Genomic DNA, 132,589 nt, shown 5'->3' with positions numbered 1-132,589 from the left:
GATGGGGAGGACACTGATGAGGGTCAGAGTAAGGTGTTGTCTCATTGGAGTATGGATGGTGGGAGTGAGGGGAACCATCAGAACACTCATTTACCTGGGGAGGGTCACACTGTGCCAGACCACATGGGGAGCAATCCCTTTGGGAAATACCTCAAGAGTGCCTACAAGAAACATGGCGTGGATGGCGAGAAGAGTAGGAAAGAACCTTCAAATGTTACGGCAGATCAGGGTGTTGACAAACGCAAATCCAGTAGAACAATGAATGCTGAACATAGAACATTACAGGAAGATAATGTCAATGTAGTGGAACATAGTCCCAGCAGACTTGATACAAGAACTGGCGGCAGTGAAAAGTCTAAGACTCTGGCCATGCAGAGAGTAGAAATGTGGCGGATGAATGATAACGACAGAGCAGTGGATGTCAGGGACAATATGATAGACTCCAGTGCCGGAAGGACGATTCCAAACCTTGACACTGGAAAGCATCCGCTCTCCATCACGGCTGAGACGCCACGGTCACTGCTTCCAGACCAGATGAGAGCCTTGGAAGTGAGTGGGTATCAGGCTGGCAAGGACACTAAGCAGACAACATTTGATGAGCCATGGGATCGAGGTGACGAAAGGCAAGCCATGGATGTCGAAGGCAGGGTAAGTTTTACACATTCTGTGTAAATTTGTTACAAATTTTTCATGTGGAAATTTTCCTTGAAGCAGTATCAGTGCCACAGACATTAATTAGTGTTGAACCCCATCCCATGAATTTGTCAGTTGACATTGGTATTACATTCTGTTTTTGACAGTGCTAAGACTAACATGTAACTGGAATTTGTTGCTAGTTGTGAGCATGAACCACTTGACTCATGGAAAGGTGGACTGGTCAATTTTTCTGGTTGGCTTGAATGTATACATGTTTTAGGCTTACAAGGTCAATTTCTGCAAGAGCAATCTTCTCTAATCAAAATTTAAAGCTTGGAGAAGACTACAGGGGAAATTCTGCACCAGTTACCAAGTAAAAATTTGTTCGAAAAGAAAGTAAAATTGTATAAGCACAGCAGTGAAAAATTTGATTAAAATTGTATAAAAATTAGGGAAATTATGAAATTGTGTAGTTTTGCTGACTTATGCAAGACGTTTTTCAGACTGTTGGTATGCAAATGAGTGAGCGGATGATGTCATCACCTCACAGATTTCCTTTGATCATGTACAAAAAACTGATGAAAGTTCAGTTTTTCCTTCTATGAAAGTGTAAAACATATACTGTAGTTATTTTGTTTCACTTTCTTTCATTTCCGACACCCATAATAAAAACATTTGAATTATACCAATGATACAATGATATTGTTATTCCTGGGTGAATGTGTTCAAAATAATGACCAGTCAGATATATTAGGATTTGAGACTTATGGAATAATTGCATTTCAGCAATTAAACAAAACCTCTATCAATAGTGTCGGAATCTTTGAAACAATGCGAGACAGTATTGAATTACCACCTGCCTTGCTTGTTTAACCGCAATCCCACAGCAACATGAGTCAGAAGAAGCCAATGTGCACATAGATTCTTCCTACATGGGCCACAACTTAACCAGCTCGGCACTGATGCCGCGAGACAAGGGTCGCCATAGTAACAGTGTTGGCCAGGCAGCCCCTCCCCTGCATCTCAGGAGCGAAGAGGGAAAATACAGCTGCCTCAGCAGATTCAAACAATAGGTAATCACTTCAAGCTGAATTACATGAATACATACCTGTACATGCAGTGTGCACACAGTAATCAAGGTCAGAATATGCAATGATGCAAAATTAATGAGTACATTCATTTTCTTTTCGATGCGTGCTGTTATGACTGTCTGTACTTTATATAATGGTCAGATTTCCATGCAAAGTTCTCCCAGTGTTAATTTGTTGTTGTTTTTTTGTCAAAGCTCATATCGTGTTTGATACTTTGCAGTCCTTAATTGTCAAAACAAGACATCACCGTCTTTATTTCTCGTAACAGGGCACAGCATTAAAATGTGAGGAGATATGCCGACTGCAACATACGCAATACTGTATACGCCATATATTTCGCGAGGCTAAATTTTCACGAATCGGGAATTCCTGACGATTTCGCAAGTGGTTAAATTCCTGTACTGAACGGAGAAGTGTACACGCATACGTCACATTCACATCGGGATCAGAGTCAATATTTTTGCATGTCTTTAATTTCGCGAATAGCATCTGACTCGCGAAATTCGCGAAAATAAAAACCTCACGAAATATTCGGCGTATACAGTATACCTTGGTGTTCATTTACTTCTTTGTGTAATTAAAGTTATCAAAGGAGCAATACTGTGCAATATACTGAAGTGCATTTTGGGGGATGAGCTGTTGCAACATTTTGTTTGATTGAAACTTATTGAAACGTTAAAGGGATAGTACAGTATTGGTGGAGATGAGAAATAGGCTTTCAACTTTTTGCGAGATACCAAGAAAACACTTATGAAATAGTACAGAGCATACCATTTTCAGAGGGGTTCGAAGTTTATTTGATGAAAATCAGGTTTGGAGTGACTGAAACATCCAAAAACAAAGTAAAACAAAGCGATCGTAATAAAGTGTGGGTCCCACACTTATCAGAATATCTCAGCCATTTCGAAACCAATTTTCATCAAATAAACGTTGAATTCCTCATAGAATTACATGCTCTTTCATATTTCATAGGATGTTTCTCATTATCTTACCAAAAAATGTTAGAAATCTGAAATTAGGTCTCAACCAAAACTATACGATCCCTTTAAGTATGATGCATCCAGTCACATTTTATACATTTTTCTTTATATGCTGTTGTTTCATCTTTTTGTTGTTGTTTTTGGGGTTACAGTTTATTTCTTACAATATTTTGTTCAAGCATCGTCACTCCATTTATTGTACATGTATAACTACTGAGATCAAGGAATAAAGTGATATGGCAGTCCAGAAATGTTCTCCTGTTCAAGTAACAAAACACTCTAGAAGAACAATTCTTTACGGTCACCATTTCACCTACATGAGCATTCGTATGTTTGCATTCTGTCCTCAAAGAATTTGATGCTGTCATGGATGCTCCAGCCCCGGGCCCAGAGGTCTTGCCAGTACCCACAGGCAAGCAGGCCCCATTCAGGAAGGAGGGTCCCTTTGAGTCCAAACCTGTCAGTCTTGTCGATACACACACTTGGTGAGAAGAACACACATTTGCATTACTCTGTGGTTTTCAAAGTCTGCATGATAGTTTGTGTGATGGAAAACTATATTAGAGATATCTGTACAAAGTTTGCATGATAGTTTGTGTGATGGGAAAGCTATATTAGAGATAACGGTAATTGAAATCTGTAAGTGGTACCACATCCGTGTCATACAGGTACACCCTGTCTAACATTACTGTAAAACCAGAAATATTCGTGGCATGAAAGTTTCGCAAATGGGAGCAGTCAGCCTTTTGAAACTTTCGCGACTGGCCAACCACGATGGTGTATGGCATTGTACTGGCATTCAATGCATTGTGTACATGAAAACTTTTGCATGCATTTTACTTTCTTGAATCATGGCTCCTTGCGAAAATTCACAAAAGTTCTATGCACAGGAAAATTTCTGGTTTTACAGCACATCACAGATGAATGAAATTTGTAAGCAGTACCACATTCGTGTCACACAGACAAACCTAGTCTGACATTATGTAAACAGCGTATGGTCAGTAGAATGTGCTTACATTCTGATCAGCTGACAGATGAGAGCTCCTTCCACTCAGTCATTTCATAGTTCCTAATTATGACACAGTGTGTCTAAGAAGTGCAAAGCAGAATTGGAATCCCACTTGTCACACAAGGGATGGGACTAGTGCTTCACAGGAAATTTACTAGCCCTAACATGAGCAACTAAAGCAACTGTCAGGATTCCACAACATAGTACATGTGTGAATGTAGTTTGAAAAGTCATAGAGATGCAAAATAATCAGTTATCTATTAATGGACATTGTGTGCATATACGGGCAAGTCAGCATGCTTGTTTTCAAAAACTTTGCCAATGTTGTACACTGTGTAGTTGTGGTACAAATACTCCCCATGTAAATATAAAGCCGCAGCATGATTTCTGTTTCCACATGGTGTCCAGCTGAATGTTAAAATAAGCCATTTTAAATGGTCTGTCTGGAATAGTTTTACCTAATTGTACCTGCGATGTTGCCAAAATGTAAGCAGTGGCAAGTACTATGCGCTGTATCAGTGAGGTTTCAACTCATTACTTTGGTTCTATTCAGTATACCTCCGATGTTGCCAAAATGTAAGCAATTCCCTATTGAATTTTTGCTGCATGAAAATTTTGACAAGAAACCGAAAAACATACTTGCAGTGCATTACATGTACAGTATACTGCTAAAAGATTGAATGGTCTAACATTTGAATTGTCATTGGTCTATGTTTTACTAGGAAAACCAAGGACAACAGCTTCCCAACAGATCAGCAGTGGCGAGAGGTGCATAAACGGAAGAAGAAGAAAAAGACTTCTGTAAGTGTAAGAATTCATGCATCCATTCATGAGCAAATCCTTGATTTGCTGTGTGTCAGCAGTCTTTCAGTATTCGTGATGTATACATATACGTGATACAAGAAATATAAACAGGAGAAATTCAGAGGACCATTTCCCTTCAACCAGGCAATGTATTCATAAGGTTTCTGTCAGATGACGGTGGTGAAGTTGTCACAATCAGAAATTTCTCCATTCAGGTAATATTCCCTTTAACACCATCATTTCATTTGTGGGCTCCTCTTTTATTACTTTCATAAAAATTCTAACCATTGCTGCCATGTTGAATAGCTTGTAAAGTGTTCAGATATTTTACTCAATTTCATAATCAAAGGTGAAGCCATATCACATCCTAGGTGGACAGAGTGGCTTTGCAGAAGAGGCCTGCATTTGTTATGTGTGTTTGGATGTGCGGCGTATGTGTGTTTGAATGAGATCTGTTCTGACGAGTGTAAAACACTTCATTTTGTGACAATGCAATAATACAATACAGGGGCCGCGGAAGCAGGGGGGGGGGGGCTGGGGGGGCTGTAGCCCCCCCCCCCCACTTTTTGATCGTGAAAAAAAAAATCAAAGAAAAAAAAAAGAAAGAAAGGGGAAAAATCGGGGGAAAATCACATTACCCGAATTTCTCACAAAAAGTGTGCTTCAGATCGCTTTATCTTGATTTCAAAAACGCAAAAGCTCCGTCGATTGGGAGGGGGCATCCCCCTCCCACACCCTCCCCCTCTACCTCATTAGACTTTGTACATACACACAGATGATGCACACGCAGAATAAGAGCTAAATGCCGTGATTTTGCTATTTAGTATTAACACTTTCCTGAAACAAAATCTAAATTATTTCCATGAATATTTTTTTTTTTTTTTTAGGGGGGGGGGGGGGCTGGGGGAGCTAGAAAAAAATCCAAGTACTGCACCAAAAGTTTGCACCAGATCGCTGAATTTCAGGTCTGAAAATGTAAAATCACCTTCGTGTAGGAGGAGAAATATCCCTTTTGTATATACAATCTCGTGAGCATGCCTTTTTCTGTTTTATTGCTTAACAGACAACATTCATGAAATTAATTGTAACAATAAATTTATACAAGAAGTATATTCATATGCTACCACTTTAAAGGCAAATTGTTCAATAATAATCCACACCAAAATATCCTGCTATACCTTAAACAAGTGGGGCCGTTTCAAGCCGATAAAAGACGGAAAACATGCATCAAATTGCACCATTTAACAATGTGTAACAACATAAAAATGCAAAAAGTTCTCACCGTGGGAGGTGGAACACCCCCCTCCCACACCCTCCCCCCCCCCTTCCCTCCGCTCGCTCGGGCTCGGTCGCTTGGCTCCCTCGCATAGTAGGCCTAACCGCCGCCCTCCCACTAAGCGGGGGGGGGGGGGGGGGGGGGGGGGGGTTGACCTTGATACCCCCTCCCCCCGGGCTGCGCCCGGGCTGCGCAGCCCCCCCAAACTGAAAAACGTTCCGCGGCCCCTGCAATATGTCTCAAATAGCCTGTCTGGCCTGTTTGTGTTGCTGTCTGTGACTTTCCTTTGGAAATGGAATAACTCTCATACTTGTACCGAGAAGGTCACCATACATTACAGAATAAGTGAAGGGGAGAATTCATTGGGAACAGATGTGTAAGCAAGCCAAAAAATATAAGATTGAAAAAGAAGAAAGCATGACAATCAATGTAGATGTTACCTATGAAGTCGAAACAGATGAAACTGTGTTAATCCACATTCTAATGCTTCACTTTGCTGTATGTCTTGCACAGTCATTCTTGAATACGGACGCTCAGGACAGGATTGGGGTCCAACGGGCCATCTACCAGGCCCGTGACTGGGATCGCCGGTCTCCTCCAGATTACATCAAGAGTCAGAAATCCCTACGAAAACTTTCACAGACTCCAAGCTCTGATAAGGTGAGAAGATTTCTTACATGCAGATTTTCCAGTTTAGGGGGAAGAGAAATAGTGTAGTAGTAAAAACCCCAGGTTTTGTAATATATTTACCAATTGGTATACAGGACTTGGATGATTTGATTAGCATGGATTGAATGGAGTGAATCTTCTCCTGCAAGGTACTCTACTGCTTGATTTGCAGATGTCTCGACTCCAGCCATTGCCGAAGCAGCTGCCCCAGCTTTCACAGCAGCAGAGGACGTCTCCACCAATGCACGGTGATGACACAGACCTCCCCAGTCCCTCTGGCCTGTGGCATGCCCACTCCAACCAGCCCCTCCATCACCATCACCAGCCTCACCACCAGCACCCTCACCACCGCCACTCCAAGTCAGACCCAGAGCAGCGGCAGGACGTCTTCGCCACCCACGCCCCCCTGAGGCCCATCACCCCGGGCAACGCGCTGGAGTCTCACCCAACGGACTCAGCAGGTCTTCCTTCATACAGCCAGGCGATCAGCCGCGGATCAAGACCAGGCACTTGCGCATCAGATGTTAAAGTTGTCAAGGAGACGGCAATATAGATGCTCATACATCTCATGAGTCAATGAGTGTTGAATAATCTAGATGTATTTTATTTGATGCTTTCATAAAGATTGGATTTAGAACTATATTTCGACTGAGAACATCAGAATATGCATTCTCTTGTGTCCTTGTAAAGTTCGAGATGACTGTTACAGCACTGTCCTTGCTGTTGTGTATGTTGTTGTCGGGTATTCTAGTGCATGAAACTAGACAGTGCTAAAAATCTTCATTCCATATATATTTTTGTGTGTGCTATAGGCTCTCAGAGAGACTTGGATTACGTCATGCAAATATAAACTACTTTTAAAGGTAGTTGTTGAATAGCTTTTGTCATGTGTTGTAAACCATGGAACAGCAGGTTAATATTTTGGAGGATTTTATAGGTATTTGAATGTCTGTCAAATTATATGGTTGCTTCTGGACAATTATCAATGTATAAGAATATATCTAGTCGTTATTTTTGTGACTGTGGTATGGTTAAGATTGACTCATTATACCCACCTTGCCCTTATCTCTTTTGGTTCAGGATGATAAATTCATAATATTCAGTATTACCAGGTACATAACCCCTTCTAACTATAGCTTCTTGACAAGATATAGTCAAGATGCTCAGTATTATGTACAAGCCTATGTTCACCAACACTCAATACATTTTGTCGATATTACTCCCATTAGTCTATAAGCCTTTGACAGACCACGAGACATAGCTAATGATATCTTAGGGATAGATTCAGTCCATTCACTGCCTTTATGCTAGTACTTTGTGAGTACAGAAGGTAGATTTCTGTCTGTCTTGGTTCTATGGTTTATTACTAGAGTGGAGTTTTATCCTGGGTCATTTGTGCAAGCATCAGCTTCAGTGTTACCTGTTCAAAGCTATTTGAAAGAAAGAAAGAAAACCTCATTCCCTGAGTTGTGTAATCAGGCAACATATTTTAGCTTTATCTAGCAATATTGGGATTGTGACATAGACTCTTTGGAATAACTAGAGTCTATGGCAATTAATGAAGGTTGATGAGACAACAGTGAAAATGTTAGCCTGAAATGTGAGTAGCTCTGTTGTTATTAGTAAGTAACATACGGTGTAGATGGGAATATGCTTTAAAGGTGCACTATCACATCAATTATAGCGCATATCATTTGAAAGGTAAAGGACTGAAATAAATATACCGTTGGTAGTGATAACCGCACACAGCTTGACTTGGCAGTAGGCTGCCATGTATATAGTGACTATATGATATGATAACTGTAGTTAACCGATGGTAACATTCAATTTGTGACTTTCATGTTAGGTATAGATGTAAACCTGCATATGAAATGTTTCATTATAACTTACAGAAATATAAATATACCTCAAGTACCCAGAGTCTATGAAAGAAAGTAAAGATTATATCCATTTGTCTTTGCGAAACTGAAGAGCAGTTTGGCCAGAAGTGTTATAAAATGCTTGTCTATGAGTTGCCATGTAGTTTCTAGATTTTATGGGAAATGTGACGCATTGTAATGAGGGCCAAAACAAGGAATAATGCGTGAAAACTTGGTGAATGAAATGCCTTGAAGTGAGTTTTGAGCAATGGTAGATCAAGTTGTTTTTCTTATTCGTGTGTTCTATATATTCCATTCTAAGTAAGCCATTCAGAAGGCAGGTTTATATTCTAAGTTATTCATTGCAGCTAAAGGTTAGTCAGTTGTGGAGGTCTAAATGGAAGTGTAACTTATCCGAGTCCGTGCCAGAGAAAACGTTGTATTCACAATATTCCGTCCTAATTTTTGTGTGCGTGTGTTTCTCAAAGTTTTTTGTATTCATATGAAGTTTTTGAAAGGTAGTTTTTGTAAAGGTTTTGCCAGAGTAACCGGAAAGTTGTATTTTCTACAAAAAGAAATCAATTCAGCTATAATAGCTGGCGTATACCAGCAGACTCAATCAAAAGTAAATGTTGTGAATGTGACTTGATGTTGTTTGACAAATCTTCATTATGCATTGAGCAGTGGGTGGACATTACCTTGAGCCTTCACCCTAGATTTCTCAGCAACTGTACTGGAAAAGCCTATTCCAGACAGACTGACAGACAGACACACACACACACATAGACACACATGCACAGACACACACACACACACACACACACACACACACACACACACACACAGACACACACACACACACACAAGCACGTGATTGATATTTGCAGTAGCAAATATTGATGGCCAACTGGAAGAGGTTTGAAATGCTCAACATCTCAAGACCTTGAAATGTCAGGGGTAAATTTACTGCATGATATAGCTTTTGAGTGGGGAGAACTATGTGCCTGTTATAGATTAGTTTTGTAGTACTTGTTTGATTAGCTTGTGAAGGAGGTGCAAAGCAACTTCATGGATAGCTATTTTGTAGATGTTTCTATTCATTTCTGTTCTCCTAGAGCTGGATCGAATGTGATTTTTCATCTGTTTTGTTTCATAGTACATAGTAGCTTGATTCTTGAAACCTCCTACCCTGTGGGTGTTTTCTTCCACTTATTATCCAATGTAGCCATTGTCATTTCTGATGCACATGTCAATTATATCACAGGGAATTAATGGACTGAGAGATTAAACTTGGATCACCATATGTCTGGCGTTTAAGGTCAGAGATATCAATGAACGAATGAATGAATGAACTTGCATTGTTTTTTGCCTTGTGTTTGTGCTGTGAGAGATGTTTTAGCCACAGAATTGGATGAACTACAATGTATGGGAGTGTCCTTTGCTTGTTTTGAGAATGCGGCCTCTGGAAAAGTCATTGCCTGTGGCAGATGCCAACTTTTACTCTCTTTTTTTTTTGCAGAGTAGTTTGTTCTTTTTTAGCCAAAAAAACCCCTATATTTCATGGAAAATATTGTCTTTCCCAAATTGTATGACTGCACATGCCCTTTGCAGAGAGAGTAGAAATACTGTTTTTCTACCAAAAAATATGATTTCGAACCCTCTGAATACTGGCAATGCTGTTTACAAGCTTGACTTTTAATGTCATGTACTGCACTTATGTGTAGGACTATGTGAAGGTGTTTGAAGCTCGCATCTTGCATTTATAAACAGTCACATTTGAATTGACGTCAGACCTGTTGTTAACCATGGTAAACCATCTTCGTATGACAGTATCATGCAGCACTGTCCCCTGCTAAGATTGACACTTGCTTGGTATGAATATCTGTTATCTTTGACATTGACCTTTTACCTTTCAACTCTACGATTTATTTGATGATAATGATGAAACAGCATTTATATAGTGCCATTCATTTGTAGAAATGTTCAAAGACGCCATCCTGGCAACTAAATTGTGCTTTCATTTGACATGATTTCTAGCTGAAGTTATGGCCGTTAAATGGCAGGTCATTACTGTCACTATGCCACCTACATTGATAAGAGAGGAGCTAAAAGGGCTAACTCGAGAAATTAGATAAGAATTAGAAATTAAATGGACAGGTCGATGATTAGAAAACCATCTATGAATAGTCATACTCAACCCAACAAAACATCCCTTGGGCATTGCCTGAAGATATTTATTCAACCACCCCCAGCCGCAGAAATTAATCCTGGATGTCAAATTCCACATTCCTAAATAGGCTCACTCATTTAGACCGCAAATTTGAGTAATTTTAAAATTTTGCCTCAATATTGACACCTGGGAAGTTTGCGAATATCTGAAATTTGCCAAATATTTCCTCTGGGGTTTTTTTTCACCAATGAAAGAGTAATATGCAATACTATTGCAAAGCTGCATATTAATGCTCCATTGAAGTGTTTGCTTGAACTAATCTTGTTCAAAATATGGACTTATGGACGGGTTTACTCTTGTATGCTCTGTGTGATCTTGGTGTTGTACATAAGAAAAAAATAAAAAATAAAAAATCACTACTTTTGATTTTTCTCAAATGTTTGGGCCCAGAGAGAACTTACTTGCTGATGAAGACATGCAAAAACACATCACTCTTACCACATACCAAGAACACGTCAGACAAAAATGTTTCTCAGGAGATAAAATGAAACTTGAAGAATTTTTGTGCACAAACTGAAAGGAGAACTGCTCAACACCTAGATCAAACACAGAAGTCCATTTGTCTCACTCTCTAAACTTGTATAGCTCATAACTATTTTTGTGTGTCTGACTACTTTTCCCAAAGTTTACACTAATCAACTTCTCTGATGTTTGTTTACATACAAAGCAACATTAACATCAGGATGGAATTTCCCTATACTGTAAAATGTACTGTAAAATGTGATATATTCGTGGTATGAAATTTTCACAAATTGGAGCCGACGACCTTTTTTGCGGCATGAAATTTTCGCGAATTGCCACTGGCATTCAATGCATACAGTGTAGACAAGAACTTTCGCTTGTATTTAAATTTAACGAATCTTGGCGCTAGCAAAATTCACGAAATTGAAATGCATGCGAACATTCCTTGTTTACAGTAACTGATAATAATGCACAGTGTCTGTATGATGGTAATAGGTTTTATAATATTCACTTGGGGCACAGATACCAGAAGACATGGTATCAGGCAGAAAAGTGATTGGGTACATGCTACACTATGAACAGAATCGACAGAAGCAGCCAGCAAAATCTTCCACTCTGACTTTGATTTAAAAGAGCCATATGTATTTGTAAGCCAACCTGACACATCAAAACATACACATGTAGCATACACATACATTTCATTACTATTTCTACTTTTCTCCTCTATACACACTCTATCCTCTGAGTTGTACATAAAACATACATGAGCATGCTTCCAAAATGAACTGCAGATTTCTCATTTGTGGGGCTCACATGGCGAACCATCACAAAAACTGATGATATGATACCACACTCACATGCACACAAGTGAATCCCCTCTTCATAATGCCTTCAGCACAGTACTTCAATTTCTTCCTTGGCTTTATATGTATCATGATTTCAAAATCTGAGTTAAATGGAAGAATAAATAGTAGTAATCCGGCTACAGATTTTTGCAGCACATGGGATCATTAGAAAAATTGTCGGTCATACTGAAGTTCACTAGATACACTTTGTTGTTCTATCAAAATGAAAGCAGTCAATTGTGACCCGCTACAACAAAAGGATCCGAAAGTCGGGGGAGGACAATTTTCTGAAAATGGCACGACATTATTCCCTTAATCTTCTACTTTAATTTCATATATACCATAACTAATAAAAATACTCGGTTGGGGAAATATCGATGATTTTATTAGCATGTCAAGTGGTTGAGGCAATCAGAGTTTCGAGAAAAATGCCTTCAAAGTTTTCCTTCCGACGCAGCGGCTATCAGTTTTCACCGCTTGACTATAGAAGGCACGTTCCTAGCGACCTCCACGATGTTCATTCAAGCTTAGTGCCAGCGGTCTACGTATGACCAATCAGTAATCAGGATGCCACGCACTGACCAATAAGAATACTCCCTCATTGCTAGGGGCGGAGTTTAGCTGCAGCGCTAGATTCAAATCTTCAGACACATTTCTCTTTAAATACGTTGAAAGTCGGTAAATCATGGCCCAAAAAACTCTGATTTCTTGCCTTTCCTTTGATCATTTAGCTTCAAAATTTCGGCAGATGATAGACAAAACATTAGACTACAAAATCATGCCCAAAACAGAAATCCGGTTGTTTTGACCAATTTTGATGATGCAACTTCAAACTCGATTTTCTCGGTTCAGCCGTCAGCGACTTTAGGATCCTTTTGTTGTAGCGGGTCACAATTTGTCTGTTAATTGTATTGTTGGTTAAACCATTTGCTGCATTAACCCATTCTGTGCCAGGGACTTAAGGACATTGTGTACAATGCTATGGGTTTTTCTGTGTCAAGCACACAAGGAGTTAAAAGCCTTCACACACCTGAATCTCGGTACATGGCAGTCAGTACATGGTGTGTCTTACTCATTGAACTCTATTGAGTTAATCACCAAATGTTACTGCGCAGATTGGTGAACAGTGCACATACAGAATGAATGCTGTACAAATTTTAATTACTCATTCCCTTTTAAAATAGGCACAACATACAATATGAATACAGTGCTGACACACTGCACTTTGCACTCAAGCAACCCCACAACTTTTACAATGATTTATGTGTACACAGGTGACTGCACCAGATGCTGATGTAGCGCACACTTCCATAGAACATTGGTGATATGGCTTCTATGGCATGAATAACTTGAAAAAAAGATGTCTTTCGAGATACCCTGGCATACAAACTGTATCTACTGGTAAGCACACGGTTATGGAAATTACGGAAGGCATTGGTATGTGTTCTGCACAATGAAGAACAACAACCCACAAGCTGCGAACAAATTGTCAGCATCCGTTATTGTGGTTGCCTGTTGCTCATCCAAAGTCTCAACATTTTCATCCATTTTACAATGAGTCAGAGCAATGAAGAGTGATGAAGATGTATGCTTTTCGTATTTGCATCAAGCGTACACTTATTGTAAGGGCATATACATCGGCCATGAAATATGAAATATGAGATATGAAATCCCCCTTTTTTTTCTTTTTTTTTTTTTGCTAGTTGCTGAGCAAACCCATGGGCTCTGTCTGAAATGCATGATTTGTTTGTTTTTTGACCCTGCACCTATCTTTTGTCACTTTCTGCAACTGTAAACCTTAGCTACTTGTTGATCGGTGAAAATTCTACTTAGGAGTCATGTAACTACCTCTACTCTGTGTTTATGGTTCATCATCAGTTATTACTATTGCTTACAACCAGAGCCTGCTTGGCAATTATGCACGCTTTAAAATTTTGCATAAGGAAGTCGCAGATGAACATTACTAAACAAAATATCCCCATGACTTTAATTATTGTACTAATTCATATTCTATTTTTATTTCCTTTTTTGTTTGTTTGTTGTTGTTTGCACAAAAGTCAAATTTTCGTTCCTGCCTTTCAACAGCACTGACATGCTTTCTTTGTGCTTATCACTATGCAAACGACAAAAATAAACTCTTTGATGAGGAAATTCATAAACCATGACAACTTCATAAAGGAACCACAAAATTCCGATAGGCATTGGGTTATTACATTACAGGCACAAGTTTCTCGTCTCATATGTTGGGACCAAAAACGGCACATTTCTACATGTGTCCTATACAGGTGTCAGCTGTCATCACGCAAGGTTTCAATTTTAGGAAGTATCAGCCTTTTCCTTCAATACATGTGGTAAAGTTTTTATAGGCAAACCCTGTTATGATGAGATAATTGGGATTGCAAGATATTCCCAGTTACAACAAAATCTTATAAAAACAGATAACCTTACATGGATATCATAATGTAGGACTATATATTGCTGCTACATCAGGGCCCCACATGCAGGAGAGAAAATAACCTTATTTCAGCAAGCGTTTGTGCGAAATATAGAGTAGGCCCTATTGTTGAACAGTAATTTTGTAATTACAAAGTCACATATAAACCATCAAAATGTGTAATAGGAAATATCATATGTGGGTCTACAAGTGCAAACATTGCATTCGGGGGCGGGGATGGGGGAGAGAACATTCTAATCACATCCAGTGACAAGTTTTGCTATACTCCATGCTGGAGTGGAAGTGTCCAGTAACCATAGCTACATACACCTGTCGTGAGTCATACCTTCTACTACCAACATGTCTTGCATAGTACTGTGCCCCCCTATACGCTGCACACCTAGCCCAGTGTTACCCCTCCACTTCTTGTGTGTAATAAGTGTGCAATATGTGCCAGCAGGTGTAATGAGTGCAAGATGTGCACCTGGTTGTGAATCCTCGTAGGGTGTATTGGGAAGGTGATCACTTTCCCTTCATTCAATCTCAATGTAGCGAACAGAGCAAGTCCGGGGAAAAATAACTGTTCACCTTTAAATTCCACTCATACAAATGAAATCTCATTATATGTTTCCAATATCAGCTCGCTTTGTCGCATGAGTTGTACCACTGACCCACATGTTAAAAAACCTGTACCACTGAAAACCTTCCTGTAACAATGAAATATTCCCCCTGTTCACACTTGGTAACGTGTCATGGGGAGCGTAAGGAAAGATTTTATCTTTTTTACAACTGACCGCCCACACTGCCATCTCTACTATCCCCGAGCTGCAGGGGCAATGGGGGCTTGGGGCAAGCCCTGCCACTTGAAACCAGACTTTGCGCATGCGCACATTTGATGACTACAGCTGGGCGCTATCAATTACAGCCCAAAGTCCTTCTCTCCTCCAAATTTTGTCCCCAGACCCCACTTGCTTCGTGGAGACAGGGGGAGAAGTCCTGTTGAGTATCCACACTATGGTTTTGGAGATAAGTCCTGCGATGTGCAACCTAGTGATGCGCAATCTAGTGTGAATGCGGGCTAATGGTATTGGTGTTCCTTGTAATGGGGTTTGCCTGTGTAAACTGGAAATGCAATGATTTCTAAAATGACAGATGATAGACCTATTATGCTGGACTTGATTACAGAAGTTCCTCAAGTCATGATAACAGAAAGATATTGCATGTACAATAAGTGTTTTTTAAACCACCATTGCTTTTATTATTCTTGTATAGAATTTATCTTTCTTTTTCTGATCATTTCCCTATGCTATACACAAGTTTTGAATATGCATGAGATCACATTCATTCAAGTCAAACATCTCCTTTTCTTGCTGGGCGGTTTGTCAGAAAGCCCAAACACTTTCAGATCCTTACTCTCTCACAGTGCATATCTCTCATGAAGTCACCCAGTTAAGTGTATCATGGATGGTAACTGTGAGTTTTTACCATTTACCTCTTGGGTTCATGCAACAGTGAGTTTGTAGTTACTATTAAACACGTGAAATACACTGACCACAGGGGGAAAAAAAGAAGAAATTAAAAACAAAAAACACCAAGTGAAACTTAGTAAACAGAAGGAAAAAAAAATCCTGTGATAAGATGACTTGGAGCCAACTGTAGAACTTTACCACAAAACAAATTACTACCAGACTCCAGAACCCATCCCCTTCCTCATAATATTACCTCTTGAAGACTAAGGACAACCTATGATAATCTGTTCATGGATTGTCCACTGTCCCAACGCTAGTAACTGCCTCGAGGAAAGAGTGACTTAACTGGCCAAGTCTGTCATCAGGTAATATGGTGGGGAAACCACAAAACAAAGTCACGACGAGAGTTGCTGGTCTTCACACTACTGGCCAAATCCACATGCTGCAATGGACCCCGCGATGTCGACAACTGCGACCGACATCGAATGACCGATACTGGGAGGGCTGCTTGGGGAAACCATCCTCATACGACATAGATACGAGACTGCTCCACCTCCTCGTCCGTCATCAGTCGCTTGGTGAGGAAAAACTCGTTCAGGTTGTGCCACCAGCCCTTGTTGTACGGGTTATGGAAGTTGCCGCTGGCATCCTTGAGGTAGTCGTACCGCTTGAAGTTGATTCGCTCGTTGGTGTTGGTGTTTGCCAGCGCCATGTACCACTGGAAGCAGGAAGAGGAAAGGTGGAAACGGGCAGGAACGTTAGTGGAGTGAGTTCCACATCAGCACATTTTGGGTGAAAATTATTATCATAATCATGAATTCCTCACAATGTCAATGGATGTGCCCCCATTCCTCTTACACTTCTTTGTAAGAAGTTCAGGTGAGAGCTCTCACATGACTCACCCCTTGAAACAACTTAATTGTGGAGAAAAGCTTAGCGTCGGCAGAAGAAAGAGGAAGCATGTGTGCGTGCATGATCTTAAAGATGGGAATAGGACTCCCGAGTGATGGCAGGGGCAACCGGGGATCGAAGATCTTTTTTAATTACCAGGTTTGATTCTGACTGGCATCAAAATGGCAAATGTTAAATGGATCAAGTACAGCGAGATGAAGCAGATTCCGTTTTAAACATGATACAGTGCCTAATAGGGAGTCAATGTAATCTGGGTTTATGCTTACAATGACATGGCTATGCATCAAATATGTACAAGATTTTTTGAAACAACATTCATACTTGACTTCTGCCACATATACAAGCTGCTTCATCTTGGCTCATCTTCACAATGAATTTTACCAAGCTCTTCAAGTGTTCTTTAAAGGGATGGTATTGTATTGGTGGAGATGAGGATTGGGCATTTAACTCTTTGTGAGATACCTAGAAATCACTTATGAAATAGTAGAGTGCATACCATAAAAGAGGAATTCAAAGTGTACTTGATGAAAATCGGTTTTGGAAAGGCCGAGACATCTAAAAACAATGTAAAACAAAGCGATCATAACAAAAAGTGGGTCCCACCTTTTATTAGGATCGCTCTGTTTTGGATGTCTCAGCCATTTCAGAACCAATTCTCATCACATAAACTGTGAATTCCTCTTGAAATTACATGCTCTTTCACATTTATCTCAGACAGTCCTCTAACAGTGGTATCTACTTACCGCTATTGAACAGAGTCCAGTAGCTATGATACCAAAGAAGATGGCCTCTGCTATCCCGATGATGTACAGCCAATTCCAGCCTTCCATTTTGAGGAGGATGCAGGCAAAGAATATCGTGATGAACATCATGATTGACACCGACGTTGTGAAACCCAGGAAGTACGCTCTGCAGACAAGAATGTGTGATTCGGTTATTTCTAGTATTATTTCTCCATATGTCAGAACTGTTATGTCTCTCAGCATATACCAAAGAAGGTAATTGACTGATGGTGTAGAAGAAACCTTAAGGGAGAAATGCAGCACTGCAATATGACTGAATGTAAAGTATTGACCTTTAAACTCTTGCACTACATGACAAAGACAAATAATTTAAACACATTGGGTGATTTCAAGTTCGGTGCTAGTGCTAGTGCTAGTGCTAGCCCCCGAATAACAGCGTTAAATCGAGCTCCAACACCGACGGTCAGATTAACGAGGCGATACCGATCAAAATTATCGATCACCAGCACTAGGTGTTGGAATCACAGCACCGCGAGCTCCGCGGGAATTGCGCGACGAAAAAAGTGATTGCGCGTGATTACAGTCAAATATTAAAAGATGTAGCCAAAATTGCTTAGTTTCAAGGACATAGTGGGGAAGAAATATTAAAATGCCACAAATTTCATCCACTCCCCAAAATACAACTATCTTAATTTTGCTCCCAGGCTCAGATTTATGAAGCCATGTCGAGAGTGTTCGTATACGTTACGTGGGCGACCACGCATTAGCATAGACTTTGCACGTAAAACGTGCATCTATTATGGACGTGAATTTGAGTCTCGCACGGCAACGCTAACACCAGCACCGAACTTGAAATGACGAAAATGTTAATCCCTAGGGGCTAGTGTTAGTCAATGGCGAAAAAGCACGTAAATCGCTAACACAATCGGCGGAGCTCGGTTCAGCAGACGACATTCAACACCAAGCCCAGCACCAGCAACCGGAAATACGTCATAATTTTGAGGTCAACTCCCAATACCGACGTGATTTCAAGTTCGGTTTTATTGCCGGTGCTAGTGCTGAGATAGCACTAGCACTAGCACTAGCACCGAACTTGAAATCACCCATTTATTTGCTACAATGTTATCTTCTCAGAAAAACAAAAATACAACACATAGTGTAACAAACATATCTACATCCATGTTTAAAAGCAGGTCTCAGTGAGAGTTACCCCCCCCCCCAAAAAAAAAAAAAGGTATTTGTCCTTTGTTTTATCTTTCTTCAACATATGCTAGTCTACCTGATCAAATGTACAATTGCTAGTCCAACAGCTCAAATCTATTTTCTGAAATAATGCAAATGGCAAAGAGTAAGAAAATGCATCAAATTTCTTTAAAGTCCCTTCATGACTGTCTAACTTACAACACTTGAACTGATTTTCCTTTCAACAAAAACTGTATACTACATTGTTATTGTTAGTTTAGACTCATCTCAGGAAATATGACGGTTTTCCACTAAATCTGTGCAGTAGCTGCAAATCAAGTCTCAATCTTAGGCGTTATCATAATAAGTTGCAACCGACTTTGTTCAAAATATGCATATATAGGCAATAAGCCACAATTGATGCAAATATTAACATAAATTGCAGTTCCTTATACTAAGGGCCACAATTACACTTTTTGTACAAGAGAAAGAATGCGCACAACTCACCTATTCTTGAGACCAACACAGTTGTAGATGTAAGGACAATGGTGGTCGAAATGGAGGACACATCTATTACACGTTCTGCAGTGCTTGGTTCGGAAGGGCTTGACTATTCGACACGTGTGGCAGAGCCTACTGAGAGGATTACGACCCTGTTTCCACTCGTCAAATTGGGCCACCTTAATGGAGATAGACATGGATTGATCATAAATCTTTGCTACTGTATACAACATATATTTAGTGAGTCTAAATTTTTGCGAATCTCAGCTTCCCAACAATTTCACGACTGGTTAAATTCGCGATAGTGAAGTACTGTAGTCACTGAACAGAGAAATGTATACGTGTACGTCACATTCATATCAGGATCAGAGTCAATATTTTTGCGGGTCTTTAAATTTGCGAACAGTATCTGACTCGCAAAATTCGCAAAAATAAAAACCTCTCGAAATATTCAGCATTTACAGTATTTGTATTAAACAGTATGCTGGCATCATTGCTGGATACATAACTTGTACCTCTGCTCTGAGAGCCACAAATGCTTTAATTAACTGCGAACAGGTTTGAAGTTTTTGACATTACTTCTGCCACGCTTATTCTGGTAACATGTTGAGGTACTTGATTGCTAAGAGCCAGAGAAGCATAAACATGTACACGTTGTATGTTGGGAGGCTTTGGAGCACTTGACAGTATCTTGCAGACATTATCCAGGTAGCAAAGTGTAGTATATGTCACTGCTTGAAATTAATAAAGGCATTAATCTTATTAACTGATGTATGCTTCTTTTGAGGAAAATAGTGGCAAAGCTGTAAAAACTCTGAATATCAAAAAGCAAAATACATTTATATGTGAAAAAAAATTCTTTTCAAAGGCACAAAAAAAATCAACATTTATTCAAAAATGAGAAAATTGTACATACCAAGAATCAAAAATAGACTTCAGAAAAACAAAACATTTTAACCTAAAAAAAATACTTCAGATACAAAAAGCATATAAATATTTGAAAGAACATATTGCTCAGCAGCTCTGTAGAGGTCAAAGTTTTTCACAGAATCCTGATATTTTCTTTAATAGATCGATGTTGATTTCCCCACCTGCCGTATGGCCTGATCATATTCCGGTGAATTTCTGGCGATAAATCCTGGGTCTTTCTTGTAAGCCCTGTAGAACATCACCCACATCAGGCCATTATTGACGATGAAGACAGTGTGCAGGGCAGGGTAGAGGGCAAACGTGGCTGGAAAGCACTAGAAATCAAATATTTCAAAAGACAAAACAAACGTAAAGAAAAATAGAATTTTATAATGACTGACTGCATCACTGGAAACACAGTTTGGATGTTCCGCTATCATTTCCCTGACAATTGATTTCATTTACGAAGGTGGTGAAAGCCAATTCTCAGGAAAGCTTACAGTCAATGTGTAGCGCAAGAAGGTCAATAAACGTCAACAGAGTATCAGTCATCACTGCTTTCCGGGAATGAATTGCCATTTTCATCAATTACATTAACTGAAATATGATTTCACTTTCATATGACTCTTTACTCCATGTTCATGACAAAAAGTTGAAGCATACACAACAGTGGAAGTTCCATTAAAGTCATGCAAAAACAAAACAAAACAAGAAAGTTACAGGACATTCTGAGGCTTTCACAAACCAGGGACATATTTCATAGTCACATGAGCAAATTAGACAATGTAATGACTCTACCACCTAACAACTCTCCTTGTTTACAGATATCACTGCTCTAGGAAGTTACAATTACAATTACATTACTTATATATTTTGTCTGATTTTAATCAAAGTTTTGCCACTCTGCTTGTTTCACTTTACTTTATTTATTAAAGAAAGGTGAACTTCAAGTGGATTAAAAAAAAAAACTAGAAATGTCGCTATGGCGACTGATGCCTCCGCCATAATGCATGATTCTCCCAATAGGGGTATAGTACAACGTCTTCACAATGTGTGATCCATGACAGTTTCACATAACTGGCAAAAAAATAAAAATATGACAGGTTTGTCAGAAATGACTTGAATGTTCACTTTCCTTGAACTGGGTTTGCTATAATTGTCAAAGAGTGCAGGTACACATATTTGGGGAATCGAGAATTTTTACTTGAATTCTGACAGACCCTTTTATAAGTTTATGCATTGAGTAATTTCCAAGGTATGAAGAAAGAGTGTAATTACAGTACAAAATAGATTTTTTTTTTTTTTTTTTTTTTTTTTTTTTTTTGGGGGGGGGGGGGCATTGAAACCTGGCCTTTGACCCTTAACCTTTGACCTTTGACATTCTGGCTGGAAATTTCCTGGAGAATCTCCATTAGGTAATGCATGTATATATTAAGTTTGAAAACTAATAATGCAAGCATTTCATATACTAGTGTATGAGGGAAATAGTAAAATATTGAGGAGTTGACCCTGACCTTTGACCCCATGACTATTGACCTATGACCCCTAAATTCCCTAGATAATCTCTGCCAGTCAGTACATGCATATGTACCAAGTTCCATGAAGATACATTGAACCATTTGTGAGAAATGATATTACAACATTTTCACCTAACCTTTGACCTTTTGACCTTTGACCTTATGACATGAAACTCTCTGGAGAATCTTTATGCAGTAGTACATGTCTACACCAAGTTTCAAGAAAACACCTTAGAGCATTGCATAGATATTGGGGAAATAGCAACATTTTTAGCATTTGACCTTGACCTTTGACCTCTGACTTCTTGCCAATGTCACGAAAATCTCCTCAACTAATTGTCCCATCATACATCATCCTTGGACCAAGTTTGGTGAAAGCTGCTTCATCCAGTTTTGAGTTATCACGTAAACAGATAAATTTCAGGATTGACCTTGATCTTTGACCTTTGACCTCAGTCTGATTTCACTAAAAAACTAATCAAGTAATTGTCCCATCATACATCATCCTCCGACAAAGTTTGGTGAAATTTGCTCGATTTAGTCTTGAGTTATCGCGTAAACGGATACATTTTCATGACTTGACCTTGACCTTTGACCTTTGACCTTTGGTGGATTTCACCCAAAATCTAATCAACTAATTGCCCCATCATACTTTATACTTGGACCAAGTTTGGTAGAATTCAAGTCAATATTACTCAAGTTATCGCGTAAACGAAAGCGGACGGACGTACGGACGTACGGACGTACAGACGTACGTACGGACGTACGTACGGACGTACGTACGGACGTACGTACGGACGGACGGACAACCCGAAAACATAATGCCTCCGGCACCACTTCGTGGCGGAGGCATAAAAAAAGAATTGTGTGCTGTGCTTGCATATATTACATGTACATGTATGTAAAATGGGTACTGTGTATAAATATACGCAGTATGTGGTCTACTATATCTGATCTCCTTCAGCAAGATATGCTCTAGTGTCAGCTAAACTGCTTCGCCTGAGTCTACATCGTAATATGGAGAGTAGTGCATTATTCATATGTACTCACGTATAAACTGCTACAATAGTCACTAAATACATAAATTCTGTGACCACACAGACACTTATCATTTGAACAGCACGCTGTAAGATGCTTGACTAGCCTCCCTCCAAGTCACTTACCCTAAATACATACATGGGATAGCCCCAGCATAACACACTGATCACAAAGAAGAGGAAGGGAGCTTTACTATTTCCCGGTGGACCAAAGACAACAGATCTGTTTCAGAGAGGGTAGAAAATGAACAAACAAACACACAAAAGCATTGACATATGTGTCACAAAAGTATCATAGTACCACAATCTTTCATTAACAAGGAGAAGTGTGAGTAAATCTTACTTTCAGGTAATGAGACAAGAAATATATGACTCAGTGGAATATGAAATATATGTTCATCAAGCATACATGTTAAAAAACCAATTCTAAAATGTTCTATCCATACAGGCTTTTGAGTAAATTCTATTTCTTTGATGATGACTATAATGTCTTGTGGGCACATAACTAATATGGGAAAGCTTAGAGAGAATGTTTGTTCTTTAAACAGGATAATAGTTTGGTTTGAAAAATTCTACAAGTCTTATAATGACAGGAAATGGCATCTACAGAACACATTTTGCAGAACTTGAAAAAATCTGGCAGTGGGTAACACAACCCCATCTCTAAAGGTTAGGGATTTTAATTTTCTTTTCTTAAATCTCATCCAGCAAGCTACCTCACTGTCTTCATCACTCACAGCTAATAAAAAGAAAAAAGGCTTCCCCAACTCACTTGAGATCTATCCTAGGGATGACGCTGCGCAGGTTCCGCGTCTCCTTGTCGAGGTAGCTCACGATCTCGCTATGGTTACGACCTTTGGCCAGCATAAGAGGGGTCTTGTGGTTGTGATCCTCCAGGTCAATCTCCACCCCGTCTTGCTCGCAGAGCATCCGCACCGTGTTCAGATCACCGTTTATACAGGCCAAATGCAGCGGTGTCTGTCTCAACAAAAAAATAAAACAAAACACATATATACCGTATACACTGAAATTTTTGGAGTCATTTTCTTTTTGCAAGTTTCGTGAATAGGAACTTGATTGTGAAAAAAAAACAATGCATGAAAACAAGGCAAAAATGAAAACAAAATTTTGCTCCACACGCACTGTCCCAGTCCAACGCACTGTCCCAGTCCAGCACACTAGCACTGCAATATCAAATGACTACTAGTACTAGAGCCCCGATACCATGCTATCAGGTCCCATGCTCAAATGCTTGGATTATTTTTTTTTTCTGAGAGATGCGATCTCATACCAAGCAATGTTTCAACAACAGTTTATTTAAAAAGTCACACTTTCTTCTGAACGTTTCTGTGTTTTTTGTTTTTTTAAATCATCATGATAATGTGAAGACTACAAAGCATGAAATGAACAAATGCCATTCAAGAAAATATCAGTGCGTACTGCAGTGCGTTTATTAATCCTTTGCAAGTCCATAGTCTTACTGTGACCATGAATCAACATCACACAAGACATTCATTATCAATTAACATCACACATGACATTCATTATCAATTGACATCACATGTAAGATATGCCTTAAGTATCATATAGTACATTCATGGTACTGACAGAGAAATCATTCTCAGTTCCAAATGCGCACACACTGAAGTCCATACAATTGTCTAACTATATCTCCACTTGTCGGATTAGGTTAAGCTCTTACCTGACCATAGTTGTCTTTTTGTCTTGGATTGAATCCAGAGTATATTAATAATCTTGTCAGCTCGCAAAACCCTGGAAAGAGAAAGCAACAGTACTTTGAACCCTGCAATATGACAGAACACTTGTCCATAGTTCTTTATTTACCAAGTGATAGTAAATTCTTGTACTTGATATACAGTGTATACGGTCCACTCAGAGAGTAATATGAGAGCACAGAGACTCATAAAGTGTGAAGTGCTACAGTACACAAGAAATACATGTTTTATCATCATCACTTACTAGAATAGACAATCCATGAATGAGAAGTTGTCTAACCTACAACCTTCCTCCCATTTCTTTCAGAGAGTATAATACAGATGTAAATAACAGTTTTTTCAAAATCCTCAATGATGTTGTCATTCAAGAGAAATTCATCTTACACATTTGCATGATTTTGGTCTTCTGTATTTTACAGCCATTCAGACATACATTGTAAATTACACGCAGTACACATTACAGTGTGCAGCGTGTTGCTACATGTATGATGAGGAATGCAATGTCAAGGAGATTCACTCTTCCCACTTGATTTTAGCACATATTATTTTCATTTCTATTTCATACTGGACTGTTACTGTATTTGGAGAAATTGCTGAAATCATACTGACCCAAACCACATCTAGTCTCATGTTAAGTTGCCATTCTCTAATTCACATGGCCATAGGAAGATACGTTGTACAACAGGTCGATGCCCTATTCTGTGAAATGCATGTACACATAGGTACCACTTTATTTCAGGAAAATACACATGGTACAGGCACCGACCTAATTGGACAATTACCAGCAGAGATGGGGAAAGGTACATTGTATGCTTATGGTGCATACCAGCAGCTTTCGTTTGAATGCCATGAAAGATGGTTACTGATGGTACATGCATAAGTGGGCCCTTGTACAATATCTCCGACAATTAATTAAGAAGTAGAATTACATTTTGAAGGATAAATCCTCCCTGCAAATTTCAAGTCTGCAAGCTTTTAAAAAACTTGGGAAACATGAATCACGTACAATAAATGACAAGACCACGAGAGCATACATGTATCATCACTGGGGTGACAAGACCCCGTATCTCAAATTTTGGTGAAAATAGTGAGTCAGATAATCAGTTAAGTGATGTCCTGTCCAAATCCTAGCTGTCTTACCCCCCAAAATGAAGCCATCGCGGCCACCCAAAGGAAATGCTATCCCAAATGATATACAAAACTGTAGGGCTTTAGCTGCCAGGTTTGTTTTTTTGTTTGTTTGTTTTTTGTTTGTTTTTTCTCTCCTGAATGCTTCACATTTTGTAGATGAGGTCTTGTCACCCCAGCGACGATATATCATTCATGAATATTGAAAGCACTCTCAATAATTGGGGCAAAAAGTCATCATGAGTGAAGAGCTTTTGACCTTGTGAGACTGAGCCCAAGAAAATGTATAAAAAAAAAAAAAAATTAGTCACTTTTTTTCCCATTTTGTTTTCAAATGAAGTATGTTAATCCAACAAAATCTCAAGTGAAAAGTCACTACTGTCAGCACAGGTGGTAACTGCAGATACCAGATTAGACCATTCCTTCTACCATCCTTCCTCCTCCTCCTCCTCTTCATCATCATCACTATCATTATCATCACCACCATTATCATCACCATAATCATCATCATCACCATCATCATCACCACCATCATCATTATCAGCATCAATCATCATCACCACCATCATCATCATCATTATCATCACCAACATCATCATCATCCCACCTTTGAATGCTGCCCAGTGGAGTGCATTGTCCCCTTCCCTGTCGGTCAGCTGCAGCCTGGCCCCTTTGCCCATGAGGTAACCGGCCAGTTGGGTCTGGCCATACTGACACGATATGATGAGTGGGGAACATCCCTGCAGAAAATTCAATAAGATGTTGTCAGAGCAACAGAAAATTAGGAAAGGACTGATATTGGATATTTAGAAATGGACATTATAAATCTTTGACAAAGGTCCAATAACCATTACTACTCCCTAATGACATGATTGCTAACAACAGGTATGAACAACATAACATGGGGACGGGTGTTGGACATTTTCTAAAAAGATTACCAGGATGTGAACTGTACGCAAATATTCATGAACCTTCCTCTTTGATATGAAATTAAGAAAACCTTTGGCATCAAATCATCATGGTCTTGTGATGACCTAGCTACAGGTTAGTGGGAATGAGGTTGCAGCTGCTATTGGATCATCAACAAAAACAAGATTTTAATGACATTTCACATACAGGTCAATGGGAGTCTTGTGAGGTTATGACATCATCCCCTCTACCATTTTTTTCTCTTTTTTATGCCTCCGCCACGAAGTGGTGCCGGAGGCATTATGTTTTCGGGTTGTCCGTCCGTCCGTACGTCCGTACGTCTGTACGTTCGTACGTCCGTACGTCCGTACGTCCGTACGTCCGCTTTCGTTTACGCGCTAACTTGAGTAATATTCACTGGAATTTTACCAAACTTGGTCCAAGTGTGAAGTATGATGGGGCAATTATTTGATTAGATTTTGGGTGAAATCGGCTAAAAGGTCAAAGGTCAAAGGTCAAGGTCAAATCATGAAATTGTATCCGTTTACGCGATAACTCAAGACTGGATAGAGCAAATTTCACCAAACTTTGTTGGAGGATGATGTATGATGGGACAATTACGTGATTAGTTTTTCAGTGAAATCGGACAGAGGTCAAAGGTCAAAGATCAAGGTCAAATCCTAAAATTTATCTGTTTATGTGATGACTCAAAACTGGATGAAGCAGCTTTCACCAAACTTGGTCCAAGGATGATGTATGATGGGACAATTAGTTAAGTAGATTTTAGTGACATTGGCAAGAGGTCAAAGGTCAAAAGGTCAAGGTCAAATGCTACAAATGTTGCAATTTCCCCCATATCTATGCAATGCCCAAAGGTATTTTCTTGATACTTGGTGCGAACATGAACTACTGCGTGAAGATTCTCCAGATAGAGTTTCATGTTATAAGGTCAAAGGTCAAAAGGTCAAAGGTTCGGTGAGAATGTTGCAATATCACTTTTCTCGTAAATGGTTCAATGTATCTTCATGGAACTTGGTACATACGCATGTACTGACTGGCAGGGATTATCTAGGGAATATAGGGGTCAGCGGTCAATAGTCAGGGGGTCAAAGGTCGAGGTCATCTCAAAATTTTACTATTTCCTTCATATACTAGTATATGCAATGCTTGCATTATTAGTTTCAAAACTTAATACATGCATTACCTAATGGAGATTCTCTGGGAAATTTTCAGCCAGAAGGTCAAAGGTCAAAGGTCAGGTTTCAATGCCCCCCCCCCCCAAAAAAAAAAAAAAAAAATCCATTTTGTACCATCATTACACTCTTTCTTTATACCTTGGAAATTACTCAATGCATAAACTTATAAAAAGATCTGTCAAAATTCAAGTAAAAATTCTCAATTCCCCAAATATGTGTACCTGCACTCTTAGAAAATTAAAGCAAACCCAGTTCAAGACATTTCTGACAAACCTGTCATTTCAATATTTTGCCAGTTATGTGAAACTGTCATGGATCACACATTGTGAAGACATTGTACTATACGCCTATTGGGAGAATCATGCATTATGGCGGAGGCATCAGTCGCCATAGCGACATTTCTAGTTTTAAATATGAAAACAGGTGCCACTTAAAAATTTCATACTTTCCTATTTTCATTACAAATGATTGCTACTTTGTATTCTTTTTTCATCATTTGGATATATATGGAAAATATATGAAATGAAATAAAATAATATGAACAAATATGTCTGATATTTATATTAAAAACTTCTTTCATTTTGTTTGTCTGACTTTCTTATTTACAGAAGTCAACTTTAAACACAGTAAAATCAGAGAAGACAGAACTTAAAACTAGAAATGTCGCTATGGCGACTGATGCCTCCGCCATAATGCATGATTCTCCCAATAGGTGTATGGTACAATGTCTTCACAATGTGTTATGACAGTTTCACAAAACTGACAAAATATTGAAATGACAGGTTTGTCAGAAATATCTTGAATGTTCACTTTCCTTGAACTAGGTTTGCTATAATTGTCTAAGAGTGCAGGTACCTGTATTTGGGGAATTGAGAATTTTTACTTGACTTCTGACCGACCCTTTTATAAGTTTATGCATTGAGTAATTTTCAAGGTATGAAGAAAGAGTGAAATTACAGTATAAAATATATATATTTTTTGCATTTAAACCTGGCCTTTGACCCTTAACCTTTCACCTTTCATCTTCTGGCTGGAAATTTCCCAGAGAATCTCCATTGGGGAATACATGTATATATCAAGTTTTAGTTTTAGAAATGATAATGCAAGCACTGCATATAATAGTATATGAGGGAAATAGTAAAATTTTGAAGAGTTGACCTTGACCTTTGACCCCTGACTATTGACCCATGACCCCTACATTCCCTAGAAAATCCCTGCCAGTCAGTACATACGTTTGTACCAAGTTCCATGAAGATACATTGAACCATTTGCGAGAAAAGTGAAATTGTGACATATTCACCTAACCTTTGACTTTTGACCTTTGACCTTATGACATGAAACTCTCTCTGGAGAATCTTTAAATGCAGTAGTACATGTCTACACTAAGTTTCAAGAAAATAACTTCGGGCATTGCATGGATATGGGGGAAATAGCAACATTTTTAGCATTTGACCTTGACCTTTTGACCTTTGACCTCTTGCCAATGTCACTAAAATCTACTCAACTAATTGTCCCATCATACATCATCCTTGGACCAAGTTTGGTGAAAGCTGCTTCATCCAGTTTTGAGTTATCACGTAAACAGATAAATTTTAGGATTTGACCTTGAACTTTGACCTTTGACCTCTGTCCAATTTCATTCAAAAACTAATCAAGTAATTGTCCCATCATACATCATCCTCACACAAAGTTTGGTGAAATTTGCTGAATCCGGTCTTGAGTTATCGCGTAAACAGATAAAATTTAATGATTTCACCTTGACCTTTGACCTTCGGCCGATTTCACCCAAAATAGTATCAAGTAATTGCCCTATCATACTTTATACTTGGACCAAGTTTGGTAAAATTCCAGTCAATATCACTCAAGTTATCGCGTAAACAAATGCGGACGGACGTACGTACATACGTACGTACGGACGTACGGACGGACAACCCGAAAACATAATGCCTCCGGCACCACTTCGTGGCGGAGGCATAATAAACTAGAAATGTCGCTACGGCGACTGATGCCTCCGCCATAATGCATGATTCTCCCAATAGGTGTATATAGTACAATGTCAGCACAATGTGTGATGACAGTTTCACATAACTGGCAAAATATCGAAATAACAGGTTTGTCAGAAATATCTTGAATGTTCACTTTCCACGAACTGGGTTTGCTATAATTGTCTATTAAAGAGTGCAGGTACACATATTTGGGGAATTGAAAATTTTTACTTGACTTCTGACCGACCTTATCATAAGTTTATGCATTGAGTATAATTTTCAAGGTATGAAGAAAGAGTGTAATTACAGTACAAAATATATCTCTTTTTTTTCATTTAAACCTGACCTTTGACCCTTGACCTTTGACCTGCTGGATGGAAATTTCCAAGAGAATCTCCATTAAGTAATACATGTACATATATTAAATTTTAAAACTAATAATGCAATCATTGCATATACTAGTATATGAGGGAAATAGTAACATTTTGAGGAGTTGACCTTGACCTTTGACCCCCTAACTATTGACCCATGACCCCTATATTCCCTAGATAATCCCTGCCAGTCAGTCCATGCATATGTACCAAGTTCCATGAAGATACATTGAACCATTTGCGAGAAAAGTGATATTGCAACATTTTCACCTAACCTTTGACCTTTTGACCTTTGACCTTATGACATGAAACTCTCTGGAGAATCTTTACGCAGTAGTACATGTCTACACTAAGTTTCAAGAAAATAACTGCGGGCATTGCATAGATATGGGGGAAACAGCAACATTTTTAGCATTTGACCTTGACCTTTTGACCTTTGACCTCTTGTCAATGTCACTAGAATTTACTCAACTAATTGTCCCATCATACATCATCCTTGGATCAAGTTTGGTGAAAGCTGCTTCATCCAGTTTTGAGTTATCACGTAAACAGATAAATTTTAGGATTTGACCTTGATCTTTGACCTTTGACCTCTGTCCGATTTCACTGAAAAACTAATCAAGTAATTGTCCCATCATACATCATCCTCCAACAAAGTTTGGTGAAATTTGCTCCATACAGCCTTAAGTTATCGCGTAAACGGATACAATTTCATGATTTGACCTTGACCTTTGACCTTTGACCTTTAGCCGATTTCACCCAAAATCTAATCAAATCATTGCCCCATCACACTTCATACTTGGACCAAGTTTGGTAAAATTTCAGTAAATATTACTCGAGTTATCGCATAAACGAAAGCGGACGGATGTACGTACGGACGTACGGACGGACGGACGGACAACCCGAAAACATAATGCCTCCGGCACCATTTCGTGGCGGAGGCATAAAAAAGAACTCCAAAATAGGTGAATTAGCTGAAAGCAAAATGCCACATCTACAACATCTCTGATGGAAGCCAATCTACAGTGTAACTCTTAGCATTGCATTGATGACATGCACAGAGCTGCTACACCACTATCTATCAGATCTATTACTGCATACCAGGCACAATTTACATGAGCAGACATGTATGATCATACAAAGTGTACTCGAGTGTGTGCAGTCAGTGATCCATGATCTCACTCCACTATTGGTTTCTCACACAGGGCTACGCGTACATTATTGGAAGTAACCTGGGTACTTCTTGGTTAGATGAACATTTCAAGATCGAAATTCTTTATGACAGGATTCATGGCAATGATAAACATTTTACCCAACTCAGGCATGAAAAAGAAACAAAACACCTCATACATATACAATAGATTTTTTTTCAAGGTAATATCTGCACAGTTTCCAACTTTCATTATTTCCTCAAGGTATCACAACAGGAAATTCTACAGTCATTCCTATCCATGCACACATTCTGCGCACAATTCAATAATTGCCTTCAAAATGGATATCACGAGGCCAAAATAGCATGCCAGGGAAATTCACCATAAAACAAAATATAAATTGTCAAAATGTTGTATTACTTTCGAATCCTTGTGATCTTCTGCTGAACAATTTTCTTAAAGTCAAAAGAGTTTCAAAATTTTGTTACCTATACTTTGTAAAAAAAAACATAAAACCACACTCTCAGAGACAGACCATCAAGTAAAATGGGAAACTGATTTACTGTGAACGTACAAGATTCTTTGTTATGGAAGTCTCATTTTTCTTTGATCTATAGATCATCGATATAGAATAGAATTCGTAATATTCAATTTAAGTTCGTACATAGAAAAATCGCTACTCAACATTATCTAAGTAAAATAGGTATCAGTGATTCTTCAATTTGTAATTTTTGTGACTCTCATCCACAGACATTAATACATTTATTTCTGACATGTACCCATGTGTCATCTTTCTGGTATGAAGTATTTCTTTGGCTCAAAGCTAAAAATGTCCGCAATGTTATGTTTACAAATGAGGAAATATGTTTTGGAACTTTACATGTTGAAAGAGGACATCTCGTGAATACAATTATCTATCATGCAAAATATTTTATATTTTCTTGTAAAATCAAAAATATCATTCCAACTCTAAGTCCGTTTCTGTTTTCTATGAAGCATTTGGAAAATACAGAACGTATCATAGCTATGAAAAAGAATTGTCTAGATTTTCATGTGAGCAAATGGCAAGCTCTTATACCACAGTTTTCTATGTTATTTTTTTTTCCATAATGTACTATTCATTATTAGGCACATATTTGGTGTATGAAGCAGCATGTGAATTGGGATAATAAAGTTGGAAAAAAAAATAGCATGCTAGTGAGATTATGCCAAAGCTGCAAAAAGTCATTTCACACTGCAGCAGCATACTTTTCCAGACTGCACCACGAGTATGTATGATTATTCAATTCAATTCATTTCCACAAATCTGATAAAAACACAGGTTACCGTTTATCAATGCATACAGGCATATCATATGAAAATGTACCAGACAAAGACTATTCAAAAAGTCTTTAAAATGTGGAGGGATCAACATTGCCTAAGACCAACCTTCAGCCTTTTCATATCACAAAGGGATGTAAACCTTGCAAACAGTGTTGCTGCATTCTGACGGCTGGGGAAAAAAAAAAGTATTTTTAGTGGAAAATAGGTATTTTGACCTTTCCAGCAGTAGACGTGTGCAGTAACAGAATTTGGGTGAGTATTTTCCACAAAAATTAACAGTATTTTTGGACAAACAAACAAAAACACAACAGGTGCATATACTAGAAAAAAAGTAACATTTGTCAAATTGTACATCTGTACACTGAATCCCTCAGAACACAACCTGCACCATAACAACAATTTGAATGAAACAGAGTCTTTCATGTTTCCTTTTCTCATTAAATTTCTAAAAAATTTGACCTCAAAAATAGGTTAGTAAACAATGTAGATGTACATTGTACAACTCTAGCTGTGCAATAACTGTTGAAAAAAGGCATCCTCCTGGTCAAAAGCATCCTCCTGGTCAAAAACATAACACTTTGATAAGGGTGGGATCTGATCCGTCACTATAATATAGTGTATGTCTTTTGACATTTTACTATATAGCCATTCTTTGGCAATATTAGTCATTCCACACTCCTATAGTGTAATGAGTTCAATCAATTTATGTACAATTGTTATACAACTATACAATTATTGCTGACAGGTTGCAGCCTAGCCTTTGACCTTGATTGAATGACCTCAAGTCTTTGCATCATAACCACATATACTGTTGTCTAATCATTTCCTCCCAACATGTCTATTAAAGGACAAGTTCACCTTCATAAACATAAGGATTGAGAGAATGTAGCAATATTAGTAGAACACATCATTGAAAGTTTGAGGAAAATCAGACAATCCGTTCAAAAGTTATGAATTTTTGAAGTTTTTGTGCAGTAACCGCTGGATGAGAAGACTACTCCAGTGTATGAATAACTTAGATGTCACATGCGTACAACAATATAAGGAAAATATAAAGAGAATTTCACAAAATGCCATCTTTTGAAAAAAGTACACATTCCCCTGACTCGTTACCAACAAATGTTATGGGTAATATTATTCCCCCTGCCTTTAGAAAGAGGCAAGTCAAGAGCTCTTTTATTATGCGAAAAAAGTGAAAATATGTTGAATTTTCTTTTACATTTTCTTTATACTGTTGTACGCATATGACTCACAAGCTGTAGTAGTCTCCTCATCCAGCGCTTCCAACACAAAAATTTTAAAAATTCATAACTTTTGCATCGATTGTCCAATTTTCCTCAAACTTTCAATGTGTTCTACTAATATTGTTGCATTCTCTCAATCCTTATGTTTATGAAGGTGAACTTGTCCTTTAATGAAAATTTGATATTTCACTAGTTAATATTCAAAGTCAATTTTTGAACTGTGTTGACAAGAAATCACTTGTTATGATTTATCCATATGGATGGATTGATGGATGGATGGATGGATGGATGGACACATAGAAGGAGAGGTGGTCAACAAGAATCATGCCCTTGGCGTTGATTTATAACTACATGTAAACAAGCAGTGTGTTTGTGGATATTTGAGTTATGGGCTAAGTTTGGCAGCAAATATTTGATACACACACCTGATAAACAAGGCATGCATACACCACTCCTCAGTAATCCGAGAGCAAACTAATGATTAACAGAGGAATCAAGATGTTTGCTTACCTTGTTGTCCACTGTATCGATGTTGACTCCAGCTTGTAGTAGGATGTCCACTACTGCTATGTGACCATTCACACACGCCCAGTGGATTGGTCTGGCTCCGAGTTCGTTCTTGCTTTGTGTGTCTTTATTATAGGAGACCAAAGATGCAGAAAACATATCCTACTGAGGTAATTCTCCTCACACCATAATTCATGCTGCAAGTTTTTAATCATGGTATTCTCATAGTATGTATTACCAATGGATATCGAGCACATACCTACAGCTTTCACAACAGTTACTACTGAGATAAATTGGTGCAAAATCAGAGAAATCCCCTGAAGAAAGCACTTCAATGGATGTATCTACCTGTCGGCCAAAAAGGAACCAAAAACTCCCCTAATGAAGTTACTCTTAACCTCAAAATTGTGCAACATTCTCAATCAATCAATAAAAATATTATTGAAATCAGGCAAGACCTATCCCATAAAATCAAGACTGCATAAACAAGTCATTGACACTTCTCCATTATGAACTCCGTAAATGAAATGTCTAGCCTTCATGCTTTTCTTGTGACTGGGATAAACTTCTCTTGAAGTAACATACAGCATGTAAGAAATGGTTTTTACTTCATACTTCTCAAGGTCCGATCAGAGCTAGAGGTGGAAATATTCTGCTTTAAAATCATGAAAATATGACAAATCTGAGACAAGGTGTTTTGATAACACATGAAAAAGCAACTTTTTTCCTTAATGGAAGTGGAATATGTTACATTTGTTTTTCTCTTTATCTTTTGTTTGTTTGGATTATATATCATATATGCGAGTAATATTTAATGATAAGCACAGAGATCTGTAGAGGTAGTGCTGTGATGTATCACCATGGTTTGCATATTTGCAAAAACGGTTCCATGAATTTTGGGGAAGGGAGCATGCCTTATTCTGGTCAAGGTATGGAAACTACTGTACTGTCAGGTCTTTGTACATTCCGGACTGACACGTCTGATCTCTTCAGAAAGAGTGTACCCATGGCAACACCATATACAGCTTGCCTTCACTTCACCGAGGCTTGATTAATTTTGTCACGTCTAACCGTCATTGCAATGAATTTGAGCTGTGGCATGAGTCAACAGAAGAAAGTAAAATGAATAGCATATTCTACTATGTGTCCACATTTTAAGCAAGACAAATCCATGAATACAAGAAGTATAACTGCACATGGTCTACATGTACAAATAGTTGTTTGTTCTCACCGAGAGGGACTTTGCACTGCACCATGATACGGATGATGTTGGTAAGGCCTCCCAGGCAAGCCCAGTGGACTGGGGTGTGACCTTTGTCATCGTGCTCGGTCAAGATACTCGGCCCTTCGAGTTCCAGCAGCTCTTGTACTCTCATCAAGTGACTGGGCAAAATAATTGATACAACAAAGATGTGTAATATGATACTGTACCTTGTCCGGAAATGGCTTTAGAATGATATACGTGTGTGAAGATCATACAGCATTACTATAACTTTATTTATTTATTTTCTTTTTTTTTTTTTGGGGGGGGGGGGGCTGAAGCCTATGGCATCATCTAAAAGTATGAAAGGTATCTTCACCAATATAAAAACAAAACAAAACAAAACAAAACAAATAACTGTATTGACTTATAAACCCTGGATTTTCCTTCCACATTCTGGGTACATTATGTTGCATATATATCAAGATGTTTTAAAAACTTTCTGCTAAAAGAAGGGCTTTATTAGCCTATTTCAGTACATTTACGTAACATCCCAATTAATATATGGCAAAACCCCTTAAAGACCACTATAAGACAGCAAATATTGACAAATATCTCAATTGATCTCATTTTTTTCAGTGAACTTAAAAAAATCTCTGATGTCTTTGTGATTATTTAGTGACTTTCAGTGAATTTCATGGTCTCCGAGGTCTCTCTCTCTCTCCGAAAAAAAAAAGAAAAAAAGAAATGATTCCAAAATAGTCTTTTGGCAGTCTTTAATGAAAAATAATGGTCTTTCAGTGGTCTTTCAGCAGATTTTCAGTGATCTCGCAATGAGTATTCAAAGGTCTTTAGTCTTTCAATCATCTCTCAACAGTCTCTCAAGAATTGCCACAGTTTTGGGGAAGATCACTGAAAATCTATTAAGAGATCTTTGAGGGATTATTGAAAGACATGTCTTTCAGAGATTTCTTGAAGAGATTTCTTAACCCGTCGAGGACGGTTTGATTTTGCTACAACACGCATTTCCCATAGACGCTTGCCTGAGTATACTCAGGACTCGTCCTCAACGGGTTAAGAGTATGCCAGATAATCTTTCAGTTAATCCCTCAGGAGTTTTATTGGTTTCTCACTGAACGTTCAGCAATCTTCAAGAGGAGCCAAAGAGATCTATTTGCGGGGAATATGACCTTTTGGTCTTTTAACAATGTCTCAAGGGTTTTTAGTGCCAATTTACATAGTAGACACTATCTTTATCTGGTCTTGGATATTGCTGACAGATCTTGCCAATTTTGGTCTCTCAGTGGTCTCTTAAGGGTCTCCATAATGTGAAATGGGAGCCTAACTAATACCATAACGAGCCAAAAGGTAGCTTTACTAATCACTTAATACATATCCCACCCCCACCCCCCAACTTGATCATAGTGTCCTGTAGGGATTACATACATGGAACAATAGTGCATTCCCTGCTTAAGGTCCACTGTGATAGTACAGATTACCAGTGAAGCATGAGCAGATGAATTACCTAGTCAACAATTGGTTCAGGTCATCTTGAGTGAGTGATCAAAGAACTGTACTATAAGAAGTCAGGTAAATCAAGTTGGATATTTTCTGTAAGTACATGTACTATGTACTATTGACTGACTTAAAAGGAGGCAAACTGAACTTCATCTTTTTTTCCCGTGTAACCACTGCATCCACATACATGTACCACTTGACATAATAACATGAAGTATTGATGCTTTTTAACTAAGAAAATTCAGAGAAATTTTCTCTTTAATATATCCAATAATGAAAGGTAATACTGGTGGAGGCTTTACTTGTTTACTTTCTTGGCACACATTGTACTTGTAGCACTCAGCAATGCATTTTTTCTGTTTTTTTGTGTGTGTCTTATTACAAGTTCTGACGCTAATGTGCTTTTATATCCATGTACATGAATTCCGCTGAACCAAATTGTACCAAAATCACAGGGTATGTGCTTAATACATTAGCTTACTGTACTTTCACTTCTAAATATAAATATGAACCAATTTGTTTGTCAGAAAGTGTCAATGTAGACATTGACTTTCAAGTTATCGCTCAAAAAAAAACTTGTTCTTGATAATGATACCATGCACATCACAGGACTTCCACTGTGTATACAGCACATGTACTGTATCATGTACATGGAAATGTGAACATGTGCACATCAAAGTGCATACATTCTGTGAAGTTTTAATAGCCGTCTTTGTATATTGTGTATGTACAGCACACTTGGTAGCGATAACTATAGCCACAGCCACACACCCTGCTCAGCAGGGCGACTGCTGTGCTGGCCGTCAATCATGATATTGGAACAGACTAAACAACTAGGGGCCTTTGGGAATTCATGGAGTAAGCTCCTCTTAAAGAAAACTTGAAGAACTTAGCATTGTCATTAGTGGCACTATAGACATCAGTACACACTTTTCTACTTGCCAAGGCACTGCACTTTCAGACTGTACTGTAGCTTCAACTGGCCAAGCCTTTTATTGTTGTTGTTGTTGTTGCTAATCTCTCCCAAACTTAGCCCTAAGGCAGATTAGATATTAGTCTAGTACGTAGACCACTCAGCATAAAACAATTAACATTTATAATGCTCCAGTCTCACACAAGGGCCACAATGAAAAGAAAAAAAAAAATAATGGTTGGGGGGGGGGGGGGGTTGATCTAATCACATTTTTGTTGACATTAAAATCCAGACCTTTACAGTTAGATCTGGCAATCACACATTTTTAGGGCCCTACATTACTGGTACCTAAATCTCCATATGCCAAGGTGCTATCCCATGAAATCATGCACTGAGCAGCTAGCGAGCTTCTCTTGTTATATGGAACATCGCTTGACAAGTAAGCTCCCTAAAGCCCACCTCACGCTGCCATTTTGACTAGCGATAGCTTGCAGTGAGTTTCAATGAAACATCTAACACTGAGCAATATTGCGTGCCATTACTCTCTTACATTGCAGGATTATCTAGCTTTACATGCCATCATATTTGTATGATTTTAAGCCTGCCTCACACAATGCAATTTCTTGTGATACAATGTTGCATCGCGGAAGATTGCCAGATGGTGCAAAGTGCGAGGAAGTCTGCGACACAACAGCCTCCGACTATTGAACATTTTAGCTAGCAACTAAAATCATGTACATTTGTAAATGGGCAATTCAGCGATTAGTAATGTCACATAAACATGTAAGTGGATCATAACTTTACACATTCGCTTTTATCACCAAATACCATATATCCATTTCAAGTCAAAATCTTGTCACAGCATATTCCTCCTTCCAAGGTTCATGATATAAAAAAGAATGCATACAATCAAACAAATATTGGAATTGCCAAGGTCAGTTAGCAACTTTACAAAAAAAAGGACATGTGTAAAAACTAATGTCCTTTGACAAAATGTTTGCAAAAATGTAAGTTACTGCAGAGTGTCCCATTTATTTTATTTAAAGCATCATGATATATATGTTCCAGCGAATGTTTTTAGCAGTTAAAACTGATATCTTTATTTCTTTTAGCTAGACCTTAAAAAGCATGGTAAGTGGTGTTACATTTGTCCAGAGTAACTCCGCAGGTCATTTCACTCTTTTGTAATTGATGGAACATCACATGACCTCTGCATCAAAATGGGTAAAATCCTTTCCCCTTAAATAGCAAAATTTCTTGGAAAATATCAAAAGAACCCACTGTAATTTGCATTTAAGTGAATTTTATTGTCCCCAGTCCCACATGTACATTTAAAGGACAAGTTCACCTTCATAGACATGCGGGTTTAGTGAATGCAGCAATACTAGTAGAACACATCAGTGGGAGTTTGAGGAAAATCGGACAATCCGTTCAAAAGTTATGAATTTTTGAAGTTTCTGCTCACTCATGGCTGGATGAGAAGACTACTATAGCTTGTGATGTCACATGAGTACAACGATATAAAGAAAGAATAAAGAAAATTCATCATATTTTCACTTTTCTCACATAACAAAAGAACACTTGACTTCTCTCTTTCAGAAGGTAGGGGGAATAATATTACCCTTAACATATGTCAGCAACAAGTCGAAGAAATGTGCACTTTATTCAAAAAGTAAAGTTTTGTGAAATTCTCTTTTTATTTTCTTTATATGGTTGTACGCATATGACATCATACACTGTAGTAGTCTTCTCATCCAGCAGTGACTACGCAGATACATGTACTTTAAAAATTCATAACTTTTGAACGGATTGTCCAATTTTCCCCAATCTTTCACTGATGTGTTCTACTAATATTGCTGCATTCACTTAATCCACATGTATATGAAGGTGGACTTGTCCTTTAAAATGATGATTTTAGATATCGCAAAAATCAACAAAACTGACAAAAAAAAAAAATACCGAATTTCAAAGACTTTTGTACAATGATTCCTGAACATCCATTGCATTAGTTGATGCCTAAATCAAAGATTAACATATGGAGTCACATTTCTTTTACTGATGTCATGTCCACCTAAGTGCGGAATTGCCCAAATAATTTTATGCCTCATTCATCCATCAGCTGCCACAAATCGCGAAACATCAACCGTGCAGCTCAGGCAAGGCGTACGGTGTATAGCATGTGGTGGCTGCATATCAGTATCTGTGTACAATTATATGTAAATGGTAACAGACAGATTGGGATAAGATTTTTGTGGATTTTTCTCTCTTTTTTTGGCCATTATTTCACAGTATAATTTCGCCAAGGACAGTAGACAGTCTACATGCCCTCTGCAATAGGAATATCTAGGATAATTAGTGATCCCCTCCTTGAGAATTCACAGCATCTATTCATTTAAAATCATATGATGAAGGCCAAAAGATTCACCACTGTTGACATGGAAGGGCATTTAGAGCAAACGGTGCAGCGTACCGTTAGTGTTTCATTTAATATGCGCACACGCACACACACACTGCATCCCACAGCCCTCACAACAATACATGCATGTGCACACAGCATAGTACACACTATGCTATCGAATGTGGGGGGTGTCCGAATACTCGAATTCGCATGCACTGCTCGATTAGGGTATTAAAAAGAACATAAATTTAACTCACATACCGATAATATAGGGCATTAAAGCAAAAAATTGCCTAAGATCTGTAATGTACAACGATGTAAATTTATCCATGCACCATGAATTTAATTATGTGCCATCTGTGATATGAAGAAATGCATGTTATTATCATAAAACAGCCACGCAAACAGATGTGCCAAATCTGTGTTTACACTCGTAGTGAGTCGTACAGATCAGCAGTTGAAGGGTCTCACGGGACCTCCAATCCATTTTATGTCCTATCTGAGCTGAGGGAAAGAGTGTTTTGCCTCTCACTAGAGAGGACGGTGATATGATTACACACAATATTGCTCAGTCCAGACTCGGGTTCGAACCCAGGCCCTTAGGATCGTGAGGCAGACGCGCTACCGACTGAGTCAAACTCACCGCCCTATTTCTTTTGTTTTAACAAGAGGGGGCGCGGCATGCGCCTGGATCCACCACTGAAAATGAAATGTCATGATAATAAAAGTATATTTAAATGTTTTTATTCCTATTTTGCATATGTCGGTAAACAGTAATTTTGCATGGTGCATGTTGAATATCAGGCTAGTCGAATTTCATCATACTAGTAACTTGTTAGTAGTACCGCCTGGCTGGACTGAGCGACATATTACTATTATTACTTGACCTCCGCGGTGAAGGCAAAGCAGTTACACTTTATGTCTAACCACAAAGCTAGCTGTGAAAGAGTTCATCGAGGGCCAGTATCTTTCGCTTCTGAGAAAAACTCCCTTGGATGATCGAAGCCCGCCTGTAGCTGTGATCACTGAATGAATTGACAATGCAATGCAAAGCCAAATCAGTTCGGGAAACCCACTCACAAGGGGGGCCCCTCCTTATAAGTAACCCGTCCCCCTTATAAGTAACCCCGTCCCCCTTATAAGTAACCCCCGGGGCACCCCTTATAAGGAGTCTCCACGCTTTTTTGCAATGCAACGCGAAAATGAAAGGACTGCGGCAATTCGCTTGATTATGTCCATAAAGCTTCACAAGTTTCCTAGTTACTCACGAAATTTGAGCAAAATCGGTTTGAGGCATCATATCTAAAATCATGGATTTAAATGCGATGTCAAACGACCCATGCGAATGCTGAAATGCGAGCGATTACTGGCGCGAGTGTCGCCAGGCACGGCGGCGCGGCAATGCTTGAGTGCAGAAGTGGCGACTGAGTACGAAAGGTCTCTGTACTCAGTCGCCACTTCTGCACTCAAGCATTGCCGCGCCGCCGCGCCTGGCGACACTCGCGCCAGTAATCGCTCGCATTTCAGCATTCGCATGGGTCGTTGACATCGCATTTAAATCCATGATTTTAGATATGATGCCTCAAACCGATTTTGCTCAAATTTCGTGAGTAACTAGGAAACTTGTGAAGCTTTATGGACATAATCAAGCGAATTGCCGCAGTCCTTTCATTTTCGCGTTGCATTGCAAAAAAGCGTGGAGACTCCTTATAAGGGGTGCCCCGGGGGTTACTTATAAGGGGGACGGGGTTACTTATAAGGGGGACGGGTTACTTATAAGGAGGGGCCCCCCTTGTGAGTGGGTTTCCCGAACTGAAATGCCAGGCATGCTGCAGTGTACACGTACAACAAATTCACAAGTATATGGGACTGAACAGCACTCCCAACTTCCATATTCGATCGCAGACAGCCGATTTTGTTCATTTTGCAACAATACTCACCCAGCTTTTACAGCCTGAAATATATCCATGGGCTTTGGAAGGGGCTTCGAATCCGAACAGCAACCTTTTCCAGCGGAATGCTGGTGCTGATCGTCATTTTGAGAGGCCGATTGACTGTGACTGTGACTATGTTTTCCTACCATCTTCGGAGATTTCTTTCTCTACATGGAACACTGCCCTCAATGTTCACTAACAATAACATGGACAACACTGGTCAAGTTTCATTGGTACAGGTATATTAATATTTTCTTTTTCATAACATTATTGTCATCACTATTAATATCGTCATCACAATAACCAATTCAATATCATTATCACACCATTATTATCATTATAAATACAGGCAATAATTCAAACAAAAGTATGGTACTGGCAATACACTCAGCAAAAAAAGAAAGTAAACACTTTTTCGAGATCATATTTCTTATAGAAGATTTTGATGAAAATCTATGCATTATATACCATATTAAAGGTAATTTAATTGGCTATCAAGTTAGTATGTTGATACAAAATGAAATCTTACGCATGAGTGAACACATTCATTTTTACCCGCCAAGACACAAAAGTAAAAATTGCAAAATTTGACAAGTTGTCTTTTATTTGGTAATGCCCTTCAAGATAACAATCACAACAAAAAGCCATTTTAAAACAATGAGAGACATAACTGAAAAGCATAAACAAGTTTTTATTCCCTTTATCTCTTCATAACCTCAAACAGAAACAAAATGGGAAACTAAAGGAAGAAAATTAGATTTTCTTGTAAGCTAAAATTTCAAATGACATGGGGAGTAATGGCGTAAAGATGAATAAATAAATAGAATTTCTTTATTTTACTCTTTTTAGTAAGTTAGTCAAAGATTCATGAGATAAAGTTTAGAACCAAATATCATTTACAATTCTCCTATAATTTGAAAACAAATTGAAATTTATACCATTTTTATCAATATTTCTTCATCTCTTATTATTTTATTTGAATTTTTGCTTGACCCAAGATTCTTCATTTTTCTCCCTTATTATTTCCTTTATTGATATTTGGGCTTCAAAGATATTATAGAGATCAAAGGTTCATTTTTGCAACTAAATTCATGTGTCTAATTGTGTTAAATTTGTCTTTTGTTCTTATTGTTATATGGAGAAGCACTTGCGCACGAATGACAACTCGTTCAATTTTGCAATTTTTGCTTTTGTGCCTTCGAAGAGAAAAACAAAGGTGTTCATTCATGCGTAAAGTTTTCCATTTTATTGACCTACTAGGCTGATAGCCAATTACATAACCTTCAATATGATATATATTACATTAAGTTTTAGCCAAATATTCTATGAGAAATATAAACCTGAAAAAGTGTTTACTTTCTTTTTTTTTTGCCGAGTGTAGATCAATCAGTAAAAAGTGTTGTGGAATTTATAACGGTACCTTTCTTCTTCATTTATATATGTGTTTACAACATGTTACCTAAATGTGGACTGCAAACAACTTCCATTTGCTGTTGATAGAGAAGACCTTTTTTACCTCCATCAAGCAAGGAGGTTACGTTTTTGTCGGCATTGGTTTGTCTGTTTGCAAAATAAGTTTATAAGTTGTGAACAGATTTCAATGAAACTTACATAAATAAAAATTGATTATGACAGAAGGAACGGATGATTAAAATTTTAGTAATAATCCGGGATTTTTTGATGAATTTTAAAGATTAAAAAAAATATATATTTTGGCAAAATAGTGTCAATGAATTTGAGGTATGCATACGCGAACTAAACCCCGTGCTCTGCTCGGAATATTAAAGCTGTGCAGTGGGAAATTTCAGCTGATGATGTAAACACTTTTTTTAGCTTGCTTTTATTTCTTCTTCTTCCTGTCTTTTTTCAGCGATCATTTGGAAATTGGGCAATTTTAAACATGCATGGGTGCATGGGTGGAAATGAGCTTTTTGGTAGAGGTCAATGTTCTCTGAGTGCTTGTCTAGTTTTCTATGGTTTTTAATTGTCTGCTCCCTCCCCGCCCACTGATCTCTGCTGATCAGTGGCCACACCATACCCAAGGTACATGTACCTCCACTTGATCCACTAGTGTTGCTTCAAGCAAGTTCAGATAATCTCAACAATGAACAGGAATAACCCTATCTACTCTCAATGTATAACATGGACCAGTCTGTGTTTTATACTCTCTATGATACACTGCCAAACTAATTGCACTACTAAAAAGTGTGCTACATTCCTACAAGATGACCCATTAAATACGTACATTTAGTGATTATATCATCAACTGCTGTAAAGAGCTGCAGGGGTATTTTGTAAGCCATTAGTACCGGTACCGGTACATTTGTGCATTCACCACTCAGACACAGACAAATGAACATACAAACTACAGAAAAGTCTCTTAACTAGATGGACCATTTTAACAAAATGTTAATGAGAAATCATGTTAATAAAATGTTAATAAAAATCATTGCACAAAATGTTAATGAGAAATCATGTTGCACATTTTATGCATTAAAATCATTATAACCATTCACAACAGAAACTCAACACTGTATTCAATTCCCATTATATTTTCACTCATCTCTCACAATAAAGAGACACAATTCCATAGACTTACCAGATTTTTCTTTTTGTATCTTTTTATTTTTTTAGTATTCTGCATTTCTGGGAGAAGCAAGGAGTAATGACATCATGATCTCGATGAAAAAAAAAAAAAAAAGGTTTTGGGATAAATCCCTTCATGACATCTAAAAATCCATTTCTTTTCCACTCAACATTTTCCCTTAGCTACAAACAAACAAATACAAAAAAAAAAAATTGCAGCAGATGGGTCATACAGAAGTCCAATTTAATGGAGAGCCTCTTCTCAAGATATTGAATTATATGTGGCAAGAAAAATAATGTCAGGACCATAATCCGTATCAAATTAAAATGAGTAGATTGAGAAGGCATCCATAAGAATTTTTTTTTTTTCCAGTCACCATTTCTTCAACGTACTGCCAGTCTTTCACAAGTTGAGACTCTTGCTCCTAATCTATGACATAATTGACATAGTTAAATCAACAGTAATACCATAAAACATGCAAGAGGCAGCAAAATGGAGAAAAAAATGCTTTGGACAGGCAGGAAAGAAGGAAACAGAAAGACACCAAGAAGATTATGGGACAAAGAGTTTTTAGTGCCAATAGACAACAAATCTACAAGGAAGCAACAGATTAGCAGAGGGAGGAGAGAGGGCGACATACAATAGAGATACATTGTATAGGGCAGAAGTCAAGCCTGGTAGCATAAAGTGATTAGACTGTGGAATAGAAACAAGCTTATACTCCAAGATGACTGCATTTTTTATGCCAAGTAAATAGATTTGCTGCACAGGCTGTTGGCTTTTAACATGCTCCAATGGCTAACTAATCTCTGCACAGTGCCAGCATTATTCAACTGCTCACAAAGGGAGCAACAACAAAAAAGGAATTAACAACTGCGTTTCAGACTTTCACTCAAGTCATTACAAGGGAAGTAGAGAAAATAATTGCACTGTTGTAGGATAAAGGGGAAACTGAGCCAAAAAATCAATAACATGTTAGATTATACAAGGGACAAACCCTAAAAATCAGCAGTATGCAAGATAGACCCCAGGAGAGAGAAAAAAGTGTGTCCTTGTGTGTGTGTGTGTGTGTGTGTGTGTGTGTGTGTGTGTGTGTGAGTGTGTGTTGGCACAATGTGTTGGGTGTGTAATTTCTTCATATCCTCAAAACTTGTTGGCATATATGAAGATTTTGCCTTGTGAAGAATGACTATCTACTGGAATGCTCATCTGCATCATACCAACAACAACAACAACAAAGATTGAAAAATGGTCCACAAAATGTGAATCCTTTCAATACATGACTGGATGACGACAAAAGAATAGGACATAAGATATGGTAATTCTTTTCATAGTATGAGTTTAGAAACAAACAAAACCAAATATAACAAACCAACACTAAAGTAAACAGCATGTGGTATATGTGTGGCAAGGTTTTGACAAGGAATTCTTTCCAACATAAAATTCCAACAATTTTTTTTTTCAATCAAATTCTTACTTCAGGGGACTAAAAAAGAAGAAGATTTACAGGAATGCTGTCAACTTTTGTCCAAAGTGGTAAAGGGGAAACCCTGCAATAATGAAGTCACCGTGACTGCTGATTTTACCTCATGGTAAATATACTAAAAGAGAGACCAGCTAAATACAGTAATGGCAAATCAGGACCACCAAACTCACCTCATTAAAAGATGTATATCATTGCAAGAGAGCTCATTATAATGGGGTTTCTTTGTATTCCCAAAGTCACACAATTGAGCAAATTTCATGCAAATTTTGCCTGTCTTCTGCTAAACAAACTATATCAGGGAATTTATGGATGAAATTGTTCAGTTTTATTATTCAATCTTTGTGTTACTCACAATGGTTCTAAAGGAGATTGAGCAGTACTTCGTTATTCACATAGAACTCCAAAGACTACTATATGACATGTGGGGGCAACATAGTATGTATTTTACTTATTGTTGCACCATAATCCTTGCATCGTTGCATAGAAGTTACACTTGAAATAAAACACATAAATCAATTGCACAATTCTGCAGGCTGGGATTTAAAGGGTTAGAGGTCTATAAAATGAATTCATGATATATGATCTCTAAACATAACTATCAATGCAACAGGTTGCAAACAATTTATGAAATAATTGATATGCACGATCAGCAAAATTTCTTTGTACATACATTGTAGTATGAAAATCAGTTCCTTTTCTCACATTGCCAAGAGAAAACTTCAAAGACACTGAGCATTCTCATAAGTACATTCCAAAGAATTGTGACCTCAGTTGCTAGTCTGCAGTGATTTTCAACCAAATATAATGTGTTTTATGTATGGTGAAATAAATTCTCAATCATCTTACAATATACTTTAGGCTCCGAGATATACTTGTCCACCACGTAGTTGTGTTTCTCATCTTATAAATCATACATCAAGGAAGAAGAGTAATTCACAAGTTCTGGGTAAATGAAAGATGCAAGACATGCTGTTTGCTGGTCATGATGGATGCTAAGTGTCTACATACAACATCATGTCAAATGCTGCTTCTTTGCAGTTGCATTAAATGAAAGAAAAATAGACTTGCAGTCCCCTGGCTGTGGAAATGGTTGTTCATGTCTCACATTTCCTACAAAGATATAAAATATTTCATACAACATATCACAAAACATACAGGCCACTGTAGGAAGTTGTTGGCATTGCTATTTTGAGTTTTACCCTTCTACAATGTACATAGCATTCTTGCCATATTGCATGAGATATCTCGTCCAGATTTCAGATTTGAAGACACATCAATGAAAACTATTAAATAGTGACCCCTAAACTCTGATATTTCCTATTCAGAAATGGTAGAATTTAAGTACTGCAAAGACAGCACTTTCCAACACTGACTACAGACTCACAGCAAATTTGCATTTTCCTGATCTCACCCCAAAAAGCACAACCACATTTATCTTTCAAGATATATAAATCACTTTGCACAAGTCATCTGACAGTAGGCTGCTTACGTATGGAATATTGAAAATGGAAAGTAGAGCAAAACAGTCCAATGAGCATAACATACTTACATCCCGAGACAGAATGACTAAAAAGAATATATATTCTTTACAGTGTACACCCTGTCTCAATGCAATATCATGCCTGTGCACTTCCATAACAGCATTCAACCAAGTTAGACTGGCTGAATGTGTTGACAGTAACTTTTTTATTTCTACTCCATCAAAGCAGCAAAAACTTGGTTACATCAATATAATAAAGTTATTTCTGGCAGCAATTTCATCTCCAGAGCTGGACACTGTACTGAGTTTAGCAGTTTCATAGCTACATCTTCATATCTCTCATGCACAAGTGGTAAACAGCACCCTTAAACAGTACAACTGCTCTATAAGTGATGACAAATTATATCAAATCTGAGTGATTAAACTACCTTGTAGAGCAACATAGCTTCATATTTTCCTAAGAAGAAACACAACAGCAAAGAATTTCTGTTAAAACATTGTGGTATTTCTACCATGAACTCTGACGGACATATGAAAGACATCCTTTGGACATGATTCAAGAACAAGTTCACCTTTATAAACATGTGGATTGAGTGAATGCAGCAATACTAATAGAAAACATTAGTGAAAGTTTGAGGGAAATCAGACAATCCATCAAAAAGTTATGAATTTCTGAAAAAAGTACCTATTCCCTCGACCTGACACTGACGTATGTTAAAGGTAATAGTATTCCCCCCTGCCTCCTGAAAGAGGCAAGTCAAGTGCTCTTTTATCATGCAGGAAAAGTGAAAATATGTCGAATATTCTTTATATTTGATTTACATCGTTCTACACATGACATCACAAACTGTAGTATTCTTCTCATCCAGCAATGACAAAACTGAAACTTAAAGAATTCATCTCCTTTAAACAGATTGTCCGACTTTCCTCAAAATTTCACTGATGTGTTCTATTAACATTGCTGCATTCTCTCAATTCCTATGATTATCAAATTGAACTTGTCCTTTAAAGTTGTAACATGCAGCATAAACTTCAAGACTGCTGCTGCATTTCTCTTACTTCTTTGGCAACTAACCACAAGTTCTGCAAACATCATAGTTATCCTGAAATTATTCTTCTCCATTGGAGTATGGTTACTGCTATTTCTTCTTCTAACCTGGCATTCAAAATATTCTTTTGGCATTCCTATGGTTACTGCATTCAGCTCTCAATTCCAATCAAGATCTGTGCCATCAGACATTAGGGGGCGGAGTCTACGTAGCAGTTGCACCAATCGCAGAGCTGCCTGGCAAGACACACAATATCCATATTTGCTGACTGGATGTCAGACTGTCCCTGTAGTAAGGTCATGGTCAACTTGAAGAGGGCAGCACAGGAGGAAACCGGGTCAGGAAAATATTGTACCTGCAAAAAAAAATAAGGAAAAAAGTTGTTGGGTTTTTTAGATTGATTGAGGTTTATTTAACACTTCCATAAAACAACGTATAACAGAAACAGACAGCATTAAAAACAATAAGACATATATAAAAGCATTAGAATTACAACAACAATCTTCATGACTAATAGGAGAACACAAAAATAATTGGATAGTGTTAGGAGACAAGCAGGAAGGCACAGCCTTATTTTATGCCTATCTCTAAAAGAAGAAAATACTGAATATGTTATCATGAATCATGTGAGTGAAATATTGCTTGATAAATATAACAAAATCTCAAATTCAACAAATTAATAGGATTCACTTTCATACACTGTGTATTCACTCCAGTGGATCAATGCACTTTCTTGTCTCTCTATGCAATCATAAATAATCCTGAAAATTAAATAAAATACTTTAGTAACACATCAACCTTACAAAACATCTTCAAAATTGTCCTTCTTAACTTTGCAAATATTCCAAGCAGGGAATGTTTTTTTTTCTCTCCCGCCAAAATTTCAGGTCATGCTATGAAACTTCTTGTCAGATGAATAAGATCTTCTTTTGTTGAATCCATAAGGATTGAATTGCAGAATGACTTAAAAGAGAGTAGGTTACCTCTTTTTGGAGCTGGTTTCTAAGCAGTTGCAGTGCATCTCTTGCACTTGCTTGACTTGTGACTCTTTGCAGCTCATCTGTGGTCAATGTGGCAAGATCCCTTACAAGCTTTCTACTCCGGGATCGCCATCTCTGTTCTGGACATGCCTCATGTGATACAGAACTGTGTGGAAGCAGAGAATCGAGTCTATGGCAGATGAGATGTGGCAGGGCAAAGTCATCATCGAGGAGGATGGATTTCATCTCTACAAGCTTCCTAACATCGACCTCTGAGGGGGCTGCTGATCCGTTCACCTCTCGGGAGTTGCTGATGAAACCTACATCACTTGGTTTGTCCACGCTTTGATCGAGTGAGGATGTGGACGAAGTGCTGATCTTTTTCTGTGACTTGCATACTGCTGCTGCTGGTCTTGAATTCTGATTTGTCTCAGAGGAAGAAACTTGGCAAATTTCCTTCCCCTGCAGCAGCAGGCTGTTGCCTGCATCATCAGTTTCCATGACAACGTTAGCAATCCCATCTGTCCTCTCAAGTCCGCCGCAGGTGCTATCACCATCACCTCCATGTACAATCCCGTCATGACTAACAGCTTTATCCTCTGTGGCATCATCCTCCTTGTCTCCTCCAACTGCTACTCCTTGCTCAAGCATGGAGAGTATCCTAGCAACCGCATCCACTTTTGATGGAGAACATACATGGACATTCTGAGTGGTATCTGACAGTTCACATGCATCCCCTTTGGCTACAGCTTGCCCAACTAGCCATTCTTTCCATCGGATTTTGGACAGTGACAATGGCCACAAGGGATTCTTGAGAGATGTGAGCTCCTCAAAGAGATGTCCTTCTGTCCTGGGGTTACAGATGACTTCGTCACCTGCCCTTGATGATGTCACCACACCATCCCTTGATTCACTGCTCTGCTTCTCCATTGATATCCTCTCTGCCTCTCCTACAAGGCTACTGTCCTTCTTCTCGCCAACAGGCGGAGGGCTGTCTGTCACATCTCCTTTCACTTCTTCTGCATCAGTGTTGTGCTCTGAGAAGATGAAGCCCGCCATCATGTGGTAGAGTTGAGTCAGTTGGCACTGGGCTCTAACACAGGTAAGCATTGCTGCCATGTGGTTGTCTCCTTGTACTTTTGATCGGAGATCATCCAGTGAATGTGTGCCTGTTGAGATGCACAATAACAGAAGGATAATGATTTCACATGATATCCATAAAACCTGTGCCAAGCAAAGGAAATATGCAGATTTAAAATTCTCGACCTTAACTTTTGACCTTGCCCTCATGCACATCATGTGACATATCAATCAGACACATTTGCCTTCAAACTTCAATCCAATGTAATGTTTGATTGAATTTGATATAACACTACTCCCCTAGATATAATCATGCACTTTGGCATGTGACGTGAAGTGAGGTCAACCAATTTTTATTTATCACTGTAATTTTTCCTTCAAGTTTTCAGTTGCACATCCAGAAAAGGGATAAAACAAAAAAAAAAACAACAACAACAACAACAACAAACAAATCTTCAGCTGTGCTCGGTGACTCAAAACCATTTTACACTGCAAGCCTGTACTCTAATTCAGCAAATATGTAGGTTTATATGACTGATGTTAGTGACAATGTAGAAGACAATAAAATTCTTTGAAAGCTAGTTCATTCAGTCAAGATAGCAGGCAGGGATATGCAGCATTGGATGAAGAGGATGGGCCCCATTTCATAAAAGGTTGATATGATAGCAACTCTTGCTGGAATGGCAATTGTCATGGTAATGGCAAGAATCCAGCTTCCTGATTGGCTGTTGCTATGGGAAGTTGCCATTCCAGCAAGAGTTGCTATCATTAACATCTTTTATGAAATGGGGCCCTGGTCATCCTGCAAGATTCAGGCAAATGGCTGTTTTACCTCGTGATGCAGCCAACTGCAGCAGACAGACAGCCATGGCGGGATATCCACACTCATGGCACAGCTTCAGCACCCAACACAGATGGTGAATGGTGACCTCTGGTTGACATGAGCTTTGACCCTTGAGGCAAACTAACAAGTGCTGAGCAGCAAACCTCAGCATCTGCACACAGAGGTAAAGAAGATGAATGGTTGGGTTTGCAATGCTGAAAATTACGTACATTCTGTTGCAGCAATATTTTCATTTGTATTGTCTGTAGTATTTTATATATATTGTGTGTTGATAAAAGATTCTGTGGATTTAGATTCATATCGGTATGTGGTAAGTGTAGGAATGTTATCATAACCACAAAGAAACCCAAAGCAATACGCTACAACTGAGAAAATCACAAACAATCATCTACCAGCACGTAAGTACAAGTGTTGGCATATCACTTAAATTTGCTTATGGTAAAAAGTAAAAAAGTAAATAACAATAATACTACTAAAATAATAATTCATATTTTACAGTCATAACTTGGTCAAAACAAAAAAAAAAAAAAACCTCCACTAATGTACATCAATACTATGTCTCTTTTAATCCAATAGTATGGCTCATGAACCACATATGACATGATTATGCATGCGGCTACCAATCACATCAGCATGAGAAAATTTTTGATAAAAAAATATGTATACATGATCAAGCCCTGATCATGACTTACACATGCCACCATGATTGTTAACACTTACTTTGTTAATGTCGCCCGATGAATTGCTCGTTGGCATGGCAACATCATCAATGGAATTCAGGTCATGTGACAAACTAGAAGACATATCTGCTCTCTGGAACACGCCATCCAGGAGGGGGGTTTCATCATGGTGAGGCACGGGCCAAGAACAACCACCAACACTCAGATCTGCAGGAGAAATGCACAGTAGTGCAAAAGTTGGGTAACGCTGGTTGGTTCCAGGAATACAAGCCATTGTCATTTGTATGTTGTTGTTCTATCTTTTTGTATTGTTGAACGAACATTTTTCATTCATTACATAAGGGAGATTAATCTAACATCTTCTCAAGTAATGGACTATGCAGGTACAGAATCTCCTGACTAACCTCATGTTTCTCAGTGTTGCAAAAGTAATCAATTCTGACAGATTTCTTAAAAGCATTTCCTGAATCACTTTCCCTTGGGGGGGGGGGGGGGGGGGGGGAAATGAATACACAACTTGAACCTCTATGGTTCTCTGACAATGGTTGTACAATCTTATCTATTTTCATTACATATAAACATCTGTAATAATAAGCCCTTCACCTGTCCAGCAGACCCTGTCTAAGATTCTGCTATGCCCTTCGGTGTAGCTGATAGTGTGAGAGGGTGTAAGATATCCTTGATGAACCAAACACCAGACTAACACTTCATACACCAACAACAGCTGAGCTTGGTCCTGTGGAAAAACAAACATACAAAAAAAAACCAACAAACATACACTCATCAGCTACACTGGAGTTTGAATAAACTTGGATACTTAATAGAAACAGTACATAGACTATGAGAAAAAGAATCATGTGCTACCTTCACAGCAATGATTAAAATGTATACCTATTAATTTCTTTTTCCAATATGTCTACACCAAAAAAAGAGAGAAAAATTAATATGCATTTTCTCAACACTAGAAATAATCAACACAAGCACATGTACATCAGATCCTTTCACGAAGATGCTCATAAAATAATGATTTTAACCATTTTTTTCTTTACCCATGTCTCTTGTTGCAGCATCATAAATTTGTTTCTCCTCTCATCAAAATACATACAAAATGTTTACAACTGCAGATCATTAAGCTTAAGGTAAATTCTAAAACTTCAGACTGAAATGTTTGGGATAGACATAGAGAAAGAAATAAAGACATAGAGATAAAAACTGCATTTCCTACACAGAATCTGTGACAAAGGTCATCTGCAAACTCAGGCCTCACCTTGTACTTTTCATGCCGTGAGAAAACTTCAAGAGCTTCTCTCCACCGTCCCGTAGCCAGGGCAGAGTTCAGGTACCTGGTTGCTATGGATTCCACCAGGGCGTCTCCGACCACATCCGACACGACGGCCACGTTGAGGGCCGTCTGCAGTGACGAGTGGTCTCCTTTACGAGCCAGAAGCCGGACAGCATTCAGGCATTGGTCAGCTGCAAGATAGCTGTAAAACAGTGACAGTTGTGTAATGAAGAATTAAGATGACTACTGTGAGTACAATCTATAGTCTTACTGAGCACTAGAATAGTGTTTCCTGGGAAATCAGTAAATTGTAGAAATGATGATGACATGAGGTAATGGAAGTATTGTGATTGGGCATTTTAAGATTACATGAAGGCATGCTTAGCTATATTTTGTCATCATATCTTCTTTTTTTTTTAGGAAGAGGAAAGGATTTTCACTATTGTACCTCTACATACCGTCTTCACTGTATGCAGACTAAAAAATAAATGAATAAACAAATCAAAAATTCATATGACAACTTCAAACACTGTCCAAGACTCCAAACCCTCGCCTTGCCTGACAAAGCGATAGACGCTCAGAGCTCAAAAATACTTTTACTCTCACTGTTTGCAGTGATGACTTACCAACGAGCTGCTTGCTCTGCACTGTTACTACTCTCCAGCTGTGTGGCCCATGTCATGTAGAGGTCATGGAGAGCTGGGTCAGAGGGTAATAACCTCACCCGAGCCAGGGCAATAGCATCTCTGCATGCAATGTGGAAGACAAGGAATAGCACACATGTATTTGATGGTGTTTTCGACTGCATCACACCACATCATACCAATTATACCATGTCACAGCATATCACATTATATCACATCATATGATATGGCCATATGATGCCATATCATATCATATCACATCACACCATATCATGTCATACCATATCACACCACTTTATACTATATCACACCGTAATTCATACCATATCACACCACTTTATACTATATCACACCATAATTCATACCATATCACACCACTTTATACTATATCACACCATAATTCATACCATATCATACCATATCATACAAAATCAAAATACTGTAAATGCAGAAATTTTCGCGGTACATTAATTTTCACGTATTTCGCGCTACTTCTGGCTAGCGCGAATTGTAAAACCTGCACAAATATCTTCACAATTTTCTCTGTACATTGTGAATGGGTTGACAATTGACAAACAAGAAAACAGAGCTTTCACATTCTTACCGAAACATGGCATTCTTCTTCAGCAGAGCGACTGCTTTGTAGACCTGGCCACACATGACGAAGTATAAGACAGCTCTGTGAATGTGATCTTGGCTGGCTAACTGTTCAGCGTACGCCTCACACACCTTAGACCACACATCGTGTCCAGCTGGCAAATAGTATGACATGAGATCAAGATAAAAACAGCTAGGAAGACGGATGAATCCCATGGCTTGTCCTCCTCCGTAAGAGGAACAAGGAAAAGTAGAAATTACGCGGTGCGTAATATATGTCCCCGCCGGAAGTAGCATTTTGTAGCAAAATGTGCAATATAGGTAAAAAATCAAGGTCAAAGGTCAAAGAAGTCAAAGGTCAAAATTCTGTGTAAAAGTTTTGAAGCCCTCACCTAGTGCCATCACATAAAGCAAACGGAATCGAAATCGGGTTAGAAATGGCGAAGGAGTAGCATTTTATAGCCAATGTACAATGCAGGTCAAAAATCAAGGTCAAAGGTCAAAGAAGGCAAAGGTCAAAATTCTGTGTAAAGTTTTGAAGCCCTCACCTAGTGCCATCACATAAAGCAAACGGAATCGAAATCGGGTTAGAAATGGCGAAGGAGTAGCATTTTGTAGCCAATGTACAATACAGGTCAAAAATCAAGGTCAAAGGTCAAAGAAGGCAAAGGTCAAAATTCTGTGTAGAAGTTTTGAAGCCCTCACCTAGTGCCATCACATAAAGCAAACGGAATCGAAATCGGGTTAGAAATGGCGAAGGAGTAGCATTTTGTAGCAAAATGTACATTATAGGTAAAAAATCAAGGTCAAAGGTCAAAGAAGGCAAAGGTCAAAATTCTGTGTAGAAGTTTTGAAGCCCTCACCTAGTGCCATCACATAAAGCAAACGGAATCGAAATTGGGTTAGAAATGGCGAAGGAGTAGCATTTTGTAGCAAAATGTACAATATAGGTCAAAAATCAAGGTCAAAGGTCAAAGAAGGCAAAGGTCAAAATTCTGTGTAGAAGTTTTGAAGCCCTCACCTAGTGCCATCACATAAAGCAAACGGAATCGAAATCGGGTTAGAAATGGCGAAGGAGTAGCATTTTGTAGCAAAATGTACAATATAGGTCAAAAATCAAGGTCAAAGGTCAAAGAAGTCAAAGGTCAAAATTCTGTGTAGAAGTTTTGAAGCCCTCACCTAGTGCCATCATATAAAGCAAACGGAATCGAAATCGGGTTAGAAATGGCGAAGGAGTAGCATTTTGTAGCAAAATGTACAATATAGGTCAAAGGTCAAGGTCAAAGGTCACGACTGAAATTCTGTGTAGAAATTTCAAAGCTCCCATGTAGTGCTATCATATAAAGCAAACAGAATCAAAATTGGCTCATAAATGACAGAGAAGTAGCAAATTGAAGATTTTGATCACACACGGACGCACACACGGACACACGGACGGACGGACGGACGGACGGACGGACGGACGGACGGACGGACGGACGGACGGACGGACACACGGACACACACACGTACGGAGCCCGTTTCATAGTCCCCTGCTCGAACTCGTTCGGCGGGGACAATGAAAGCTGATCATTGGGTTTGATTACTAATGGACAGTGTGACTGTTTGCTATGATCAGCACTTGACTGCTAAGTTTCACATCATGAGGCCATGATCTTTCTAGATATCTCCATTATGAAATGATCCTTCCACAGTAAAAAGCATAATAAAGTGATCAAATTTCACCAACTCCCCCTCAAGTTGACTCAGACACTAAAAATTTCAAACATTAACCCGACCACACCATTCCATCTTGTGTAATCAAATCCAAATAATAAATCTTTATTCAGAGATGACATATAGATCACAGAATCCCTGGGAGCAAAATCAACTGTTGATGCATTAGAATCAAATTGCTCTTACTTTAGATGAGCACACCCAGGGGAATATATAGAGGAACATACTCTAAAAATAATTCCATTGGCACAAACATCTGACAGAGGTATCATTTCAGTTGAAACTGCTAAATGTCAGATATACAATGTACTTGCTCTTGAACCCTTAGCTCCCTCCCATCCTCTCCCATTTCTCAGCTCCCCCCCAAAAAAAAAAACCCAAAAAACTTTTGCTGTCATGAGATTTGCCCCTCTCACACAGAAACACACCTCATTAATGATAACTGTGGTGGTTATTGAGACAAACGCAATTTGCAATACTCTGTATGGGTCTATGTGGCATCAGCCACTTGGTCTCACCTTGAGTTGCCATGGAAACCATCCAATCGCTGATCTGCCCTCTTCGCATGGCATCTCTGAGAGCAGACAAGATGTTGCCCTGCCAGAAATCCAGCTGGTACTCCTTGTCACGGCTATCACTCTTGGCATGCTGGGAAGCTGAAACATAAAACCAGTAAATCAACATCAATAATTTCATGTTTCTCAAAAACTGACCGCAGAGAAGTCTGCAATGAGAGACTAGAGAAATATTCACAGAAGAAATGGAGAGAGAGAGAGAGAGAGAGAAAGAGAGTCAGAGAAAGAGAAAGACACAGAGAGATACTATGAGACAATGACATGGAGATAAAGAGAGGTAGAGAGAGACAAAAAACATTACATCAAGGATGGACAAAAAAACAAGCAAACAAACAACAGAAAATCATTGAAATACAGACCTGGGTGGTTCATAATTCAAAATTTGAACATGTTGCAAGCTCTGAATGTGAGATTATTGCGGAAATTGTATGTGCGCGGAGTGCACATTCTGAGAACATAGCAAGCAATATTTTGCGACTTTGTTCTCGTTGTGCTGCTTCAACGTTTCGTGTCATGTTTTACGCACATATCTTAAAAGGAGTTTGATGTTTCCTAAGTTCTGCACATGTTTTTCACATGTTGATTACATTTTATTTTGAGCATGTTGCCAATGTTGGAAGATGTTGCATAACATGTTGTTGGCTTCTGAGGATGTTGCACAAGAATTTGAGCGTGTTGCAGCGACACGCTCAAACCCCTTGTGGACCACCCTGAGAGACAGAAAGATGTAAGACACATAGAGTAAGTCAGAAAAACAGAGACAAAGAGATAAAGAAAAGCAGACTAGCACGGACAAACAAAGACAGCGAGATATAGAGACAGACAAAGACCTTTAGGGGAAAACAGGAACAGAGAAGTAAAGAGATAAACAGAAGAAGATAAAAACAGACGAATAGAGTCATAAAGCGATAGAAAAAGAAACTAGAAAAGCACTCCGAGAGCGCAGACCTCCGGCAAGCAGTTACTTTCCATCGATAATCTTGCTCTTCCATAATGGAGATCAGTGATTTCCACCCACTGAAAAATTGCCCAAGATCCCCAATATAGAAGTCTTTGTTACGTCATAAACCCTCAGATGCGCTGCACGCCTCGCCCTAGCAGAAACTAGGGCACGCACTTTAGTGCGCGCATGGAAACCTCAAATACGCCCAGCCTGAACTCCCAAGTCGTCATTGACCCTACCTGCCAAAATATCAAAAATCCTTCATAAATTCCTCCAAAATTCTCGGATCATTACCAAAAATTAATCGTTGGTACTTGTGTCATTCTCAACCTTTCCTGCAAGTTTCACCCCAATCAGTTCAATACTTTTTGAGTTATTTTGCGCACAGACAAACGAACGAACGAACGAACGAACAAACCAACGGTAACGAAAACATAACCTCCTCCCTTGGCGGAGGTAAATATATGCACACAAACACTCACAGCCACGTCACACCCTGAGCGCATCTTATACAATAATTCACCTTCTTCTTGCATCTGACCAATGGTGTTCCTTCTGTCGGCAAATAAGCCAAGGTGGAAGGTTGACTCATCTGAAAGAGCACCTGTGATGGTTAAACGTCAAACACATAACCAGACATCATTTCATTACTAATCAGAATTTTTTTTTAAAAGTACAGTGTTGTTGCTGTTGATTTTTTTTTTTCATAGAATGTTCACCGACCTCAGATCTTTGTCTTATTTAAAGGGGTAAGGACTCGGTATTCAAAAAGGCATTGTTGCATGGACCTGCACCTAAGCAACTGCCATGTTCTGAATGTCCAAACAAGACTGATTCAGAAGGTATGTATGTTGATAATGGTAAAAAAAAAATGTAAATCTCAGTTCGTCTCTTGATTGGGCCATTGTTCCTGGCTCGTCCCAACTACTATGTGTGGATCTGCCCAAGATAAAGCTCACTTGCCAACTAGCAATAGAAACTTGTGTATAAAATGTGATCTACTTTGATTAATGGTAAGTTAAATTTGCATCGTCAATCTTCATAATGAAGATGGCAGCCACCATCATGCCATCAAACAGCGTCCTCTTGAATCCCAGGTTGTTATGCCTTTAACCCACAATGATATTAGACCTGCATCTTTAGAAGTACCCAGGTTGAATTTGTCATTTGTCATATTGCACTGCTGGTACAGTTATTTTGATACTTTACTACTCAGGAAAAGTTCATTATCCATTGACATAGGTCTGATCAACTGAACAAGAAGAAGTTTCCATGCTTCACCATGATACAGCTCCCATACAAAAATGTAAACAAAATCTGCTGATAAACGTAAGGAGTAGAGTACGTACAAAAACTGCGATGCTGTAGCAAATGTCGGTGGCATAACGCTGCTGGATTCAAAGTATGCAACTATGACTTCACCTTGTCATGCAGTGGATTCAATCAAGAAAATGTCAGTTTACAGTACATTTCCTGATTTTGTTTGCCTCCAACATCAAATGAAAAATTGAGCACAGATGCCTCTTACATGTAGCACCCTTGCTCAGTAAAAACAGAAGGTAATATACGAGCAGAATCGAACCTCTGCTATCAGGGGTAAATGCAGCCCCAAAAGATTACAAAGTCACTTGAGAACACAGTAGTAACATCACATATTTGCACACATGTAAACACTGCTTCTTCATGGGTGTCAGAGAGAATTACCTCTTTTCATCTTTGCCAAGTCGATGCAGTCTTGTTGCATGAAAGAGCGCCCTCTGTTGTCCTTGGCTCCACTCACTGGGAAGAGTGACTTGTATCTTTTATGTCGACCTGCAAAAATCATCACAAGCATACAACAATACAGACATTGAATTCTGAAAAGATTTAGGTGGCTTTGGGAGAATAATTCATCAAATGTTACCAGCAGATCATCTTGTTGAGTATTCATCTTTTACACATTCTTCTTTTACATGTATTAGAACCACCCCTAATCTTTGAATGACATTTCGTGAAGAAGATATTTCATGGGCACCTAACATCACCAACAAAGCCTTGATGGGAAGTGAAACCTAATTGCACATATGAATTGAGTGAATGTAGAAATGCATTGTATTTGCAGTGTAGTGACCATAGGCGTAAATCCGGGGGGGGGGGGGGGGGGGGGGGGGGGGATATATCCCCCCCCCCCCACTTTTGAAGGAGGGGGGATGGCCTGTATAAATATCCCCCCTGAAATTCTCCGAAGAAAAAGATGTATGAACAAAAAAAAACAAAAAAAAGAAATGTGGTGATATTGATTTCAGCATGACACATTATTGCAGAGCCTATAATCTAAGCGGAGAATGCAGTTATTGTCTTTGTAATTTGCTGTTAATTGTCTTTGCCAAGCGATACATCTGATGCCGCGAGACTACGAACAGTGGACGCATCCACCGCGTCCGCCAGATCACCAGATCGGTGGCAGTTTTTTTCTGAATAAGAAGACTGCCACTGATTCAAAGAAAATAAGAAAACAAAGTCACAAAGTGCCTTGCTGAAGGGCAGACGTGTTGGGTGGGCTTCGTGGGGCTCGAACCCACGAATCCAAACCACACTCACGTGATTCAAAGATTTGCGCTCTTATCCACTCGACCACGACACCTCCACCATAAATCACGTACAGTGAAGTACATACGCAATATGAAAAAAAGAGTCTTCAATTTTCTTTTTTTTTTACTCAATATGCAGCATTACATGTAATTCATCATGCCATACTATCAATCTCTCAAGTCTCAGCATGCTGATTTTAATTTTGATTTTTCTCTATTATTTACATGCATAGACACCGCACTTATTTTAAAATGCTAAAAGAGTTGAATGTTTTCATTTTTTCTTTAGATCCTAACCACTTAGGATTGAAGACAACAAAAGCAAAGGCGTCAAAAACAACTAAACGAGCAAGATCGTTATTGAAAAGATCTGCAACAGGTTAGTATCAATCTACATAATTAATGTTTTAGAAACAAACCAAAAACTGCATTACAATCCACGTCATGATATTGTTATTGGCTTCCTCATGTACACCACCAATGTCTCTTTTCTATGCAAGCATATTTCTTTTTCATTATGCAGTGAAATGAATATAATGAATTGATGAAATAAAAGGCCTATTAAAATATCAAACCTGATTGTCATTGTTCCCACCAAATGAAATTCAAGATGGAACTATGAAACGGGCCATGTGCGCCTGTTTTTTGTGTGTCCGTTTGTGTATGTGTGCTCCGTCCGAGTATAATATTATTATGATCAGTATCATAGTACATTGTTATGATGGTATGCTCAAAATGTTAAACTTTACTTCTTCTCTGGCCTGGTATATATCATTACGCATCGCGTATTATTGAATTTACTTATCCACCCATTTCACTATATTAATCGAATTAACTTCTGTGGGAAATTTATAAATGGATCCAAATTTTTGCCGTTTCTTTTCTTCTATGGGGCTGAACTGAGGTGCATATTTTGAAATTACCATAATATATTTCAAAGAAATTGAATTTAATAGAATTATCTCTTCTTTTAAAATGAAACAACTCTCTAGTGTAAATCACTGAGCAGCCTACAAGTGGATGGATGAAGCCTTTTAAAACCGTGTTGTTATTGTGGTTTACTTTTCATGAAATTGGTAGGAATACTAGAGAACACCAACTCATGTTTTTATCAAATTCTTAATCTACACTAACTTATACAAATTAATTATCTGGTCACGTAATACAATGCAACTTTCGAACTTTTCAGATTCCAGTGAGCTCCCTGCAAAGGCAACAAAGAAGATAGATAAACAAAAAACGCTGCATTCCTTTTTCACGAAAAGGTAAGTTCTTGCAAAGGTCTTTGAAAAGGAAACTTCTTGATATTTCGGGATAAAAACTGTGATTGTTATGGAAAATGAGGTTGTTCGCTTGTCTGTCGTCTTCTGTTTTGCAGAGTGACTGTGACGTTAATAAGAAGTGAAAACAAGGAAAAGTAGAAATTACGCGGTGCGTAACATATGTCCCCGCCGGAAGTAGCATTTTGTAACAAAATGTGCAATATAGGTAAAAAATCAAGGTCAAAGGTCAAAGAAGTCAAAGGTCAAAATTCTGTGTAGAAGTTTTGAAGCCCTCACCTAGTGCCATCACATAAAGCAAATGGAATTGAAATTGGGTTAGAAATGGCGAAGGAGTAGCATTTTGTAGCAAAATGTACAATATAGGTCAAAAATCAAGGTCAAAGGTCAAAGAAGACAAAGGTCAAAATTCTGTGCAGAAGTTTTGAAGCCCTCACCTAGTGCTATCACATAAAGCAAACGGAATCGAAATCGGGTTAGAAATGGCGAAGGAGTAGCATTTTGTAGCAAAATGCACAATATAGGTCGAAAATCAAGGTCAAAGGTCAAAGAGGTCAAAGGTCAAAATTCTGTGTAGAAGTTTTGAAGCCCTCAACTAGTGCTATCATATAAAGCAAACGGAATCGAAATCGGGTTAAAAATGGCGAAGGAGTAGCATTTCGTAGCAAAATGTACAATATGGGTAAAAAATCAAGGTCAAAGGTCAAAGAAGTCAAAGGTCAAAATTCTGTGTAGAAGTTTTGAAGCCCTCACATAGTGCCATCACATAAAGCAAACGGAATCGAAATCGGGTTAGAAATGGCGAAGGAGTAGCATTTTGTAGCAAAATGTACAATATAGGTCAAAAAATCAAGGTCAAAGGTCAAAGAAGTCAAAGGTCAAAATTCTGTGTAGAAGTTTTGAAGCCCTCACCTAGTGCCATCACATAAAGCAAACGGAATCGAAATCGGGTTAGAAATGGCGAAGGAGTAGCATTTTGTAGCAACATGTACAATATAGGTCAAAGGTCAAGGTCAAAGGTCACGACTGAAATTCTGTGTAGAAGTTTCAAAGCTCCCATGTAGTGCTATCATATAAAGCAAACAGAATCAAAATTGGCTCATAAATGACAGAGAAGTAGCAAATTGAAGATTTTGATCACACACGGACGCACACACGGACACACGGACGGACGGACGGACGGACGGACGGACGGACGGACGGACACACGGACGGACGGACGGACACACGGACACACACACGTACGGAGCCCGTTTCATAGTCCCCTGCTCGAACTCGTTCGGCGGGGACAATCAGAATATTGTTAGACATCATACATACCCTAAGGTATGTGCGTTACACATATACACATGCGTATATATCATGATATATATAATTATTAGAAGAAAGAGCCTCAAGTACGCCATGGTTCCAACGATTACAAAATTTTTTATTACAAAATTTTCAGTCTGCCTCAGACCTTCGTCAGTGCAAAGACAATGATGGACAATGATAAACATGAATCATAACAACAATGCTATGCGCGTCATGCGCGTAGTGCATTGCCCTGGAGCTGCATTGTCAAGGAGAGCGCTGATACGTATACAGCTTATAAGCAACACTTGTGGAGAATAGGGGTATGGTAGAAAGTGAAATATCAATGAAGACTGAACTCAAACTCAACAAAAGTTTCAAGTGCTTGTTTGTATAATACTATGCTATATATATATACTATTTATAAAAATACATTGCTATATATGCGCATGACGCGCATAGCATTGTTGTTATATATATGATATATGTGTATATACAGTGTATATATAATATTCTTAACAAGTATATATTTGTGCATACATCTAATCTGAGTATAAACACACACACACACACGCACACAATTGACGTTTACCCATGCTATACACAAATGTCTATGTCTTTTTCGACTGTAATAGGTCGTTTGTGCCAAAGGATCCAACCATTCTGACTCACTAAGGAAACCAAACAAATGTGTCCCACACCAAGTCGAATGATTCTCCCGCTCGCGTCATCGCTCCAGATGACAACCCCGAAACTTCCAACGAAGGGCGTGAAAGCGATCCTGACACTGAAATTCATGAAGAGGACCCAACACACAAAGTTGAATCACCCTGCCGCTCGCGTCATCTCTCCAGATGACAACCCCGAAACTTCCAACGAAGGGCGTGAAAGCGATCCTGACCCTGAAATTGATGAAGAAGACCCAACACTTCTATCCAACACAAAGTTAGGAATCATTCTGCCGCTCGCGTCATCCCTCCAGATGACAACCCCGAAACTTCCAACAAAGAGCGTGAAAGTGATCCTGCCATTGAAATCCATGAAGAAAACCCAACAAGTTTATCCCACACCAAGCCCAATCATCCTCCTGCTCGCGTCATCCCTCCAAAGGTAACAAAGAATCAGAAAATTTACTTCCAAGATAAATGGTTTCAAACCTATCCATGGCTCCACTACGATGAACAGAAGAAAAGCATCTTGTGTTTTGACTGTGCTAAAGCTGAAACTGCTGGACTTCTGCAACTCTTGAAAGTAAAGGAACCAGCCTTCTCGAGTGCTGGGTTTACAAATTGGAAAAAGGCCATGCAGAGGTTTGAGAGTCACCAGACCTCTTCATGTCATCGTTTCGCTGTGCTTCAGCTGCAGGCTTCCAAACAACCGTGTATTGGAGCCCAACTCAGTGACCAGTGTCATCGGCAACAACAGGAAGCCAAGCACTCGCTTTTGATCATCATCCAAGTTCTTCGATTCCTTCTTAGACAGGGTCACGCCTTTAGGGGACATTTGGAGGATGAGGGGAATTTTTACCATCTTCTTGAGCTTATGAAAGTCAACGACGAGAGTTTGAGTAGACACCTGCGACGCACCACTTCTTTCACAACCCCCTGGCCCAAAGAGAAATCATTGAGATACTTGCTCGGGAAGTAGTCACAAGTGTCGCCAAAGCTATACAGAAGGATGGCATATTTGCAGTCATGGTGGATGGAACCCAGGACATAACATCGACGTAGCAAGAATCGATATGTTTCTGTCATGTTGACGCAGAGCTGCATGTCAAAGAGGATTTTGTAGGTCTATATGAACTGCCAGATACGACTGGTAATACCATTGCGTCGGTAATCTTTGATGTTCTAATGCGGCTTTCCCTGTCACACAGTGATCTTCGGGCTAAAACCTACGATGGGGCCTCGAACATGCAGGGCCCTTACAATGGTTGCTAGGCCAAGGTGAAAGAGCAACAGAAACTAGCATTGAACTTTCACAGCGGCGCTCATATGTCGAACCTTGTGGTTCGACATGGTGTCGAGGCATGCCCGATCATCCGGGATGTGGTTCAATGGGTTCATGAGTTGGGAGTGCTCTACAATCGTTCAGGGAAATATAAGGTGTGATTACGCAAACAAACTAATATAATTCGATGCACGTTTGATTTCAGATCCTTATGATGTAAAACATTATGAAGAAAGTTTGAAATAAGATAACTTAAGTTGAAGTTCAGTGCTCAAACGAAATAATAAGGATTAACTGTTTATTTTTTTCTGACTTTCTGACGTCATTTCTTAAATATCTTTGTCAACACTGTCTAACGTCTGTCTCACGCACGAGCTATTGAAGACAATCATCATTTGTGAAAGATTCGTCGCAATGTCTTTGAACAATCTCAGGTACAGATATTAGGTACAGCTTAATTAATCTTTTCTTAGGAAGTGAACTGTTTACAATTTTTGTTCTGTTTTTATCATAAGTGGAAGCAACATGTTATCTCTCTCTCTCTCTCTCTCTTTTATCTTTTTTTGTTTAGTTCGTAAACTCATTCATTGTATTACGTAAAGTAATGTGCCAATTTTCAAACTGACAAGAAAACTTTTACATGGTAATTTTCAGGCTCTCTTCAAATCAGTCGCATCCGAAGAATCAACACATCCTGCGAAGGTTGCCTCCGTCTGACCCCTGTGTCCTACTCGGTGGCTATGCAGACTGCCAGCAATTGCCTCAGTGCTGGACAATTACGGAATCATTCTCTGCAGTTTGCAGGAGCTGTCGACATCTGGTACAGGTGAAACATCGGTGAAAGCCAACGGGCTTTTCGACAGGTTTGAAAAGGGCCATACTCTCCTTGGTCTGCAAATGGCCATGAAGCCTATCGCAATCCTTGAGCAACTGAATTCAACACTGCAGGCAAGGTCAGCAAATGTGTCAGGTGAGCTGTCGTCTTTCAGTACTTTCGTGGATTTCAATTGTTTTTTCCCGTAGTCCGTATAGTCCCCTTGTCATGTTTTAAAAATCTAAACATTGCCCGATCAGCCGTTACGCTTTGTGTATGGAAATGATATGAAAGGAAAACAACAATTATTTCTACCATGCCTATTACTATTATTACTTTACAACCACTACTGGATATGACCACTACCACGATATCTCGTCATTTCATTTTTCCATACAGCGTGTCCCAGAAAAAACGAAACCGGGTTTCCATGCAACTTTTTACTATTGAAATCATACATTTTCTTTATGAGATATACATCAATGGAAAGATAAACTTTTCTTCTTTCATTTGACGTAGAACATACTAAATGTTCATTGTTCATGCATGACTGAGTTAGAACAATGAAAAGTGGTGCTACCAAATTTTCTGGTGACTTTAAGTGAATTTTTCAGACTTTTAACGTTACGATTTTGAAAAACAAAGTTCATAACCAAAATATTCATATTCTCTTCTTTCATATGAGACCTTACGCGTCAAATATGAATAACGCATGCTTGAGAAAATTTTGTATGAAAGCATGCTTCATTTCTGCCAATTCTACGGATAGTCGAAGAAAACAAGCATTCAGCTCTCCCGACTTAGCATTAGACAATGGGCTCATCTGCACCATTGAATTCACACAAAACAACCACAGTGCTACAGTGAATGTTGTTCGGGGGGGGGGGGGGGGGGGTATTTACAGAGAATGCGGACAGCCCTTTGTTGTCATTTATTTAGAATAAGCTATGAGACATAACCAATAATTGAAGACTAATATCATGATTATTCTTTAATCCTAGAGTATTTTGATTATTGTTCTTGTGCAAGGTCAAACTGCTCACAAACCCTTAAAGATGTGCTTATCAAACGACACAAGAATATGGCCAGAGTGGTAAGGAGAGTGGATCACACAGTGCCAACCAACCAGGTGCTTGGAAGGTTACGTTGGATGACGCTTGAAGAGAGGTGGCGTTTGAACACTTGTAAAGCAGTCTTTAAGACACTTCATGGCAACATGCCCGAATATGTGCAAGAACTCACTAAGCCCCTTGATAACATACATTCATATCGTACACGAAACATATTAAGTACTAATGGTCTCATAATTCCACAAGTTAAAACTCAAGCAGGAAAAAAAATCGTTTTCACACTATGCATCATGTATTTGGAATCAGCTCCCCGCTGAAGTCCAAAACGCCACTTCTCTTCAAGCATTCTTAACAGCATACTTCTCACTTGGGGTAGAATTCAGGTATTTCTTATATTCCTGTTTAATGTTAAGTTTTTTTTTTTTTAATAATGTGAGTTTGTGTATTATTATCGCCAAAGATTAATTTTTTATTCTTTTCATTCATATAGAGTATTGAAATTGTGTTGATGTTATGATGTAAAAAGGAATGTCCTTGATTTGTTATTTTGTGTTTGCTGAACTGTTATATTTTGTCTTTCTGTTGCAGGGCCCCCTAGGATAACAGTGTGTAAACCACAGATGGGGCTACCCTGGGTAAAGAACACTGTATAAATAAATAAAAATAAATATTCTCAGGCTGCACGCAGTCCAAAGGCTACGGGAAATCAACATTACAACAATGATACACATTTTAATGATTTTATACCTCAAACTTATTTCACTGTTATTATTCCTCTCTACATTTCCCTCACGCGTGGTAAGTCCTTCATCACTGACAGGGTTTTGAAGTTTTTGAAGGGGGAAGCGAAGCAGAAAGAGAGGGTACATCACTTTATTTATCACTGAACTTGCGCTTCTAACATTTTAAAGGCGCAAGTGCCGGGCAGAAAGTCATCTTTTTTTTTGGGGGGGGGGGGGGGAGGGGGGGGGGGGGCCCTCGGAATGTTTTTTTTTTTATCCGTTACTCCCACCCCACCTTCCCAAACATTCCGCTGTTGAACACCCTATACTCTGTAGTTAGCTGCATGGTCAGGCAAGCTCATGATCACGTGCTAATTTACGAACCTATTCACAACCGAACCATCTGTAACATTCCCTTTTACCCCCTCCCTTCATGGTTGTGTAAATTCATTGAAGTATGAAGGCCATTGTTACCTGCCAAGTTGGTCAGGCGTCGGGAAAGCTACACTGCTCCTTTTTTACTGTCTATCTACTGGGTAAAATGTAAGGATATTTTCAAATAAAGTTTTCTCGAGCAGGCGTTGATCATTTTTTTACGCATGGGATATCACATGAAAGGAAAAAGAATAGATGTTAAATCTATGATTTTATTTTTCACAAAAGATTGCAGAAAAAGTCTGAAAAATTCATTCAAAGTCGCCATTTGCTCATGCAAATCAAAATTTAGTAGCACCACTGTCTATTGTCGTTTTAATTCAGTCATGCATGAATTATGAACAACGTATTGTGCATCAGATGAAAGAAGAGTAGTGTATCTTTCAATCGATGTACATCTCATAGAGCAAATGTATGATTATGATCGCAAAGAATTGCAATGAAACTCGGTTTCGTTTTTTCTGGGACACGCTGTACATGTTTGCAAAGATAGTCTTACGAAGGGTCAACTAGGAATAACCAATAATGATGACTATAACAACAAGGAAAAGTAGAAATTACGCGGTGCGTAATATATGTCCCTGCCGGAAGTAGCATTTTGTAGCAAAATGTACAATATAGGTCAAAAATCAAGGTCAAAGGTCAAAGAAGTCAAAGGTCAAAATTCTGTGTAGGAATTTTGAAGCCCTCACCTAGTGTCATCACATAAAGCAAACGGAATCGAAATCGGATTAGAAATGGCGAAGGGGTAGCATTTTGTAGCCACTGTACAATATAGGTCAAAAATCAAGGTCAAAGGTCAAAGAAGTCAAAGGTCAAAATTCTGTGCAGAAGTTTTGAAGCCCTCACCTAGTGCCATCACATAAAGAAAACAGAATCGAAATCGGGTTAGAAATGGCGAAGGAGTAGCATTTTGTAGCAAAATGTACAATACAGGTCAAAAATCAAGGTCAAAAGTCAAAGAAGTCAAAGGTCAAAATTCTGTGTACAAGTTTTGAAGCCCTCACCTAGTGCCATCCCATAAAGCAAACGGAATCGAAATCAGGTAAGAAATGGCGAAGGAGTAGCATTTTGTAGCAAAATGTACAATACAGGTCAAAAATCAAGGTCAAAGGTCAGAGAAGTCAAAGGTCAAAATTCTGTGTAGAAGTTTTGAAGCCCTCACCTAGTGCCATCCCATAAAGCAAACGGAATTGAAATCGGGTTAAAAATGGCGAAGGAGTAGCATTTTGTAGCAAAATGTACAATATAAGTCAAAAATCAAGGTCAAAGGTCAAAGAAGTCAAAGGTCAAAATTCTGTGTTGGAGTTTTGAAGCCCTCACCTAGTGCCATCACATAAAGCAAATGGAATTGAAATCAGGTTAGAAATGGCGAAGGAGTAGCATTTTGTAGCAAAATGTACAATATAGGTCAAAGGTCACAACTAATTCTGTGTAGAAGTTTCAAAGCTCCCATGTAGTGCTATCATATAAAGCAAACAGAATCAATATTGGCTCATAAATGACAGAGAAGTATCAAATTGAACATTTTGATCACACATGGACGCACACACATACACACGGACACACACACACACACGGACACACACACGTACGGAGCCCGTTTCATAGTCCCCTGCTCGAACTCGTTCGGCGGGGACAATGATAATGATAACTAGAAGAGCACTCTGAGAGCGCAGACCTCCGCCAAGCAAGTATACTTTCCACCTATGATCTTGCTCTTCCCAAAGAGATTTTTTCTCCTCTCTCTACCAATGGGGAAAAGCTCTTTGGGCTCTTCCATAGAGATTAGTGATTTCCACCCACAGGTCTATTGACCGATTCGGGTTCGTTGAGGGCAGCAGACATTTTACGGCACAGGCGCAGCCATAGTGGGTGTATCGGTTTGTATCAGCCGACCCCCCCTGCTCTCCCCCACCCCCGGGCAACATGTTTATCACGCACTTGTAACAAAGGTTCGCGCACTAGCAAGCATTCGCGCACTCAGTACGAGACGCCCATTGGCTAACGCAGTTTTCCATTCTGTGCGCGTGCTAATGTAGGGAGAGGGGTGGGGGAGTGCGGAGGGGGGGGTCGAATGATACACCCAGTATGGCGCTGCCCATGCCAAAAATACACATAGCGCTTCACAGAATCGGTCAATACATGCTGAAAAATTGCCCGATTTCCCAATATAGAAGCCTTTGTTACGTCATAAACCCTCAGCTGCACAGCACGCCTCGGCCTAGCAGAAACTAGAGCAAGCACCTTGGTGCGCGCATGCAAACCTACGCGCAGTCTGAACTCCCAAGTTCATTGATCCTACCTGCCAAAATGTCAAAAATCCTTCATATATTCCCCCAAAATTACTGGATCACTACCAAAAGTTAATTGTTTCTTACTTGTGTCATTCCAAACCTTTCCTGCAACAGTGGGCTTTTGCTCGTGCTAGCATGTGACGGGTATCGCCGATAATCATCCCCCCCACTCCTCGGAATGGATTTACGCCGTTGGTAGTGACCTTGCACTTTTGTACATACTGGGTTACTGACTGCATGTTATAGAATAACGAGACGACCTACTTCCTTTGTTTTCCTTTTCGGTGGTAGACGTGATGTGATCTTAATTCAGCACACTTCGCGTGCCAATGTTACATTTTAGCGAGTGTCAACATTCAACGTTTCGTGTGTTCGCTCCACCTAAATTCGCTAAGACCATGGACCAATCAGTAATCAGAATATTTTCACGGCAACCAATGAACGTTGTTTTTCGGCCATGGTCACCGATTGCTGAGGTCGCGCTCGCGATGTCATTTTCGATGTTCGTCACTTCGCTCTTAGTACTCAGTCACGTAACTTCACGTAGGTCTGCAGTCGTGTTATAAGAGTTTAGTAATTTTCGTATCGCTATCAACGGGAACCTGTTTATCGTCATCTTCCGTGGATATTTCTCATTGGATATACTGTCCTCTTCCAAGCTGTTGTTCTGACTTCGCAGTGTTTCGGAATATTCATATTTTGGAATACCATTTTCCCCACGCGAAAGGAAACACATCGTTCTGTTTTGTGGATTTTTACCGGGAGTGTGCAATATCTGTGGACGTAACCTACGCATTTAGTTTTAGCTAACGTGTGTTAGCATCACGACGCTAATCCAGCGGACGTTTTCGCTTCCAGAGGTGACGCCTCAGTTCGCCCGGGATCTTCGGCGGCTATAGCCTTCTACCCTTAGCCTGTGTCATCGCATAGCAGTCCTGCCTACTCCTGACATTCCCCAGTTGACTCCTAGACGTCTACACTATCTCGGTGAGTAGAGTAACTCTACGTAGATGCAGTGTAATCAACCGTTACTCTACAGTAGAATACATCAGCAAAGTTTGAGGAAAATTGGATAATCCATTCAGTGTAGCCAGTGCTGGATGAGAAGACTCTACAGTTCTTGACATACGGAAAACAATATAAACAGAATATAAAGAGAATTCTCAAAATCTCATTTTTTCATAGTACACTACACATTGTACTGACATGTTTGGGGTTATACCATTCCCCCTGTAGGTCAAGTGCTCTTTCATTATGCTAGATAAGTGAAAATAAGGTGAATTGTCTTTATAATTTCTTTATAACATTTTCCATATGTAACATCACATCATCCAGCCATGGCTGCACCAAAACTGTATGAACTCAAAAACTTTTGTACAGATTGTCTGACTTTCCTCAATCTTTGTTGATGTGTTTTACTAATATCTCAGCATTCCCTCACTTCACATACTGGTATATGTTTGGGTATCATTCTCCCTTTAATAATCTTGTCCATCCCTTGTTCATCTCAATAGCCTTAGGCACCTTAACCCTAAAAGGGCTGGGAGGGGGCGGAATCCGCCCCCCCTCGATGTTTTGCGCTATAATTCTGTAACGCGAGAAGGCCTCGTCGCGAGGCTTCTCTACTTTGTTTGTTCAAGTCTCGCGCAACTTTTGAGACCAAATTTGCAACGTCCGCGCATACTTTTGCGAAGCCGTGCCCATTTTTGTAATGGAATGTCGCCCCAAAATGGGCACAATTTTGTGATTTTGTGTACATTTCCTATGGAAAACAGTGCTCTGTCATGAAAGTCATAAAAACCTGATTATTTTTACAATTAAACACTTTCATTGATTAATTTTATGCTAATTATGGTAGAAAAGTGGTCAGTGACAATTTCCAATAAAAAAACAAAGAAAAAACAAAAGTTGAAAAACAAAGAAATACATAAGAAATTCTGAAAACAATAAAATACATAAGAATTGAAATGAGTTTTGGAATTTTTGTGATGTTCAATTACAGATCAAAAATTAGACTCTCAATGCTTACTATTTAGGATAAAATATGATCTTGAGCTTAATTTGCATAATTAATTAATTAAAATTAGAAATTGATTGTTTAAAAAAATCTTATTACACAATCTTGTAGATTATGACGTGGATCTCAAGCATGCAAACTTTCATCGCGAACGCACCACCGATGGCCGAGATCTCGGAGGGGGGCGGAATCCATCCCCGGTCTTAGCATAGCCAAAAAAGCCTGGCCCTTTTATGGTTAAGAGACTATTGCACTAACTCCCCAGTGGCTTTGCCCTTAGCCAATCTACAGGGTAATTACACCCACCAGCAAAAGATGTGGGAAAGTTCCCGCCTAGCAAAAGTATACATTGAGGGTTAAAAGCATGCCTATGTGGGACAAGAGCATCCTTGTAATGATAGACCAGAGTGGTAATGTTACAAGGTTGAGGATCCTTGAGGTTAATGAGGGTGTCCATAACCAGGGGAAACTGTTGGGGGATCGGGAGGAAATCTTATCCAGGGGTAATGAATCAATAAGGTAGTTTGAGGAAGAGAAAGAACATGGAACCATCTGGCACACAGGTGGGGCCAAGAATGACACTTGGTTAATACAATATATTTTTTCCAGAATATGTCTGAAATGTACCTTCAATTGTATTGCAAGCATTTATATCAAAAGAATGATACATGTGTATTTGCAAATTGACTTCACTGTAATATCATTCCAACTACATACCTTGTTAATTTGTGTTCTGTCGAAAAATTAAATACTTTGAATTACTCGACTTGAAAGGAATTGAATAGAATAGTACTCTACCTTTCCTTCCTGATGGCCCAGACATGTCTCTGACAACCCCTTGGCTCTGGACAGCACTCGCTGGCTCTCCCCTCCCCATCTCCTGAGGGAGCCCTACACCTTCAAGACATGCACCAATAACATCTCCTCTTTCCTTTGCAGGCTCTCCTTCCAGAAAAGCATCCTAAAAGGCAAACAAGGAAAGAGAAGCAGGGCTGGCAATCATTAACACATGACAAAACTGAACATGACGCCATATTTTGAAGAGAGCAAAACCTATCATTCTCCTCCCCCCCCCCCCTCCCCTACTTCAGATGTATCCTGACCTCAGTCTTCTATCTGTGTGAGGGGGAAAGTTGAGGTTTGACAACAGCGTAAGTATTTTAGCACCAATCTATTTAATTGCAGCAATGCAAACAGGGGATGACAATTAAGACATTTGACTAATTCTGGAATGCACTTATCTATGATTCTTGACACCACGAATAAGGGACTTTCCCCATATAATATTTCAAAGATCATGTGTCACATGAGGGTACCTGCTAAATTCTATTAAAAAAAATCTTTCATTCCTGAATGAAAGAGTTAGTAATGACTCTTCTACGCATCAATTGCATACTCTACTTTGCACTTGATTGCTAGACTTCATTCCATTCCATTCCAAGTTTTAGTTATTTCCCTTTCAAAACATTAAATCTATGCTTAAATTTCAAATGGCTACCACATTCATTGAATGACATGTAGAGAGCGAAAACAAAAACCCAAATAAATAATTTTTTTAAAAACAAATCTATATCATCAACTCTCTCTTCAAGTAACAGTACTTTTAACAAGGAATAAACTTAATTAAAGATTGAACACAAACAAGTGTCTTTAGTTCAATGTGTAGAAATCAAAAGTCAAATCATTTTCAAGCAAAGATGCAATTTTTTTTTAAAATATAATGAAGCATGTTTCTTTGATGAATACTCATCAACTCAAAAGTTTTCTTATGTTTTTCTTTTCTTTTTAAACTTCAGCTCATTTGTTGTTTATTTGTTTGTTGTTTCCATTTTCCATCGAACATGATGGCTGGTTAGCCCTTCTTCCGCTGCATGAGCTGGTCTTCCATGCGGTCCAGTTGTATGTACGTGGGGCAAACCACTTCATGTATAATGCAGCCTGCTCTTCATGATGAACGAATGAAGCCAGATCTTTCACCCGTTGAAGACAAGTCCCGAGAATATTCCAGCAGGTGTCTTTGGGCAATGCATGTTATAGCAAAATCAGCCCGTCCTCAATGGGCTAACATGCATGGCTTGCAGTATTTACAGCAACAAATAGTACATAACACTGCAAAAGAAATAAAGTTAACAAGTTGGCATATCTGCATGAGTATGGATGCTCCTGAGCTGGGCACTAAAATCTCATCCTATTCCTCACCTCTTCCTCTTCCTCCTCAAGACGTTTTTCATCATCTTGTTCCCCTCTTCCACCACCATCATCCACTCTTGCATCTTTGCCCATCATTCTCTCCATTTCCTCCACTTGAGCCATGAGGTCTCTCTTCATCCCCTCCAGGCTGGTCCTCTGTGCCCCTCGTTCTGCCAGGGAAGGCATCACCTCACCAGCCCCCTGCAGGTGGTTGGATGACAATGCTGTCGCCTCAGCTACCACATCCATCTTGCTGACCTGAAGCAAAAGCAAATAAGATCTCCTCAATGATTTTCAACAAATTTAGCCAGTACTCTAACTCTGTGTGGTACCTCTATTTGACAGGGCTCGACATCAGTGGTGGCCTGGGCCCACTACAAATTGATGTCGGGCCACCAAATGTTTAAAAAGGCTATCTTTTGGTAGCCCGATCAGGCACTTAGGATTAACAAGGCAAGTGCCAAAATGTGTCTCGCCCATTCGCGTAGAAGAAATTGTTTTTCTGACTCACTGAAGCTCATTGACCCCGCCTATGACCTTTGACCTTGTGGTGACCTTCAACTCCCCTTGGGACATTTACGAGCTAAATCTGGTCACAAACGGACATATGAATCAAAAGTTATGAGCCATAATCGAAACGCGCCGTAAAAACTTTACATTGGGCCCTAAAAGTTTGTTGACCCCTGTCTGTGACCTTTGACCTTGAGGTTACCTCCACAGAGACTCCAACTCTCCCGTTTTCGACGGGAGATCTCCCGCCGAAAACCCATTTCTGCAAAATCTCCCGTTCTCCCGCTGGCGATTTGATTTCTCCCGCCCTGGCTTTGTGTCTCCCGGTGGAAAGGATTTCTTACTTATTGCTATCGTATGTTGAAAAAATAAGTCTTAGATAGCACCAGAGAACATCTAGAACCCTAGGAACATCGTGCTTCGCACACATCAACTTGGAGTCTCCCGTTTGCTAGGGGTTTCGGGCGGGAGAATCTCCAGATCAGAAGGTGCCTGGGGTTGGAGTCTCTGCCTCCATGTGTGGTAAAATGTGTAACTTTGTATAACCACTCTTTCCTCCAAGTTTTACTGAAATTGAAGTCCTCAGTAGAGAGTTATTCAAGTTTTTGTAGCGTTACGGACGGAAGAAAGACGGACGGATGACGGACGGACGAAAGACAGACGGACGACGGACAGACAGACGCCACAGGCGATCCCTTAGTCTCCCCTCACCTCCGGTGGGCTCGACAAAAATGGATTGTTATCTTTCCGTTTATTTCAGGCCACTACATTTCCTTAATGGGCCAACAAAATTTCAGATTCAAAGATTTTACCAGCCCATATTGGCCCAAATGGGCCACCAGAAAAAAAAAAAAAAAAAATAGGGTTGAGCTCTGTATTGGAGATAGGTAGTTATACAGAGTCTCCACAATACTGAAAAAGAAAATGAACTCAAGGCCACCACCTGTACTTACATTTGGTGAACTTCCTGCTTGCTGTCCAATGTTATTACTCTCCAGCACTTGACTCTCAGTTGCCATGGAGACAGCATCCCTTGAGTTCTCCCTCTGGGAGTCCTGAGTGAGATTGCGGCCTTTCAACTTCTTCCCCTTTTTATTGGGCCTCTTGTGTCCTCCAAATATTTTCTTAGAGGCTGAAAAACAAACAAAGGATGATAATATTTTTGTTATAATCAATACATTATCAGCAATTTTCCCAATTTCTAACTTTCCAGGATCAGTGTTCACATCACTTGACTTCAAATCTACATGTAGCATCAATACAGGGAAGTATATTGCATATCACAACATTGATACAATAACTTCTGACCATCAAATCTCGTCTGCTTTCATCAATACCATACCCACAGGTCACTGGATGGCATCTTTGATCCCCATAGCAAAGTGGTGACGAGGTTGACCAATTCAACTTGTGATTGTTTATCGAGAGATTATTTGCAAGCATAATAATTATGCTAAAGGACAACCACCTCAAGGGGGGGGGGGGGGGGGGGGGTATTTACCCTTTGGAGGGCGGACATGCTTGAGCTCCGAAATACGCCATGTACAGACACAGAAGTCCTCTCCGCCGGTCAAGACGATGTCCGGACTGGTGCAAGACCAGAGGCCAGAGAAGACTCTCCCAGAGTGACCCTGAAAGTTGGCAATGGGTTCTCCTCTTCCTGCATCCCAGATCTGTCAGCAGCAGAACACATAGAGACAGAATATTCATGTATCTGTTAAGAAAATACTTGCTTCCATCATGAGAATCGATAAATGTCTACTGCAAGGCATCTTGTGAAAAAGCTGATGTTGCTTTCTGTGCAGTCAAAAAGAGAATTTGACTGTGAAAATCTAGTTTTGCTGCGTATTCCAGTAATCTTGGCGATCACATGTGGAATCTTGACATCTTCAAAGAAGTCGGTAGCAAAACTACCTCTCCACTAACCCAGGGGTGGTATAGAATAGAGGTGACAGATTCTATCAACTATAACTGAAGGCAATGTCATGTGATATGTTGTAAATGGTCCAGTCAAAAACAAGTATTTCTCTATGGCTCTCAATGAGCTGAAATCTTGCTTGGGCAAAACTGCGGAAGCAATACCAGAGAGATACAAAAGCCATCATCTAGGAAACTGAGTAGAAAGAGTAAAATAATTTCAACAGGATCAGAATGACTTTACCTGTGCCGAGTTGTCATAAGATGTGGACAGAAGTCTTCCATCACCATGAGGACTCCAAGTTAAGCTTGTGACCCTCGCTGAGTGACCCCGAAGCGTCTGGTGACTCGACGTCATTGGGACACTCAACTGGTGCATCGTATCTTCACCTTCAGTGAAAGAGAATCAAAGAAGTTTTTTCTTTCTTTCTTTTAAAAGGAGTCACCACATCTTTCATCTATACCATGCTTCATAAAGAAAAGTACACATTGAGGGGAAAAGTGTTACTCTTTCAACAGGCTGTAAAGGGTGCATAAATGACCCTCCATCTAATTACCTCTTGCTCCTTTATATACCTTCTGAATACTGTCTCCTCTCATTCTCTACATTCTCAGAATTAACATGTCAAACCTTCCAATATTCTATCATATTCATTGATAATCAGCCATAATCTTCAGCTAAATCAAAATATCTGATAGTGTAACTATAACATGACACAAAATTCCTCCTTTTGTGCATTTCTGGAGTATTCATCTCGCTGACCAAACAACCAAACTCCTCTGTCTTCCTCTTCAATTCTCCCTTTTTCCTTTCCTCCTCTTCGTCTAGCTGCATTTACAGCGTTCATGACTCAAAGACAGCAATCAAGGCAGAACTCAAACCTAATATTTTCACATTTTTCATCAAAACACAATAGCTACTTGAGGCTTTCAGTATTCTATGCAGAATTTTAAAGTAAATCTTTATCCCTTAATTTAGGCCTCTAGTTTCTAAATAGAATGTCATCATCCATTCTGTATACCTCTAGCACCCAAGAACCACTTCATGCCCACTCAGCAGTGCTTATGAGATGATTGAACTCACCAAACAGGCTGGCAAGATCGTAAATCTCCACTTCATTTTCATTGGAGCCAGAAGCGAGCCAGAATCTCCTGTTTGGTGGACTCCAGTCCCCTAGTGGCATCCCTTCCACCCAAGATGCCCCTCCTCCTCCTCCTCCTCTTCCTCCTCCTCCTCCTCCGGGATCACCAACCTCTGATGCTGGCCCAGTGTCTCCCACATGGAGCAAAGTTTTGGAGGCACTGCTCTGAGATGTTGGTGTTGCATCATTGGATCCATCCGGAAGTATTTCCTCCTCTTGGTCTGTGGTGGATGGGGGCAAACTTGCTCTGGAATCACCCACCACCCTCCCATCACCACCTGCCCCCACTGGCTGGTAGCAAGCTGCATCATCCGGATACCACCTAAGGCAGTTGATAATTTTGTTCTGCACATGAATTGTGCAGAGAATGCGCAGATCAGGTGGCGCCAAGATTTCGATGGATCTAGCAAAGTGAAGAGAGGAATATTCAACAAACATGACCATCACTGCTGTCTTATTTTTGGCAAAATGAAACAAGTAGCAAAAGCATTATTTTGTATGAAAAAACAAAATGTATCTATAAGTCAAATGGATATCAATCCTTCCTACATCATAGCATCTCAACTTAAAGGACAAGTTCACCTTCATAAACATGTGGGTTGAGTGAATGCAGCAATATTAGTAGAACACATCCATGAGAGTTTGAGGAAAATCGGACAATCCGTTCAAAAGTTATGAATTTTTGAAGTTTCTGCTCGGTCACGGTTGGATGAGAAGACTACTATTGCTTGTGATGTCATATGAGTACAACTATATAAAGAAAGTATAAAGAAAATTCAAGATATTCTCACTTTTCTCACATAATAAAAGAACACTCGACTTCTCTCTTTCAGAAGTCAGGGGGAATAATATTACCCCTAACATAAGTCAGTAACAAGTCGAGGAAATGTGCGCTTTATTCAAAAAGTCAAGTTCTGTGAAATTCTCTTTTCATTTGCCTTATATCGTTGTACGCATGTGACATCATACACTGTAGCAGTCTTCTCCTCCAGCAGTGATTGCACAGATATTTTGAAAATTCATAACTTTTGAACGGATTGTCGGATTTTCCCCAAACTTTCACTGATGTGTTCTACTAACATTGTTGCCTTCACTCAATCCACATGTATATGAAGGTGAACTTGTCCTTTAAATATCTTCCTAATATGATAAGCATTTCTGATCAAAATTTGGCATCATAGAAGATCATGCTCAGTCAACTCTATTAAAAAATATCACAGACTCAAGAGTGGGATTAAACAATTACTCGCTCTTTCGAGCAAAGTGGGCAATGTAATCAGTTACCAAGCACTGTGAAGGACAAAAAAATCATACCAAACATCAGAAGAACGAAACATGCACAGATGATTCGGCTGGACTGTGGAAGAAGTGTTTGGCTTTTGCATAAACAGGGACTCAAAACATCGAAGCCACTTAACCACTGTATTTTTTAAGAAAAAAAAAGTTTTTTTTTTTTTTTTCAACAATGGTGAATACAAAACCTAAGGTAATTGCAAGTTGCTATCTCAATATTCTACCCTGGCAATCACCACATTTGATTCATGCTTGAGAGTCAACTATCATAAGCAGGAGTGATCTCTTCTCATATCTTGTCAATGGCATTTTCTTTTTATTTCTACCCTTTCTAACAATTTTTAGTACTAACAAATAAAGACAGAATAAACTGACCAGAAAGAATATAAATTATTAGTGGAAAAGTGAGCAAAGAAAATGGGATTCCATCGGGATTCGAACCCGAGACCTCCGGATTGCTAGACCGGTGCTCTACCGACTGAGCTATAGAAAGCCCTAGTGCAGTGTTCGTCCCAGAAACCCTTAATTCTCAATGCTCGGGTGGTCAGAAGCTATAGCAGTGTGTTTGTGTGTGACACACACGCACACACTTGAACCTGGCATAAACCCGAAGGATAATTCAACTTGGGGATAAATGCGAGGGATCACCGAAGTGATGCAGCTTTTTGAATCCCGATGGAATCCCATTTTCTTTGCTCACTTTTCCACTAATAATTTATATTCTTTCTGGTCAGTTTATTCTGTCTTTATTTGTTTCAAACTCAAAAAGCTGCATCACTTCGGTGATCCCTCGCATTTATCCCCAAGTTGAATTATCCTTCGGGTTTATGCCAGGTTCAAGTGTGTGCGTGTGTGTCACACACAAACACACTGCTATAGCTTCTGACCACCCGAGCATTGAGAATTAAGGGTTTCTGGGACGAACACTGCACTAGGGCTTTCTATAGCTCAGTCGGTAGAGCACCGGTCTAGCAATCCGGAGGTCTCGGGTTCGAATCCCGATGGAATCCCATTTTCTTTGCTCACTTTTCCACTAATTTTTAGTACTGTTAGACATACCTAGATTAAATTAGTGCTGAAAAAAAGTCCTTTTTTTTTTTGTTCAGCGACCATTGACCTTTAGGGGTTTCATCCTAAATCTAATCAACACATCTACACCTCATTGATTCATAACACATTTTTTTTTTCCCAGTCACACTAAAGAAGTGTAGGATGGACGGACAGACAGACAACCTAAAAATGTCATGCCTTTGGCACCCCGTGGGGCATTGAAATTACTTGCCACACAGGCAGACATTAGGCATGCTTTCGTTAGTGACAGAACTGCATCTTACCCATCACTGTTGCCAATGGCAACGGCTCTCCCATCAGCTTTCCATTCAACTTCGGACCGCTGAGGCAACAGATGCTGCAAAATCATCAAGATCAAAACGGATCACCCACACTCTCCTGGTGTACAGACAATATGGACTGTTTGTTTACGAGTGTGCAGAGTGGTACGGTATGGCACTAGATTTCTTGCATAATTGACGTCCCCTACTACTCGAGCATCCAAAACTAGCATGGAGCGCCATAACATGGAAAGTCTTGTATTTGCAATATGATAATATCACCACATAATCTCAGCTACCACTGCAGAGAAATAATAATCCTTAGGGATGGCAATTTTATAGTTATAGCATTGGGAATCTTTTTTTTTTTTCTTGTCGTGATCACTAGTCTTTAGAGCAGTTTGGATGGTGATATCTTGTTAAATGTGTACGTAACACAAACCCCTTCTTGGCTAACTGGCTATGGTACCTTTAAGATTTTAACAGTACAATCCAGCTGCTACCCTGTGACTTCAAATCCTGAACATTTATTAAATAACTTCCCCTTTGGAAGTACGTTTTTTTTTTCTTCTTCTAATTCTGTTCTCTTTTTCAGGTCTTGCCTGGTAAAACAAAAACAAACACATGATAAAATGTTGCAGCAAACATTTGAATTGTAGACAAAAACATAGTCAGCTAAAAGTCTGTCATTGAGAATCTTGTAAGAAAAATAACCACAAACATTTGTATCTTGGAGCAGGTGTCCCATACCTGGAGGTTGTTGGTGCGTTTGATGAGGGCATTGATGTTGGAAGCTTCCTGGTCCAACTTGGTAGGGTCATGCTGGTAGATCATCCCATCTCCTCCACAGCTGTACAGGTGGTGGGATGGACTGTGGTCTCGATCTGCCCACGAGACGGTAGATGTGCACGACACTTTTATATGGATACAGAGTATTACCCCTGGACACTCTCGGCTTAACCATTAATGAACTGTCAAATCTTCAGTGTGAGGTGCACTCATGTTTAAAGCAGATTCCTTGCTTCTGATGTTCACAAAATTTAGAGTAAAAAATCACCTAGTTGCCAGCTAAAATGAAACAATAAAGGGCAGCATTTACACTGTTTTCCAGAGTTCCCCTCCAACCACCCCAACCCCCATCCCATTCAAAAGGCACCACTGTGTGCCAAGCTCTGCATAACATTTCTGATCTGACATACGGGCTACAGTCACAGTGAATGGCACAGCATGTAAAATATGCCGTATCTCGACTTTCAAAGCTGCATAAGGACACGTGAGGTGTTGCCAAGCATTACCCAGTGAGGTGCTATCAAGTTATCAATATTTCATAAAAAGATCCCCCCCCCCCCCCGCCTTACAAATTCAGCAGCTTGTAAGTGTCAGTCTGTCACTGAGGAAAGGCTAACTAGCACTCTGCTCATTGAGGAATGGTAGTGATCCTGCCAATCTTGTACACAAGCTCCCCTCCCACATCATTTTTTTTTCTCCCAGCATGGAAAAACATCCACCTTGTGCATTCGATTTCCAAATACTACCTATGAAACAACTGACTCAAAGACATTTAACCCATTACAAACATATCACAAACTAACTCCGTACTTCCATCAAATCTGCAAGCTCAATAAAGACTTTGATAAAAGTGTTGAATGCTAACATATCTTTTTGTAAGCACTGTGATATAGTTGTACTGTGTACGGCATATCTAAATGCCTGGCAATAATAACAAAAAATATGATGTCCTTGTAATTGTGTGTGGTGTGTGTGTATGTGTGTGTTTTGTATGTTGTTTTTTTTGTGCTTGTAAGTGTGTGTGTGTGTGTGTGTGTGTGTGTGTGTGATGCAACCAATCCAGATGATTCTTCCACTTGTTCTTCTGAAAAATACTTTAAACCTAAACTGTCAAGGACAGATGTTCCAGATTTTTCAGATTAGGAGTAAAATGAAAGACAAAGTTTTTAATTTTGAAGAAAAAAAAATGATAATAAGAGCAATTTGTTTCCTTGACAAAAACATTGATAACCATGTCAGCATGACAGAGCAAACAATGAGAGAAATGATACTTGGTTTTGTAATGACACAACACTCATGTTTCACAGAAGTTTGTCTCATCAGAAACAAACAAACACACTTACAAACCAGTGGTTCAATTCTGATTTCTATGTAATGCTTTGAATGCTATTACTTGTCCTTGTATTCAAAGCCTAAAGTGTGCGCTACAGCAATGCACTGTACATGCTCAGTTGCAGTACACATTACAATCTTCAAAAATTAACCACATCCTCCATCTGTGCTGTGGATTACTTTGGCATATGTTGGCATCCTCTACGCAGCATTAAGACTATCAAATATTTAGATGGCTCAAACAACAGAATATCAAAACTTGGGATCATCTCCCGTATCCTGGAGAGAAATATACCTGGTGTGGGACACGGCGGTCCCCATGACAACGAGTACACCGTCTTCTTGTGGTACGTCCATGACGCTTGGGGAGGTTTGCTGAGATAAGACGGAATGAGGGATAATAAAAAATTTTATCACAGTACTGTCCGAGTAGGATTCTTGCATCTTACATCCTTTGCTAAGAAATGCCTCATACTTGATGGTAAATTTCCTCCTTCTATCCTCAACAATGGCTGTAGCATAAACGACTGCATACACAATCATCAGTCTCATAGTTTAAAAGGTAGAATCTAGCATTCAGACCGAAAGTGAAATTATTCATCGATCAAAGGCTTTGTAAGATATACATCTGCATTGTGTAACTCTTTTCCTTTTCAAAAAATAATCCTACAAAACATATATGAAGGAAACAAAATCAGACTATAAGAAATTCATGGACATGATCACTTCAATACAATCACTACCACTAAAATAGACACATAATTCTCAAAAAAAAAGTCTTCAAAGTCTGGACACTGAGGAGGAAATAATCCACTTCTTTAGTGTATGCCTCCTCTCCTTGGGTTTTCACCCTAAATTGAAAATTTCCCTCCGCTTACTAGCACATAATGCAACATGCAAACTGATATGCCCATGCAGAAAAAGAGAATTATAATGAACAGTCACAATCTATTCATAGCATGAATTCATCATTAGTGATAAAAGACTAAAAAATAAAGAAAGTGATGCTGACAACCATATCATTCAGAAAGGTAAAAACTACATGGCTCGATGTCAAAGTAACAGGAGTTCTAACATACAAGAATCAAGAGTGCATGTGAGCATTTTTTTCTTTTTGCAATAGTATTAAAGTGCCCTCTGATAATTAATGAGATATGGTGAAGAGAGATTGAGTAAAGAGAGCTGAGAAGAGATGGCACACTGTAGCCCGAATTCACGAAGGTGGTACAATTGAAACCATGGTTTAAACCATGGACAAAGAAGGTAGTTTTGTATGGGGCGCCAAGTGTCGCATGGCCTATTTCGTTGATACGAAATTAGTCATTTCTTTGACGAAATGACCATTTCGTTAATGATGGAAAGTAATGCTTTCATTAACAAAATGATCATTTCATCAACGTTATGTTAACATTTCGTTGACGAAATCTATGAAATGACTGATTTTGTAACGAAATAGGCCATGCGACACTTGGCGCCCCATACAAAACTATGGTCTTTGTCCATGGTTTAAACCATGGTTTCAATTGTACCACCTTCTTGACTTTGGACCAATATGCCTCACTCACCCATGAACAGACAAGCTGTAGAGCCCCACCCTACCGTCCTCCGTTCCATACGCCAAGCTGTTCTCCCTCGATGGATGCCAACAAACCTACCAAGAAATCATGGGAATGAGACAGGATACAGGTAAATTGTATGATAAAGAGACTATGATCTAGCCAAAGGTATGACTGAACAATAGGAACAATGGACATTTAATGCAAGAAAAATATCTCTCAGTTTAATGATAATGTACTTCACTCTGTATTAATGATGGCTTTTACCTACATTGTAAATAAGATACTAACATCACATACCATCAGCTCAAGTTCATAAATGTAGCATTGCGGCATTCTATGCGTAAGGAAACTGAAATACTGGCACTCTCTGTCACAGGTAGAAAAGAGAAAGGAAAAAAAAAACTTGCATTGGAGTAATGAGTCATACAAAAAATAGGGCAGGAAGGTCACATTATGTTTATGTTTTTTCCAGGCAAATGGAATACTACTACTGGCAGAGTTTGAGCACACACAAGCACAAGCACTTAAGGATACAAACATACACTCCCATTCTTGTGCAAATATATATGTACACATGTGTGCACACAAGCATACACATGGGCACACAGACGACTGTAGCTACCACGAAAAGAAATCACATTTTGGGCTACTGCAATCACAATGGTACATCTACATTGAAATATTACCTGGGCCCTGTTTCATAAAGCTGTTCATAAAGTTACGCACAACTTTATGAACGACTTAAATATGGCAAGCCAAGTGAGTTTCTTAATCATTATCAATTTCAATAGCTAAAGATGAAATTTGCAGATGATAATGGTTATTCTTACAAGTCAACACAAGTTTTTAGTTGAAAGTGTATTTTTGCTCCAATGCAGATGAAATACTGACATACAGTCATACTTTGTTCAAACGTAAGGGGGGAAAATGGGCACAACATATTGGCACTTCATATTCCAGTAGTTTATAATGTTGTGCTACTTTTATGAACAGCTTTATGAAACAGGGCCATGGTCTGGGTAATCTTCTTTTTAAGGTAGGTCATTTTACCCCTACCTCTACCTTCTTTGAATTCAAACATAAATTTTTTTATGTTTAGAATGTGTGACATACCACGGTGACCTTTGACTTGATCCCTTGCCACAGGGTGGTGACATTGTAGGTCTTTCCCCGGGACCCCGTGTTCCACACACGAATCATGTTGTCCCCCACCCCGAGGGCGAGTCGGGCGGGGTCCAGGGGAGAGGAAGAAATGGAGTAGACGAATCCCCCCAGGGTGGGGAGACTCCACTCTGCACTCCTGGAGGGAAGGTGCCAGCTGATTACCTACAGTTTGATAAAATGGGGGAGGGAGGGGGGGGGGGGGATGTAGGAAACAAATGGGTATCAAAGCTTTGCGTTTCCTTCATTGTATCAGGCTCACGCATCACACGGGTGATCATGTCACTCCTTTATAGCTTGATGTACATGTTGTAACAGACATTCATTTCTTTATTGATAGCTTTCTTTTATATTCTTTGATGTACACACTTTTCCCACTTCATAATTCTTCATTCTTTACAACTGTATAATTAATGTAAGAATTTGCTTTAAATTAGCTTCCAGGAATCTATGCCCTTCAAGCAATGCTTCTTTGTAGATTCCTCATGTTTCACATGTATTCATTCTCTTATTTATTGTATTTGACAATTCAAACATTCAATGTCTTGTTACATTATGTTTATGGTTTACTTGTACATCATGGAACATGGAGAAAAGAAAAATACACAAAAAAAAGCACATTCACGTCATGAAAGGTAAATCAGAACTTGAAGCACTTCAAATGTCACACTGTGGTGTCAACAGACTGTGGCTGAATCTTTTGAGCAGTATCTGAATAAAGCATACCAGTCATCAACATGTGAGGCCTGTGATCATTTTGAAAGGTGTTTTGAGTGCATAACATCACCCTTGATTAACTTCACAACTTTTAAAATGTAAAATGTCATCTCGCTGATCCATGCTCCGCAACCCAGAAAAGCACTATGAGTGCATTACACGGAATTGTGTATGGATGGCAAGCTTGTTAGCACAGTTTCAATACCAAACTTATAGACTGCTGAACCTCACGTGGCCAGCAATGACTGCATATATATTTGTGTTTTGAGCCTGTTAAATGTCAACATACTCTGCAAACATGTGCACGGCACACCCTCAAACATGTAAGTGCTTCAGCGCATAAAACTATCAACACTTGGCATTTGATAAATGACAATGTAATGGCACCGATAGACTATTTCTGATTTGAGCACACAAGTGTCTCTTCGTCACTGCATCTACAGCTTTGTGACCAAAAAGGATTGTATTTAATGTAATGTTATGACTTGCTGGGGATTTCTTACTTCACAGATCAAATTGGAAGAAATGCAATATGCCTTTAAAAAGAGGAGATCCACTCAAAAAATAAATAAACTTTAAAAGACCCCCCCCCCAAAAAAAAAAAAAAAAAATCCCTACAGAATGTGGCAAAAATAACATAAGTCAGATAAGAAATAAGGGATATGACATTTTGAAATGTCACATTTTTTTTGAAAAACATTTCTTGACCAGTCCTTATGAATATTCAAATGAGTAAGTTTGATGTCATGCTCTCACAATTTTTCATGTATGCTACAATTTTGTATGTAATTCTGAAAAATTGTTATTTTCAGCTAACACAGGTAAAAACATAATCTCATACTAAAATCTATCATAGTTAACAATTGTCCTCATTCATTCGGGTGGTTTTAAGGCAAGGTCTATATTTACACAGTTGATATATAAGATTTTTGTCATTTGCACATAAAATGAATAAGAAACTGTGATGGCATGACATCATCCACTTGCTGATTTGAATATTCATAATGACTGGTCAAGAAGTTTTTTTTCCAAAAAATTGTGAACTTTCATAATGTCATAACTTGCTTATTTTTTATACAATTTTTGCACTGTTCTGCGGGAAAATATTTTCTTTTTCTTATGAAATTTACAAAATTCTGGAGTGGGTTTCTGGTTTAAATTAAATGAACCACCAGTGACTCCTCCAGTTGAAAATTACTTAATTGCCAACTTCTCTAATACAATGTATGTGTACGTATGTGGGGGTGTATATGGATCATATGTGTGTGTGTGTGTGTGTGTGTGTGTGTGCATGTATTTCAATGTATATGCATGTATTTCAATGTATAGGGTGTGGTAATATGAAATATGGGCATTTCTTCACATTGTTCACATCATTCCTGTACCATCCCCCTCTGCACTTTTTAATCCTCAGCAATTGTGTGACATTGGGTTTTTTTTCTGTGAGCAGAGGTTGACTCTGCTAGAAATCTGCAGACTGTGCTGAACGGCTTCAACCTACCTGTCTATCCATGGAGGTTGTGACCACTCTATCGGGATCACCAGCCCACCCAAGGACGGCAAAGACCGCACGGTGATGCCTCTGATCTCCGTCTCCCCCAAGCACCTCCCATCTCGGTGAGCCGGCTCTACTCAGGTCCCAGAGGACCATATCTCCACTGCATCAAGCACAAAATGTAATGGTGCTACAAAATATTGAGTCTTGATGTTTAATGTCATCTCTCATGTTAATTATAATTCTATGAAAACTATAGACAGGTTGAGGGTCAATAACATTTAATACCTGCAATAGACATTGGATTATGTGACTGCCCAACTCAAAACCCACAAAAAGTTGCAGACAAAGATTCTCTGTAACAGACCAAATTATGTCATTTGGGTTGGCCAACTCAAATTTTTAAAGTCTGTCTTACATGAGCAAGTACAATTTTCTCTACCTACTGTCAAAATTTGGCAGCTTAAAACAAAACCAACATTGCGATATGAGCGTTTTTTTTTCAGGATATTTTTTTCTTTCATCAATACTTCTGCACAGCATGCCCGAGTGACCCTCATCTTCAAATCCTCTTTCCTCCCTTTTTCTATGACACTGCACCTGTCCTTATTCTCTCTTATTTACATCACTTTTTGAATAGGTTAGGAGGATCAAATTTTACTAACAAGTTACATATCAGTCTACAGCTTAGAGCAATACTCTTTCCAACTATGTTGAAAAGTGGATATGCATTTTGGCCTATTTCAATGTTTTTTGGGGGGTTTTAGCTTAAAGGGACTGTGCAGTACTGGTTGAGGTGAGGATTCAAGTTAATAACATTCCTAAGTGAGATAATGAGAAACCTCTTATGAAATATGAAAGAGCATGTAATTTTAAAAAGGATTCAACATTTATTTGATGAAAACTGGTTTTCAAATGGCTGAGATATCCAAATATTAGTGATGATAATAAAGGGTGACAGGCCATGATTTTTATTAGGATCTCTTTGTTTAATCTTGTCTTTGTATATCTCAGCCATTTCAAAACTGATTTTCATTAAATAAACTTCAGATTCCCCATAGAATTGCATGCTCTTTGACATCTCATAGAGTGGTTTCTGAATATCTCGAAAAACATTAAAAGCTAACTCCTCACCTCAACCAGAACTGTACAGTTTCTTTAATGGCTCACACATTGAAGGCATTTGTCTACATTTAGTTGTGCTAAGCTCTCCTTACAAGGAGAACTTAGCACAACTATTTCCTAACTATTTCCTAAATCTTTTTGAGTTTGGAAACTAGAAATGTTGTTATGGCGACAGGTACATGTATGCCTCCGCAATAATGCATGATTCTCCTGATAGCATATTATAGTACATCTTGATAAAGTGTGATGGCAGTTGTACAAAATTGGCAAAATATCAAAATGACATGCTTGGCACAAATGTGTTGAATGTTCACTTTTCTTGAACTAGGTTTAATTGGATGAATGCCTATATTTGCTAAGAGAGCATGTATTTGGGGATTTGAGGACTTTTACTTGACTTTTGACCCTTTTATAAGTTCATGCATTGAGTAATTTTCAAGGTTTGGGGAAAAGTATAATTTCTTTACAAAATAGTAATTTTAACCTGGTCTTTGTCCCTTGACCTTTGACCTTATGACTCCCAAGAGAATCAATGTCGGGCAGAATATGCATAAATATGTGTAAGTTTCAAGATACCTTGAGCCACTTCTGAGATATGGAAGAAGTGAAATTCAGCTTTCACTTGATCTTTGACCTTTTGACCTTCGACCTTTTTGGCAAAAAAAAATGTCCAGAGAATCTCTATCAGGTAATACATGTATACACCAAGTTTCAAAATAAAAATCCTGCAGGCATTGCATAAATATGAGGGAAAAAGTAAAATTTAGAAGAGTTGACCTTGACCTTTGACCCCAGACCTTTGACCCCATGACCCCAAAATTCCCTAGATAATCACTGCCAGTCAGTGCATGCATATGTACTATGTTCCATAAAGATACTTTGAACCATTTCCGAGATATATAGAGAAAAAAGTGAAAATTTTCAATATTCACTTGACCTTTGACCTCATGACCTGAAACTCTCACCAAAGAATGTATGGATATTGGGTAGTACATGCATACATAACTTCCAAGAAAATACCTTCAGGCATTGCATAGATATGGGGGAGAGAGTGATATTTTGAGCATTTGACCTTGATCTTTGACCTTGAGCATCTGCACCAAAAAGTTGATAGGCACAACTTCACCCCCTCATACATATATACATTACGATACTTTACATGGTTTTTTAGTTACGCTGTCCACAAAATTGATTACAGACGGACGGAAGGATGGACAACTTGAAAAAATAATGCCTCTGGCACCACTTCATGGCAGAGGCATAAAAATGCAAGTAGGGGCCCAGTGGGTACACCGTATGGGAGCACTGTAGGGTAGACACCACTCTCTCATGAGCAAGGTTTGATAATGCCTGATCTTAGCGGAGGGCCCCTGTCAAATCTGCGATTGGCCAGAGTGTAGTAAATCAAGCCTTGCTTTAATATTCTTTAACCTTTCCATTGAAGCAGGCCACCACAGTCTGAATTTTGCATGCTGCCAATGGCAGGCAGGAAAAATGTAGACTTGGGAAATTGCGGAAATCTGCAATCTTGGTGAATGCAGCAATGCAAGAAAAGACGCTTTGTGCATGCGGGCACCTTGCAACCGATGATAGTTATTAGAATCCTCGGGGGGTAAAGTTGCTCCTAAACTCTGTGTTTGTTCACACAGTGCTTATCATTGATAATCAGACTCGTAGTGTGTAGCTATCAACAGGTACACTCATTGCTTAAATCTGGGAGTGAAGTGTGCCACATGCAATGACCCTGTTTCAGGTAGAGTAAGAGTTTTGCAGGAAACTTCCAAGTGAGAGCCATAAAAAAATATTCTAAGTCAGGGATGTCAGTTAGAATAAGAGAGAAAACCTGAAAATTATCGAGAAGCTGTTGTTCATAAACAGGTTTGACTGTTGATACTGTCAGGACCTGAATTCAGGCTTTTGCCTGAAAACTGGCATCCATGCCAAGTATAATTAAGTGCATACATTTAGCAATTTCTAAGGTATTGAGAAAATACTGTGATTCCAACATTACCATTTTATTCTGAACTTTGACCCTTGACCTGATGACCTAAAACTTCCCAAGAGTCTCATCGTTAGGCAATACATGTGTATAAAATGCAAACAGTTCTGATAGATATATTTTGCACCATTTCAGAGATATGGAGAAAAAGTGAAATTTTTGCACTTTCACTTGACCTTTGACGTCACAGCCCAAAACTTTCCCTGGAGAATCTTTATCTGGTAATACATGTATACACAAAGTTTCATAAATAATTTTATGCACCATAGAGATGTGGACAATGGACAGCCAGACAACCCGAAAATAAATGCCTATGAAGACACTTTATAGACACTTTGTAGACACTTTGTGACAGCTCCACCATAAAAACTCAGCTACTACAAGTGATGAGACCACAGAACGATGCAGTATTTGTAACACTCTTTCATTCAAGTAATCACACACTAAACAACATGGTGCTCATTACCGGTATACTCGAGATGAATCGACACACAAAAGGGTCACACATAAGTTTGCTCATTGATAAAGGTATTCATATGAATGGGCCTGCTAAATATGATGCGGGGAGGGTAGTTGGCTCTGATCAATGGGAATCTGGGTCTTAACTTGTGGACCAAACTGCCAACTGTAAGTAATAAAGAACATTGAAACAAAGTTCCACCAGTATTTTGATACAGGAGGTGATCATTTTGGCAGCAAAAAGCTCAGGGATATTTTTTTTTTCATTTGACTTTTGCCAGTGTAAATGGGCCCAAACTTGATACGAAGAAACAAGGAATCTCATGGAAGAAACATGTCACGTAATATTCAGCACACCTGTAACATTTCTGTTAATTTCTGAGAACAGTAAAGGTTAGACATTGTTCTGAGTAGAACTCTTCCCCCCCCCCCCCCCACACACACACTTTTTTTTTTTAGGAAGAAAAGTTTGGGAAGCACCATACGAAAAGGTAAACTCTTGAAACAAAATGTAACAGTGCTTTTGTCCTGAAATGAAGGTGCTCTTTGTTTATGAATACATTTTCAAAGCTACTGGGTTCTTCAGAATGTTCATGTCTCTGAAGCTACAAACTCCAGAGGGTTTTATTGACTGAAACACCGCAAACACTATACTTGTAATGCATCATGGTCTATGGAAATAATAAAATCAATTCAGTTCAATATGACAGCTTCTGCCATATGCATGACTTGTATGAATAATACCATTTCTAGCTCTAATCAAACACTAGTGTTTTTTCTTGGCCATTACAGTATAACAACTCCCATGTGGACACATTCCTTTTACCTTAAGAGTTTCACTATGGAGACATATACTGTATACGCTGAAGGTTTTTCGCGAGTCAGGTGCTATGACACTGACCCTGATTTGAATGTGATGTAGGCATGTACACTTCTCCATTCAGAACACGACTTCACGACTGCGAATTTAATTGGTGCGAAATCATCGGGAATTCCTGATACGCGAAAATTTAGACTTTCAAATTATATGGCGTATACAGTATTATAAAAAAAAAAAAGATTCCTTGTGGAGACTTTCCATAAGCATACAGTTTAAATAATCACATTTGATCTGTTTTTAATATTGCTTGATTTAATATCAGCAGGCCTTGAAATAGGATTTTGGAGGGGCAAGGCCATTTAGAAAAGGGCACTTTTTCCAAGAGGCCAGCCATTAAAGGGCACTTAGGTCAGTCAGAGGGGCACCAAGGCCACATTGGAAAGGGCATATTGGGTGTTTATACGTGATGTGAATGCCCCATAGAGCTGTATGCTATCGACCGTGCTGCTACACTCCAGCAGCGCACGCACGCATAAGATCTCTCCGCAGCAGACGATGTTAGGCAGTAGGCTATACACAATACGATGCAGATTCTGTAATACAGTACGTTCTCAACGCATACGCCGCGTTCGCTTTGGAGCACTTCCGGCGCCATTTTGCTTTGAGCATGCGGGCATGAATGCAGAGCAAGAGAGATGGCAATGCTCGCAGCTGTCCGACAGGCCTGGCATTTTTTAGCATGGCTTGCGACCACTTGCTCCAACACGCCACTGCCTAGCTAGTAACTCTATGGCCGCTGCGCTGCAGAGGCAGTCGGGACGGTAAAAGCCGGTCGGGCGTACATGTACGTACACGTCGTCTCATATCTCGGAAAGATACTTTGAGTTGAATCAGATATATTGGGACGTGAGAGAACTGAAGGTATGATATTTGAGATCAGGAAAGTTGTTCAAGCTTATTAAAGTGTAGACTTTGAGAAAGGACATATTATACTTCATAAATAATAACTTTCATTCTAAAAGGGCACCACGGCCACAAGAAAAAGGGCACATTTTTTTTGGCCGTAACTTTGATCAAGGAAAAAAAGGCATTGCGGCCAACGAGAGGGGCACCGACGGCCATGGCCTTCGGTGGCCGTCGGTTAAATCGAGGCCTGTATCAGTATTGCTTAGGGCAAAATCATTTGGAATAGGGCCCCATTCATTTTAATTTTTTCCCCCATAAACAACAACACAACAGTATAACAACTTTTCACAGAGTGCAAAGATTTGCCAGCAGATTTATTTTCTAATACATAAACTGTTAGAAAATACATGTGTGCATTACATTTAAATCTGCATAAAAATGAATTGTAACAACTGACCCATGGGAGCTTGAGATCAACTGCTGCGGTCTTTGCTTGGACCAGTGGAGAGATACCCAGACCTTTGACTTCTGACCCGGGTCATCTCCACGGTCATGAGGTCGCTGACCCCCTCCTCTTGGCGGAAGATTGACTACTTTCACAGGCTTGCCTCGGCTGGTGCTCCAGAAACGCAAAGTCCTGTCCTTGCTCCCTTGTTGGGAATGTGATGAGAGCATGAAATATCAAGGATCAGGTTTTCTTCAGTTATGTAGCTTTGAGGATTATGGAGTGGTTACCTAACTATCAATTACCAACATCTTCCAACAAACATTACCTGAAATGCACTTGGCATGCAATTTTAGCTACACTCGGGCAAATATGCCTTTGAAAAGCCTTTTTATTTTCAAAATATCCATATTTTCTGTCTGCAAGATCCTTTCTTTCAAATCTTGTTCATATCTATAGGCCTACTTGCTAATATATATTCATTATAGATTTAAAGACATTTCTTGCTCTAATGCTTCATTTCACAAGGAGTTTGCAATTCAACTACATCATATGGTTTTGTTTCTGTAGCAGGAATACATTATGGCTTCATTAGTTGTATAGCTCTTTCCAGCAAACCAAAGGTTTCCATAGCAACTCCAGGAGTTGCCATGGCTATTCTCTGTGAGGGAAGCATTTTATTCACCCTTGGAGCTTTTGTCTTATTGTGTATAAAAATGTCACAATCAATATAATTGCAATGTCTTAATGTTATATGACAGAAGAGCTTAAAGGTCACGAAACTCTGTATGAAAGAAAAAAAAATCTATCTCATCATATCAGCGAGTGGGGGGTGTTTCATAAAGCTGTTCGTAAAGTTACGAACAACTTATGAACGACTGGTGATCAGTTCTTGTGCTGAATTATTGAAATTCTGATAAGTATAGCACTTCAGAACTGATCACCAGTCGCTCGTAAGTTGTTCTTAACTTTACGAACAGCTTTATGAAACAGGGCCCTGGAATGCCATGTAGAATGTATGGGAGGGCCTGAAAATCATCTACTGATAGCTAATTGCTACACACAATAGAGCCTGAAACTGAATACTGTATACGCCATACATTTCACCTTTTTTTTTTTTTTGCGAATTTCACAAGTTGGTTGCTTTTTGCAATGTAACAACACACAAAAATATCGACTCTGATCCCAACATAAACTGAGACCTGCACACATACATTTAGAAACTCTGTTTATCACTGTACTCCACGGTCGCAAATTTGACCACTCGTGCAACTGTCAGGAGGTTGAAATTCGCAGAATAGTAGACCTGCTAAATATATGGCATATATACAGTCCTGTCAGAGCCTGAGTTCAGACTTTTGCCTGAAAACTTGCATCCCTGAAAGATTAAGACAAGGGGAGAATAATATTCCTGTACCAGAGACCAAGATGCAGCCTTCTTCCAGTGATGCCTCCGTCTCCGCCTCCTCTCCTTTCCTCCTGGAGAAAGCTTCTTCTCCCAGGAAAGGGGCCCAGGCCAGAGACTGCACTTCGTCCTCATGGCCCCGCAAGAGGTGCAAGATTTGGTCCCTCTTGGCCAGAGCATCTACTAGAAGAATCCGGCCATCCTTATACCTGCATGGCATACAAGTATAAGGACACACAGAAATAAACATTTTATCAGAACCTATTATCACTATTTTTGTGCCATTAAGAAATGATTCGCTCTGTTTGCAAACGGCACAAAACAGCACTTTTTTAGCACTTTCATATTTCGACAAACATTTCATGCATTTGAAAGTGGAGCACTACTCTATGGTCAAATGGACTTTAAAAGTAGTAGCATCGTTCCAGTTGACATGGGGGATCCAAATTGTTATTTTTTGTGACATAATTAGAAACCACTTACAAAATATTAAAGGGCATACAAGTCCAAGAGGAATTCAAAGTTTATTTGATGAAAATTGTTTTGAAATAGCTGAGGTATCCAAAAACAAAGTAAAACAAAGTGGTCCTAATAAAAAGTTGATCGAACCTTTTATTAGGACCTCTTTGTCTTTGGATATCTAAGCCACTTCAAACCCGATTTTCATCAAATATATTCTGAATCCTTTTAGAATTGTATGCTCTTTCATATTGCATATTAAAGTGTTTCTCATTATCTCACAAAAAATATTTGTAAACTGGAAGCCCCATCTCAACCAAAACTATTCAGTCACCTCTTTAACTATGTGCAGTAAAAGCAGATGAAAAGGACTATAGATAACAGCTTCAACCACAACAGACATAAAATGAGAGAAAGTCTTAAGTCCAACATATACTGTATCTGTAGGAAACAGTAAAACTGGTCATATTCCAATCTTCACAAACTACCCTTGAATTCAAATTGAATGTTTAAAAAAACAACAACCATAGAATAGCTTGTAGCCTTCTTATCAAATTATTGTTTTTAATAAATCAGGGGCCTGTTGTACAAAAAGATGCAATGAAAGCTAAGTCAGATATCAGCCACTCAGAACTGAGTATTCAGAGAGTTAAATATTAGATTTTCTGACTTCCGTTTGATCTCAATTTAGTTGCAACAGGGCCTACCGGTAGAAATTCCAGCTTTGAAGGGGTAGGAGTTTAAGTTGCTATAAAGCTAGCAACAACAACAACAACAACAAAAAAATGTTTTTTATCATTTTTGTCATACCAGCAAGAAAATTTATGGCTATTATGACATTGTCTCAAATGTTTGCAAAACATGTGACTTACAACTGTGTCACTGCTTATGTAAACATTTAATACTATGGAATTCTAAATACTAAAGCTTACCGGTACTGATCCTTACCTCACATGAGCCTACCTCAACAAAGTGTGGAAACAGTTAAAGGAACATTCCAGATGATTTTTATAATTTCACATCATGTAGTACATAAATCAACAGCTCCATGTATAGATTTTGTGGAATTTATTGTGGTTCTTGCGCAGAGAAACAATACTTTGAAAAACCTTAAACAAATCACACTGAACAAGGATGATGACATAGGAGGCTCACATATTTCAGAAATGTAGCAGAGTAATCCATTACTATTTACCGCTTGCTTGCGAGTTCACCTGTGTATAATATATGCATGCCTTCTTCTTTTGTTCTGCTTCCTTGAGCCACAACTAATGCATTCTTATGGTGACCCTGCCATGTCATCATCCTTGTTCATTGCAATTTGTTATAAATTTCAAAAATATTCTTATTCTTCATCCCAATTACCACAAATTCTGAAACTCTGTCCTAAGTATGATTGATTTATAGTTGTTCATACGTAAAAATCTGAAAATCATCTGGAGGTCTCCTTTAACCATGCTAAGAGAAATTCCAATCACATGAAACTATTTTCCAGCTTGAATAACCTGAGCTTTGTGGTCCTACATTATACCAATTTGGTAGTATCTGATAGAAAAAGGGTACAATGAAAGGTTTATGGATAACAAGTAAATCCTTCAAAATTGAAAAAAAAAAATGTGTGTGCGATCGGACTTACCATCATTACAATATATACCCCCCCCCCCCCCCACTCTCCAAAAGATAGCTTTAGGTTGGCATTCTGGAAATATTTCTTTAGCACAATTATATAATTTGTTTATATATCTTAAAGGGATGGTACAATATTGGTGGAGATGAGAATTGGGCTTTTAACTCTTTGCGAGATACGAAGAAAAAACTTCTGATATAGTACAGAGCATACCATTTTAAGAGGAATTCAAAGTTTATTTGATAAAATCGGGTTTGGAATGACTGAAACATCAAAACACAAAGTAAAACAAAGCGATCGTAATAAAAGGTGGGTCCCATACTTTATTAGAATCGTCCTATTTTGGATATTTCAGCCATTTCAAAACCAATTTTCATCAAATAAACGTTGAATTCCTCATGGAATTACATGCTCTTTCATATTTCATAAGAGGTTTCTCATTATCTCACCAAAATGTTAGAAACCTGAAAATAGGTCTCAACCAAAACTATACCATCCCTTTATACATGTAGTGACTTTAAAACAGGCAAAACTTTGAATATTTGAGAAATCCTTCAACCATTTGAATGTCACAACACACTTCATTTGGCAAAGCTTTCAATTTTGTAAAATTGAGTCCCCACAGCATTATACTTAATGCTTTCCATGTGTTCTTTGTTTGCTTTAAGGCTTGGATAAAGAACTATGAAATTCAGGTAATGGATTTTTATTTCATTTATTTATTCATTTATTTATTATACAAATAATGAATGTTTATGAGTGCAATGGACAGAATATTTCATTAGGTGACAGATGAAATGATCCATTCAACGAGGCGTTGAATGGATCGAACATCTCATCTTTCACCGAATGAAATATTCTGTCCATTGCACGAATGAAAAACATTTATTATTCGTTTTATATAACGCCTGAAAGAGATCCTTGTCCTTTCATGTTTTATTAATTTAGAATCAAAAGAGAATCTGAGATCGCGAGAGTGCTCACTAGAGTGCTTTAGGCTATTATCAGTAGCGCACTGTCGCATACATACACTGCAACACGTACATGCAAGCATATACACCTAGTAAGCCGGGCTGGCAGTGAGCGTGCAATGGAGCAAATCGTATGGATCCAAAATTGCACAGTAAATGGAACCACAATTGCACGGATGATGACGTCATAGTGAAATGGGCCGAATAATCGATGTCAAACAACCAATCAAATGACAAGGATCTCCTCGGTCGTTATATAATATTTTCTATATACTATAGTGTTGTTCATGGATTGTGCAGATGTACATGACGGTCTATAAAGTTGTATGTGAGTAGCAGTCTTTTAATGATGCACTTTATTAATTTTTTTTTCTTCCCTGAGAGTATCATAGTACTTTGGGATTGATAAGTCTCTCGCATAAGATGTTCGTGGTTGGTTGGAGTACCTGTTTTGTTTGTTTGTTTGTTTGTTTGTGTGTGTGTGTGTAACAATCCTTCATTATTTTCAGACTTCTAATCCACCTGCATGTTTTTGATAGCAATAAACCTGTTCTATTCTATTCTATTCTCATCTGTCTGCATGTTTTTGATGGCAATAAACCCATTCTGTTTCCTTCTCTTCTCTTCTCTTCTCTTCTCTTTTTTCTTCTCTTCTCTTCTTCTCTCCTCTTTTCTTTTTTCTTTTCTTTTCTATATCTACCTGCCCAATCCAGCAGGTTGATAAAATACAATCCTTGAGTACATTCTAATCTTAGGTAGCTATTACACATAGACTACTGTAACTGAGCATTTTGAAACAAACATAGCAATGAGGTGAATTTTCCTGCATGTGTCTGTATTTCTTGAAAAAAAAAAACCTAATCAATCAATACTAGTACAGGTTTAGACATTACATTAACCATGGAAAATAAATCTATTTTATTGGTATTTATAAGCAATTTGGTAATGAATTTTATAAAATGGGTTCAAGAATGTAGCCAATTGGAAGCGCTGAAATGAGTCACGTGTGCGTGCATTATTTTCTTCAGGTAAGCACTAAGAAGAGTCTCTCTTCCACCTCCCTGGCCTGACGTACGTCACAATGTTTTACACTAGCAGTGCGCACTCAATCAGTTGTTACAAGTGCGTCACGCGCTACTATACGCGCTGTCAATCCTGTAAACAACTTCTAGTTCGGGCCGCGGGCTGCCACAACAGCCGGCGGCCTTTCTTGTGCATAACAGTACGTGGCGTACGTATACTCTTATACATACGTACAGTACTAGGTGAGTGTGCGGGATTTCCGAGTGCGACGTGCGTAAATGTTTGGGACGAACATCTTCGGACATCTTGACTTTTGAGCGAGTGCTACATGTAGCTGACTGGTATTGACCCACAAAGGTACGTGAATAATGCTCTTAGTTTTCGACCCATTTTATAAAACTAATGATGCACAGGATTATTTCGTGGCGTTAGTGAAGGTGCGGCTCACTCTCGAGTATTGACAACGGTTGCAAACATGCACTCGGCTGCGCCTCGTGCATGTCGCAGCATTGTCAATACTCTCGAGCGCGCCGCACCTTCACTAACACACTCTATCCTGTGCATCATTAGTATAATATTACCACACTTGTAAGAAAGGAAATGTATGACAATCAATTAAGAAAAAAAATAACTTGCTTTTATCCATGTAAAGAAAGCATTAGGGATATCATGACAGTGAAAAGTGTATTGCAGGAAACAATCAAGCTGCGAGCGTTTAAGAAAAAAAAAAAGGTTTCTGTTTAGACACCTAGGGTGGTATTCTGAAATCCTTCCTAGGAAGAAATTTCTTCCTTAGTCAGGACTTTTCCCTAGGTGGTATTCTAAAAATCTTCCTAAGTTTCTTCCAAAGTGTCTTCTTAACTTTTTTCCTAAACTTAGGAAGAAACTCAGGATGATATGCTAATGAGGATGAGAAATGCAAATTTCTGATTTAGGAAGAAGTTGGTATTCTAGAAGCACTTAGGAAAGAATTTTAGGAAGATATTTAGGAAAGCCCCAGCCCTGTCCTAAGTATGTTGTCAAGATAGAGCAAGCTGCAAAACATCGTGATAGGTGCTTGTCATTCAATGTGCGCAAAACGTACTTTGATGCGTGAATTGGGCATGAGAAAGGGGACGTGCCACACACGCGTGGATTTAACCCTTATACGTCATACATTTATGCAATTGTCATTGGTTGGTTCCTTATGATACGGCATTTCGTATTGGCTTAAGAAAGGATGTGGGCGGGGAAAAGGATGGCCTAATTTGCATTTAGAAGTTCCTAGGAAGAAATTTCAGAATACCAATTCTTTCCCAGATACTTCCTAAAGGCCGTGTCACACCAGCCTTGCGTGTGACTTGCAAAGAACACTTTTGACTACCCGGAGGTCCCCGTAGATGATCCGCACATGACAGTACCTAGCATGTATCTCAAAAGTCATCGCCCGGAGGTGCACATGCATATTTTTTTACCCGCAACCGTGTTTAGGCCCTGTCACACCTTTCCGGGCAAGCTACTCGGGCTTGTTACATGTAGGGATTTTCTAGCATACCGGACATTCCTGAGGGCGGAAAAGGATTTGTGCGAGTCAGCGCATGTGTCTTACTTGCTGGACGCGCTATACTTGCGAGTATACTGTGTGACCTTTGTACCAGTCGCGTGGGGGCTGACAACTCAGTGAAGGAATTCCCCTAATGGAATGGCTGAAATCTCACAGAATTTCATTATCTTGGCTGCATACGGGACTGCGAAGTACCTGCGTGGGAATCGCATGGGAAGTACTGCCGCTAAGGGTCTCCTACTGGCGTTCTGCGTGGACCTATACGGGCATTCCCGGACTCACCCGGAAAAAGTTTTGGTCATGCTCAAAACTTGGCTGCGGTTAAATTGGACTTGCGTGAGCACCTCCGGGCAACTAAGTGCTAGATACTGTCAGGTGCGGACCAACTGCGGAGAGCTCCGGGGAGTAAATTTGTTTCCCCGCAAGTCAAGCCGCAGAAGTTCCCCCGTACGGTATGACAAGGCATGAATGAAAACTGCAAACATTCTTGTTCGCCCGCTGAAAATCTTCTACATGCTGGAAACAACCTCCTAGCCACAAGCCCGCGTAGCTTGCCCGGAATGGTGTGACACGGCCTTAACTTTCTGACTTAGGAAGAAACCTAGGAAGTAACTGAGGAAGATTTCCAGAATATCACCCCTATTTTCTTGATATGTAAGGCTATGATGAGCTGTGTCACAACAGTTCATTGCCTGCTTTTCAAAGAGCTTTGCTAGAAGTATTAAGATGTATAATGTGTTTTGATGGATATTATACTTTAAATAATGATAAATATCCCATTGTGAAAAAAAGAACAAAGTGGGAAAAAAAATTATCAAGCATTATTCAAGCTCTAAGTTTAGAGAATGTCATCAAGTGCATGGGACATTTAACCATTCATGCAATTAAATTTTGAAAGGCACTGGCTGCAAACAAAAAAAGGGTATAAGATGCTATAAACTTGACACAAACCTTTTCAGAAACTTGAGAACATTTGGAAATCTCCAAAACATGAATGGCTGTGTTTGTGTGTATGAAGCAATCAGTTGAGAATGATGAGGGCGTTTATAAAGTTGCCACTAAAACCATAGTGTTCGAGGCACCTAACGCCCTTTTCATTCTCACCCGAGTTGACCCAACGAAATGGTGTTGAAGGCACCTACCCGACTGCAAGGATCGTCGCCTTGTGAGGGCTGCAGGCCAGAGAGTACACTGACGCTTTGTCTGGCTTCAGGATCATGGTGTCATTGCTGGACACATTCCAGTAAATGACATGGCCCTGGTCATCTCCAGCCACGATGATATTGTGGTCAGCTCGGGACCAGTCAATGACCGTTATCTTGTTCTGTTATGATTGAGGGGGGGGGGGGGAGGAATTCAATTTTGTGTCTCAAATGAATATGACACTGACAGGAAAATTTCTTTACAAACCTTTAGAATGCCATCAATCTCTTATGTATGTTTATTTGTCCTGAAACTACTCATCTTGACAGTGCTATGCCTATATATCAAAGTAAAGTTGACAATGAATATCAAACTGCATTTGAGAATAGATACACAAAAATGACAAATAAGAGAGTGAACACACACACCCAAAATAATACAGTAACATGACAGTAGATATTTTCTTGCACAAGATGAAAGGATACACATGACCACCAAATGTGAAGGCAAAGCTCATCATTGACATTAGACCTACTGTATAACAAAATTCATTTACTTCATTTGCAGCATGATATTCTCGTGAATTGGAGGTGACAGCCTTTATACTTGGCAAGAAATTGTTGTGAATTGGGTTGCCACTGGCATTCCAATGCATACAGTAGTGTAGACAATATCTTCTTCTTCTTCTTCCAGCTAGAGTGCAGCTTCAAGTTTTGAAGATTATCGCACTGTGAAATGCGGGTGAGTGTGTGGACCCTCACACACGTCTACGACAGGATAGCTTTCATGCAAGTGCGTATATACAACGTGTAAGTAAAAATTTGTGTCCTCTGGAGACAAAACTATTTCTTCTTCCCACTCAAGACAAGCCAGAAGGGGTCGAGAGAAGAAGAAGAAGCTGGGTCCTCTTGGAAGCTGTTCCAGTCCTTACAGGTCCTTGGGAAGAAGGAAGAAGCATATGCCTGATTGCTACATTGGATCGTCTGCAGTCGAGAGCCTTGTCCTCTAGTGGCTGATGTCCGTTTGCTGAGGTAGGACTGCCAAGCGATGTCAACAAGGTTGAAGCGGATGCGATACAACATAGCCAGGCGGCTGTGAAGGCGTCTGTCCTGCAAGGAATGCCACTGCAGGTTGTTAAGCATGGCTGTCACACTGGATGTTTGGTTGAAGTCACCTGTCACATAGCGGGCACACCTTCGCGGGACCATCTCAATCTTGTTGATGTTCCGCTGAGTGTGTGGGTCCCATGCTGTTGCAGCATATTCCACCACTGGTCGGACATATGTGAAGTAAGTGGCCTGCTTGATGTGACGGTTACAGTGTTTGAAGTTACGACGTAAGAAGCCAGTAACAGAGTTAGCCTTCTTCACTGTGGTATCAACGTGAGAGTTGAAGTTAAGCTTGCAGCCGATGTGTAGGCCGAGGTATTTTGCGGAACCCACCACTTCGAGATCATGCCCATGGATGTTATACTGGCCAGTAACTTGCTTCCTCTTGTTGGTCACGCGAAGGATCTGGCATTTAGAAGGGTGAAATTCCATCTTTCATTTGCTCTCCCATTCCTGTAGCCGGTCTAAGTCTTCCTGAAGATTGGTACAATCTTGGGCTGACCTAATGCGCCTGTAGAGCAGGCAGTCATCAGCGAAAAGGCGTGTTGTCGAGTGCTCAACGCTGTCTGGTAGATCGTTGATGTAGATCAAGAAAAGGAGTGGGCCTAGGGCACTGCCCTGTGGTACTCCGGATGTAACCTTGATCTCCTGACTGATCTGGCCCTCAAGTACGACTTGTTGGGTACGGTCGCTCAGGAAGCTTTTGACCCATCTGAGAGTAGTGCCGCGTATGCCATAGCAGTCTGCTTTGAGTAGAAGTCGCCGGTGAGAGACTTTGTCGAATGCTTTCGCAAAGTCCAACAGTATGCAATCTATCTGTTCCTTGTCGTTGAGCCCTTTTGCCAGGTCATTGATGGTGAGGATGAGCTGGGTTTCACAGGATCTTCGCTTTCTGAAGCCGTGTTGTGCGTCTGACAAGATGTTGTGTTCAATGAGGTGATGGATGACAGCACAATGCACCACATGCTCGCATAATTTGGACAGGATTGCAGTGAGTGAGATTGGCCGATAGTTCGCCGGGTTGGACTTGCATCCCTATTTGTGGATTGGTACAACAAAAGCTTTCTTCCAATGAGATGGAATGCTGCCCTGGATGAGGGAGGCCTGGAAAAGCAAGGTGATGACAGGTGAGATCTGGTAAGTCGTCTCCTTGAGTAGTCGAGCAGAAATGCCGTCTGGTCCGGTGGCTTTGTATGGCTTCAGTCTTTTCATCAGCTTTTCTACTCCAACATGGCTATCTGAATTATCGATATGTCAGGCATGGTTGGGTAAGGATTTGGTCCCAGGTCTGGCAGGGTGTTGTCGTTGTCAGATGTGAAGACTGAGGAAAACTGCCTGTTCAGGATCTGAGCTTTCTGCTTTGGGTCACAATGCAGTATGTTGCCTTCCTTCAGTGGTGCTACTCCCAAGTGGTCACACCGCATGGTCTTGACAAGCGCTCCCAAGCGCTTGTTGCAGCCTGCGTCATTGCTGACAAGGTCTGCAATGTATTTGTTGTAGGCCTGTCTACAGACTTTCTGGGCTTTCTTCTTCAAGATGTTGTAGCGGTGCCACGAAGATGTCGCCTTAGCCTTCTTGTATGCTCTGGCCTTCCTTCGGCATATGCGCTTGGTAGCGGTGTTGAACCAGCACTGATTGAGTCTTGTTGACGACATCTTTTTAGGAACGTTGTCTGTGAGGATCTTTTCCAAGCCTTGTTGGATCTCATTTAGGAGCGTTTCCACTGGGGTTGATGTATTATGAGACTCCATGAACTGGTCTGCCCATGCCTCAGCATCACTATGAAGTGCTTCAAGGTTGGCTTTGTTCCACAGAAAAATCTCTCTCCGTGTTGGTTTATTCCTGTGGGCCCTGCTTGTCATGTCCATGAATATCACATCGTGATCACTCAGACCGGGCATGGGTTCACATTGCCTGGCTAGTGTTGGACGATTTGTGATGATGACATCCAGTGTATTTTCCCCTCTGGTAGGGAAGTTGACAATCTGCTCAACTCCAACGTCTCCCAAGGTCGTGTGATGTGAATCTTAATTTCGCAAATCTTGCTTTGGCCAAATTTTGGCTCTCTCAAAATCAGAATTCACGCGAACACTCCTCATTTTACTGTAAATTAAGCGAGGAAAAGGCTTTATTTTTTCATTCACATACGTGTGACGAAGCTGTAGGCTATTGATTGAACAAGAGTCAAAGCATTGACCATTGTATCTAACAATAACATTGAGAATCAGCTGGAATTGATAACCACATACTAGAACTAGTACTACTATATAGGCCCCTCATTTGAGTATAGATCGAACGTCTAATTTTCTAGTTGTCTCACATATTAAAAGTCGAACACAATAAATAAGTTTTAGTCTATTATAGTCTACCTTGAATTTTTGATAAATTTCGTTTAAATCCGTTACCTCTTGAAATTTCTGTTGCTGCAGAACCGTTCTTTGTCTCAAATTCCAAATCTTGATCGTGGCGTCGTCTCCGCCGGTCGCGCACAGATGTGTCGTCCCGGCGGCTCGGCAGCACGAGACAGCCGTAACCCGCTCGGTGTGTTCGCTCAAACTGCCGACAAATGTTGGCGGAGTAGACCTCACATCGAGCAGGAATACATTATTTCTCGTGGCAAACGCAAAAATTCCCCCATCACTTATTGCACTGGCACCTGAGAAGTACCAATTTGGAGACGGTGGTAAGATATTCATGTCCAATTGTCATTTATGCGCATTTACGGAGACAAACACAGCCAACGATATAGCTACGATGCACGTGTCCATTACAAACCACTTACCGGGTGCATGCTGCCAGCATGCGCATTTATTATGCAGCAGTGAGATGACAGTTCGGCCTCTCGAGCTGGCTAGATGAGCGAGTCGTTCTCGGAGCTCGGAGCAGTAGACACCGTACCCCAAAGGCAACGCGGACATTGACGGTGCACGGTGAAAATAAGTATCGTGGATGTATGGGCCGCCACGTGACGATTTTCGTATGTTGTCGGTGACCTACGGTCCTAATACGCAGGAGTCCTGTAAACGGATACATAAAGAGAAACGCACATTTTTAAATAAGAGGAGAGAGGGAAAGAAAAAGAGAGAGGGAGGAAAACCTAATTTGTATCAGATTAAAAGGAGAGCAATCAATTTGTAAGGTAATTATAGAATAATCAACTAACTTTTGAAAGTTTGATGTCCATTCACATTAAAGTTAAATAAGATATTTTATCCTTATGTTATTCCAATATACCCAAGTATTTCAAAAGTGCCTTTATTTTCTAATGAGAGATCTGTTCATATACACCACAACAAAAAGTACATGTTGAGGCCCATAACTAGAAGAAGGGGGGGGGGGGGGCAAAATTTGAAATAGTTGGCCTTTCTATGAAAATTACTCCTGGATCGTGTACACCTAGAGGGGTAGGCCCTATATATTTCAAACATAAAAATAAATTAACATTTTACCTGTAGTTCGTGTAATGTATCAGACAAAAAGAATCCATGCCTGCACTGTAGCAGATATAGGATCTATACACAGGGTTTAACCGCTTGGGGCTCCCACTTTTTTCTTCTTCTGTTTTTTTTTTTACCCCGGAAGTGGCACCAGAAAAACGTGGGTAAGCTTTTTTGTTGTTTTTTTCATGCCGCTGAAGGCTTTTTTTTTTTTTTTTTTTTGCTTGTTTGTTTTGGTTTGTTTGTGTGTGTTTTTTTTTTCTTTTTAGCTGATGAAACCCGGAAGTGGCACCAGAAATACGGCCCTGTATAGTGCCCTATGACCTATTATCTAGTACCAAATTCAGCATACATGCTTGATGGTTTATATTGCTGACTAATAATAATATCAACAATCTCTTTCAGGTTTATCATTTCCTGGTAATGAATGTGAAGGCATGTAAACGACGTTAGTTGAATTCATCGCCGAGAACAGAATTGTTTCCATAGGGTGCAAGAAAAATGTTCCAAATCTGAGGGAACTCGCAAGAGAGGCGGAGCGGTGTGGGAGGATTATCCCTTCCCACGCGACGGAACTTTTTATTTTTCAGAATTGAAATGCAACGATCCGATATACACATGAATATTTGGGAAATTTTCAATCAAAGAAGTCAGACGATTCGGGGTGATTATTTAACCAAGTTGCAAGAAAAAGCGTCAAACAAACAAAATTTTGTAAGTGTGGCTTATTTCGTTCATCTACTCTGGACAACATATACTTGTAATAAGTGTAATAGTAAGTGCAGCGATCAAGCAGAGGGGATGTGGAAGCCCCCCCCCCCCCCATAAACAGGAACTTTTATATTCTAAAAATCTAAATTCAGCGGTTTGGTGCACACTTTTTGAGTGGAAAATTATGAAAATTGTAATAAAAATGGTAAGATAATATTGGTTATTATATTCAAGTTGAAAAAAAAAAGAGGCACCAAATTGACAAACTTATTTATTACCATTTGCAGATGAAACAAAAACCCAGCATTATAGTGCTTCAAAATAGTTCTAAAATGTGAGTTAGGGATAGAAACAACCAATGTAAAAATTTGAATCAGTTAATCCATGTTAAGTACATCGTTTAAGATACAAAATGTGAACAATAGTTATGATAAAAATGTTTCCAGACTAAACCGTCTATACAGTTATGGTTTACTGAGAAAAACAGTGATATCTCCTTATATTTTACGCTTTATTGCAAAATTTTTATAAGGTAGGATGTTTTGTGATACAACTGACCTATACACATACGTATAAAATGTGATATTCTTGAACATTTTTAAATCACTCCTCCCAAAGGTATACAAAACCTTATGTTTAAAAGGTCCCTGGATAACTGTTGACCTCTACTGATGCCTTTTGGTGTGTATAAAAATTAAATCACTATGTCCTTCATGGAAATATGCCATTTTTTCTCTTGAAAAGGAAAAATCCCCAGAAAATCTGTGTTCATATTCTCGCTGTGATACCCTCCTGCATGTATAACACTTAAGAGCTGAACAATATTAGACACAATTATTTTTCTGCCTTTATGTATCTGCACTTACAATCTATGTCCATTTTTGTGCAAATGTTTCTGACAATTTTTGACATAGGTGCATGCAATAACTGATAAAGCAAATAGCTGTGCCTGTTGTTCAGATCAAGTGTTCAGTTCAGTTCAGTTCAGTTCAGTTTTTATTTCTGCATTTCAAAATCAATACAAATCAACAAAATACTTACATAGTCATTTACACAGCTAATATTCGTAACGTTTGGATCTTACATACATTTTCTTTTCTTTTTTTCAAGAACGAATATCATATATGAAAGGAAGCAATAGGAAATGATAAAAATGAAATGCAGGGGACCATCATCATAAGCTAAGCTTGACGAGGATGATGGCCCCAGGTAAAGAGATACATAAAGAAAATCTTGCCACTCACTGAGTGGGGGGTAATTGTGCAATGGGCTCAACGAAGAGATACATAAAGAAAATCTTGCCACTCACTGAGTGGGAAGTAATTGTGCGAAGGGCGTGCGGTGCAGTGCGGTGTGCATTGTGTTGGGATGAATCTTGGTTTGTACGTTGAGTGTTATTTTGTGTATCAGTGTGATGAGGTGAATGTTACTTCAGTTATGGCCGTGAACTCATTGTTTAGGGTGTTTGTTGACCAGGTGGTATGAATATTTATGTGTCAGAAGTATAATGGATTATGAGGGTGTTTTTTAGTTCTCGTTTGAAAATGTTCAACGACGTACGTTGTTTTAAATTAGGGGGTAAAGAATTCCAAATATCTGGTCCATTGTGCTTTAATGATTTTTGAGCTAAAATGATTCTGGGGTTTTCGAGATGGTAATCGGACGACTGACGTGTTGGATATATACGTGTTGTTATATATAAACAGCGGGATATAAAAGATGTTCTGGTTGATGTTTTTTTTTTTTTTTTGAGGTTGGGCTTGACAGGGTACGGAAAAAAAATGAAAACAAAAATGTTTGAATATATGAAGCATATTTTCATGATCTTTGAAACCCTCCTATATTTTTCTTCCAGAACGCATGGATAGTGTAACAAGTTTTGTTTGAAGCTATATACACAACCATTATACTCAAGATCATTTGTGATTTTTTTTTTGTACTAAAAGTATTCTGTTATGTTCTGTTAAAGAAAAAACATATAATAATAATAATAATAATAATAATGATAATAATAATAACAATAATAATAAGGTCTTATTTACCCTGGGTAGCCTCTTCAGTGTTTAATACCACTGCTCTACCAGAGGGCCCTGCAGGACGTAAGCACTGGCATGGGCGGGATTCGATCTCGGGTCCTCCGATCGGGAATCGGGAGTCTTATCCATTATATGCCACAGTGCCCCCAAATGAATTGCATGATGGGGAATTCATATAATTAACATTAGTGCCAAGGTATGATTAAACTTCTTCATTACCTCTAATTTTCATCATACAGTCAACCATTATACTCATGATTATTTGTAATTTTCTTGTATTCTGTTATGTTCTGTTGAAGAAAAAAAAAATCAAATGAATTGCACGGTGGGGAATATAATTTACATGAATGGCAAGTTATGATTGATCAAAAATCATATATCTTTCGTGCTTGTCTTGTATAATTAGCTGTTGTTGTTTTGTTTTTTTTAGCTCAGGGTTGACCTTCAAAAATAATTCGGAATACAGAGTGAATGATATTTATAATCATAATGCTAAGCTGATTCTAATCATATCTCGCAGGAGTTCCCATGCGACGTCCAGAAATTCTTTAGTCTGTTTTTGTTTAATCTCTTATACTGCTTGTGGATATAAAGTCATCAGTAATTTACAGCTTTAGCGCTCGAAGTATATAGAACACTGCTGTAAATAGCTGAACGTGATTTCATACACGTTCTGGCGCCACTACTTGATGAATATACTAAAATCGAGGCAATGCTTATGGATGATGATGGTGAAAAACAAGATGGCCCCCAATCTTGTCATCGACCGTTCATGCATGTAACGCGATATGATCATAACAGCCACATCTCTGCTGGAGCCGTGATTTTATGGGCCATGTGTTTAGAGTACTACTAATAAGGTGCACCGAAGCTTGGCTGGGTATAACCATCTACGGAGCCATAGCTCTCATTGTATAACCGCAATAACGATAAACAGGTGCAATGTCAAGTTCATAAGCATATGTACGTACATGAATGTTCTATATCTTGTGGCCATACTGCGGGATAGAAATAAAATGTTTCGTCAGCGAAAGGACAGCCTTATGTGATAATATCAATTGATGTGCAACCATGAATGATTGCAGAATTGTGTTGTTTTATTTTTCTTTCTCTCTCTTCTTTCTTTAAAACTCAACAACAACCGAATAATGACGTGTTTCAACGTACATGTATATACTTAAGCAATGACAATGACGATGTCACTGCATGAAGACAGAAAAAATAACAAAATTTCACTCAGTCGGACAGAAAAATATTTGTATTTATGACAATCAGATACTATAGGTGAGCTAATTTATTGGCCCCGACAATCTCCCATTGCACCATGTGCACACGTGATTCTTCACATATTTTTCTAATAAGAAAGTAAAATGTGTATAACATAATCATCATGCATGCATGCATGCACATCAATAATCGTGCTGTCATACTTCAAATCATAACTTTTAGTGGAGAAGGGATGACATCACGGTATTGTCCGACTTTGATCAGGTTTCCTCTGATCTGTGCCTGTTATTAACGATAAAAATGTCCTCTTTTGTGAATATCCTCATGCAAAAGAAAAAAAATCACAATAACGTGCGTAAAAAAGACAGCTAATCAAGCTAGATTTTACAGAAATGCATTCTCGCAAATAAAATATTACGTAATTTCACTCATACAAATTTAACGATTACTTCAGTCTTAAGAGAAAGTGATACAAAATGGAGTAATATGTTATTACAATGTTTAAATGCTTTATTACGTCTATGATCATTTAAGTTTAACTACAGTCAAACCTGCCTTTGCTGCCATCTGCTGCCGTATGCGGCCACGGAAAAAAAAATCCCCCGGCAGAAAAGCCATGAAAAAGACTGTGGCTATAGCGGCCACCTGTCTAGAACGGCCACTTTTTCGTCTCCTTTTGGTGGCCAGTATCCTTTTATAGACAGATTTGACTGTTTCATCCAGGGCTCGACATTAGTGATGGCCCGGTGGCCCCATACGGGGCCACTAAAAATTGATGTTGGGCCATCAAACTTCAAAAAAGGCTATCTTTTGGTGGCCTGATCGGGCATCTTGTAAAATTCAAAATGAAGGTTTGTATTTCTTTCAAAAAATTTTAGGTCCCCACATTTCTCTTTCTGGTCACCAAAATCTCAAATTTTAGGATTCAATTCAATTCAAACATAGTTTATTTCCAATCAACGAAAACAAAACAAAGTACAAAGTATACATGTCATGAAATAATATTGTTCAAACATTTGCAAAAGATTCATGTAGTATCCGAGAAAAATTATATAACAACATATTCAATAATTAGGAGGAACAATGCATATATACTTTGAGGGCCTGCGGAAAATAGATTCGTTTATGGAAAATAGTGATCCACTAAAAAGCAAAGCTTGTGGGACGTGGATCGCTATAAATAATGAGTAAATAACATTATTATTCGAGGTTTTTTTAATAACTATTGTATATGTGTGGCGCTCCGACAAAATGAGTCATAAGTCGCACGGGGAGTTTTCCCGTAATGAGCCGAAAATGAAGGGGAAGCACTGCTCGGGTCGAAATTTTTTTATCACGGATTTTGATTCCTTTATGTTTTATCTGTTTGTACAGAAAATTTCAGCGTGTAAAAATGAGTACAAGTGTCCCAAATCACAGTTTTTCTGAGACAATTTTTTCGGTTACATTTTTTTCGAACGCTCGCCTTTGCGTTGCGTCTCGCACCTATTGTTCTTGCCAGATCGAGACTCCGCCTCCGTTGCTAGGGTGTATGCTAATGAGGCATTGCTCTTGACCCCATTGAAGACAAAACAAAGCATGGTGCGCGCGGCGGCGGCGGCGTCGGCAGCCAAGCGGCGAGGGCTATAGAATTACGCAATAATAGTGAGCTGACCAAGGCTATTGATTGCATGACCAGCGAGTTTCGTTTGATACATGCACTCCATTTCATGAAGTGGTGATTGACATGACGCACAAATCGCACTGAAAAAATTAATTCCAACGAACGATCACGCAAAATTTATGATACTTTATCTATGAGCTAATACAATGATCACATATCGAACTTGAAACCTTTTTATGCGTGTGTGTACTTTTACAACGGTTATTAATTGGCCTCATTAATGAATTTATTCAAATAATCATAACTTTCGTTCCTTGGTATGTGACTCGCTGTTTAAAGTTCATCTCTGGAGATACACGTAGGGCCTAAGTTGTCAATTATACTCGTTTTTATAAAGTCGACAATTTGTGTGATAATTCGCCAAATGTATGTAATGCGTACTATTATTTCCCTGGTTAGTAAAACTTATTGCCTTATTTCTTATGATGGTTTGGGCCGTGACGGCATGGAGAGAAATCGGAAGACAAACATTATTAATGCCCAGATAGCTCGTGTTCCCTTTGGAGGATATTCTGACTCTTGTCATCTGTGTATTTTTTAGAAGTAGGACCTATTTGAGAAAGGGACAGAAAGCTGTGTCGCTACTCAAAAGTGTGCGTCTTCATTTTGTTTTGTTTTTTAATCAGAATGTTTGTAATGATAGCTGTTTGCCGTGTATTGCGTGTAGCTGACATGTGAGAGGTCAAGTCTGCAAAGAATTGGGTTGGCTAACAGCTTTGCCAAGTAGCAGCGCTAATTGCCCATTGAATTGCGTATTCTGAGGAATTTCGAATGAAAGAACTCGGACGGCAATGTTCACGCCTTGTATACGAGTAAACCCCGCATCAACGAAGCCTTAAACAATGAAAGGTAAACTTCCTGCTATCAAGGGGTGGATAATCACGCAACCAGTATTCTTTCTTCGCCATTGATAGCAGAATCAGTGACGGAATGGAGCAACAGTGTTGGAGGATCGGCATTATGTCTGCTAATTTGTAAAGGAATTTTTCAGTCTCCTTTTGTGTTCAGAACCACAGTCAGGGACGCTAACTTACTCTATCTCCTACAAGCTATCGTTACCATCTTAAAACGTGAATTTTATGAAAGGTTAAAAGTGATCACGGAATCAGTTCTTCCGCATGACACATGCAGGCTTTTATAATAGCATACCAAGCTTAAATCGTTTACCTGTATAGAAAGGGCGGGGATACACACTTATCGCAATCATCCGGATTTGAGAGTGATACACTCTACTACTTTTCTTCATCTTTCCCCCGACAAAGACCATGGTAATTCAAAACAAACAAACAAACAAGCAGTTGATTTATATCAGAACGTAGAGAATTTTTGTGTTTCATGTATGTATAGGTCATCTCTTGATGTATAGTAGGCATTTGTTGTCGTTTTTACAGCGTTTCCTAATAAATGCCTATAGCGAAAACCCAACAAAACTTTTATCAAGGAGGGAAGGGAACTTAAATTTAAATATCACATAGTTTACAGAAATCAGACATGTAAATAAGGCAATCATATACATCCGCACGGCCGATTGTAATCTCTTACTTTGATTATCAAACTTGATTGCCAGCATTTACGTGCTTTTTTCTAATTTCTTGAACTTTGCCTCATTTTCTCTTTTTTTTAAACAATTGCTCGAAACATTTAAAAATCGTAACACAGTCTGCTATCCCACAACATAATATTCCATTTGATTTGCCACTTATTGTTGGTCGGGTGACGCCAAATGTTGGAATCTCGAGCGATGATACACGGCATTTTGTTTGTTGGTTTTCGTCTCATCGCTCAAAAGAATTTTGACTACGATTACAAGGCATAACTGATGGTTTTACATACAGAAGTAATCATCAATTCAGTATGGATTAGTCAAGTCATGAATTCACTTTACCCATCATGTCTAATCGAACTACGACATTGTTTGGGTAACCGCGCCTTTTTATTCTCATAGTTCAAACTAATTCTTGACATAATCAAAACAAATAATTCTTTATATAATTTCTCAAAATACTCAAAAGATGGCCTAAGTCAAAACTTTCTACAAAGATTGCCTATACGGCAATCTTTACTAGCCTAAACAAGTTTTCTAGAGCTATCAGTTCCCCCTATGAAAATGACTTCGATTGCGTTTTGAACTTGTATCGAACTACTTTCAAAACAGCTATTACCTTTGTAGTTCGATTAATAAACCAGCCTTTTGAATTCATAACCAACATTCGTAATCGTAACAATACAGTAACATAGTACTGCATGCCAATAAAAGTTGGAAAATGTAAATGCTATAATAGTAGCGCAAAATAAATGAGTAACGATTATCTTAATACATTTTAATTCCTAGTGATGTCGCTACGAAAATGACACATGGTTTGGTTCAAGCAAATAAAAGTAAAAAAGGAATGGGATATACTTCTAATGATAGTACCACGCCGTACAATGCATTTCACTGTATTTTGTAACATTTGGTTACGTTTCTGTGCGCTTTACGTACGGAAAATAAAAGGCTGATTGGTGCTATTAACATGCTAACACGCAACGCATTCAAAATGTTTTTGGAAATACACCGTATACAATATAATGTTTTAGTATACGGTTTGAAACTTTGAATTTGCGAGTTCTTTATGAAATTATAAGCAGGGTTATTACATTATCACGCAAAAATTAAAGTATTTAGGGATTCGGATTTGCGCAGAAGACTAACAGTGCTATATATGGCGATCGTTCGCAACAGAGAAAATCCTCTTCAATAGATATATACAATGTAATTCTGTTTTCATGAATTGAAAGAGAAACGAAAATAAGTCAACTTTTTAACTTCATTTAGCTTTCTCACCAATTGAACTTGATTTGATCTGCCATGCATGATATCGCTGTGTGCTCTATTAATTATATCAAATTACTTAATCGGCGTGCTTGTTTTTTATACAGAATATCACAGGTAAGTTTAATTCATTGAAGTTCATAATGTTTGTACATATGGCGTGTTCGTTGTTTTGTATTTTCATTTTTATAATATATCACGTGTCCATTATCTGATTCTGACCACGAAAATATGGCGACTGTTTAAATGCGTAGCATGTACTGGAAAACTGTAATGTCTCCTGCCAGTATAGACAAACTAATTTCTAGTCTATCCCCGCTTAAAACTGAAATGAAATAAATAAAAAAAAACGAAGTTCGACTTTCAGTAGATTTCAACCGTTTTGTACAGTGTCTGATTCATGTAATGGACACAATTCTTTAGCACATAAGCAATCACACAACTTTCGTGAATAGATGTGTCTTAATGATTGCATCTCATGGAAGAAAACTCGTCTCCTTGCCTGAATTTTAGCTTCTTCCTGTTCAAGCTTGCATGAAAGAAATAGTTGAACATCAATCGCAATCATTAAGAGAAGCACATCCTTAGAAATAAGCACAGGAGTACTGAGACACACTACGAAATAAAAACGGGCCTTTTATCACTATTGACAACGCATGATATTGAAATGCTTTTTTTTTCTCGGGAGGGGGGGGGGGGTAATACAATTGATTATTCTGAAGGTTCGTTAATCATACAATGAAATATGGTTCGCTATTAGCTTAGGTTCGTTAACAAGAAAATTAAATGCGGTTCCTTTCCGGTAGTTCCTTTACCCGAAAGTAATCAAGCAATCATTTTTTTTTTCTGATAAGGTTTGTGGATACAAAACGAAGTGAAGAAGGCCTAAGTATTAATTCCGAATATTTTTCATCATAATTATTTATGATCCACTTCTCAAACGCAGAAAGATTGTAACTGCAAATGTGATGTAAAAAAATAATTCAGCTGAAGCTACAAGTTAATGGTTTTTTATATGCTATGCTATTACAAAAGTGACTGAGAATAAGATGTATATTTATGATACAATCATTGTAAACCCAACGTGAAGCTGTCAAGCCTACATCAACCTTTGCTTCTGATACGTATAATATGTGCAGCATTGGCAAGCGTGATAAGCGATAATTACTGTGCACGCAACGCCTATAAAGGAAATGTGCCTTTAATATGGCGGGAATTCATAATGTTACGGCTGTATACAGCTGCAGCAGAACAGACGTGAAAGCAGTTTTTGATGCTCTGCAACATTACGACCATGTGCGTAATTTGAGGGTTTTAAGTACACGCAAAGAACACGATCTCAAAAAACAACTATCGTTAATCAACTTCATTGACTTTTTCTACCGATGCTGTGTTTTGAACCCCCACCTAGAATAGGTTCTCAGGTTCTATTTAATAGGTATTGGTACTTGCTAAACGCATCCTCTTTAGTTTCCATTGACAACAACATGGGAGGAGAATGGAAGCGATGAACCCCCTCGCTAAAAGACGCTTCTCGTAAGACGCATTGTGCGTGCCCGCCTACAATAGGCTCTCAGGTTCTATTTAGGTATTGGTACTTGCTAAACGCATCCTCTTTAGTTTCCATTGACAACAACATGGGAGGAGAATGGAAGCGATCAACGCCCTCGCCAAAAGACGCTTCTCTTAAGACGCATTGCGTGCCTTCTTTTCTTTCTACTGTTTCCTATTGTTTGTGAGTTAAAAAATTGCGGCAAACCACAACGCAGCCGACACACAACGCATACCGACTCATTCATGCGGCGGCAGCGGCACGGACACAAACGCGCCGAAGTTTACATTCGGGCTGCCGTATTGGTCAGAATCGTTAATGACAGACATGTCCTGCGATTGGTTGATTATCTTACATACCCAAGCTATCGCCTTATACGGTAGTGCGTGCGATGGAGCGTAAACGCCGTCGCTAAGCAGGACAGTTGTATTGTTTCGTCCCGTGAAAGAAACAGGTGTGAGCTTGAACATAGCCTGAACTTTGAGAGCGATTTTCTCCGTTATTTAGAAAATCAACTGACATAACAAACGTGGTTAATATTCGTTTTTATGATCTATAGGGATGTCGAAATGAGTTGTATTACATATCAGTGTAAAGCTTAGAGTCTGTAGAATTCACATATAGGCATAACTACGATTTCATTTTTTGCGACTTTTGACTCATTCCGACGGAGCGCCACACATATGATATAGATTAATTAAGTCATTTGTAAAGATATACATATAGTTATATTGAGATACGCAGGTCGGAAAAAATAAAAAATAAATTAGAATATCAATGCTAATGCCCGGACACTGTTCACTGAACCACGTGTATATACCGGGAAAATATGACAGGGACAACACACACGTACACACAGCATTACCCATACACATAATTTATAAGACGCGAGACAGTACCGACAGGAGAGAAGACGGTAACAATACAAGTCTACGAAGAACAAAGACAGGAAAGGAAGAGGAGAGAAGAAAGAAGAGATGTCTGCATACAGAACACGCCAAGTGCTGCGACATCAGGACAGGTGAAAGCTCGAGCATGAATTAAAGCATCTAGAATTATAAGTATGGAGAGTAGGTGTTTTCTGAATTTGTATTCAAAATGTAACAAATTTGGGGGAATCTTTTAAACTAATATCTAGATTATTCCAAAGTCTGGGTCCGGTATAAAAAAAAATGTACTTTGGTTAAGGGCATATGCGGTTCTCATTAATGGAAGATGAAATTCGTCGGATCGTCGCGTGGGATAGTTATGTACATAAGTGTTTCGATGAAATAAATCGTGAAATATTTTAGGTAAAAGATTGCTGTTATAATTAAACATAAACTGGCCAAGTTGAAAACATACAAATCTTTTATTTTTAGTATTTTATGGTAAAAAACATAGCATCTGTATGTTCTCGGGTATGTAGATTAAAAACCATTCTGAGCGCTTTCTTTTGCAATAAAAAAAGGTTTATCAAGAAATATCTGATATGTATTACCCCAAGCAAGGATCCCGTAGTTTTAAAAAAAAATAAGGTAGTATCAAACTAGAATAAAGAGTTAATAATGCAGATGAAGGAAGATAATATTCTAATCTGTTCATTACGCCAATATTACGTGAAATAATTTTACATAATATGTTATCAATATGATTCCTCCATGAAAACTTGTTATCAACACAAACACCAAGAAATTTAAAGGAAGAAACTTCTTCTATAGGGGAGTAGTATCAAAATAATGTCATAATTCCTGGGAGGCTATCTATAAAGAGTTACTAAAAAGCATAAATTTTGTTTTTTGAATGTTTAGTGACAATTTATTTGCGTATATCCATTGTATGACCTTTTTCAATTTTTCATTTACTGTTCTTGTTAAGATGTTTGGGTCAGGGTGGAAAAAGAAAAGGGTAGAATCATCCGCGAATAATATGAGTGGTAGTTTCTCCGAGGATATATGAAAATCATTGATAATGAATAACAGTGGGCCTAGTAAACTCCCTTGTGGGACACCACATGCAATTGTTTTATATTGAGAGTCAAAGCCGTTGACATGTACAAATTGGGATCTTTTTAATAGGTAACTCGTGAACCACTCCAAGGCCTTTCCACGTATGCCATAATGGGATAATTTGGCGAGAAGTATTCCATGGTTAATCGTGTCAAGGCCTTGGAGAAGTCCAAGAAGATACCTATTGTGTGTGAAAATGTGTCGAGTGCGTGTGTGACTTTGTCGATGAGGGCGAGTAGTGCGTGTGTTGTGCTGTGATTTTCCCTGAATCCAAATTGAAAATTTGAAAATATGTCGCAGGTTTTAAGAAAACGTACTGTCCTGATGTAAACTATTCTTTCGAGAATCTTAGAAATAGAAGATAATATAGAGATGGGTCTATAGTTATTGACATCATCCTTCTCCCCTTTCTTATATAAAATTAGGAATTACTTTCGCAATTTTCATTCTATTTGGCACATGGCCAGTTGTATAAGCGATGAGTTGATAATGTGTACTATAAGGGATCCACCACTGTGGAATTATGTGTTTTATCAAGTGGTATTTTCCAGGACTTTTTCCTTCTTTCAAATTGGCAACGATCTTTGTTATTTCTTCTTTATATGCATGGATCAAAAAATATAGTTTTGGAGTTAGATGTATCTAAAAAAATCACTAAAAGATTTACTAGAAAAAGGAATATTTTGAGAAAGATTTTTTTCCAATTGAAGAAAAGAAGTCATTGAAAATTTCAGCCATGCCAGCGGGAGTGCTGCTGGAGGCATTGCCCCATCGAACTTCAGAAATGTTAGATGAATTATTAGGCGTATTCATAGCATTTTTTAATGTTTTTCATGTGTTTTTAATGTCATTTTTATATTTGCTTATCTGATTAACGTAAAAATTTTAGCGACCCAAAACGGGCCATCAGAGAAAACAAGGTACATTTTACTAGTTTCGAGTCCTGATAATTTACATAACAATATCATTGTTGATGAGTTTAGACTATGAATAATTGTGATTAATATTATAGTCTTAGTATACACTCCTTTTGTCTGTAGGCCTATATACTGTTGTATGTATAAAAAGATGCAGTAGGCCTATTACAACCTGTGAGAAATGTGATGTATCTAATTAAGGTATATAGGATTTCAATTGATATCATTGTTGTGATGAGTATTTGAATCATAAAGACAATAAATCAATATTCAAAAGGAGTTATCTTGTGTATGATGTAGATGCATGCGATTTCAGTTTGAAGCAAAAGATAACACAATGCAACGAGCTTCCGGTAGAACAGCTGGATATACAATGCGTATATCAAAAAAAAAAAAGTAATCCAACTCATATTTTAGAGGGGCTACTATTTAATGATTGTCAGCTATGGAGAGCGCAACATTGGTTGTGAAGAAAGCGGAACTCTTCCTCTTTCCATTGGTACCTAATTAAATGACAAACGCCATTCATGACGGAGCACATGAACTTTAAAGACAACAGTGACAAAATGCACTTTTTCCAAGTTTGCGTGTTATTGTGAAGGAACAATGCCTACAAGTCTCATTCACTGCATGAATGAGATCTGTCAATGAAGGTGATGGTCAAATCATCAGACCGGCCTGCACGAGTGCAGATTCATATTTAGGGTTTCTTTTAATTTTTTATCGTTCATAACCTTCAACATGTTGTAGATAACTTGGTCCTTCCAGTAAGGCTAAGTCACCAACCATCTTTCTCCCTTGGGAGCTAACCATGTGTTGAATATGAACAGAGAAAAAATGGACTGTGTGGGTTTGCCTATGTGGGAGTGACCAAGTTTACGGACAGATGGCCATGTTAAAGGTTATGGACCATAAAATGTTAGGAGAAACCCTAAACACAAACCTACATTCGTACAGGCTGGCCTATTTATGGGCCACTTTCATTGGCAGATCTCATCCATGCAGTGAGACATGCATTGTTCCATCACAATTGAACATGCAAACTTTGAAAAAGTGCAATTTGTCATTGTTGTCTTTAAAGTTCATGTACTCAGTCATAATACATGGCATTTGTCAACATAATTAGGTACCAATGGAAAGAGGAAGAGTTCCACTGTCTTCATAACTAATATTGTGCTCTCTATAGCTGACAATTATGAAATAATAGCCCTCCAAAGTTGGATTACCTTTTCTCTTCTTTTTTTTTTTGATATACGCACTGTAGAGGACCATGCAATGCGGTACTGAAATGCTTGACTTCTGATTTGCCCAGCTTCATTGGACAAAATGACGTTTACCATTAGCAATAATAATCTTATGTCCATCTTGACCCATTGTATAAATCATCCTGATCTCTAATAACGAAGACCATTAAGTAACTAATATTCATTATTACCAAACTATATAGTTTATGCAAGAAAATCACTCTGAGATAAGAGCGCAGACCTCCGCTAAGCAGCTAATTTCCACCCATACACACATGCTGAAATCGCCTATTTCCCAATAATGACAGTATACTGCAGAAGCCTTTTGGTTATACGTTATACACAACTTGATCAGCTTCCAGCTGCGCAGTGCCTCGCCCGAGCAATAACAATGACAGTGACAATGACTATATTATCCCACGTGACCAGTGGCGTATCGGGGGGGGGGGGGGGGGGCAAGGGGGGCACGTGCCCCGGGCGCCACTCCTTGGGGGTGCAAAAACGAAAAAAAAAAACGAAGAAAAAAAGAAAAAACGAAGAAGAAAAAAAGAAAAAAAAAAGAAAAGAAGAAGAAGAAGAGAGACTCGCCCGGAAAGGGGAGGGGGGGGGGGGGGCAAAAAACCAAATCAAAGAAGATAAAAACAAAACATGATGATGACGCGGACAAAATGACAATGTCTATTGTGTTCACACCTGTCATTTTATATTTAGCAGGCAAAATGTTTCACGGAGCAGCGGCTGCAATTTCTTTCGTTCTGAAGCGATCGCCATCTGAAGGAAGAAGGCGCCAACGGTTTCGAACATACGGGGGGCGCAAAAAAAAAACCCAAATCAAACAAGATAAGAACAAAACGTAATGATGACGCGCAAATTTCGGCTCACTTGCTCGTACTAATTTAGAGTATTTTTTTCAAGTCCTCAGTTTGTTGGTATAAATCGTTATCTATAAGGCCGTCACTATATCTTGATTAGAATTGTAAGATTTAATAAGCAAAAAATGACAAGAGTTCCGTGTTTTGTAAGCTGAAATACGAAAATTATCGGCTCGCTCGCTGCGCTCGCTCGCCAAAATTTATCCAAAAAAAAAAAAGAGATAAGAATAAAACGTGATAATGACGCGGAAAAATTTCGGCTCACTCGCGCGTACTAATTTAGAGTATTTTTTCCAAGTCCTCAGTTTGTTGGTATAAATCGTTATCTATAAGGCCGTCACTATATCTTGATTAGAATTGTAAGATGTAATAAGCAAAAAATGACAAGAGTTCCATGTTTTTTAAGCTGAAATTCGAAAATTTTCGGCTCGCTCGCTGCGATCGCTCGCCAAAATTTATAAAAAAAAAAAGAGAAGAGATAAGAGCAAAACGTGATGATAACGCGGAATTTCGGCTCACTCGCGCGTACTAATTTAGAGTATTTTTTAAAATCCTCAGCTTGTTGGTATAAATCGTTATCTATAAGGCCGTCATTATATCTTGACTAGAATTGAAAGATTTATTAAGCAAAAAATGACAAGAGTTCCATGTTTTTTAAGCTGAAATACGAAAATTTTCGGCTCGCTCGCTGCGCTCGCTCGCCAAAACTTGTCAATAAAGAAAAGAAAAGAGAGATAAGAACAAAACGTGATGATAACGCGGAAATATACAAATTTCGGCTCACTCGCGCGTACTAATTTAGAGTATTTTTTAAAATCCTCAGCTTATTGGTATAAATCGTTATCTATAAGGCCGTCACTATATCTTGATTAGAATTGTAAGATTTAGTAAGCAAAAAATGACAAGAATTCCATGTTTTGTAAGCTGAAATACAAAAATTTTCGGCTCGCTCGCTGCGCTCGCTCGCCAAAATTTAATAAAATTCATTACATTAATTTAAATCACCCTCAAAAAGACCCCTTTTAAGTGCTTGAAAAAGCATATGATGTGGACTTTGTTTAAAGTCCCTATACCGGGATGGGGATGGGGTTGAACACTTTTTCAGAAATTAGGGGCGCAATTTTCTCGCTTGCCCCGGGCGCCGTTTTCCCTAGATACGCCACTGCACGTGACCATAACTGGTATTGGAATATCCATTCTGTTTACAGGAGTAAACAATAATGGTTATTTACAATATTTACAAAGTGTAAAAGATTACGGTACTTACGACATTCGAATGCAATTGAATATCACTGTTAAACTAAAAGATATAGTAAATACAACTGTGAAGGGAAAGAGAAAAATGACGTATCAAAATAGAAATAAAACACGGAGGAAGAGAGAAAGCAACAGAGAGAGAGAAAGAGAGTGTGTGTGTGTGTGTGTGTGTAAGTGTGTGTATGCGTGTGTATGCGTGTGTGTGTGTTTCAAATATCATTGAAAAAAAAAAAAGTGTGTGACAGAAAAAAAAACACGATTATGATAGGCGCCAGACCCGTGATGTGGTAGATCGTCTATTGGTCAGTTTATATCACATAATTTATCTATTTTACAAGAACAACCAAATCATAATTGATCGCAGTATTTACAAGATTTCTATTGTGTACCTGTTGGAAACCAATAAATACTATTAAGCAAAATGTTAACAAAGTAAAAGAAGCCGGAATATAGTGAAGAAGATTTGAACAAAAAACAAACAAACAAACAAACAAACAGCAACAACAACATAAAAAAAACCACGAGAATTAAATCAAATACGGGGGGAGGGGGATGGGAACGGTAACTAAGCGCCAGTAGAACAAGGATGTTGAAAGCGCACATAATTTGATTGAAAGTCTATAAGAGACCAAAAAGAGTACCATACTAATCACCTTATCAATATCAAATGAATTCAAATTGCTTAAAAAATGAAAAGCATGTAGGCCTACTACTCAAAATGCTTCATCATTGTATGACAAAATTTAACAAGATTCGTTCGGGTTAAATATACACTCTAAAAAATCCCGGGTCAGAACTGACCCGGAACTAAAAAATGGGCCCGTTGGGGTCACACACCGTTCCGGGTCAAAAATGACTTGGAATTAGGTCATGAAGACCCAGAATGGGGTCACTCTGACCCATGACTCAGGATGGGTTCGTATCTGACCCCATTCCTTGTCATTTCTGACCCGGAACGGTGTTTGACCCCAATGGACCCAGTTCCGGGTCAGTTCTGACCCGGGATTTTTTAGAGTGTATGAGTTCTCGAGTTGAATAACAGGTACTGATCCATTCTGCATGTGGTAAAGGTCTTTTGATGAAATAATTCTTAAGATAAAGACTTCTTTCCTTTGAAAAGTACGAACATTCAAATAGATAGTTAAATTCATTCCCTAATGACTGTAAGTTACAGAGATTACACAATTTCTTCTGTTCCGAGGTACCCACTGGGCATTTTACCCGTTATTAAAACCCGGGTATAATAACAGGTAATAACATTGTTATTACCACGGTAACACCAGTGGGTAATAACGGGGAAATAGTAGACCAATCAGTCTTTCCCCGTTATGACCCGAACCCGATATCACTCCATTTACCAGATATTACCCGGTTTATAACCGATATTTCCAGCATTTCCACGTTATTACCACCTAATATTACTGCATTTACCCAATATTACCTTGACGTTCATTTCCCCAATTCCCAGTATGATGTAATAGATTACCCACATTCCCATGTTATCACCACACGATATTATTAAAAATAACGATTAAAGGTTGAATTAGGCATATCAATTAGTTATGAGATTATGTTAGGCACAATTTTGAGATTAATATGCCCTACTCCTTCTCCTAATCCTATCCTAACCTAACCTGTTCCTAATGTCCTAACATCTATACCTATATACTACATCCTATATTCCTAACTGACGTATACTCTTTCACATTCTGTATATTCCGGTATACCCCAAAAATGTCGTAATGCGTGAAGACATGGTTACTAATAATTATTATGTCACACATTTTCTCATTTGAATATTCATAAATATCATAAATATGCATGAATGTTACTGTTATTACTCAAGGTTGCAACGTCATGACCAATTAAAGCCATTCAACTTTACCCAATTATTATTACCCCTTATCACCCTGCATGTTGTAACTAGTAAAATGTTGGTTTCAACTCGGTGATAACGTTAATTTTTTTGAACTTGAAAGATTCGCTGGGATTGCTTTTATAATCATTATTACTCAAGTTTGAAATGTCAGAAACAATCGAAGCCATTCAACATTACCCATATTACCCCTTATCACCCTGTTGTAACTCAGTAAAATGTCAGTTTCATCGGGGTGATAACAGTAATTATTTGGACTTGAAAATTTCGCTGGGATTGCTGTAAGATTACTGTTATTACTCAAGTTTGTAAGGTTATAACCAAACGAAGCCTTTCAACATTACCCATATTTTCCCTCATCACCCTATTGTAACTCTGTAAAATGTGGTATCATCAGGGTGATAACAGTAACAGGTAATATCATTTTAATAACATGGTAGTAATGGTAATATTTGGACTTAGTCAAATTACAGGGCGTTATTACCGGTAATATCCAGTAATATCGGTAATCGGTAACAAGATTGCCCAGTGGGTATAGATATCTTCCAGAGACAACAGGTAATTTAATTGACCCTCACATGTATGTGCATAAAATTCCCAGATCACTAAATCAAATTTTAAATTTCATCATGTTTCTTGTGTCATTATCAACTTTTCCTGCAAGTTTCATCCAAATCTGTCGACAAACTTTTGAGTTATTTTGCGCACAGAGAAACAAACACACAAACCAACGCCGATGAAAACATAACATACACATCCGTGTCTAGAACTTCAACCTTGAAGTACAGTCAAACCCGCCTGAGCGGCCACCTGTCTATAGCGACCACCTGTCTATAGCGCGGGCCACTAAAAAATCCCACCGAGAGAAAAGCCCTGTTAAAGATCCTGTGTATAAGCGGCCACCTATCTAACGCGGCCAGCGGCCACAAATTTTGTTTCCCGCGGTATATTTTAGCCTGTCTATAGCGGCCTAAAACCTAATGGAGCTGTAGCCGAGCTGATAATTCAGCGTGTTTCTCTACTTTGTAGCCGTGCGAGCAACGTTCAGTGATATTCATCCCTAATTCAGTCATAATAATGCACTAGTGTTAAGCTTTCTTCACGACAATACACATATGCTTGTACTACTGTGCAACAATTTCATACACCGACATGGTTAAATGCATGAAACACACGGTGTGTGCATACGCACACGCATACATGTACATGTAAGGATACAGCGATGATACATGTACATGTAAAGCAATGCACACAAAGTTAGATTATCTGTCTACAGCGGCCACCTGTCTATAACGGCCACTTTTTCCGTTTCCCTTGGGTGACCGCTATAGACAAGTTTGACTGTACATGTATTAATCCCATTCAGGCAGCAGCTCCTTGGAACTATCCCGGGATGGTATAAGTGTCGTGCGTCATTGAGAGGTGGTATGGTGAACTTATGTAGAATGACAGTGACTATGCATACTGAAAGTAACAGAAAAAAAAAAAAAAAAAAAAGCTTGGAACATGTGTGACCCATCAGGAGGCTGCATCACTTTGATGACTGGAAGAACAGCACATCAGTCACTGTGATGTCTGTGCGAATAGAATTTCGTATGTTTTTGCTATACTTGAAGCTTTCCATAGCATTGCAGCAACCCCGATTTAACGCGACTTGTACTACCGCATTCCCTAGGATTGCAAGGCGCGTGCATATGAAGGATCTAGGAGAGAGCTAGAGAGAGGAAAAAAAAATCACCGACCCCCGGATTACTATTACTAGTACACTGCTGTATGAAACACACGTAGAGTCTAGTTTGCAGGCACAAACCCTTGTTGGTCGTAAAGGAGTCTGCGCCAAGACTACTACATGCACCACTTTGGCACTGTCCCATAGGCCCTGTGTTGAAGCTTCTCCCAACCGAGGCTGCAGTGTAGTGGTGCGTGTATTAGTCTTGGCGCATGCAGACTCCTATACGACCAACAAGGGTTTGTGCCTGCAAACTACGTAGAGTCAGGCGCGGGCCCATGCATGCACCCCGCGTGTGTGTATACATGGAAAGGGTAGTACATAAGCGTCCGCGCGATTTTTGCTGAGAAACTAGCCGGAAAGTTGCACATAAACTCTACTTTTTGGTTGGGACGATATAACGGAGACAATTGGCAAGAATTTTAACAGTGAAAATGTGGATTTTTCAACCGATCAAATGTCGCAAACAGACCGATGAGGCATCATATTGGCGTCGTCTCACCAACATACATTACGCCACCAATCATCTAACTGGTTAGGAAACGTCGTATCGGCTGGTAGCGGTCTTATCTGCTGTACTAGATGTGGTCAATTTGCGGGGTACGACCTACCTGTCCGTAGTGTACCTGTCCGTAGTGCATAGTGTATAGTGCCAGTGGTAAGAGCTACACGTCTACGAGTGTCTAGCCGTTATCACCGCTACATACAGTGACATGTCGAATTAAATGTGTGTTCACTTAGACCTGGACGAGTTGGAACGTCTTAAAACTGTACGCAGCTATTGAACGTGGATAAGTTGCTTTTCGCTCGGAGACATCCTCTCTAACGCAACGTTATAGATCTCTGACTCTTGTGTGCAATGCGACTGTAGGTTCACCACTACGCTACGCACCAGTTCAAGACATAAGTTTATGTAGTGTACTGTCATTGATACCACACAGAAAATACGGATAGCTCGCCTGGCCTGGGAAGGTGCATGGTACACATGGTGGTGTGATGGTGGTGTCTGCATACATTATCATCATGGTATCTGGTATGCTAGAGCTACTTCAGGATTCAGGAAGCATGTGACGGCACTTGGAAGTGCGTATAAAATCGGATACCTTCTCCAGGAACAAAGAATATTCTGACAGGCAATCTGATGTGTGCAACCATCCATTAGCTGTTATGCCATGCCCCATATAATGACACAGGCATTGTATGGCTGCAGCCATTTGACATCCAGTTGCAAGCATGACTTGAAAATTACTACTATTCACAATGTCTGAAATGACAATTCCATTAACTAGAAAACCAAATAAATGAAGATTACGGCAAACGTGACCAAGATTTTCATTGAAGTTGATATCTTTCAGATGTTAGAGATGACTCGGCAAAGACCAAGTTAGCCATTGCCATCAGATATATCTGGTATAAAATTTAGAGATACATAAACCGAGTATCGACACTTAAACTGGGATCCTTGTTTGCCCACTGCGAAGAGGAATTCAATTTTCGCGGCAGGTGTCGTCAAACCTCTCATCTCAAATTTGAGTTTTGAGCATTATGAACTACGGAAAGAGGTCTTCTTTGCCGAAGACAAGCAGAAAAATGTAAGTGGTGCGCTGTTGTGAATGTGGTGGTAAGCAGTAGATCTACTACTGATGGATGGTATACAATGTTATTTACATGTACAACTGTACATTGAACCAGAAGTACTGTGAAATGCACTGACTTAAATTAGCGGTACATGTAATGAGGTAAAATTAAAGGTATTCACACTTTCACGACTCTACATGCTTCTCATTGCTTTATGAAATGCTTTGATTATAGATGCTCTGTGATTCACATTTTTGTTTATGTTCTCTTGATAAGTGTTCCTTGCAATGTATGTTATGTTGCCCCCACCCCCATGAGATACATATGCACACAGCTGGTAGAGGGTGGTCTAATAGTATTTCCGACACTGGACATGTGAATATTTACCGTATTGGTGGGTAAATTTGGCCCCTATATGGCCCCACTTCCAGGGCCCCAGTTTACCCGATAGGCAGAGTTTAATACAGTGCGCTCCCGTTATAATGAACACGGTTGTAACGAAATTCCAGTTGCAACGAAGTAAAAATTCAGGCTGCAACATTACCGGCTCTCTGTTTTTTATTGTTTATTTGTTTGATAATGACAAAATTTTGATAATGAAAGAAAATTGCCGGTCCCGAGGACTTTGTTATAGTAGGAGTCTACTGTACCCACAAACGGGGCTGGCGGAGCATTTTCAAAAGTGTGTGTGTGTGTGTGTGGGGGGGGGGGGGGGCACTTCTGGGTTTCATGAGCTAAGAAGCAAAAAAAAAAAAAGGTCTTCATCTCGTCTGTCTCCTTCCACTTCCGGGTTTCTTCAGCTGACAAGCAAAAAAAACAAAAAAGGTGTTCAGCGCAAAAACATAGCCTTACTGCGCCCATACTCCAAGGTCTCTGTCTACACTGTATTTCTTTGCAGTGCCACTTCCACTTTTCAGGGGTCAAAAAAGTGGGGGGCCCGAAGTGGTGACACCCTATGGTGCAAAAAAAAAAAAAAAAAAAAAAAAGTGGGGGGGGGGGGGGGGGAGGGGGGAGCCCGAGCCCCCAACTATCGTACATGTATACAGTCATGTACATGTACACATTGTACACTTGTATACAGTTTTGTACTACTACTATTGCATGGAACATTTGAACTACATGTACATGGTGTATAACACACACACACACACACACAAAGTAAATTCAGAGTCGAAAGGTTAAAGGAGATCTCCGGGTGATTTTCAGACTTTTACATTGGAACTACCATTACTGAGTACAGAGTTTCAGAATTTAAAATGTTTAAGATGAGAAATAAGAATGTTTTCAAAATCTACATGTATAACAAACTGCAATGAACAAGGATGATGACATGGCAGCTTCACCATAAGAATGCATGAGTTGGGGCTCAAGGAAGCAGAACAAAAGAAGAAGGCATGCATAGATTCTACACAGGTGAACTTGTCAACAAGCGGTATGGTATGGTATGGTATGGTTTATTAAATGAAATGTTCTCGCAGCCAAAAGGCTGAATTGCAACATTTGTTCACACAATACATTGTTGATTAAAAAAAGAAAGTATTTACAATTTTCAAATCATTCATCACTATTTAAAAAATAACGATTAACATCATTTACAACATTATTCATTATTAAGCGGTATTGTAATGGAATTACAGTGCTACATTTCTGAAATATGTGAGGCTCCTATGTCATCAACACTGTTCAGTGTAATTTGTTCAAGATTTTTCAGAGTATTGGTTTCTCTGCGCTAGGACCACGATGAATTCCACAAATCTTTACATGGAGCTGTCGATTTATGAACTACATGATGTGAAATTATGAAAATCGTCTGGAATGCCCCTTTAAAGGTAAGGGCAGAATCTAGTTCAAGGGGATAAACCAGGTTCCCAGTGTGCTGCACTTGTAACCGAGGTTTTTAAATAGAATGCATCATGAAGTGTTGCTAGGCAGACAGCTGAACTTGAAGTGTACATTTTGTGTACGTTGTATTCCATACCATTTTTAGGTTGGCATTAACATTACAAATAAAAAGTACTGTCAAATATATGCAGAGGTTTCAATTCATATTGGTCAAAAAAAGTTTTTGAAATTGAAGCTGCTCTTATTTCTATGAAATACAGTGAAACCCCGTTATAATGAGTTCGGTTATAACGAGGAACCGCTTATAACGAGGTGATCGCGTCGGTCCCGTTTTCCTTTGCATGCAAACCTATGGCAGAACGAATCGGTTATAACGAGTTCGGTTATAACGAGGACAATTTCGGTGCATCATTATAAAGAAAAACATAAGCAATTTGATCGGATATAACGAGGTTCCATTTCTGGACTAAATTGTCGCTTTCAAACACGCGACAAACGAAACATTGAAAACTGAATTGACGCTATCCACGTCTTTATCCCGTTTTGCAGAGAGCCGTTCTTCCATTTTTCTTCTAAACCACGCAATAAGACACAGGAATGCCTTCCGATGTTCCTACTGAATTATTAAACATAATCATTCGATTTTCTTTTTCGCGAGATACGCGTGCGTGATAGGTCAGACCACAGCGCAACGAGGAAAAAAAAAAAAGGATAACGCATTCAAAAACTTTCATGTAGCGACATTTGTGGCCAAAAATGGACAAGTGGAATGCGTGTCAACTCATCATTTAATATCCTTTCCATTTTAAGTTCCGAATTCCAGTTCAAAAACTTTCATGTAGCGACATTTGTGGCCAAAAATGGACAAGTGGAATGCGTGTCAACTCATCATTTAATATCCTTTCCATTTTTAGTTCCGAATTCCAGTTCTTTTGCTGGTTAGCAAATATGAGTGTTATTAATTAATGAAATCATCGCGATCCCGCCTAGTGACAGTAGCGTAAAAATTGTTGAATAACGCATGTTAACCTATAATTGGTGTTCAGAAAAAGAAACAAACGCATTTATTTAGTTTGAATAGATATGGATTTGTTCATTATCATTTAACAAGTGATAATTTGAATATGAGTGAATATGATTAAAGCCGAAATAATTAATGAAATCATCGCGATCCCGCCGGGTGACGGTAGCGTAAAAATAGTTGAATAACGCATGTTAACCTTCGAATCGGTATTTAGAAAAAGAAACAAACGCATTTTTAGTTTGAATAGATCTGGATTTGTTCATTATCATTTAACAAATGATAATTTAAATATGAGTGTGTCTGATTGAAGCCGAAATGATTAGTGAAATCATCGCGATCTCGCAGGGTGACCGTAGCGTAAAAGATGGTTGAATAACGCATGTTAACCTACTTAATCGGTGTTCGGAAATAAAAACAAACGCATTTAACAGTTCAAGACGGAATCGATGTACAAAACGCGAAGAGATTTTCCGAAGAAAACAAAGAACGCATTTTTAATCACTTCGGGCGCAACGATCATGCATTGTATAAAATTACAGCTGAAATGATTCATGAAATTATCGAATTCCCGCTGGGCACTAACAGCGCAAAATATCTCGCAAGTTAATGGTAAACAACGCATGTATGTTACCCTGAAATCATCGCGATCTCGCCAGGTGACAGTAGCGTAAAAAAGTTGAATGACGCATGTTAAACTAAATCAGAAAAGGGCAATTCCATAAATTCGGACGTACATTTTGAACACATTATTAAGCTGCCAAAGATACCAAGATTGAGAATATGAAACTTTTTTCTGGCCATGATATGACAAGTGGTTAGTAGAAAACAATTAACTTTGAAAAAATTATGTCAAGACCTCAGTGACCTTGGAATGATTAAAAAATAGCATGTGTTCGGACGTACACAGAAAAAGTGAATTTTCTGACTTCATAAGTTCAGTCACAAAGTTCTGTGAAGTATGCAATATTTTTTTTAAAATTCACATTATATCAGTTAAAGTAGATGTCAAATGATGTAGAAATGTAAAAAAAATTAGCAATTTAAACAATTAACATGGAAATTATTATGTTTGTTTTTTGTTTCGGATGTACAGTTTCGGACGTACACGACCGCCGTTTCGGACGTACACTTTGTACACCCTCAACAACACTTATAATAAATGCAAAAAGAAATTTGTTACATAACTATTTTTCATCCTAGGCCCTTCTCAGATGATAGCACTTGTCTATCATGTCAGCATTACCAGTGTAAATGAATAAAAGAGCTTCAGAACATGAAAATACTGTATACATAGGGTCTGTGCATTATCAGCTGCCTTAATACATGTAACAATATTCAGGCATGATAAGTATATATTGTATTACAGAACCAAATTCTAATATCAAACTTTGTGATTATAACACAAAATACAGCCTCAAAAGTAACTGGCCAGAACAACAGAATCACATGTGTTGCAAACTGTAGGTAACCAATTACTATATTAATTATAGAAACATTATATTTCATTTTTTTTCACGTTATAAAATAATGTACGGTCAACGAATGTACCAGATGCATTTATTTACAAACAGAAAGAAAAATAAAATTTGTGAAAAATCGAAAGATTTACGTGTAGTCACCAATAACTGTTTGTATCATACTGACTAGATATTTGTTACATGTACATTGCATACCATGGTGGCAAAACAATACATCTTTTTTTTTTTACAGACAACAGAGTAATCCTGACACAATGGATATTGTTTATGGGCAAGTCAAAGCTATTTGATTGTGCCATCTTATGGGAAATAAGAGTAAAATATAGGCCTGTTTTGCCAATATTAGAATTAAACCCTAGTCTATATTAAAGCATATTGCTGTAGTAAACAAGGAGCTTTACAGTTA

General features: G+C 38.9%; 3 protein-coding genes across 3 annotated transcripts; 1 reads left to right on the top strand and 2 right to left on the bottom strand.

Moving 5' to 3' along the window:
- Window positions 1-1,650: 1,650 nt before the first annotated feature.
- Window positions 1,651-7,018, top strand: LOC139713198 (uncharacterized). The gene is made up of 5 exons (XM_071624946.1): window positions 1,651-1,709; window positions 3,060-3,192; window positions 4,439-4,523; window positions 6,310-6,456; window positions 6,638-7,018. Exons 2-5 carry the CDS (start codon window positions 3,074-3,076, stop codon window positions 7,016-7,018), a joined length of 732 nt encoding a protein of 243 aa, XP_071481047.1. The 5' UTR covers window positions 1,651-1,709; window positions 3,060-3,073.
- A 9,269-nt stretch (window positions 7,019-16,287) lies between these two features.
- On the bottom strand, window positions 16,288-42,216 carry LOC139713199 (uncharacterized). Its single transcript, XM_071624948.1, has 11 exons — window positions 42,086-42,216; window positions 35,347-35,498; window positions 34,119-34,240; window positions 26,037-26,169; window positions 24,268-24,338; window positions 23,338-23,543; window positions 22,692-22,788; window positions 20,194-20,346; window positions 19,109-19,281; window positions 17,420-17,585; window positions 16,288-16,482 (listed from the first exon to the last, which is right to left on the bottom strand). The coding sequence occupies exons 1-11, from the start codon at window positions 42,112-42,114 to the stop codon at window positions 16,288-16,290; spliced, it is 1,497 nt and encodes a 498-aa protein (XP_071481049.1). The 5' UTR covers window positions 42,115-42,216.
- Window positions 42,217-48,871: 6,655 nt separating this feature from the next.
- Window positions 48,872-105,642, bottom strand: LOC139713200 (gem-associated protein 5-like; the record flags this gene model as incomplete). The annotated part of the gene is made up of 27 exons (XM_071624949.1): window positions 48,872-49,036; window positions 49,665-50,830; window positions 51,574-51,736; window positions 52,306-52,472; window positions 52,869-53,001; window positions 53,533-53,749; window positions 54,174-54,293; window positions 54,796-54,943; window positions 57,023-57,160; window positions 58,546-58,626; window positions 59,727-59,834; window positions 73,269-73,431; window positions 74,670-74,918; window positions 76,124-76,302; window positions 76,672-76,843; window positions 77,332-77,477; window positions 78,172-78,632; window positions 80,857-80,930; window positions 81,604-81,737; window positions 83,270-83,349; window positions 84,540-84,625; window positions 85,647-85,859; window positions 87,913-88,069; window positions 93,673-93,865; window positions 95,078-95,274; window positions 101,831-102,012; window positions 105,346-105,642. Coding segments are annotated over 27 exons (5,589 nt in total), but the record flags the coding sequence as incomplete, so codon positions are not given.
- Window positions 105,643-132,589: the final 26,947 nt, after the last annotated feature.

This window comes from Diadema antillarum, unplaced genomic scaffold, assembly GCF_040938485.1.
Source record: "Diadema antillarum isolate AM-2024a unplaced genomic scaffold, OU_Dant_1.0 seq00001922_RagTag, whole genome shotgun sequence".
Lineage (NCBI taxonomy): Eukaryota > Metazoa > Echinodermata > Echinoidea > Diadematoida > Diadematidae > Diadema > Diadema antillarum.
Note: the sequence above shows the minus strand (reverse complement) of the source record. Positions and strands in the feature narration are given on the sequence as shown.

Excerpts from the sequence above, each read along its gene's own strand:
- LOC139713198 (XM_071624946.1), top strand. The coding sequence starts at position 3,074 with ATGGATGCTCCAGCCCCGGGCCCAGAGGTCTTGCCAGTACCCACAGGC. Across the intron at positions 3,193-4,438 it reads CTTGTCGATACACACACTTG|GAAAACCAAGGACAACAGCT; the intron begins GTGAGAAGAACA and ends ATGTTTTACTAG. Across the intron at positions 6,457-6,637 it reads AGACTCCAAGCTCTGATAAG|ATGTCTCGACTCCAGCCATT; the intron begins GTGAGAAGATTT and ends CTTGATTTGCAG.
- LOC139713199 (XM_071624948.1), bottom strand. The coding sequence starts at position 42,114 with ATGGATATATTTCAGGCTGTAAAAGCTGG. Across the intron at positions 26,170-34,118 it reads TCGATACAGTGGACAACAAG|GGATGTTCCCCACTCATCAT; the intron begins GTAAGCAAACAT and ends AATTTTCTGCAG. Across the intron at positions 19,282-20,193 it reads ATGATCAGGCCATACGGCAG|GTGGCCCAATTTGACGAGTG; the intron begins GTGGGGAAATCA and ends ATCTCCATTAAG.